Source organism: Muscardinus avellanarius (genome assembly GCF_963383645.1).
Source record: "Muscardinus avellanarius genome assembly, chromosome: 2".
NCBI lineage: Eukaryota > Metazoa > Chordata > Mammalia > Rodentia > Gliridae > Muscardinus > Muscardinus avellanarius.
In genome coordinates, this window is record NC_137787.1 from 102,966,413 (window position 1) to 103,110,591 (window position 144,179).

The window sequence follows — 144,179 nt, forward strand, 5'->3', positions numbered from 1 at the left end:
GTCGTAGTGACCCACGGGAAGAACCCAGAGAAGGCACAAACTTCCAAAATTATGGGAAAGAGGAATAACAATGGAGCAATGAATGCCCACAAACCCACAACATCAGAACCCGATAAAACAGAAATTTAGAGATTTCTAGAAGATCAAATCAGGAAAATAACTGTAGAAATAATAGAGGTGTTTCAAAAGGAATTCAGAGAGAGCCAAAAAGAGATAAAGGATGCAATTAATGAAGTAAAGGCCTCAATTCAAAGTACAAACAACCGATTAGACCACATGGAGAATAGAATCTCGCTCTTAGAAGATGAGCACTCCAAAAATGAACGCATAGTTTCTAATTTAGAAAAAAATATCCGACAGCAGGAATCTGACATTGAAGAAATATGGGCCCATTTTTAAGAGAGCTAACCTAAGAATAATTGGAATAGAGGAGGGAAAAGAAGGTGAAACCAAAGGGAGCAACAATCTCTTCAAGGAAATAATAGCAGAAAATTTTCCAAACATAGAGCAAGAGGTCGATACACAGGTCCAGGAAACTTATAGAACTCCCTTTAGACAGGATCGGAGAAGAGGATCCCCACACCACATAATAGTCAAAATGACCAATGTGGAAGTCAAGCAGAGAATCTTAAAGGCAACAAAAACAAAGGGCCAAGTGACATTCAGAGGCAAACCGATTAGAATCACTCCAGACTTCCCAAACCAAGTCGTGAGAGCCAGAAGGGCTTGGAGTAACATATTCCAAACTCTGAAAGAAAACAACTTCCAGCCAAAAATTTCCTACCCAGAAAAACTTTCTATCAAATTAGATGGAGAAATAAGAAGCTCCCATGACAAACAGAAACTGAAGGAATTTATGTCTTCAAAACCAGCGCTAGAGAAAATACTCAAAGAGATTAACTACAAAGAAGAAATAGGTAACACACACCAGAACCAGAGAAACAAGATTTTCCATCCAACAGACAACTAAGATTGGTTATCTGTGGAGATTCATTACTTATGTTAGTCTTTTACCTATCTCTAAATTGTATTGTTTGCTTTTATTGTTGTTAATTTTTAGGATCTCTAGTTGGAATATTAATATACCTTCAGATATAGCATTTGGAAATATTTTATCCAATTCTATCAGTAACTTTTAACTCTGTTTACATTGTCTTTGGATATACAATATTTTTTTAACTTTTAGGGAGTTTGTTTACCCTTCTATTGCCTGTGCCATTGAAACCATATCCAAGAAATCACTGCCAATTTCAATGTTGTGAGGTTTTATGACCCAGATTTCCTTCTAAAAGTTTATAGTCTTAAGATTTATATTTAGGTCTTTTATCTATTTTGAGTTAAAATTTGTATATGGTGTTAGGTAAGGGTCCAATTTTATTCTTTTTCATGTAATTATTATTTTTCAACAATATTTAGTTAAAAGATTATTATTTCCTTCACCAAATGTTCGTGGAAACCTTGTCAAAAATAACTTGACAATATATGGAAGAATTTATCTCTAGGCTTTTATTTAACTCCAATGGTTTATATATCTGCCTTTATAACAGTACTACACTGTTTCAATTATTGTAGCTTTATATGGTTTGAAATCAGAAAATATACATCTTCTAGCTTTGTTCTTTTTCAAGATCGTTTTGGGTATCTAGAGTCCATATTCCACATTAGGATAGATTTTTTTCTGAAAAATAAATAAATAAATGTATGATAGTTTCACACACAAAAAAGAAAAAGAAAAAAATATTCTCTGGTAAGAAAGAAAGCAAAAAGAAATATTGAAATGTTATCTTTAAGTCATCAAAAGCTTGGTATCAGACAAATGAAACTGTTCTGTGAGATTATCATTGTTAATTGTGGATAAATTGCTATAATACTAGATGTCAATCACTAAGCCAAGCATGGGAAGGAGGGATGGGGAGGGAATGGGGTGGGATCGGGTAGGGGCTAACTGGGTGATATGTGCATGTATGTCTACAGAAGTATTTTTTTATCCCATTATGATGTATGAATACAGTGCACTAAAAATTATTTAAAAATTAAAAAAAGGGCTGGGGTAAAGCTCAGAGGTAGAATACCCCTGGAATAATCCCAGGAAGAGAAGGAGGGTGAAAGGAACTAAAAAAAATAGAAATCACCATTTCTCTTCAGTAGTACAATGAGAAATCTCCTGTGGGGAGAGAGAGAGCAGTTGCAAGGGCAGAAACAACTAAGATGGAAGAAGATTGAATACTTCAAGATAGAAAATAAAATTTGATTTTTTTAGGCAAAATATTTCACTAGTACAAAGTTTCTAGGAATGTATTAATGTTTAATTTAGATTACACAGCTTTAACACTTACTGGTTTCCCTAAAAATACACTAAACAGTACTATGTAACTTCCTGTCCACAGGAGGTTTGTGGAGCCTTGTACAGTCCAGAGCATTTCTTCTCATGAAGGCTAATTTTGTTCTTTACTTGATCTTGCCAAGCTGGGAAAATAAACATGAGCTGTTTCTACAACAAGTAACAACTCTGAAAACCACTCAATTTTTTTTTTAACAAAAAGGCAGAAACACCGATTTCTGAAGTTTTTCTAGTCAAAGCTTTATTCTTATATAAATAATCCCTCCTAGCTGTATAGACTTTATGCCTCTGAAAGTACTTTTAGATGCATTATCTCATTTGAATTTCAGAGAATTCTAGCATAAAAGGAATTTTCTGTATCATACATTTTTATATACTGCTTTTTCCACTAACAAAACCAATAAAATGTTTGACATGGATAATTAGTTTCTTATAACCTCAATATTCTCAACCTGTCACTGTTTGCTCTTTCATTTTTGCTTTCTCTTTCTTCCTAACTGGAGAGAATTTTATGCTGCTGCTCAGTTCTCAGCTCTCTGTCAAAATTACTCAGCACAGTAATGTCCTGAGACCTGTAAAAAACAGCCTAAAATGGAATAAGTATCTAGCCCTCTATATCATAGACACCCAGTCACTCACTGGTAGTGGGAGTCACTGTTGGCTGAGACTACTGAAGGGCACCAGGAGCTATCAGCCTGTTTTAAAGCCAGACTAGACTTGGTTTTGAATGCTGGGTTTACCATTTAATAGCTGTGTGTTGTCCTTCATAAATTATAATATCCACTTAATTTTACTCATAAAGCTTCTGGGTGTAGGAGAGTCATGCCATACAGTAGGCATTGAACACATGTTCCTGCCTCATAGAAGGAAGACTGTTGAAGAGAGTAGTCACTCTAAGCTTAGGAAACAAGGTTTGGGCTATGACCTTCTTGTTAGAAGTAGAGATAGAAACTTCTTGAACCCCTAGGGTAATTGTGTGCATTGCTGACTCTGAGCAGCCACCAAGACTGCTGAAACTAGGAAGTCTGCTGACACCCAAATGGACAACACTATCCCCATTTGAGCACATTATGAGACACCTGCATACCATAATCCCAAGGTGGCCCCAGATGGGCATAATAGACAACCCCAATCAGCCCCAGAATTATGCAACAGGAAACCCAGACACTACACACCAATCAGTCAACATCACTCAGATATTTTGCTTTCCCCATATGGAATAGAGACAGTTTAAATGTGTTAGTTTCTAAAAACCTACACCTTTTCTTATTTATTTATTTATTTATTTATTTATTTATTTATTTATTTTTGGTGGTACTGGGGTTCCTGGAAGCCCTTCTACCTCCGGGCTACACTCCCAGACCTACTTTTACATTTTTTTTTTTTTTTTTGAAAGCAGGGTCTTCTAAGCCAGCGCGCGCCTGGCTTCGAACCTGTGCGATCCTCCTGTTTCTTCCTCCCAATCGCGAAGATTACAAGCATGGGCCACCATGCCTGGCCCCCATTTCTCTTTTAAATATCACTTTGGAGAGGTCTCCTAGACCTGTGCCTTTCTCTCTACTAGATTCTCCACTTGTCAATAAAGCTTTTCCACTCAGTTTCAATCTTAAGTCTCTTACAGTAATTATTTTTTAACAGCACATGGGAAAAATTAATGACTTATCCTTAGCAGAAAAGACATGGCAGTTATTTCCCTAGGGGAGGAATGAAAGAAATTCTTCATGACCTTTGTGATAGTCCCTGATGCTCTGCATAAAGAAGAACACAAAGATACAAGGACTGCCCGAGAAGGCAGGAAGAAGTTGCTTCATCAAGACAATGGATCTCTCTGTGACTGGCTGTGGTCAGTCTCAGCAAGGTTACAGTGAGTATATACGTACAAATACTGCACTGGATGCCAGAGAAATGAAGATGAGTAGAACACGCTACTTTCCCTAAGGCTTCAGAGCTTAGTGGAGAAGGATGAATGAAACATTTAATGTAACATCATGATAATTGTTGGTGCTAAGAGAGATCCTAGTCCTCTGCTAGCACAGACAGAGTGATCAACTCCAACCAGCATGTAAGAGCTTTTCTTCACACAGGAGTAATTCCGATGCCAGTCAGGATCTTCATGTGATTTTAGCCAGAAGTTATGTGAAAATGAAATAAATTATGGAGTTTATTGACATCTCAGATTTGTCCTAATTCTTCTATTTTCTTTCTTTTAAAATTTTTTTTTATTGGTGCACTGTATTCATACATCATAATGGGATAAAGAAATACTTTAGTAGACATACATGCACATATCACCCAGTTAGCCCCTACCCGATCCCACCCCATTCCCTCCCCATCCCAACTTCCCATGCTTGGCTTAGTGATTGGCATCTAGTATTATAGCAATTTATCCAAAATTAACGATGATAATCTCACAGAACAGTTTCATTTGTCTGATACCAAGCTTTTGATGACTTAAAGATAACATTTCAATATTTCTTTTTTCTTTCTTTCTTACCAGAGAATATTTTTTTTCTTTTTTGTGTGTGAAACTATCATACATTTATTTATTTATTTTTCAGAAAAAAATCTATCCTAATGTGCAATATGGACTCTAGATACCCAAAACGATCTTGAAAAAGAACAAAGCTAGAAGATGTATATTTTCTGATTTCAAACCATATAAAGCTACAATAATTGAAACAGTGTAGTACTGTTATAAAGGCAGATATATAAACCATTGGAGTTAAATAAAAGCCTAGAGATAAATTCTTCCCTATATTGTCAAGTTATTTTTGACAAAGTTTCCACGAACATTTGGTGAAGGAAATAATAATCTTTTAACTAAATATTGTTGAAAAATAATAATTACATGAAAAAGAATAAAATTGGACCCTTACCTAACACCATATACATATTTTAACTCAAAATAGATAAAAGACCTAAATATAAATCTTAAGACTATAAACTTTTAGAAGGAAATCTGGGTCATAAAACCTCACAACATTGAAATTGGCAGTGATTTCTTGGATATGGTTTTAATGGCACAGGCAATAGAAGGGTAAACAAACTCCCTAAAAGTTAAAAAAATATTGTATATCCAAAGACAATGTAAACAGAGTTAAAAGTTACTGATAGAATGGGATAAAATATTTCCAAATGCTATATCTGATTGTATATTAGTATTCCAACTAGAGATCCTAAAAATTAACAACAATAAAAGCAAACAATACAATTTAGAGATAGGTAAAAGACTAACATAAGTAATGAATCTCCACAGATAACCAATCTTAGTTGTCTGTTGGATGGAAAATCTTGTTTCTCTGGTTCTGGTGTGTGTTACCTATATCTTCTTTGTAGTTAATCTCTTTGAGTATTTTCTCTAGCGCTGGTTTTGAAGACATAAATTCCTTCAGTTTCTGTTTGTCATGGGAGCTTCTTATTTCCCCATGTAATTTGATAGAAAGTTTTTCTGGGTAAGAAATTTTTGGCTGGAAGTTGTTTTCTTTCAGAGTTTGGAATATGTTACTCCAAGCCCTCTGGCTCTCACGACTTGGTTTGGGAAGTCTGGAGTGATTCTAATCGGTTTGCCTCTGAATGTCACTTGGCCCTTTATTTTTGTTGCCTTTAAGATTCTCTGCTTGGCTTCCACATTGGTCATTTTGACTATTATGTGGTGTGGGGATCCTCTTCTCCGATCCTGTCTAAAGGGAGTTCTATAAGTTTCCTGGACCTGTGTATCGACCTCTTGCTCTATGTTTGGAAAAATTTCTGCTATTACTTCCTTGAAGAGATTGTTGATCCCTTTGGTTTCACCTTCTTTTCCCTCCTCTATTCCAATTATTCTTAGGTTAGCTCTCTTAAAAATGGGCCCATATTTCTTCAATGTCAGATTCCTGCTGTCGGATATTTTTTTTTCTAAATTAGAAACTATGCGTTCATTTTTGGAATTATCATCTTCTAAGAGCGAGATTCTATTCTCCATGTGGTCTAATCGGTTGTTTGTACTTTGAATTGAGGCCTTTACGTCATTAATTACATCCTTTATCTCTTTTTGGCTCTCTCTGAATTCTTTTTGAAACACCTCTATTATTTCTACAGTTGTTTTCCTGATTTGATCTTCTAGAAATCTCTAAATTTCTGTTTTATCGGGTTCTGATGTTGTGGGTTTGTGGGCATTCATTGCTCCATTGTTATTCCTCTTTTCCATGATTTTGGAAGTTTGTGCCTTCTCTGGGTTCTTCCCGTGGGTCACTACGACTTTACTTAAGGTGCTCTGGATCTCAAGTCTTTGGTATCTCAGTCCCCACAATTTGACTCACTGTTGTTGAGTGCGCCGATGGAGCTGTAGTGGTCAGTGAATTCACTGCTGCTGCTGCCGCCGGTGGCAATATGGTGCCGCTGCCACGCCCTCGGCTGTGAGGCTGGCATATTTCTTCTCTGGTTTTGAGCTTCACTCTGCGTCCCTGCAGGGTGTGCTGAGCCCAGCCCCTGGGAGCTTTAGACGCTCCCTGTGCCGAAAAATCTGCTGAATCCCGCCCGGCTGTTCTGCAGCGGCTCACCTCGGCTCACTCTCCGCCGCTCCTCTCTGGAGCCTGGTGGGCGATTGAGTGTGTTGGTCTGGTGCCATCCGGTAAATTTGCTGCTGCTGCCTGCAGTAAGGCCCTGCTCCAGCGTCCTCGGGATTGAGGCCGGCATATCTCCTCTGTGGCTCTGAGCTCCGTTCTGAGTCCCTCTCCTCTCTGGGGCCTGGTGCTGGAAGGGAAGATGGTGCGCCACGCCGCTCCATGCCGTGGCTCCAGCCGCAGCACTGCGGTTTGGTTTCTTTCTGGTGTCTCGCTTTTCCAGCCCTCTTTTTCTCTGTCTCTTGTAATTACATTTTTTTGTTTCTCTGCTGATTGTGTGTTCTGGCTATGAAAGGCGCTGATTTTGTGGTAATAGAGATTGGTTGTTAGCGGGGCTCGTAAGCCCCGCTTTTCTCCGTCACCATGTTCCCGGAAGTCTCCCTTTTTTTATTATTATTTTGAAACAGGGTCTCACTAGTTACTGAGATGGTCTCAGACTTGTTATCCTCTTGTCTTGGCCTTCCAAGTATTAGTATTACAGGTGTGTGCTATCATGCCTGGCTCTTTCATTAAGGTAACTGATTGAATGCCTTCCCTACATGTGAGTACACATTGGGCTTTTTGTCCTTCCCTTCTGTTCCCTTCTCCCTACCTCTTAGAGCTCCCTACCACAGTAGATCTTGGTGTTCCTACTACATTTTAAAATACAGGATATTTTACTGTTCTTTCCACGAGAGAGCTTAAAATAGTTCTAATTACACCTTTCCCCACTCCTTCTTTTCCTTTTCCATTTAAATGTAGCATGGCAGTACAGTTTGATTGGCTCTCCTTTGATCTGCTATGCCATTTTTGTTTTGTTTTGTTTTTTTCTTGCTGTGTTGCCCAGGCTTACCTTGAACTCCTGGGCTCAAATGATCCTCCTGCCTCAGTCTCCTGAGTAGCTTGGACTATGGGTGTACATCACAGCACCCAGCTGTCATGCCATTTTGATAGATCTCTGTCTTATGGAGTTTTGGATTAATATAATTCCAGTACTTGTGAGACTGAGACAGGAGGATTACAAGTTCACAGATAGCCTAAGCTACTTAGTGAGGCCGTCCACAACTTAGTGAGACTCCATTTCAAAATAAAGAATAAAATATGGCTGAAGGTGGAGCTCTGAGGTAGAATGCCTCTGGATTCAATCCCTAGTACCACAAAAAAAAAAAAAAAAAAAAAAAAAAACTGCTTCACAAGCCAAGAAAAGGGCCATAAGGAAGCCACAATGGGCTTTGCTATTTCAACAGGGTCAGGCTGCTATTCAGTTCTTGTTGGAAAAATAAATTTCAGTTTTATCCATCTAAAATATTTTCTGCTTTGTAATAATGTAAACTGACCTTAATTTGGACTTGTTTACAAATGGGTATTAACAAATTTTACAGATTAGCCTGTTTTATTGATACAAAGTAAGACTCTTGAAATAAAGTGGTTTTTAAGTAACTCTCCTAGGCATTTTCGAGTTTGAGAACTACCTAAACAGCAAATGTATATGGCAGGATAGTTTGGGGTTTTGGGGGTTTTTTTCATTTTTTTTTTAATTTTGTTTTGGTAGCACTGGGGATGGAACCCTTCTACCTCTGGGCTACACTCCCAGACCTAATTTTATATTTTTTATTTGGAAACAGGGTTTCTTAAGCCAGTGAGGCTGGCTTCTAACCTCCTGTCTCCACCTCCCCAGCACAGGGATTATAAGCATGCACCACCATGCCTGTAGGTAGGATAGTATTGTAAGCATTAACCACTGTTTTTCTCTCCTCGGGTCTGTTTTTTCTTGTTATCTTTGTTCCTCTCCTCTCTCCCTCTTCTCCCTCTATTGATTTGACTTTTTTTTGCCTCAAAACAGGAACAACAACAAAAAAACCCAGTTAATTTCTGATATTTTTGCATGTCAGAATAGACTTTAAAGCCGGGCATGGTGGAGCACATTGTAATCCCAACGTTTGGGAGCCTGTGACAGGAGGATTGTGGTTAAAGGACATCTTCAGCTACTTAATGAGGCCATGTACAACTCAGTGAGAACCTGTTTCAAAATATAGAATAAAAAAATAGGGCTGTGGGTATAGCTCGAAGGTAGAATGCCCCTGGGTTCCTTCTCCAGTACCGCAAAAAAAAAAAAAAATATATATATATATATATATATGAATATATTTTTTTTTTTTTTCAAAACTATAAGCAGAGGCCAGGTGTGGTGGCACACGTTTGTAACTCCAGCATTTGGGAGGCAGAGACCAGAGGATCAGCCTCAGCTTTTTAGTGAGGCCCTCTGGAATTTAGTGAGACTCTGTTTCAAAATAAAGAATAAAAAAATAGGGCAAGGAGCCAAGCAAGGTGGCGCACCCGCGCTTGGGAGGCGGAGACAGGAGGATCACGCAGGTTCGAAGCCAGCCTCTCTGGCTTAAGAGACCCTGCTTCCAAATAAAAAAAGTATAAAATAGGTATGGGAGTATAGCCTGAAGATAGAAGGGTGGGTTTCCAGGAACCCCAGTACCACCAAAAAAAAGGGGGGGGGCAAGAAGTGTAGCTTGAATGCCCCTGGGTTCCATCCCCAGACCCGCAAAAAAAAAAAAAAAAAAAAAAAAAAAAGAATAGCAGAGAAGCATTTAAGAAAAGTCTTTCGAAGGCTGGAAATGAAGATTTTACACTTGATCTTAGCCAAAAGGCCAAGAAATGATGGAAATAAATATTTTAAATTCTCAGGACAATAGCTTTGAAGGGTATCAAGGTTTGGAGTTTCCTTCCTGAGACTAGATAGTTAGTAATGGTCTGGATCCGGGAGAGTTTCAGAGATGGTTGCAAAGACACCTCCTGCCCAGAAGAAGCAAAGGACCTGTACCTCAAAGCTGAGGTCATAGGAGAGGAAAGACCAGAGTTCCTACTGCCTGCCAACGCGGAGCAGCAGCAGAAGGAATGCCTGGGGCCAGAGGCACCTCCAGGACCATGGCATGGGTGAGAACTAATGAAAGGAAGAAATCTCAACTGAATTGATGGCAAGCGGCTACCACTTGGTTTTATTTAGGTCATAGTAGGAAAAGAATATCAGTTATCCATTCTCCTCCCTCCCTCCCTTTCTTTCTTTCTTTCTTTCTTTCTTTCTTTCTTTCTTTCTTTCTTTCTTTCTTTCTTTCTCCCTTTCTCTTTCTTATAGTGCTGGGTTGAAGCTACAGCCTTATACATGCCAGGCAAGTGCTCTACCACTAGCTTTATCTCCAGAAAGTTGCACAGGCTGCCTGGAACTTGATCCTCCTGACTCAGCCTCCTGAGTAGCAGGGATTACAGGTGTGTGCCATAGCACCAAATTTATGCATTTACGTTTACAACCTGAAACTCATACCTACTACTCACTGAAACCAAGAGCTCTTGCCAACTATGCCTGCCAGTGAGCAGTTTCAGCTTCTGTAAACACTGGGTTCCTTTGAGGTCTTCCATTTTGAATATGAGCCTTAATTGTGAATAACCTATTTTACAAGGCAAATACAGCCCCTCTTTGTTTTCTGCTCAGGGGCAATGAAAGCCAGGTTGAAGTCCAGTCAATCCCCATTATTCATGGTTTCACATTTGTGAATGCTCCTACTCACTAAAATGTTTTTGTAACCTCAAAAGCAGTACCTGTAGCACTGTGTGATCACTTGCAGACAAATGCAGAGTGCCAACGCATCAGAGTTGCTGATTCCACACATTCCCCGTGGAGTTTGAGCAAGGCCGTAATTTACCTTTTTGTTTCAGCCTTCAGACTCAGCTTAAGTGTCTTCTTGTTCATATCTATATAAGCACCATGGTTTTTGCATTTTTGTTATTGTTGGGAGTGATTGTGCTTAAAATGGCCCCCAACATAGTACTAAGTGCTGTCTAGTGATCCTAAGCCCCAGAAGGCTGTGATATGCCTCGTGAAGAAAATATGTTAGATAAGCTTTGCTCAGGCATGAGTTATAGTGCTGTCAGTTGTGAGTTCAATATCAGTGAATTAACAGTTTATATTAAATAAAGTATCCTTAAACAGAAGCCCACAAAAAAACAAGGTTATATGCTCATTGGTAAAGAGTGACCAGAAGCTTGTAGGAACCTAACCCTGCATTTCCCTTATAGCAAATGGTTCAGTATGTGCTAATTCAGTGTTCAAATTTACTTTATAGGATATAACTACCTAAAATCAACTGTATTTTAGAACAGATCACACGAGCTGAAGTTTTCCCATCACGATTTTTTTTTTTATTTTGGTACTGAACATTGAGCCAAGAGGCATTCTATCTCCAAGCTATATTCCCAGCCCTACTTTTTTATTTTGAAACAGAGGGCTTGCTAAGTTGCTGAGGCTGGCCTTTATTTTGAAACCTGTATTTTTCCTGTCTCAGCCTCTCAACTACTGAGATTAGATATATACTACCACATCTGGCCTTCTCATCATGTTTTTTAGTTCCTGGGTCCATTTTATTTAAAATTTTCTCAAATATAGTAGTTGTATTACCAAATCCCACATTCTTGAGATAAGAAAAAAATCAAATACTTCACTGAGTATAAGAATGACTTTTAAGTGAATTTTTGGAGGGGATAGACCTAAAGAGATGCCATTCTTGGTTTAAATATTTTGCCAACTTCATAGTCTCTGAACCACTTATGAAATAAAACTGATGATATACTAGTGGCTATCATGTTTACATTCTCTTCAGGAATAATTGTGTCTTTTTAAGTGTTAAACAATAAGTTAGCTGGGTGTGGTGGTACATACCTGTTATCCCAGAACTTGAGAGGCTGAGACCGGAGAATCACAGGTTCAAAGCCAGCATCAACAACTTAGCAAGGACCTCAGCACCTTAATGAGACCCTGTTTCAAAATAAAAAATCAAGTAGGTCTGGAGATCTAGCTCAGAAACAGAATGTCCCTGGATTCAATCCCTAGTACCAAAGCAAAACAAAACAATAACAACAAAAATACTTATGTAAATCTTCAGTAGAAAAATCTGAATGTCTAGAGTATATTGTGTAGTGGTGTGTAGCCATATAATTCCTGAGCAAAGTGGTTTGCTGGGGCAACACAATGAAACTATATCTCAACAAACTAAAAGGGGGTGGGGAGAATCTGGAAAGTACAGCTCAGCATGTGTTTCGCTGGCTAGCATTCACACCTTCAAGTTTCACTCTCCAGCAGCAAGGGAGGGATGGGGAGAGAGCGAGAGTGAGAGGAGATAAGGGAGAGAGAGAGAGAGAGAGAGAGAGAGAGAGAGAGAGAGAGAGGTGTGCATATCACTGTACCATCAAACCTGGAACTGAAATTTATTTTGCTATATAAAATGCAGTTTTATGTTAATTGCAATAAAAATCAAGGGCTGCTTACCAAGTTTTTGCTCCTAACCTTCTCATTTGCTACCATTTATGTTATAATAAAGGATGTGTATAATTCCTTGTGATTGTATAATTCCTTAACTCTTAAAATTTTTTTAGGAGGTACAACAGCATACCACTTCTTATTGCTTTATATCCTTTTTAACTATTGTACTTTATAAATGGAAAAAGACAGCTTTGGCCATTTATACTTCAGTGTGTTAAACTGACCAGATATTTTCTTGAATATAGATTCTGCCAAAGCACACTGATGGAGAGAAATGTATAGGTGGGTATGGAAAAAATAGTTCAGAAATAGCAAGTGAGCTAATTTGTATAAAGGACTGGTTATGGGATAAATTGTGTTACTCCACCTATTAAAAAAAGGTGTGTTTAATTCCTAGTCCTCAGTACTTCATAATGTGGCCCTATTTGGAGACAAGATATTTATAGAAGTAATCAAGTTAAAATGAGGTCATTATGATGGTAGGCCCTAATCTAATATGACTGGCATCCTTACAAACAAAAAAAAAAAGACATAGTTTTTCTTGGTATGGTTTTATTAAGTTGCCCAACCTGGTCTCAAACTCCTGAGCTCAAGTCATCTTTCTGCCTCAGCCTCCTGGGGCCACAGGTACACATCACTATGCCTGGCTTTGAAAAGATAAAATTCAGACACAGACATACCTACAGAAAGAATTAGAGATAAAGATGAAGGCAGAGACTATCAGCAATCTAGCAACACCAAATACTGCCAGCCAGCTTCAGGAGATCAGGGCACAGATTCCCCTTCCTGGTCCTCAGTAAGAACAAATCCCACCTTGGTTTCAGACTTTGGGGCTCCCAAACAGCAAAACAATAAACTTTTGATGTTTAAGCCATAGAGTAGTCCAAGCACAATAACACATGGTCCATCACTGGTTAAAAAATAAAGCTAATCAGGGCTTGCCAGCACACATCTGTAATCCCAGGTCTTGGGAAGATGAAACAGGTAGATCACAGGTTGGAGACAGCCTCAGCAACTTAGCCAGACCCTGCTTCAACATATGAAAGGCTTGTAGGTATAGCTTAGAGGTAGGATGCTCCTGGGTTCAATCCTCAGTATTACACCAAAATAAATAATTAAATATCATAAAACTCACCTGTCCTCATGGCTTCTACTTTATTCCATTTCAACAAAACCAGAAAAGAATTTGAGAAGCTAGACATGATGAACTGATACTCTCTATCTTTTAGAGAGTACAAAATCAGGTGTTTCAAAGCCTGTCCCAAAGAATGGGTCATTCCTAGGCCATCTAGGTCACTGACTACTGTCCTGGATTCTTTTCTGCAATAACCTCAACTTATTATTTGATAGCTCTTGTGTGTAATATAATGCTATTATATTATTTGACTTATGCTTTTTTTGTCGTGGGAAGGTCAAGTTTATGCAGAGAAAGAGTGTTTCTGGTGGGAGAGCCATGGGGGTCTCCGGAGGACCCACAGTGTTGAATATGTTTTGTTACCTACTCTAGTGATGATTACATTTTCTTTCCTGTAGGCAAAACCACTTGGGACTATTTGGGGCTCAGCGTGGGCATTTTTCTTTGTACACTGTGCTCCATTCCCCATGGCTCCCCTATTAATGGGAGATTGCTAAAGAATGAAGATAAGAACTAAAAGAAAGTGCCTTTAAAGAAAATGTAAATGACTTTCCTTTGCACTGTTTCCAATAACATGTTCAGTAGTTATTTTATATTGTCACTGAACATTTTGGAACATGAGCCTTGCCATGCCCACATGAAACCTTCTGTGATTATTGTCACCTCAGTGTATGATATCGGGTTCAAATCCAAAATCAGAACCTACAGCAGGAGTTGAGTTGAGGGTATTTAATACCAGGCACAAGTTACCAAGGTGCTGGAGGGGCCCGAAAGTCAAACTGAGGAAGGAGAGATGTAGCAATAGCAGGAAGTCTCTACCATCTGTTTCCAGGGCTGCAGACACCCATGGTAGTGCTGGGATCACAGAGCCCTGGAGCTGCTATTGCAAACTAAAAGCAGCCATGTGGAGTCACTGCCTGAGTCAAAGCAGGGGATGGAGTGGCATGGAGGGGGAGAGGAGTAGGTCAGGGAAGATGTTGGTTTCTTCCCTTATTCTACCAGTGCTTTTACTTTTATTTTTCATCTCTCATTATTCTAATTCCTTTTGGGCATGGGCAAATTAGCCTAGGAAATGGAGATGGCAGTAATAAACTGCCTGCCATATAAACAGCATGAGGACAGCAAAGCAGGAATAAGTCTGGTAGCATGCAGGCAGATGACCAGGCCATTAAGCCAGTGCAGGATGTTATACTGGGTCAAAGGAGGTCAGAGAATCCGAAGAGGATGCTCTGAGAATCCTCTGTTCTCTGAGGACAGAGGGTCATAAGCAGTAGTGGGAAGAGATTTGGGACTAAGACATACCCATCAGAAATTACAAGAAGAAAAGTATATACAAACTCCTGGAAAGCAGGAAGTTATAGGTTTTCAGGATAATTAGGCCAGAGCAAGGAGACAGAGCATTAGTGCACACAGGGAAGTAAAGTCAAAAGGCTTAGTGAGGTACAATTCATTATCCGTATTTAGAAATTCATCACAAATAACTAGCTTAAAATGTAGTTGTGAACCAGGTATGGTGGCAAATGCCTGTAATCCTCGTACTTGGGAGGTTTAAACAGGAGGATAACAGGTTCCAGACCAGCCTCAGCAATTTAGCAAGACTTTCAGCAACTTAATAAGACCCTGTTTCAAAAAAAATTATAGATATGAGAATCCAAAAACCTTTTCTTCTTAGTCTCTGCCAATTACTTTGGCATTTTACAATTTTTTGGCTATCCAAATTTAACTCCCACACCTGATTAGAAATTGTATCTTGAATGGATGATCCTAGCCTGCTTACTTGTACAGTTTTCTCTCTCTTTTGAGAAGAAATTATAAAGGAAAGTTATAGCCATTTAAATTTTCTGTTGATTTGAAATTTCTATAAATAGAACATTCCTGTTTGGTACTCAGAGGGCACTTATCTTCAAGGAAGGCAAAAAATAACTGGAAATAAACAAAGAAGCAATCATCTATAAACAAAAGCAAAGCACATACACAGTGATTACATTACCAACTGGCCTTACATTTGCTTCCTATATGATCTGCTTATTGTTCATGAGAGTGACTACTCTGGGGCTGAGTAAAGCCTCCTTTACTTATTTCACGTAGCAGCATATGAGAGAGAAAAAAGAAAACTAGATACTTTAGAAGTGATCAAAACACTATTTAAACTAATCTCTCTTGATCCACACAAGCTTATTTGGGTAACATGAATTGAAATTACTCCTTGCCTTTAATTAATTCAACTGAAAGTTTAAAAAATAGTTTGTTAATCAAGCACTTTTTGGTAAAATCTAAATTAAACTGTGTAGCAGATGCTTATTCCACTACTAATAAAGGCATCTTGCAATAATTCATATTTGGAAAAGAAATGCAGTTTTGCTTACTCTTTTATTCATCTAAAAAATGTGCATTTTAGAAAGTAATCATGGAAGCATGTAGAATAACAGAAATACACATTTTTGTAATTATCACAAAAAATGAGGCCAAAGGACTACTCAGATATGAGGCTGTTGTAATTGCAATTATCTAGGTAATTAATAAAATGCAGTCACCTAGAAATTGTTAATGAGCATCAAATATGTGCAGGCACTAGGCTAGGCTCTGAAGACAAAGAGATAAACCACAGTTTCTGGCTTCCGGGAGCTACAAACATTTGAGAGAACACCTAACTCTAAGGCTATGAGAGATGACCATTGGCAGGAAGCCACAAGTAACACAGCAGGAGGTGTCCCCCTGGTGAGTCACAGTCAGTGGCTCCAGCCGCAGGGTTTTCAGATCTGAGCCTCAGGGTCTTGGTTTGTACAGTCCCAAACCTTGGCCTCTCACCCATGCCAAGCTGCAGCTAACTCCCACCATGAAATCCTGTCTCCTGGTTGTACACACAGCCCCACTTCCTGCTTACTGCTCTTTCCCAGTTCTCAAGGGCACCCTTTACGAATTAAAATGTACCCTGCTTCACTTCCCACATCAAAGAGATTTATTTATTTATTTATTTTGCGGGTCTGGGGATGGAACCCAGGGACATTTGACCTCCTAGCTATACCTTCTGCCCTATTTTTTAATTTTTTTTTTTTTTAAACCAGGTCTCACTGAGTTGCAGAAGGCCTCACTAAGTAGCTGAGGCTGTCTGCGAACCACGATCCTCCGGTCTCAGCCTCCCGAATGCTCAAAGAAATTCTTTAGTCCCATGGATTACATTTCTCAGAAATGTCTCTAAACATTTGCCTCCTCTTCACCTCCACTATGGGCTATGGTGCAGGGCTCGCAGATTCTGTTTTCTATCACAACCACCTCCTATCAGGTCTTTCCGTCTCCTGTTTTGAACTGCTCTAATTCAACTTACCTCTGGTTAAAGAACTCTCTTTCAAAAATAAGCTCTTTCCTTTTCTAGCACCTTAGGATGAGTCTTTGTTGTGGGCATGCAGTGGTTCTCAAACTTGGATGTGTTCCAGAATCAATAGGGAAATTTCTTTAAACACCGATTCTTCTTGAACCAAAATTTCCAGAAGTAGGCATGGACAAGCTGTATTTTTAACCAGTTCTCCAGACGCCTCTTTACTGGCTGACCTGGGGTACCAGAGTTTTGAAACCACAAGGTGAAGTTCAAACTAAGCACATAGCCTCGCAGATGATCCTTCCCCTGTAACATACTCTATTCCATAGTAAAAGGTCATAACTCATTCCTAAATACCAACGTTCTCTATAGCCTGTGTGTCATTCCACGTGCTCTTTTCTCCAGAATCGCCTTCTCCCTCCTTTCCTGCACTGGACTGTGTTCCCTGAGCTGCCTTTTTTGAAACCTTCCCTGACTTCTCAGCGGCGAGTCATCCCCTTTCATAGTTGTAACTCCTTTTGCATGGTGTACTTTAGTTTTTCCCCGTCTGTTTTTCTTACTGCTCTTTGACTTCTTCAAGGGATGGAACTGCCAATTACTCATCTCTTTACTCTTACTGTTTACCCTTGTTCTTGATTCATAACTGGCACATAACATAAATAAATGAACGAACAAATGGAGAAATTAATGGGCAGAGTGTTCACTGCACTATGATAAAGAGTTGGCTGTGTATGCAGTCATTTCTCTTTGGGAACTGAATAATTATTTACCTTCCAGTAAAATACTATTAGTGTAGCTAGCACAAGCTCGTCAGCTTTCGAGATGATATGGAAACTAAAATACATAAATGCTGCTACAAAAATATAATTACCGCTTTTTCAAATACAGTACTGATGTGCTTATTAAACATTTAGATTAATGCACAGTTTGGCAGATGCCCAGTATTTTATTTTTTATTTGCTTTTGTGTTCATTTATGGGGCATAAATATAAATACACACACACTGTATGCTTTTTTTTTTTTTTAGTATATTTCAGTCTTGTGCTTTTATAGAATCTTCTTAGGGTTGGTAGTTTCTTTTCTTTTTTTCCCCCTCTCTGGAGTGGGTATTGTCCATCAGTATCCTGTACAGTCTGCTCTGGAAGATGGTTGAGTCTAGTGTTTTCTGTAGCCCAACCTGATGCTGTAACTGGAGCTGCACCTGGAGAAGAGCTGCCAACTGCGGAGCCCCTGTGGACATTGGAAGTTCCTCCCGAAAGGGGGATCTGCTCAAGGTAGACAGAGGATTTTTAATGGATTTCTTTTGTTTTATCTTGTCTCATTTATTATTCCTCTTTGGGTAATAAATACTTATTTTCCTTTTGTGGCTCCTCCTCCTCTCCTATCCATGTGGGTTTTTTTGTGGAGCTGGTGGTAGGAGTAGATAATTTGACCCATGCTTGACTAATGGGAGTCCACAGCATTGAGCTCAGGAGGGACGCCTGATTCAAGTCAGCCAATGAGAAGTAGTCCCTAGATCTTCGTTGGGAGCATTAGGAAAGGTGCTTTCTTTATCTTCCTTGACAAACGACATTATGCAAGATTTTGTAGCATCATTGAATTTATTTCCCAGAAGTTCTGTGTGGGTTTTCAGTGTAGTTTTGACCTTCTATAAAGCTCTAGAGCTATATTTAAGTAGAAATACTTCCCTAGCTTGTTGTGAGATTTTAAGTCACTTAACTCTTCTTACTACAGATTCTTAATTTGCTAAGGCAGGGAGCTATAATGGCTCTTCTGAAAAATTATTATTCTATGAAATATTCTAAACTATCTAACTGATATACTGTTGGAGCAACTCACTGCTATCTAAGGATCATCAGTCCCTGGGCTGGATAGGATAGGGCTGGGAGAAGCAGCAGCAAAAAAAGGTTTGATAAACTTCATTTTGGATAAACTAAAAACATTCAAATATTTTTTAATTTTTTTATTGGTGCATTATAATCATACATCATAATGGGGTAAAACAGTTGTGTGGACATACATGTACACATCACCCACATTCAAATAATTTTGACATTAATAGCTTCTTCTATAATTGGGAGACTTGTTCCAGAAATGTGAGAACTGCCACAAGTTGTCAAAATTACCAAAAAAATGAAAAAGATGTGTCAGGAAAAAAATGTACTCACAATTCAGTTTCTCCTCATCAGACAGTTTTAGATTGAGATGAGAATCCTAAACATTTTTCAAATGTGTGTTTTGAACAGAATGACAATGTCTGAACAAGAAACAGGAAAAAAAAGCAATGAATACTTAAAAATCTGAGTGGCTATAAAATTAGAATTGGTTTTTTAAAAAGATCAACATGATGTGTAACACTAAATAAAATATGTACATTGGGCCACATTGTAAATTCAAAAAAATAAGAATGTACTTCTTTTTATCTATTATTTTAAAAATGATCAAGGTACCATTTCCTAGAACATTTCTCTCCAAACTGGCAAGGTCACTATGTTTATATAAGACTTACAGTTCATCTACAACTAAAAGAAGTGACTGTAACTCACTGTGTGTGACTTCCATCTCAAATTTGCATATTCTAGATTTAAACATTAATACTTATTAATTTTAATGGTCTACTCCTAAGATGAACTGAACTTGCTAGAACTGAATTATCCTAAAAGAATCCTATGTGTATGTTGAGGCATTTGCATTATATTTTTCAGTCTGTATAACTTCTGAGCAATGTCCTCCTACTTCATTAGATTTTTTCTTTCCTCCTCCTCCTCCTCCTCCTCCTCCTCCTCCTCCTCCTCCCCTCTTCTTCCTCCTCCTCCTGTACTTTACCAGTGAGTCAGCCATGCCTCACACCTCTACTCCCAGATTTTTTTGTGTGTGGTACCTGCGTCTGAGCTACACCCCTAGGCCATCCTTCCTTCCTTTCTTTTCTTCTTTCTGTCTCTCTTCCTTCCTTCTCTTTCTTTCTTTTTCTCTTTCTTTCTTTCTTTCTTTCTTTCTTTCTTTCTCTTTCTTTCTTCCTTTCCTTTCCTTTCCTTTCCTTTCCTTTCCTTTCCTTTCCTTTCCTGTGGTACTGGGAATGGAACCCAGGGGCCATTCTACCTCTGAACTATACCCCCAGCCCTATTTTTTATTTTTTTATTTTGAAGCAGGGCCTCACCAAGTTGCATAGGACCTCACTAAGTAGCTGAGGCTGGCCTTGAACCATGAATTTCCTGTCTCAGCCTCCCAAATGCTAGGATTGTAAGCATGCACCACCACCCTGGCTTTATTTATTTATTTATTTTTTATTTTTAAACAGTATCTTACTAAGGTGCTAAGTTTCTGAGCCTGACATCAAACCTGCAATCATCCTGTCTCAGCCTCCCAAGTACTGGGATTATAGGTATGTGCCTATAATCCATGTCTGGCTCCAGAGTTTTTTTAAGTTATCAAATTAACCTATATTCATTTAAGTAAGAAAGATAATACAGAATTATAATGAAAAATTTCAAAATCTCTCCCTCCAATTTAATATCTTTGAGTTTACATGATTTGGTGTGTAATCTTTTATATAATCTCTATGCTTATACTACATATAAATATATAAAGGGTACACCCTTCTTTCTTTTCTCCATCCCTTATGCCCCAACTTTTAGTGCATTTTTCAAATATTAGATCATACTACAAATCTAAGTAGCTGGGAAAATGATTTGTTGACAGAACACTGGGGAAATTTAGCATGAAAAACTGGGAGATCTTAACCTACATGCCCATAGGGTAATAATATTGTTGATGCTGGATAGACTTTTCAGTTCAATGGGTTTGGTCTGTAATCCTGAAAGACATAATCCTGAATGCTAAAATCCCAAATATCGAAATTCCAAATGATAAGATTATCTAGAGTCCAAATTTTTCAAAGATCAAAATCCAAAAAAAGTAATTTTGGAAAAATTAAAAAATTCTCTGGGGTGTGTGTGTGGTGATGCACACCTGTAATCCCAGTACTTGGGAGCCTGAGACAGGAGGATTGCAGGTTTGATCACTCAGCAATTTAGTGAGGCTCACAGCAAATTTGTGAGATCCTGTTTCCAAATAAAAAATAAATTGGGCTGGGGGGTGTAGCTCGAAAATAGAATGTCCTTGGGTTCAATCAATCCTCAGCATTACCAAAAAAAAAAAAAAAAAAAAAAAAAGCTCTAAAAGAAATTTCTTTACAAGGGGATTTCTATTTCAAACATATATAAAACACGACAACACCTTATAGGCTATTGTGTACCACAAAGTAGGAAATAACAGCACATGTTTCTGCAAGCATGAAAGCTCAGGTTTATTTATTTATTTATTTATTTTTATTTTTGGTGGTACTGGGGGTGGAACCCAGAGGCTTTCTACTTCCGGGCTACACTCCCAGACCCATTTTATATTTTATTTGGAAGCAGTGCCTCACTAAGTAGCTGAGGCTGGCTTCGAACCCGTGCGATCCTCCTGTCTCAGTCTCTCAAGCGCGGGGATCACAAGCATGCGCCACCATGCCCAGCTTGAAAGCTCAGGTTTAGTAGCAACAGTCACACAGGTGAAAATTACAAACAGATTAACCAAATTTTTAAAAATCAGGTCAAAAGGCAACATATTCTTTACTGTTTGGTAACTATGTATACCCAGTTTCATAACTAAGGTTACAATCTTAAGATTTTTTTTTTTTTTTTTGGTGGTACTCGGGGTGGAACCCAGAGTCTTTCTACCTCCAGGCTATACTCCCAGACCTTTTTCATATTTTATTTGGAAACAGGGTCTCACTAAGTTGCTGATAGCCTCACTAAGTAGCTGAGGCTGGCTTCGAACCTGTGCGATCCTCCTGTCTCAGCCTCCCAAGCGCGGGGATTACAAGCGTGCGCCACCACACCCGGCTCAATCTTAAGATTTTTTAAAATGTGTGTGGTACTGGGGATTGAACCCTGGGACATTCTATCGATGAGCTATACTTCCCGGTTCTTTTTATTGTTTTGGAACAGGGTCTTGCTGTGCTGCTGAGAGTCTTGTTAAATTGTTGAGGCTGTCCTCAAATCTGTGATCCTCCTGTCTCAGCCTTCCAGGCACTGGAATTACAGCTATGCGTCACCATGGCCGGTTTACATAAGTTTTTGATGAAATCAATAAAAAATTGCGTTTGCCAGCTGAGAGTGATGGCATGCACTTATAATCCCAGTATTGGGAGGCTGAGACAGTAGGATTGTGATTTCAGGGCCAGCCTCAGCTACTTAATGAGGCCTTCTGCAACTCAGTGAGACCCTGTTTCAGAATAAAGATTTTAAAAAACTGGGCTGCAGGTGTAGCTCAGAGGTAGAATGCCCCTGGGTTCAACCCCCAGCACCACACAAACTTACACAAAAATAATTGTTTGTCATCAACTGCTTATACAATTTTCTAAAGAGTAAGCCCTGGAGATCAAGGCCTGGTGAGCCTGAAGTTCTGGTGTCCAAGGAAGCAGAAGAAAATGCAACTCTAATGACCAGAGACAAACCAATCTGCCTTCTGTTCTTTCTTGGTCTTCCCAGTCCCAGCTTTGGACGATGCTGGCCCTTAGTGAATGCAGATCTTCTCCATCTCTACATTGATTCAAATTTACGCACTCACATCCTCATAAACACACCCAAAGCCATACTTTACCAGATTTTGAGGTATTTCTTTTGCCTAACTTGAAGTTACTTTTCTGCATACAACTGAAAATATACTAATCTCTTCCCCAGAATTTGCCTAACTGTGTGTCTGTGTGTGTGTGTGTGTGTGTGTGTGTGTGTGTGTGTGTGTGTGTGATTGAACCCAGGTGCATTCTACCTCCCAGCTACATTCTCAGCTCTATTTTGTTTTTTTGTTTTGAAATGGGGTCTCCCTAAGTTGCTGGGAGTCTCACTACTTTGCTGAGGCTGTCCTTGAAACTGTGATTCTCCTGTCTCAGACTCCCAAGTACTGAGATTATAGGCATGTACTCTACCCTACTCTTAAACAGCCCCCCCCCCTACTACCTATGCCTTTATTAACCTGCTTTTCTACATAATTGGTCCAGCACTTATAAATATTTTGAGTTTATATTCTTCTGTTATTACTTAATAGCTATTTTTTAATTTAACATTTTATCATGGTATTATCAGTTAGAATTAGAGTCAGTTGCATATTACAATGGTTTAAACAATAAGGATTTTTTTTTCCATAAAAGTAAGTCTGGATGGCTGGGCATGGTGGCACATGCTTTTGTAATCACAGCATGCAGGAGGCAGAGACCAGAGGATCATGGTTCCTGGACAGCTTCAGCTACTTAGTGAGGCCTTTTGCAACTTGTGAGACCCTGTTTCAAAAAATGAAAATATCGCCGGGCGTGGTGGTGCACACTTGTAATCCCCGCGCTTGGGAGGCTGAGACAGGAGGATCGCACAGGTTCAAAGCCAGCCTCAGCTACTTAGTGAGGCTTTCAGCAACTTAGTGAGACCCTGTTTCCAAATAAAATAGAAAATAGGTCTGGGAGTATAGCCTGGTGGTAGAAAGCCTCTGGGTTCCACCCCCAGTACCACCAAAAAACAAAAACAAAACCAAAAACTAAAAAATAGGACTGGGGGTGTAGCTCAGAGGTACAATACCCCTGGGTTCCATCCCCGTACCACAAAAATAAATAAATAAATAAATAAATAAATAATAAAAAAATTAAAACAGTAAGTCTGGAGTTTGGAGACAGGTAGTCCAGGGCTAATTTGGCATGCCAAGGTCATAAGGGACTCAGGCTCCTGCTATTTACCTTTGTTAGAACAAGCTCCTCATCTCAAGGTCAGTTAATCATCCATTGTGTCTGCAGATCTCTATTTACCTTATCTGTGCTTCCAGGCAGGAAGAAAGACAGAAGGCAAAAAGCACAATGGCTCTTTTAAGTGAGTCAGTCGTCTTTACAGATATTTTCTCTAATTTCTACCCAACTGCTTCTACTTCATTGGTTATAATTTAATCACAGCCACACCTAACTATACAGAAGATTTGAAAATGTGAGTCTTGCGGCTGGGTATATTGGCACCTGGACTGAATCCAGGAGCTAAGGAGGAAGCCTAAGTCTCAGCCCTTACTCCACATGCCCTAGACTAACTAATCCAGACACATGTTAAGAGATTGCTAGTTGCCCTCAAGGTCTCTCCTTTTCATTTTTCATTTAAGAGAGCCTTTAAGAGTTACCTGGTCCTAGTACTGTGAAAATATAATTCGATCTTTTCTATCACAGGAATAGCTTGACTTGGGCTCGATTTTGTAGAGCCACCATTTTATGACCTTGTGTGAGCTTGTATTTTTTGTAAAGATAGCATTTCCTGGAAATTGTGTGTGCCAACACCTCCCCTGGCATTTCCTTCAGCCAATGGCATAGATTGTGAAGCTACACTCCCACCGATAGTAGCACAGCACAGAATCCCCATGTTAGAAATAAAATACCCAGCAGCTTTCCAACATATTGTTCCTGCATGGCTGACAACTCCTGGCAGGATGACTTTTTGCAAAAAGTAAAATTTGCCTTGTGGAGCTGCTTTTGAATATATGTTTTTTCTTACTATGCCATGGAAATTTATTTTTAACAGTACCATGTGGAAAAATAATGTATTTCTACACTTTCTCATTTTTATATAATATTTATGATGAAATTCCCTTTTTTCTTCTTCAACATCAGTCTTTTTATTTCTGTAGGAGTCTCCAAAATGGGATTCCTATGTTTCAGTTGAATATGATTCCTCAGTTCAGTTTCCTATGTAAATACATGTGAATTTCCAGTTTTAATATTGATGAATAACTTCTCTGAAGGGCAGAACAATCCATGCTCTCAGGAGTGTATAGTGTGCCCATTTTCCCATACTTATCACATTGTGCATTTTTCTTATTTACTTCTATAATTAAAACTTTATACAGCAAAAATTTAATTGTTCATGCAACAAATTCTTCTATTGTCTTCTTTTATTTATGTTCTTCCCCACTCAGATTATACAAATATATTTTTAAAACTTCTTCTAATACATTTATAGCTTTATATTTGTCATTTGGTTCACTGATTCAACAAATATTTATTGAATGTTTATTATATAACAAATTCTCTACAAATTATAGTGGATGTATTTTCTTGTTAAGAGAGATAGACAGTAACCAATGAACCAGAAATAAATAAGATGCTTTTTCTTGGAGAACATATGTGATGGAGAAAGTGAGGCAAACCATCTCAGATTGGGTAGTCAGTAAAGGCTTTTCTGAGGAGGCAACTGATTCAAGGAATAATTGTTTGTTTTTTTTTTTGGTGGTACTGGGGGTGGAACCCAGAGGCTTTCTACCTCCGGGCTATACTCCCAGACCTATTTTCTATTTTATTTGGAAACAGGGTCTCACTAAGTTGCTGAGAGCCTCACTAAGTAGCTGAGGCTGGATTTCAATCTGTGCAATCCTCTTGTCTCAGCCTCCCAAGAGCAGGGATTACAAGCGTGCGCCACCACGCCTGGCATTCAGGAATAATTGGATATTAGGGAAAATCTGTAGGTGGGAACAGCCTGGAATTTGTAAACAGCAAAGAAAATGCACTTGTATGTTGGGGGAGGGAAGGAGAGGAGAGAAGAGATTCCTTGGAAAGGGAGCACCACAATATGGCTTTGCAGGTCACACCAAGAATATGAGTTTTGCTGTACATTGGAGATTTGTACTCTTTTCATATAAAACATGGTGTGTGTGTGTGTGTGTGTGTGTGTGTGTGTGTGTGTTGGGGGGTCTAGCCTTTATTTCAAATTGAGTCACATTTTAAATAACTGTTCATTCTTGCAGGCAGTGAAGGGATTATAGTTCTATTCCACAGAATCTCAGTTCAGTTTCAAACACTGTATGGATAGTATCACTTCCATGTTCCATGGGAAGTACAAATAGTATATTTTTAAATCTAGTGTTTTGGTGTAATCAAGATGTTAGCACAAAGCACCACAAACTTATAAAAAGAGTTTTTCACAGGTCTGCAGGCTGCAACAGACTAGTTTGCTGAGAACACAAACATTCAGTCCATATACTCAGGGATGTGGCCACTGAGCTTCATTTTAAAAACATAGCGGCAGGCCGAGTGTGGTGGTGCAAGGTTGTAATCCCCGTGCTTGGGAGGCAGAGACAAGAGGATCATGCAGGTTCGAAGCCAGCCTCTCTGGCTTAAGAGACCCTGTTTCCAAATAAAATATAAAATAGGTCTGGGAGTGTTGCCCAGAGGTAGAAGGGTTTCATCCCCAATATCACCAAAAAGACAAAAAACAAAAACATAGCGGCAGCTTGTAAGTCATATATGAAAATCAGTTTTATTTATAGTCACACAAAGTTTTTGATCAAAAAACATGGCTCTGGTTGATCAACCATTTTTTTTTACTCTTCTTACCACTGAAGAAATTATTTTAGCTAATTCCAAAAATCAAACACATTCACAAAGGTCATTTTACCACCAATGAAGACTACATTTGTGTGTGTGTGTGTGTGTGTGTGTGTGTGTGTGTGTGTGTGTGTTTTACTGGGGATTGAACCCAGGGGCATTCTACCTCTCAGTTACACTTCTAGCCCTTTTACTTTTTGTTTTGAAACAAAATCTCATTAGGTTGCTGAGAGTCTCACTAAATTGCTGAGGCTATCCTTGAACCTGCAATCCTTCTGTTTCAGCCTCCCAACTACTAGAATTAAAGGCATGCACCACCACACTTAGCTCACCAATGAAGACATTTAAAGGAATGCAAGAAAGGCCAGCCTGAAGCAGAACTTCGACACTTATTGTGTACAATGGTATTGTTAAAAGAGTAGGCACACTAGTTCCAAGACCATGTCTGTAAAGAGGAGGATAAGTTTTGGGATGGTTGAGTCTGTGGCTAAGAAAAAGAGTCATTACTCTAATTAGACCAGAGGTTTGATTGATCTACTGATTTGCAAATAGTCATCCCTGTAGTAAGTACTTAACTTGATTTTTAAAAATAATATTTCTTACTTTAATATGATAGAGACTGAATGTTATAATTTTCTTGGATACCTTTTAACATCTAAAAATGTTGGCTAAAAATTGGGAAATCTTACAGTAATTGGTAACAAAAATGAAACAATGCTGCTAGAAAAGGAGTCAGAACTGTATTTTGGTCTGGACTCTGTTTCTTTAAGATCCTGGGAAAAATCACTTAATATCCCTGCACTTCTGTATCATTTAGAATTCTTAAATTTGATGCAAGTAATGGGAAGTGGCTATGGTTAACTAAAGCTAAAGGAGATTTACTCTAACAATATGGCAAGACTTACACATTCTTGAAAGGTTAGGGACCAGGCTTGAAAACTGACAAGAACCAACCACTTGGCTGACGGTGATGTAAAAGGAAACTGAGATGCTCTTAGGCAGCAATGAATGCAGAGCAGTTAAATGAAACCCATCCACCCACCACTGCTTCACTTTCACTTCCAGCATGCCCATCTCTGAGAGGCCTTCTAACTCTGACCTCCTTCCCTTCTGTGTTTGGAGGAATGCATAGGTAAACAGGGAGGTCAGAAGTAATTTAGCCAGATATGTATTTGAAGGTTCTGTGCAGCTGAAGAAGGCTGGGTCACCACAGCAGCACAGAGGTTGACCAATTTGGTATGCAAGCAAACAGGAAGTAGAAGGGATCTTAAGCAAGCAAAGCGTTTGGGTAGACAGATTCTGAGGAAAGCCTCCAAATGTTCCCAACAGTTACAAGCACAGGACAGTCTTGGCTATGTAGGATTGGAACAGAAGGGTTTCCTCATGTCTTTGGAATGATAGAACCTGGCTTTATATTTGAAGGCAACACACAATCAAACCATATATACCCTCTAAAATTAACAGATAAGAGGCCGTGTTTCAAAAAATAAAAAAAGACTAAAAAATGGGGCTGGGAGTGTAGCTCAGAGGTAGATTGTCCCTTGGTTTCATCCCCAGTATGGCAGAAGAAGAAAAAAAAAAGAAAAAAAAAAAGGAGAAAAAAAAAAGAAATGGTAGCTCATAGCTCAGATAAGGTATGCAAAAAAGAACTATTTACTTAATCTGTTCTGTGCTGCTATGACAGAATACCGACAGAGACTGAATAATTTACCCAACTTGATAATGGAAGTTTGCAGCAAAAATTCCCATCTAGTATTTTCTAAAAACAGGAAGAATCAAGATGTATCTGGAGGAAGCACTTCTGTTTGACTTCTCTGAAGACAACTTCTGAGAAAAGCTTTCTCTTTGGAATATTCAGTGTAAATAACTGTGGATATGCTGGATACTAGTTGATGATAATGATGATGTCCCTAAGTAAGGCCCCTCTACAGACATGATCCCATTGGGCTATCAGCTCCACATATTTCTTTTCTTTTCTCTTTTCTTTGCAGTACTGGGGATGGAAGCCAGGGACATTCTACTCCAAGCTACACCTCCAGCCCTATTTTTTTATTCTTTATTTTGAAACAGGGTCTCACTGAGTTGCATAGGGCCTCAGTACGTAGCCAAGGCTGTCCACTAACTGTGATCCTCCTGCCTCAGCCTCCAAAATGCTGAGATTACAAGGGTGCACCACCACGCCCGGCTTGGCTCCATATATTTCTGCCTCTTAACTATCGCATGCGATGTCCAATTCACTTAGGATTTAGCTGGATCCATTCTCAACAAAGCAGACCCACATTGCTTTGATGGTTTCAAGCTGCTTGTAGGATAAATTTCAACATGTTAGGAGCACTCTACAAATTCCTTAACTGTGGAGTTTTCCTTCTCTCTCAGGCTTCGCTTCCCATTTGGTCTTCCCTTCACTCTGTTCACATTAACCGCTTGGGTCTTTCAATTCCTGGGAGAAGGAAGTCAAGCTTGTTGTCTCTCAGGTCCTGGATATTAGCTGTTTCCTCTTCTGGAAGGGGCTCCTTTTCTTCCCCTACTTCTACCATAATTAGGCGTCAGCTTTTAAATGCCACATTGTCACAGAAGCTTTCTCTAACTCTCTTCCATTCTCCCATTTCTCATCCCAGTTGCTTATCATATGCTGCATCCTTCCTTCTATTGCTCCTAACAAAATTTATGTTTCCCCACCAATCTGTAAACAGAAATACCATATATTGTACTTGGTGTTGGCATAGTCTGCTTTTAAAAAAGTAGGTGAGTAATATTTCTCTCTCAAATGAATGAAAAACCCATTCTTCATTCCCTAGATAGCTTAACACATATGATCTTTTGTACTGACTAAAACATCCTTTCTCGTGAAGTGTATTTTTATTAGTTGGATATAGGCAAATTTAGGATGGTTTATATATATATTAAAAAAATGCCAGGCGTGGTGGTGGCGCATGCCTGTAATTACTTACAGGCTGAGACAGGAGGATTGCAGGTTCAAGGGCAGTCTCATTAAATAATGATGACCTGAATCAACCTAGCAAGACCCTGTTTACAAATAATAAAATTGGGCTAAGGGGTGGAGCTAGAAGATAGGATATCGCTGGGTTCAATCCCCAGTACCTGCCTCCCCCTTCCAAAAAAAAAAAAAAAAAAAGCTTGGTGGAAAGGAAAGCTATTATCTTTCCGATTCCTAAGTGAGAACTAAGTAGTTTGTTAGAAATGAGAATTCTCAGGCCCTTCTCCAGCCTAACCAGAAAACTCTGGGGACCTGACCCAGCAAAGTGTTTTACTAATGCTTCCAGGTGATTCAGATGCACCCTAAAATTCGAAAATCACTGCTTTAGGCTTTCCAACTTGTAATTGTTTTGCAAAGACTTTCCACTCCAGAGGGAAATCTTTGTCGTCATCCAAAAGCCTTGAATAAAGTCTACTTGTATTATGTAGAACATATTCCTGGGAGGCTCGCCTTTCCTGTGGGCACAGGGCTGCCATCTGGGGGAACCTAAGGACTTGCAACAATGCAAACGGGTAACCGAATAAAACCTCAGCACAAAGCCGCGGGCCAGGAGCCAGCCAGCCTTTGTTCCCGCGTTCTCGACCGCCCACCCCACGTTCGGCTGCGGCTCTTCACCACCCAGAGAAGCAGCCATCTCTCCGAGTTCTAACAATGGTTACGTGCCGCTGACAACGTTTGCAATCGGGCCGTTTTCCCCGGGGCACTGGAGAAAATATTCGTGGCTGCGGGGCGCTTCCATCCATCCTCCACCTAGCACAGAAAGAGGCTCAAGGGTGGAGCGCGGCCCCTCCAACCTCTAGAACTGGGAGCTCCGCCGGCCGCTCCGCCGCGGGCCTCCGGGAAAACCCGAAGCGGAGCGCACGGAGGTCCGGACGGGAGCAGGGCCGGCGCCGCCCCCAGCGCGCATGCGCCGCGCGCGCCCCGCCCCGCCCCGCCCGCGCGGAGCCGGAAGCGGGAGCGCGCGGGGCCTGGGCCTGGCCTGGCCGGGGCGTCGGCACCGGCGGCCATCTTGGCTTCCCGGGGAAAGGCGGCGTGAAGGGAAGAAGTTGTAGGGTGGGGGCCGGAGTGAGGAGGAGGGGAAAGCGAGGGGGAGGCGGCCGCGGCGGGGCAGGGCGGGGCTGCCTGCCTGCCTGCCTGCCTGGGTTGCGGAAGTGGTAGCCGCTGACCCAGCCTGCTGCTCCCGGCTACTGCTTCGGCTTCCCAGCTCCCCCGGACGGAGAGGGCGGCCGGGCCGTGGATGGTCAGGTAGCTCCCGTCTCCTGCCGCCAACCCCTGGCCCCAACCAGCACGGAGCAGACGGCGGCGGCAGCAGCAGGCGAGGACGAAGATGGCGGGACGGCTGCCGGCCTGTGTGGTGGACTGTGGCACGGGGTAAGGGGGCTGCGGGGCTGGGCTGGGCTGGGGAAACTGAGGCGGGGGAGGAAAATGGCGGGGAAGGGAGGAGGCCGCCGGGAGACGAAGGTGCGGCCGGGCTGGCGAGGGTGTGGCGGCCAGCGCCGGCCGGGCGCCCGACCCGGCTCCGCGGCGTCGCCGGCAGCCTCGCCCGCGGCCGGGCCGCAGCGCCCGCTCCCCGGCCGGGCCCGGGGCGGGGCGCGGGGCCGCCGCTGTGCCCGCCGGCGGGTGGGAGAGCGGGAGAGCCGCCCTCGGAGCGTGGGAGCCCGGACGCGCGCGCATCCCACCACCCACCTGGCCGTGCCACTCCGCTCCCGGGCATTTCCATCTCCCACTACTGCCTTTCTACCGGGCGGACCCGAGGCACATTTTAATTCGAGGGAGAAAGATGTCATGTGTTACTTCTCTTGCCTCAGAAAAGTCCCCTAGTGAGCAAGCGCGCTGCAACTTCCTTAGTTTTGTCAAAGCCGCTTCCTGCTTTCAGTCTTTTATAGCCTTATAAGGTAGTTTTTCGTTTCCAGCGTGAACACATCTTATTAGAACTTTCAAATTTAACCAAGTTGCAGAGAGAGAGAGAGAGAGAGAGAGAGAGAGAGAGAGAGAGTGATTACCAGTGCTAGGTACCAGTTCATTTTTACTTAAAAAAAAAATAGGTTCTTGTCCTATGGGGAGGGAAGGGAAGCACTCTGGAAAATGTCTTAGGTTCATTCTGTGACTGTACCTTCAAGGTAGAAGGAAGATAAAAAGGTATAAAGGAATGTGCTCAATTTTTTCAAGTAGTTTCTGATAGTTATCTAATGCATTCTACTAAAATAAGGAGTAGTTATAAAGCGGTCGTTCCATTTTGTTAGACATGTTGGAGTTACAGCACAATCTGTAGAGAAGAGACTTTAATATTGAATGACAGCTTTATTTTTAAAGAGTGAAGTGATTTCTTTTGACTATCTTGATTACATCTCTTGAATCCCCAGGACATACCAGATGTTTTTTGAGGGTGGAACGATTGCCAGCCCTTTCCTCTTTTACTATTCCTCATACTACCGTTAATTTTAGAAGAGGGCTTTTCCCTCTGTACACTATAATTTTTCTAACCCTCATTCTCATAACTTTATAATAGTGTAGCAGTTTCTAAAATCCCAGTCAGGCAAAGGGAAATAACTTACTGCTTACTGTCTTCCCTCGGAAAACTCTAGGTTAGCTTAGGAACTTCTGTGTATTTTTTTAATGTATATCTTATTAAAGTTACTTTTCATCCAGTCCTATTTTTCTAAACCAATTATTCTTTTTTCTTTTCCTTCTCGGTCTAATTTGTGAAGAACTTTATGTTTAGGGCATTTTTAAAATTACATTTAAGCCGGGCGCAGCGGCACGCACTTGTAATCCCAGTATTTGGGAGGCTAAGACAAAGCAGGTTTGTGGACAGTCTCAGCCAGTAGAGAGACCCTTTTTCAGAATAAAAATGAAATTGGGCTGGGAATGTAGCTGGTAAATAGAATGCCCCTGGGTTCAACCCCCAGTAGCACAAAAATAAATAAGATTTATGTTGAGTGTTTCAACACAGGCCTGTAATTCCAGTATTTAGGAGTCTGAGTTTGAAGCCAGTATGCTGTAACTCAGTAAGACCTTGTTTGTTTGTTTGTTTGTTTGTTAGTTTGTTTGTATGTCATTACTGGGGATTGAACCCTGGAACATTTACTTCCTAGGTAAACCCCCAGCCCTATTTTTTTATTTTTTATTTTGAAACAAGGCATCACTAAGTTGCAGAAGGCCTCACTAAGTAGCTGAGGCTCTCCACACAGAGCTATCCTCCAGTCTCAGCCTCCCAAATGCTGGTTACCAGAGCCTCATCCACCAGGGTGGATCAGACCCTGTTTTAAAATAAAATAAATAAAAAGGACTAGGGGTGTACCTCAGAGGTAGAACACTCCTGAGTTTAATCCCAAGTACCACTAAATAAATAAGTAAATAAAATTAGATTTAGTCTGACTCCTACTCCAGTGGGACTTTTCAAGTGTGTTGTATTAAAGTGACAAATACTGTTACATAATTAGTGCTTAATGCTTTAGAGATTACTGGGTTGTCAATACAAATAATATAGATAATTATCACCAAAATAACCCAGTAACATCTTAAATAGGACGTTACTTTCTGTATCTCCATTTTCCCCCTTTTGAAATAGCAGTTTTGTATAGTTTTAAGTTAATCTGCTAGATACTCATTGAGCTTAACTGTCCTTATATGACCTCTTTTTTGAAAGGACAACTTTGAATTTAAAACATATGCTGAGAGACCAGGAGGAGTGGAGAGAGATGTTAATCTATACCTGGGATATTTCGGTTTTAATATCTCAATTACTATGTTATCACAAGGTTCTCACTTCACAAAGTGAGATTTGGACATTGTGAGCATTATGATGTTAACCAAACTGATTTGAGTCCCTTTTTTCTCACTATTTTTTGCTCACAATGAAATTTCCCATAAAGAATTTCATTTGTTTTGTTCCCCAAAGGCTTTTTTGGGTTTCCAGTTGTCTATTAAATGCAGCTCCTGGAAAGTTTTTTTTTTTTTTTTCTTCTTCAGCTTTTTGTAGGATTGGGGATTGAACCTATGGAGTGCTCTACCTCTAAGACACACTTTCAGCCCTATTATTAATTTTGAAACAGGGTCTCACTAAGTTACCACATGCTGCTAGCCTTAAACCTTCCATCCTCTTGGATCAGCCTCCCCAATCCTGGATTATAGTCTTTATCTTCAGCTTTACCAACACATAGAGGGTTAGTCCTTGAGCTTGGGCCTGAGATGATAAGCACTGCTAAGAATGACCTTAATAGGAAGTTTTGCCCTCTAAAATACTGTTGTCCCTAACTGCAAACTGCCCTGTAGTTTGTCTTATTCCTTTATGCTTTAGAGAATGCTTTCATTTCTCAGGTCTCAAATTATAATTTCCCACTTTACTATATAATTTAGTCAAAAAATACTCCAAAGTGACTATTAAACTTGGTGGTCTTAGAAAATCTATAAGAGTTAGGAAACATGAAACTTAATTCCAAACTTTAGGGATCCTCTAGCAAAATCCAACATGAAAAAAAAATCACCTAGGGTCAGGACACGAAAGAAAATACTCATTTTAGAGAGAAGTTAGAGATACTTCCTTTATCTTGATACTGGACTTACACACTGATTTGATCTGTGTTGGAAAAAGCACTTTAGAATAAAATTCAGGCACATAGATTCCCATCCAGGTACTGGGGGTATAGCTCAGAGGTAGAGTAGTTAACATATGTTGAGGCCTTGGGTTCAGCCCCTAGTACCAACAAGAAAACCAAACTAAATTACAGTGATGAGGTAAGCAATTTTTAAAGCATTAAAAATTTTAATACTTGCAAAGATAAGATTATCATAAGTGGAATTTTTGTTTTTGTCTTTTTGTGTGTTTTTACCCAAGTTTCTCAAGCATCTCAATCAAATAGGGGCACACCTTATGTACTTTTATTGTGTTGTAGCTTGGTTACAGAGATTTGAATTGTGAATTTCCTTTATCCTCTTATGTCTTTTCCCCACAATAGACACTGCATTGGCAGATTATTTCCATTGATTGTAGTTAGCAGAGGTTGATAATAGCTTATTATAGTTTTGTATATATTCAAGATATAGAGTGAATTAAGGGAATTCCCTAGTTGACTTAAACTTTTCAAAGTCTTATAATGTAAGCATAAATATTTTCCTGAAGTTGGTGGATGAAAGCTTATTTAATTTATCCTGTGGCCACATTCCAGAAGCTGGTACAGATAAGGATGATCTTGTCTGAGAGTAGTGGTGAGGAGTAGGGTAGATGCAGGAAGGCATACATGGGAAATTCATACTTTTTACATGGATTCTGTACATCATTTTTAGTAATAATGCTATTTTTCTGGCCATCTCCAAAGGTAGAGACTTCAGAATATCTTGTTAACCAAAAAGCATTTATTGAAATTCTTATTATTTGATGGGCTATGCATTCCGTGCTATTTGATGTAAGTAGACAGATTTCGCTCCTGTTGAGAAGTCAGATTCTTTCTTACTTAGTAGAAACTTTTTCCTTTCCTGCTTGTCAGTTTTGTGTTGAAATACCTATATTGACTTTGGATTATAGGTGTATTACATATAATGAATGTTCTAGTCTTATTATTAAACACAGTTCAGAATTTTAATTTTTAAAGCATAGAAGGTGGCTAGGCCTTTTATTTAACTTATATTATTTAGACTGTGACAGTTATTTTTGCTTCATTTTACATGTAAGAAATTAGGATTAGAGAATTTACTTTGTCAATATCATCTAGATAGCAGGTGGTTGGAGGTGCTGTTTGGGCCTAATAGCATGTGTGAAGCCTAAGTTCTGTAAGAAGGTTCTGTGTTCTATTCTACAGTGGGGACTAAGAACTATATGCATTGCTTTATTTTTGTCAGTAAAGCTACTTTTATTACTTCAGTTAAAGTGATCTTATAAAAACACTCCTGACCTTGTAAATTTGGTTCTATTAACTAGAGAAATTTTTGTTTAAAATTTGTTTCTAAAGAAGTAATAACTAACATTCATTAAGAGTTATATGTCAGACTCTGTGCTAAGTGCTTTGCATTATCTTAATTTTTTCACAATCTGAGAAATACTGTTTTACAGACAAAAAATTTAGGCTTAGAGAAGTGTTAAGCTACTTGCCCAAGGTACTGTAGCATATCAAATAAATACATTATACTTCTGTTATAGAGGGTAAGCCTTTGGCAGTTTTGAATTATTTAGATATTTGTATGTGGATGGATTCATTTATATTACAAAGGCACAAGGCATAGTAACTTGAGGATGCTTTGTACAGGTAGTGGAAAAGAAGTACAATCAAATCAAGGCTAACTGTCAACTTAGGTCAGTTACTCTTGAATTATAATGAAAATGCCTAATATAGGTATTATTCTTTTCAAAAATCTTTTTTTTTGGGGGGAGGGGATACCGGAGCACTGAATCCAGGGTCATTCTACCTCCTAGCTACACCCCCTAGCCCTTTTTTAAATTTTGAAGTTGGTTTCACTAAGTGTCTGAGGCTGGCCTCAAATTTGCCATAGTCTTGTGTTTGCCTCCCAAGTACTAGGAATACTGGTGTGTGCTACCATGCCTGGCTTTTTTTCAAGAATCTTAATTACACATGAGAAAATTAGAAGATGGTAGATAATAGCAATTAAGCAGGTGTTAGGGTAGTTTCATATATATATATATATATATATATATATATATATATAGTGTATAAATTGTCTAGATTTTAAGGAAAACATTGGTTAGAAAGTCAAGCAAGTTTTAGTGTCAAATTTGAGCTGTCCTTTTAATGATTTGGTTGATTCCCAGATGAATTTTACAAAGGGCAGAAAAGCATTTATATACAGCTTTCAAAGGGAAGGGTAGCTTCTTATGTATAGCCCTCTTGGCATAATTAAAGTATACTACCTTGCATTACTCCCTTCTCTTAGGAATTAAGGGCTATGTGGTAACAATATGAATGTAGACTATAATATGGAAGAGAACAATATTTATTCGGCACCTACTCTGTAGCAAGTATTATATGACAGCAAAACTTTGACTGCAAAGAATTTTACTTTGATAGGAAATAAAAATCTTAAAGTAGAGGAATAAAATATTGAAAATAGGGCTTTTTAGAAAATCTGCACAATGGAATACCGCAGTAGGATCAAATGGAGAAGATATTTGGGATGAAATTATAGGGCATGGTGCATAATAGGAATTAATATCTTATTGAACGAATGAGTGGACAGAAGCTAGTAATGTGGTTTAAAAAAACAACTATGCATTAGAAGCTAGATATGGTTGGACTGGGTATCGTGGCACACACTTGTAATACTAGTACTTGGGAGCTTGAGACAGGAGAATTGCAGGTTCGAAGCCAGCCTCACCAACTTAGTGAGACACTATTTCAAAATAAAAAATGAAATAGGGCTAGGGGTGTAGCCTGGAGGTAGAGGCAGGCCCCTGGATTCCATCCTGAGTGCTACAACAACAGAAAACTATGCATTAGAGACACCCAGTGACTCAGAATCCTTAGGTCTAAGAATTTCTGTTTAAAAGGGCTTCTTAGGTGGTTCTCTGTGTGTGTGTGTGTGTGTGTGTGTGTGTGTGTGTGTGTGTGTGTGTGTGTGTGGTACTGGGGTTCCTGGAAGCCCTTCTACCTCCGGGCTACACTCCCAGACCTATTCTTATTTTTGGAAACAGGGTCTCTTAAGCCAGCGCGGCTGGCTTTGAACCTGCAAGATCCTCCTGTCTACGCCTCCCAAGCGCGGGGATTACAAGCGTGCCACCACACCTGGCTTACGTGATTCTTAAACAGCCCACTCAGCACCATTTTGCAGAAATTCTGCAGTAGGATATTAGTGGTGGGGATGGAGCAGAAGGTATAAAATGGAAAATATTGGCTTTTATTTTCTTCCTGCCTTTCTTTTGGTAAGCACATTGTCTTGTATTGCTTGTTTATGGTTAGCAAGGGCTTTGTAGTCAGCCATTTTTTAGCTAAAGCTCTATCACTGGCCACATGATTTTTGTATACTTCAAACTCAGCAAATCTTATTTTTCCGATCTGCATCTTGGAGATATAGCTGTCTTTCTTTTAATGCATTATGTATAAAAAAAAGCTTAGGAGAGTGCCCAGCATATAGTAAGAATACAATACATTGTAATTTTAATCATCAGTAAGCCCTTCAAGTTCTTTAAGAACTCAATGTATTATGCTTATTTTCTTATCTCCTGCTGGCCTTGGCCTGCCTACCACAGTTCCTTTGTACACACAGAATGTTCTTGCTGATTTGACAGGTTGAGAAGGAGGTATAAGTAGGATTTTTGAAGTTGATTCTTGGATTGTAAATAGGCATCAATGAAAATTTCAAGGTTGTTAGCTTGAATGGGATAGGAAGGGAGTTGGTTTTAAGAAACTAAATATTAAATTGTTGAGCTTGTAATATTCTATAACTGGAAATAGCCTTAAGGAGGTTAAAAATACAAGAACTTCTAGAATGAAGATGGAGATTTGGAAATCATCATTATAATTTAGAAATTGACATCAGTAAAGTGAGAATTCAAAGAGAAAAGAACAAAAATTAAATATCATTTGTTCCTTCTTTAAAATACGTGTGTGTGTGTGTGTGTGTATTTGTGCCAACATTTTGAGCATCACAGTGAAAAGAATGAGGGAGCACATGTGGCATGTGATATGACATCAGTTTGTGCCGTCCATCCTTTTCTACCTCATTTTCTAGGAGGCAGAATCCTTGTTCCAGGTCCATCCAGCATGTTCTCCATCTCCCCAAAATGGGGGAAACAACCAAGTGCTTGGATTAGAGACAGAAATGTGGAATGGTTAAAATGTAGCTTCAGGTAATGTTTTTGTAACAAAATTTCGCTAATTAATAAAAGGATTTAAATATTCCCCAATAATTCTATTGGAACTTAACAGCACTGGAGGGTTTCTTATTTTTTTAATGAGACACATATCCATTATAGGTACAAGCATTATCTCTTAATGGCCACAAGCCTAAAGAAGCAATTAAGTAAATAATGATATAAAAATGTGCATTGCAGCATATTATAATGTTCATAAATTATTTAACAACAAAAGGTAAGGTAATGTTATTTTATTGATATTTTAAATTTGGTTCTTTTAAGATAGTGATTCATTTGTGTGCTGGTTTGCCTGTTGGTTGTAACTTTCTGGGGGACCTTTACATCATAAAATATAAAAAAAATACTAATATAATTAACTAATACTAGAGCAAAAAATAATTCTTCTAAAGGGCCATGTGAAATTTTAATAATTTGTTTCAAATTAGTTTTTTGAAATTCCATCCAAACTATTGATTTAAACTGAAGTCCTTACCTACTGATTGCAACCAGGAAAGGAATAACCTTGTTTTTGTATAGTCTGCATTTTCTTTTACCTGTCTTTTCTTCCTCACCCTAATATGTACCTGAGAAGAATATTTAGCTGTTCCGTGGCTAAACAGTCTTTATATATTTTCTTGCTTTAATACTTCTTGCCCTTTGTGAAAATGAAAAACGCTTGAGAAAGGGTGTCTTTGTGCCTTTCACTATTTAGTATGAATAGAGGATGATAGTCCTAAAAGGGCATTTAGGGTGTTAAAGACCTTATAGTTTAGGGTTGGTTTTACAATATGCTTTTAATATTGGTCTGTTGTCATTAAGGCTGTCATTAAGTTGGTTTAGAAGAAATAGGCTGATTAGTCTCATAAGTAAGCTTTGTCTTATATTCAGATGAACAAAAGAACACAAGTCTGCTTACTTGAATTTTAGAAATTATTTTAATTATGTTTTCTCTGTAAGCATTTTTAAAATTAATTTACTTTGATGGTACAAAATGGTATTTTAATATGTGTTTGTGAAACTTGATTTGATGACTTAAGGGAAGAGTGATGATTCACATAAAATTATAGAGCTGAAAAAGAACTAAGAAGTAATTTAATCCATTCTTCATTTACAAATGAAACACTCAGAATTAAGAAATGCTTTTAAGAGTGTTTCTAGTTATTAATTGATGCTATTGTCGAACTTAGTTTTTTTTTAATGAGTTATAGTAGTTGAAATTTCTTAATAACTGGAATAACATAATGTAACTTTATTTTATTTTATTTTTGGTGTGGCACTGGTTTTGATGCCAGGGGCACTTTACCACTGAGCTACATCCTCAGCCCTTTTATTTTTTTTTATTATAAGACAGGGTCTTGCTACATTGCTGAGACTGTGATTACAGGTGTGTGCCACTTTGCTCCACCGTAATGTATGTAATTTATAGTTAGGGTAGTGAAACAAACACATGCATTAAACTTTGTGTGTTGTCAGAGGCATATTGTATGGCACAAATGAAAAACTAATTTTTTTTGTTCTCCAATATAACATTTCATACCAAATTTGGAAATTTGGTTTTAAGGAAAAAAATTGCATTCTGTAGATGCCAGAACAAGTTACTTTCAATAAATGAGTGCTATATATTAATTATTTAATTAATTATTTTTGTTGTACTGGGGTCTTATACAAGCTGGGCAAGTGCTGTTTACAACGGAGCTTTTTAATTTTTATCTTTGAACTCTTGCCTCAGCTTTCTGAGTATCTGGGGGATTATAAGAGGTTATATCACCATGCCAGATAAATGCTTTCGGAGATTTAAATCTTAAACTTTCGTTATTTAAAAACATTAATTGACATATATGTATAAATAAGTCATTTTAAGTCACTATAAGTCTTGATTTTGAGATAGTTACTGTATTTTCAGCAACCTATGAAATCGGTTTTATTATATAGTCATCATATTAAAGATGAAGAAACTGAGTATGAAGCAATAGATCTGTAATTTGACCCCTGAGGTAGTCTCTTTGCAGAACCCACCGCCCCTAATTGTAATGCAGTATTCCATGAAGGTGCTGAAATTGTTAACCTGGGCTTAAGTGTGTTCATTTTAAACATTCATACTTAAAAAACAAATATGTTGTTAGAACTATATAGTACCAATGTGAACTGTGTAGGAAGATCTTAGTGACCCGTTCACTGATTTGATTAACCTGCAACGTGCAAGTTAAATGATACAGAATTATTTATTGACGTTTTCAATATTGTGAGGGTGTATGTTGTAGTTAACATGACAAAACTGGTAATTACTGATTAATTCAGGAAAACTCAATTTAAGGATGATAAATATTTTGAAGTTTTATGTAATTTTAAAATGACCCATTAAGCTTCAAGTTTTCAATTTCGCAAATATTTCAACAAAATTGACATAAGTGCATCAAATAGCTTGGAAATAATTTATGCTGTGTGTATTATTATAACTGTATTCTTATTTTATTATATTACTTAATTATATAATTGTGCATATTAATATACAGGATTTAAAGTTTTATAGGTGTTCCTATAAAAAAAGATAATAAGGTGAAATATACAGGAAACCATGAAAGCAATGAAAAATATCTACAATGCTGGTTTTGGCTTGTAGTAGAGGAGCTTAGATACTGTTTAGAGGTGGGAATGTAGAAAGAATTCAAAAGCATGTTTGAAGTTATCGAACACTTGGTGACTAAAAGAATAGTAGAAATGTAATTAGGTTAGGTGAGAAGATAAAAATGAATAGCAAAAGATAAATGAGTTTTATATAAGAAATGGTTAAGTCTGCCATAGTAGTAATTGTCTTTTGGAAGAAGAGGAGTTGGAGCTAGTCATCAAAAATGTTCTCTTGAGCTGGGTGTGGTGGTGCACGCTTGTAATCCCCGCACTTGGGAGGTGGAGACAGGAGGATTGCGCAGGTTCAAAGCCAGCGGTGCTGGCTTAAGAGACCCTGTTTCCAAATAAAAAAAGTATAAAATAGGTCGGGGAGTGTAGCCCAGAGGTAGAAGGGCTTCCAGAAACCCTAGTACCACCAAAAAAATAAAAAGTTCTCTTGACCTTAAAAACCAAAAAAATGAAGGAGATATAATAAAGTGCTAGCAGACAATAAATGTGATTATCTGTTTTACTATCTGTTATATTATTCATTGTTCATTTATTTTTTTCTGTTCATGATATTTATTGATTTTATTTTTATTCATTGTTCATTTCTGAAAAATCGTATAGAAAAGTGTTTGAGCCGGGCGTGGTGGTGCATGCTTGTAATCCCTGCGCTTGGGAGGTTGAGACAGGAGGATCATGCAGGTTCGAAGCCAGCCTCTGGCTTAAGAGACCCTGTTTCCAAATAAAAAAAAAATATAAAAAATAGGTCTGGGAGGGTAATCTGGAGGTAGAAGGCCCCTGGGTTCCATCCCCAGTACCACCAAAACAAACAAACAAACAAACAAAAAAAACCCAAAAAGTGTTTGAAATAGTAAAAATAGTTATACTTGTAAAAGCATTAGCAACTCTTAAGTTGAATATTATTTTTAATTTTGCAAATGCAAATTCAAATGTAGTTTATTAAAATGTAGTTGTTGGATATGATGGCACATGCCTGTAATCCCAGTACTTGAGAAGCTAAGACTGAAAGATCACAAGTTCGAAGACAGCCTATGCAATGCAGTCAAACTCACAACATAGCAAGACTGTTTTAAACAACAACGACAAAAATAAATAAATAAATAAATAAATAAATAAAGGGCTGAGGGTGTATAGCTTGGAGGTGAAATGCCCCTGAATTCAATCAGCAGTATCACAATAAATAAATAAATAGATAGAAAAGCATGTAGTTGACAAGAGTACTAACTACACTGGTTCATATTTCTTTTTGCCTTAAAAAACATTTCACAACAAATAGGTATCTGCTCCAATGTGAATGACCTGCTTCTATCCCTACCATATCATAAAATACATCATATATAATTTTTTTAAAATTTTTTTTATTTATTTTAATTGGTGCACTGTATTCATACATCATAGTAGGATACATACTTTTGTAGACATACATGCACACATTGCCCTGTCAGCCCTCACCCGATCCCCACCCCATTCTCTCCCTATCCCCCCCTCCCATGCTTGGCTTAGTGATTGACATCTAGTATTATAGCAAATTATCAAAAATTAAAAATGATAGTCTCACATAACAGTTTTATTTGTCTGATACCAAGCTTTTGATGACTTAAAGATAACATTTCAATATTTCTTTTTGCTTTCTTTCTTACCAGGGAATCTATTTTTTCTATTTTTTAGGTGAAACTATCATATATTTATATATTTATTTTTCAGAAAAAAAAATCTATCCTAATATGGAATATGGACTCTAGGTACCCACAACGATCTTGAAAAAGAACAAAGCTAGAAGATATATATTTTCTGATTTCAAACCATATAAAGCTACAATAATTGAAACAGTGTAGTACTATTCTAAAGGCAGATATATAAACCATTGGAGTTAAATAAAAGCCTAGAGCTAAATTCTTCCCTATATTGTCAAGTTATTTTTGACAAGGTTTCCACGAACATTTGGTGGTAGAAATAATAATCTTTTAACTAAATATTGTTGAAAAATAGTAAGTACATGGAAAAGAATAAAATTGGACCCTTACCTAATCCCATATACAAATATTAACTCAAAATAGATAAAAGACCTAAATATAAATCTTAAGACTATAAACTTTTAGGAGAAAATCTGGGTCATAAAACCTCACAACATTGAAATTGGCAGTGATTTCTTGGTTATGACTTCAATGGCACAGGCAACAGAAGAGTATACAAACTCCCTAAAAAATAAAAAACATATTGTATATCCAAAGACAATGTAAACAGAGTTAACAGTTACTAATAGAATGGGATAAAATATTTCCAAATGCTATATCTGAAGGTATATTAATATTCCAACTAGAAATCCTAAAAATTAACAACAATAAAGGCAAACAATACCCTTTAGAGATAGTTAAAAGACTAACATAAATAATGAATCTCCACAGATAACCAATCTTAGTTGTCTGTTGGATGGAAAATCTTGTTTCTCTAGTTCTGATGTGTTACCTATTTCTTCTTTGTAGTTAATCTCTTTGAGTATTTTCTCTAGTGCTGGTTTTGAAGACATAAATTCCTTCAGTTTCTGTTTGTCATGGAAGCTTCTTATTTTTCCATCTAATTTGATAGAAAGTTTTGCTGGGTAGGAAATTTTTGGCTGGAAGTTGTTTTCTTTCAGAATTGGGAATATGTTACTCCAAGCCCTTCTGGCTCTCATAACTTGGTTTGGGAAGTCTGGAGTGATTCTAATTGGTTTGCCTCTGAATGTCACTTGGCCCTTTGCTTTTGTTGCCTTTAAGATTCTCTGCTTGGCTTCCACATTGGTCATTTTGACAATTATGTGGTGTGGGGATCCTCTTCTCCGATCCTGTCTAAAGGGAGTTCTATAAGTTTCCTGGACCTGTGTATCGACCTCTTGCTCTATGTTTGGAAAATTTTCTGCTATTACTTCCTTGAAGAGATTGTTGATCCCTTTGGTTTCACTTTCTTTCCCCTCCTCTATTCCAATTATTCTTAGGTTAGCTCTCTTAAAATGGGCCCATATTTCTTCAATATCAGATTCCTGCTGTCGGATATTTTTTCCTAGATTAGAAACTATGTGTTCATTTTTGGAATGATCATCTTCTAAGAGCGAGATTCTGTTCTCCATGTGTTCTAATCGGTTGTTTGTACTTTGAATTGAGGCCTTTACTTCATTAATTGCATCCTTTATCTCTTTTTGGCTCTCTCTGAGTTCTTTTCGAAGCACCTCTATTATTTCTACAGTTATTTTCCTGATTTGATCTTCTAGAAATCTCTGAATTTCTGTTTTATCGGGTTCTGATGTTGTGGGGTTGTGAGCATTCATTGCTCCAGTATTATTCCTCTTTCCCATGATTTCAGAAGTTTGTGCCTTCTCTGGGTTCTTCCCTTGGGTCACTATGACTTCACTTAAGGTGTTCTGGATCTCGAGTCAGTAGTATCTCAGACCCCACTACTCCTTTACTGGGTTGTATCACAGAGTCTCCGACCCAGAGAGTCGATAGAGGCTGCTTTAGACTGTGGGGGGTGCCAGGTTGGGCGTTCTCCTATGGTGTGATATCACTGCCACCGCCCCTCTCCCACTGGGTCAAGTCCCAGTGAGTACAGTACTGGGATTTCTCCGCTGTGGCCCGCAATTTGACTCACTGTTCTTGAGTACGTAGGTGTAGCTGTACTGAATTCGGTGAATTCGGTGCTGCTGTCGCCGGTGGCAATATGGCGCCGCTGCTACGCCCTCGGCTTTGGGCTGGCATTTTTTTTTCTTGGTTTTGATTTCCACTCTGAATCCCTGTAGCGTGTGCTGAGCTCAGCCACTGGGAGCTTTAGATGTCCTCTGCGCCGAGAAATCCCGCCTGGCTGTTCCGCAGCGGCTCCCCTCGGCTTGCTGTGGCCGTCCCGTGAATTTGCTGGTGCCGCCAGCAGTATGGTGCTGCTGCTGCGTCTGCCGCGTCCTCGGGCGTGAGGATCTCCTCTGTGGCTCTGTTCTCAGTCCGCTTTCTCTCTGGAGCCTGGTGATTTTTTTTTTTTTTTCCTCTGTTGATGTTGTTTTCTGGCTTTGAAAGGCGCTGATTTTGTGGTAATGGAGATTTGTTGTTAGCGGGGCTCTTAAGCCCCGCTTTTCTCGGTCGCCATCTTCCCGGAAGTCGGAAACAAGTCTCCATATATAATTTTTATGTAAGATGTAATTACCAAATGTTAAAATAGAAGTCTACAAATTCCCAATGTGCACTCCCACAATATCTTAACTTTGAGCTTTCTCATATTTTTACTTCATACTATACCAAAACTCAAAAGGTAGTCTGGTGTTAGGAACTTTTAGAATATAAATATAGTGGCCAGGAATGGTGGCACACACTTGAAATCTCAGCAACTAGGAAGGCTAAAGCAGGAGGACCAAAAATTTAAGGCTAGCCTGATTAACTTAGCCAGACCTTCTGTTACAAAATAAATTTAAAAGGGTTGTGATTTAGTTCAGTGGTATAGCACCTGTCAAGCATATGTAAATCCTGTTCAACCTCCAGAACCACAAGGAAAAAAAAATGCAGGGTACACGGAAATTTGCTAAGTAGAATAAGGCAATATTAGCTATAAAGATAAAAAGCAACTACTTACACATTCTGTCCCATTGTTCCCATTATAGAGGAACATATTTGAGTTAGTTTCTCAAAATGTTGTAGTGTCCTTAAAAGTTTCATAAAATTAGGATAACGTTGCCTTTATCATTTTTATAGTCTTATATTAAGCAATTTAGTAAGAAAATAACATGTTTTCTTTTTTCAGGATAGGAAAGTATAAACAAAGTAGATTTATAACTTAACTGCCCAGGTAACCCTAATGCTGTTTCAATTAAAGTTATATAGTAATTTATATACATGACTATACGTGAAATGTCTCTAAGGTACATATATAACTTGATAGTGATTGACTGTTGAGATGGCAACTGGTTGGCTAGAGGCTAGGCATGACAGAGAATTATCTTTTAGTATTATTTTTGTGTATTATGTTAAATTTTCATCAGCCCAACACGTTGGCGCATGCTTGTAATCTGAGCATTCAGGAGGCTGAGACAGGAGGATTGTGGTTCACAGACAGCCTCAGCTACTTAGGCCCTTTGCAACTCAGTGAAAGTCTGTTTCAAAATAAAGAATAAAAAATATAGCTGAGGGTGTAGCTCAGCAGTAGAATGCCTCTGGGTTCCATCCCCATTACCGCAAAAAAAAAAAAAAAAAGTTTTTCATCAAATTTTTTTTTTTTTTTTTTTCCTTGTGGTACTGGGGACGGAACCCAGGGGCAGTCTACCTGTGAGCTGTACCCCTAGTCCTATTTTAAATTGCTAAGGGTGACTTCAAGCCTGCTATCCTCATATCTCAGCCTCCTACCCAAGTACTGGGATTATTGTTGCATGCTATTATGCCCGGCAAAAATAACTACTACTACTATTTCCTCCTCCTCCTCCTCCTCCTCCTCCTCCTCCTCCTCCTCCTCCTCCTCCTCCTCCTCCACCACCACCACCACCACCACCACCACCACCACCACCACCACCACCACCACCTCCTCAAAACTGCTCAGAACATTTAAGACAAATCATGTACTTTTTTTTGTGTGTGTGGTACTGGAGTTCCTGGAAGCCCTTATACCTCTGGACTACACTTCCAGACCTATTTTTATATTTTTTTATTTGGAAACAGGGTCTCTTAAGCCAGCGAGGCTGGCTCTAAACCAGCGTGATCCTCCTGTCTCCACCTCCCAAGCGCAGGGATTACAAGTGTGTGCCACCACGCCCGGCTTCATGTATGTTTAAAAAGCAAACTTTTCCCTTTTCTCCATTCTGTTTGTTGAAGACTATTGCAGTTTACTGTTTCTTTTGTTTCTCTTCCAGAAGAGCAAAACTTTATAGCCTAGCAGTATATAATAGACTTGTTCTTGATATATTTCAGCACTATAAATATGCACAAATTTCCTTCTTTATAACTGGCACCAAAAATTTGATTTGGCTGTATCTTTGAGGTATTTCAAGGTAATAACAAAATATAATTTCCTTGTGTTCAGTAGACTTTTTTTTAAAAGTAGGTTTGGGAATATTTTTGAGCTATTTTACAGTGACACAAATTAAACAAAATATAAACATACACACCATTTTTAGGAAAGAGCAAGTTAGACAGCCCGGTGTGTTTTATTTTTTGTTTGTTTGTTTATGCAATACTTGGGATTGAACCCAGGGCCACTCTACATCTCCAGGCCTTTAGAATAATTTTTTTTTAAGACCGGGTCTCACTAGATTGCTGAGACTGGCCTCCAATTTATGATCCTTCTGCCTCATCCTCCTGAGTTTCTGGGATTATAAGGGTTTGACATTGTGCCTGACGTATTTTTTGGGAAATAGTTTTAAATTTTTACATAGTCAAAAAGTCACTCTTTTTGAATGTTTTGAATGTCTAGATTTTAAGTTATAGTCTGAAATCCTCCCAATTAACATGGTTATATATTAACTCATTTTCTTTTAAAACAAATGTTTAAACATTTATATTTATCCTATTCAGACTTGTGTGTTATATAATCAGTTTTTTATGGAGCACTACCAAGTTGAAATAACTTTTTAGTGTGGTAAACCATAAATAATATAACTACCATTTTGACCATTCTTAAATGTACAGATTTTTGGCAGTAAATATATTTATGGTGTTTAACAGCCCTTACTACTATCTGTCTCTAGAACTTTTTTGTCTTTTCAAACTGAAACATTATAAACAGTATCTTGTTCTTTCCTTTCACTTGAGGTCCTTGGCAGTCTCCATTCTGTCTCTTGACTTTTCTAGATACCTCATATAATTGGAATCATATAGTCCTTTTATTTTATTTTATTTTTTTGGTACTGAAGATTGAACCCAGGACATTCTACCTACAAGCTATACTCCCAGCCCAATTTTATTTTTAGTTTTTGAATCAAGGTCTTCCTATATTGATGAAAGTCTCATAGCTTGCTGCGGCTGTCCTTGAACCCGCAATCCTCCAGTCTCAGCCTCCCAAGTACTGGGATTACAAGCATGTGCCACCACACCTGGTTTATAGTCCTTTTATAGGGTCTTATGTTCAGAATTCATATATGTAGCATGTTTCAAAATTTCTTTTAAGGCTGAATAATATTCCATTTGATATACATATCATTTTGTTTTTCGTTTAATTTGTTGGCAGACACTTGTGTTGCTTCCATGTTTTTTCCATAGTGAATAATGTTGAACTTGATTCAGGGAGCCTCCACAACTGAACTGTGACATTGTTTCAGAAAAAAAGGATTGGAGGTATAGCTCAGATGTAGAGTGTCCCAGTGTTCAATCCTCAGCACACACACACACACACACACACACACACACACACACACACACCTGTTAGGTCTTCAAATTTGTTGTTTTTTCAAGATTATTTTGGGTTATATGGTGACACACACACACACACACACACACACACACACACACACACACACACACCTGTTAGGTCTTCAAATTTGTTGTTTTTTCAAGATTATTTTGGGTTATATGGTGACCCTTGAGAAAATATGAATTTTAGGATGAATGTTTGTATTTCTGTGAAAAACATTTTTTGGTTTTGATGGGAATTGCATTAATCTGTGGAGGATTTAGGTAAAGAGCTTTCAAATGTAAAAATTTGGTCCAAGTCTAAATTATTCACAAAAACCCCCAAACCACTTAATTCTGTTTTAACTCTTTACCTAGGAGGAAATGAGATCAAAGTATGTTAGCTGTCCAAAGGAGAAATTTTTACTGAAGGGAATCTAGATTTTAGAGATTTTGGAGTGAATGTGTATTTGTGTTTGCATATGTTTGAATGAATACTTCTTTGTAATATAATCTGGTAGGTGTTGTCTTAAGTTACTATTAAAAATAACCTTTGTTCAGCATTTTGATTTATATGTGGTATCAAATGAAAATTAGGCTTATATACATATTTAGCAAGTGGTTGAGAAAAAAGTACTAAAAGAATGGGTGACTGATAAGTTTAAAGTGATCAGGAAAGACTTTATGGAGGAAGTCTTATGATGTGAAAAAAGCTTTTCCAAGAGGGTATAGAGATATCAAGAAATTATAAAAAGAAGGAAAGAATAATCTCCATAGAAATCACTGATTAACTCAAAATCTTGTTTCTATTTCTGGTAGACTGTCTTGTATTAAATGTTTTTTGGGTGTGGTATATTCAGTTCTTGGGGGATAGACTGTTGGCCCTTTACCTGTCATTGCTTTGTGGGCTGTACTGTTTAGGTATTGTTTTAAACTTGATTCTATAATCTTATTTCAGCTGGATTACAACTAATTTTGATGAATTTATTGGGGACCAATTATTCACATTAGTTCATTGGTGGTTTTTATACATTTGCATAATTCTAATTTTTCTGACTGTGGATAGGTGAGATATGAACTGTTAAGTCATGCTGACTCCATCCATTGTAGGAGTTCTATTTTTTTCCACACTGGAAGGCATTATATTAATAAGAGATTCTGGATTGGAAAAATAAAACAAAACTTGGTGATAGAAAGGGTATTGGAAACACTTTAGATACAAACTATCATATCTAATCTGAGAAGCTTCTATAGACTGACACTGGTTTGTGGGTAAGGAGATAATTTGTACTGGGTTTAGGGACAGAATCCTGTACTAGGGAAACTGAGGAGTTTGAGGAGAGCTTGGCCAACACAGTGAGACTTTCTGTTTAAAAAATTAAAAAGTAATTTGTATCATAACGATAAGCATTTCAAACTTAAAGCATCTGTATGGCTTTTGTGTTATTGTAGAAATAATACAAAAATTTGGAGAGAATATGTAGAAAGTATATATAAGAGTTGACACTTTCTGCTTACTCTGTGCCAGATGTTATGCTAAATATTTTACCTTTTTGTCTTGTGTGGAACTTAGAAAAATCTCAACTTTTTTCTGTATTACTACAGAGGGAATCAAGACTCAGGAATTATTACTAAATAATACTAAGGGAATAGGCAGTTAACTATCTTGGGAGGTTCTGAGCAAACATTTTCATATAGAGGCAGTTGATACTTAACCTGAATTTCACAGGATAAGGGTTGAGTTGTTATATCTGAGGTTGGAAGGAAAACATCTCATTTGAGTAGGAATAGTATTATTAGTGGCTCAGTGGCATGAAATGAATTGGATTCTTCAGAAACTGTCAGCAGTTTTTATGGCTAGGGAGTCATAATGTAGTGTCAAGGGCAGCTGGCAGAGGTTGTTAGGTACCAGATGTGAAAAGGGAATTTTTGCGTGCCTTGCAAAGATGTTTTGTTTATTAAAAACAAAAACAAAAACATGGACAATTAAGAAACTTTGAAGGTTTAATTAGTAAAGCAGTATCACATTTTCAACAGTTTGTTTTTGCTTTATTTTTTATGGCTGTCTATTTGACACACTCCATTCTTAAACTAGTTTTGAGGCATAGAATCTCCCCAAAAGATTATTCTTTCTATATTAGATTTTTTTTTTACAAATTTTTATAGTCCAGTAATATCACAGCAGTTTATCTGCCTATTCTTTAGTAATGGGTTTGAATATGGAATTGATGTGGATTGAGTTGGTATTGATTTGCTAATAAGAGTTATATCAATTGCTAACATGCATAGTTATATTTAAAAAATTAAAATCCTTTTTCTCTGTCTCTGGGCTCAGCAAAAGCTACAAGGCTGACCTTGCCAGCTAAAAGCTGGCTGTTAGCCAGGGCCAGATTATCATAGCAACTAAGATAAGATGCTGAATACTAAAAATATAGACACTTGCACTTAGAAGGAGAAAATTATACACACCCTCACAAAAATTTGGACCAAATTAAAATTTGAAAAAGCAAGCTGCATCGATCCATTATTGATTATTAATAACACAAAATAGTTAAAGCCTTAGTCTTTACACTTTAAAAAGCTATGTGCCTTGTAATCCCCACGCTTGGGAGGTGGAGACAGGAGGATCACACAGGTTCGGAGCCAGCCATGCTGGCTTAAGAGACCCTGTTTCCAAATAAAAAATGTAAAATAGGTCTGGGAGTGTAGCCCAGAGGTAGAGGGTTTCCAGGAACCCCAGTACCACACACACACACACACACACACACACACACACACAAAAGCTATGTGCCTATGTCTTTCTTTTTCTTATTACAAAACAGGATTTCAACATAAAAAGGAACTGCTAGCAGATTGAGTTAAGGATGCTGAGACTTGCCAAAAGACACAGATGGTCAGTACAGGTTTTAAACTTTAAGAGTAAAAATAAACAAAGAACAGTGTGGGCTTCTACCATGCAGCCCCGACCTTAAGTGAATATTTTGACCAATTAGTGATGTCAGATCTGTCTGTTCTTGTAAGAATGAACAAAAAAGGCTTACACATCAGACATAACTGGTGGGCTGGCACCAGCTTTTGGTGGGAAAAGACGGCTCTTGGCCGTCAGGATAGGAGGGACAAAGATAATTAATTTCTATATGAAGACTAAAATTTTGAAGGTAACAGTGTCTTATTTCTGAGAGACACTCCATCATGACTTTCTCTGACATGATGCTTTCCTAGCTCTGCCTCCCCCCTCCCTAAACCCCCCTCCTGTAATAATAAAACCTGGCTTAAGTTTCTGCAGTTCCATTTTAGACTCGTCACTTTCCCAGTTCATGATGTCTGTCTGAACTGAGGAAAAGAACTCAGGATACTACAAAAGCTTCTCAATAGTAATAGAATACTGTAAAATACTGCTGTTACTTTTTTCTTAAAGGCTGCTCAAATTGGGTGTGGTGGCCCAAGCCTGTAATCCCAGTATTTGGGAGGCTGAGACAGGAAGATCACAGGTTTGTGTCTAAAACTTTCTTGAAAGAGATTGTTCTTTTTATATTAGAAAAAATATTTGCAGATTATTAGAGCCCTTTAATGTCACAGCATTTTACTTAATATTTAACAATGGGTTTGAACAAATAGGGAATACTGTAAAATATTATTGTTACTTTTCTTTAAAAGCCTATCCAAGCCAGGCATGGTGGCACATGCCTGTAATCCCAGTACTAAAGAAGCTGAGACAGGAGGAACTCTTGTTCCTGGCCAGCTTCAGCAATTTAGCAAGGCCTTGGGATCCTGCCCCACCCCCGCAAAAATAAAATTAAAATAGGGTGGATAACATATCTTAGAAGTAGACACACACGCAATATCAAAGCTTTCAACAGTTTACTGAGATCCTCTTCCAAAATAAAATAGGTCTGATTTTGTAGCTTGAGGTAGAATGTCCCTCGTTCAATCCCTAGTACCCCGCTTCCCCACACAAAAGGTTACTCAGAGTAAATAGTTTTCTCATATAGCCCCAAAGTATCAACCTATTTTCTAAATAGCATACAGCATGCTGCTTGTTAAAGGTCTGCTTTTACAATTTTTAATTATCATTTTTGTTATTGTAAGAATAGAACCTGAATCCACAGTGGGCAGGATATTTATTCATATTTATTTTTGAATAGCCGTGTATCCAAATAGTTTGAGATGACAGACAATAAAAAAAACTTACCTACTTTCTCTTTTCTAGAGACAACCACAATTACTGATCTCTTGTGTATATATTTTCCCACAGATATTTTGTGCTTATGTAATAAAATATATTTTGTTATTATCTTTCTCCTTTATACAAATATAGCCTACTTGACAAATTGTTCTTTACCTTGCTTTTGTTCAATTAATACATTTTGAAGATTCTTTTACATTAGTATATAAAACTTCCAATCTCTTTATAGCTGTATAATACTCCATGGAATAAATGTAGCTTATTTAACTAGTTTACCCTATGGTCACTTTCAGACTCTTGCTCTTAAAAGCAAGATTGTAGCAAATAATCTGTATTATTTTATATGTGTACAAATATCCCCATAGGATCAGTGTCTTTTTCTTTTTCCTTTCCTTTCCCTTCCTCCTTCTCTCCCTCCTGTCTGTCCTGAGGGTTGAATTTTAGGGGCATTATATACCTCTGAGCTATATACCCTTTTTATTTTTATTCTGAAATAGGATCTGAGTAAGTTATTGAGGCTGGCCTTGAACAAACCTGTGGTCCTTCTGTCTCAGCTTCCTATGTACTAGGGTTATAGGCATGTGCCACCATACTTGACATAGGAACAGTTTCTTGAAGTGAAATTTCTTTAAAAGCTTTGGGCGTCTGAGCTGGGGTGGCGCACTTGCCTAGCATGTTTGAGGCTCTGAACTTAATCCCCATCAATATCCTCCTCCCAAAAAAAGAAAGATAAGGGCATTTATGATTTTGATACAGTTTTGATGTTAAGTGGACAAAAACTGTGGCGTTAGGTATATTATTTACAATGAAATTTCATTTTATAACAAAGGAATCAAAGAATTAAACTTTTAATTACTGAGATATTAGTTAAGTGTCATAAAATTCTTTTGTTTTGCAGATATACAAAACTAGGATATGCTGGAAATACAGAACCACAGTTTATCATCCCATCCTGTAAGTATTTCTTTTAATTAATTCATAAATGAGCTGATTTAAAGATCTCCTTTCTAATAAAGTAAAACAAAAGCAATCCGTTTTGACATTTTACAATATTGAGTTCTTTAAAAACAGTATTTTAGCAAGTGGTAAATGTGGTGGTTTTGTTTTTTGTTTTTTTGCAATACTGGGGATGGTCATTCTACCTTCAGGCTTACCCTCAGCCCTATTTTTTATTCTTTATTTTGAAACAGGGTCTCACTGAGTTGCAGAGGGCCTCACTAAGTAGCTGAGGCTGGCCTTGAACTGTGATCCTCCTGTCTCAGTCTCTCAAGTACTTGGATTACAAGCGTGTACCACCATGTCCGGCTGTAAATGTGGGGAGATATATATGTATGTGTATGTGTGTGTGTGTGTGTGTGTGTGTGTGTGTGTGTGTGTGTGTGTGTGTATGTATATATATATATATATATATTCATTTTAGCTCTCTTTAGTTCTCCCCTTACCGAATATATTAAACATCTCTTTTAAAGAGAAAAAAAAGTGCTGATAAATTGTATAATGTTCTGCTTTTGAGGATATTGCTTTAACTAGTGTGTAGCTATTTATTAAGTAGTACATTTCTCATAATTCATCCACAAAAACTGTCCTTTGGCTTGTAGGTATGATTTTTGTTTGCAAGACCGGTGCCTGTTGACACCACGCTGAGTGCCTGAATTTCAAAATAAAGATGGCATCTCACCTTTACAGATCTCAACCTCAGTCATTTATTATATACGATAACCATGCTGTTCTTACATATTATGTCCTTAGAGTGTTTTTGTTCTTCTCTAGTTTTGTTAACCTCATTTTTGCTGACCATCAGTGGTCTTTTCAGTAGTTAAAAAAATATTTTCACATTTGTTAGGAGTTCTTATAAGGAAAGCTTGTGTCTTGTCTTCACTGAACATACTTTTGTACTTTTGACTTTCAAATAATTCAACTATTTTGAACATTACAGAGCAACATTTTGGATCTACTTGTTCTACTGGTACATTAAGATACATGAGATAACAAACCTTTTGAGGCACTGATTGATAAAATATTGACTCCTAGAGAGTTTAATTTTGAAAGCATCATTGATTTTTCACAGTAATATTTATATGTTTGAATATTTGGGGGGTATTGTTCATTTGTAAAAATAAGAAAATGGAAAAATGAATATGCAAAGAGTAGTGGAAGCAACTTAATTGAGAATAAGGTAGGATTGACTAAGCTTGCTTCAATTAGACACTGAACTGTTTTATCAATTGTATAATAAGGATATTATTAAATGCATGAGATGTTAGAAATATATTGTCCAAATTATACCCACAGTGGAAATATGTTTAAGGTTTTTATATATTTCCTGAAAACAAACCTATTTGACCTTTGCAGTTACTCCTTTTTCTGGTGTACTTTTCTAAGTATTGATGTTGTAAGAATTTAGGCTACTATGTATCAAATACTTCCTAATATATAGAGTAGATTTTAGGTAACAACGATGAACTCATTCTTGTGAATCTAGTAATAATTTAGTGTTATTACTGCCTTTTCTCTTACGTATTTTTCATATTTCCTATATTGAAGGATATATACAATACTTAATCTTTTTGTTACGTTTTTCTCATGCTTATATATCAGTACATTGATTTTTTGTTGTTGTTGTTTAAGAATTTGGTGACAGAGCTGGGTGTGGTGGTACAGGCTTGTAATCCCAGCATTTGGGAGGCTGAGACCTGAGGATCACGGTTCGTGGACAGCTTCAGCTTCTTAGTGAAGTGAGGTCCTTTGCAACTCTTTGAGGCCCAGTTTCAAAATAAAGAATAAACTAGGGCTGGGGGTATATCTCAAAGGTAGAGTGCCCTGGGTAGAGTGCCCATGGTAATATACTGGGGATTGAACTCGCACGTTACACCTCCCTAGTACCGCAAAAAAGAAGGAAAAAAAAAAGAATTTGGTGACAAATGCTAGCTCTGTTTGTGACTAATTTAGACACACTGCTGTGGGCTATTACTTGATTTTGGTTATACTTGACTTTAATGTTAGATCATTCTACATGCTTGTGTTAGTTTCTTAAGATTGCTGTAACAAAAATTTCCAAAACGTAACTTAACACAATAAAAACTTAACAGTTCTGCAGTGTAGGAATAAGAAAAAGAAATTAAATGTGTCTGCAGAGCCATGTTTTTTCTTGTATAAAAGTCACCTATTAAAATAAAGTAGGGCTAAAATGTAGCTTAGCAATAGAGTGCCCCTGGGTACAATCTCTAGTACCACAAAAATAGAATAAAACATTAAATGATACTGTGTTCCCATATTTAATATTTATTTTTCTACCTGAAGTTCTTATACCTTCACACTTTTGTCTAAGAAGATGATATAAACCATGTGAGTCTAGACAGATAAAGGAAAAAGTAGAAAAATAGAAAGCGGTATGAAATCCATTTGGATAATAAAGAAGAATTTCTTTTTAAATACAAGTATGAGATATTTATAGGGTGTTCTGGTAGAAATATTCAGTACACAATTGATTGTATAGTCTAGCACTAATTTTATGGGTCACAAGCAAATAGATGACAGTTCATATGTAACGAGTAGAAGAGTCACCATAGACAGTATGTAGATTAAAAAGTGAAAAAGGATAAGAGCAATAACATTTAAAGCACAGGTTGGATAAATAAAATTTAAAGCGTTGAATATTCATAGAAAAAAAGTGACTTGTCAAAAGGAAGATACTAGCTGGCATTTTTTTTCATAATGTTTCTTCAGATTCATTAATTTGGAGGTAATTTTGAGACTTTGCAAGGGTCCTTTCTATTTTTAAGTACATTATCATTTCCCAGTATCTAACCGTTGGATCACTCTACTCCTGTTTTCAAATAAAATCTGTAAGCCAAGAGTTTATTTCTTGGACACTCTGGGGAAAAAAAGTCAGCTACTTTTGAGGCCCTTGCAACTTAGACCCTGTTTCAAATAAAAAGATAAAAATTGGGGCTGATGGTATAGTTTGGAGGAAGAATACCCCTGAGTTCAATCCCCAGTACTGGGGGAAAAAAAAATCATTTGCAAGAAGGGGCTTTTGATGTCAGAATTTTCTACTCACTCAATGCAATGGGCTCAGTGTTCATAATCAGAATATAGAGCTTGCTGCTAACTCTTACTGATGAGTTGATAATTTGCATGTTTGATCTGGAAAGCCTATAGACATGGTTTAAAGTTGTTTTATATATCTGTGGCTTCCAGGAAATTTATAGTTAGCTATCTGGATGTATATCTATTACATAAGTATATTGCCAGAGAGAATTTCTTAACATTTAGAAGGAGACTGGGATTTATATCTTTCCTTCATTTGCTTTTTGCTCACTTTCTTAAGGATGTATAAATGAAAACAACAAAAGATTGTTAAATTGTCTTATGTTCAGATAATTATTTTAAATTAAGAGTTGCATAATTTGAAGGATTTAGAAATTTATAATATAACTAAAAGTATATAACAGGTTTAACCTCTGAAACTATATGCTGATTTTCTGAGATTATTTTAAAATAATTGTTATGAGTTTTACCTAAATTACTTGAGATGTCCTTATGCATATGTGATTAAAGTTTAGCAGATTTCTTGTTATACCTAAATGACTAGACCATGGTAATATACTGGGGATTGAACTCAGAGGCATGTTACACCTCCATTTCTATTTTTCTTTTCTATTTTGAAACAGGGTCTCCCCAAGTTGACAAGGCTGGACTCAAAGATGGCTTCTTTGTGTCTCAGCCTTCCCCAAACTGGGATTACACGTGTGTGCCACCATGTCCACCCAGCTGAAGAAAGGTTGTCGTAAACGTGCTCTCAGCTGGGTGTGGTGGTGCACATTTGTAATCCTAGCATCTGGCAGGCCGAAACAGGAAAATCGGGTTCACGGTCACTTAGTGAGTCCCTTTGCAACTCAGTGAGACCCTGTTTCAAAATAAAGAATAAAAAATAGGGCTTGGGATGTAGCTTGGAGGTAGAATGCCCTCCCCACCCCCAGTTCCATCCCCATTACTGCCCCCCCCCAAAAAAAAATATATATATAAATATATATATATATATATTTTCTGTTATTTAGCTGAACTTGGTGATACTGGCTTACACTCTAAGTACTTGGGAGGGTGAGACAAGAAGATTGCGAGTTCACTGCTAGCCTCAGCAACTCAGTGAGACTCTGTTTCAAAATTTAAAAAATAAAGTAAAATAGATCTGAGGGTGTAGCTTAGAAATGGAATGCCCTAGGTTCAATCCCCAGTAAAAATAAAGAAAAATTTTCTGTTTCTTGTGTTTTCACTTTTAATTTCTTTTCTTTTCTTTTCTTTTCTTTTTTGGGGGGGTTGGTACTGGGGTTCCTGGAAGCCCTTCTACCTCCAGGCTACACTCCCAGACCTATTTTTATATTTTTATTTGGAAACAGGGTCTCTTAAGCCAGTGTGGTTAGCTTCAAACCAGCACGATCCTCCTGTCTCCGCCTCCCAAGCTCCGGGATTACAAGCGTGTGTGCCACCATGCCCAGCATTCACTTTTAAATTTTATATTTAAAATCACAAGTAGATTTAGTGAGATTATAATTTTACTAAGAAATAAAATAGGTGTTACATAGTTTACAAAATATATAACCAACCATTCCCACAATAGATTTTTTGTTTGTTTGGCTTTTACATTCTAGACCTGTCTCTAGAAGTTGAGATTTCTTGTGTAAGATGAATTTTGTGACAGGTTTCTCATGACCTTTGATTGATTGATATATATGGTACAGGAGATTGAGTATTTAATTCAGGATTACTGTATCTTTTATTTTTGTTTCTGAATGGGGTCTTTCTGAGTTACAAAGGTGTGAAGACCTCAAACCTGTGATCTTCCTGCCTCAGATTCTTAAGTATTAGTTTAGCAATTTAAATATGCTAGGTCATGCTTTTTTTATAGTGCTTTATAGTGGAAGAAGGTAAAAGTTATAGGCGCTAAGTTTTCTTATTTGAAGGAAATGAATTTTTGACTTGTTTAAATAACTTATTTTAAAGGTATTGCTATTAAGGAATCAGCAAAAGTAGGAGATCAAGCTCAAAGGAGGGTGTTGAAAGGTGTTGATGATCTAGACTTCTTCATTGGTGATGAAGCAATAGAAAAACCTACTTATGCAACAAAGGTATGTTTCTATGATTTGTATACATAAATAGATAACATTTTTCTTTAAAAAATTAGTTTGCTCAATGATTCAGTTGTATTATAGACCCAATACTCTCATTCTCTTAACCATAGAAATGTTGTCCTCTCTCTTGCCCCCTACTTGTTGCTTTAACTCTGCCACTTCTGGCAAAAGGGAAATTTGTACTCTAATTAATAGGCAGTATTTACTTTTTCATACCATGTGCCTTCAGTGGGGTTGTCTTTCTCTCATCTCTGCGTTGCCACATCCAGAGATACTTCCTGTTCTTCTTTGTTAAAACTGTATCATTTCTCTCCATTTTGCAACTTAGGTCATTGGAAGTACGGCTCTCTCTTCTCATTCTCTTTTGTCCCTCCTTTTCCTAATCTTTTCCCTCTCTTTTGCTTTTCATTGAAGTATAACTTTTTTTGTGTGTGTGTGTGGGTCTGGGGATGGAGCCCAGGGGCATTTGACCTCCGAGCTACAACCCTTGCCCTATTTTTTTTTTTTTTAATTCTTTATTTTGAATCCGGGTCTCACTGAGTTGCAGAAGGCCTCACTAAGTAGCTGAGGCTGTCCGCGAACCACAATCCTCAGGTCTCAGCCTCCCAAATGCTGGGATTACAAGCATGCACCACCATGCCTGGCTGAAGTGTAAGTTTTAATTGTACAGTTTGAAGGGTTTTTCGTGACTATTATATCTTAACAGTTCAAGATACAGAGAAAATACAGTAACCTAGAAGCTTTTATATAGTCACCATCCCTTACCTTCCAAAAGGTAAATGTTACTCTATTATCTAATTTTTCTGTTGCTCTTACCCAGTTTGTACATTTCCTCCATTGTTCTTCTTTTCTTCCCTTTTCTCTGCATTTGTTAATGAAAAATTACTGTGTGTATAAAACTTTGTAACTTTGTTATGTGCTGAAATTTCAGTGGTAAGAAAAATAATTTCTTCACTTGAAGGCTATATATATATTGTGTCAGAAAGGGAGATATTGAAATTATATCAAGTGTTAAAGGAGTTAAAAAAGGAAAGCAAAGGATGTTCAAGGCATATTTGACAGGAGTAGCTAGACTAGTTGGGAATTAATCAGAGTCCTTGAGTAAATCATTAAGTTGAGTCTTGAAGAATAAAATAGGGTTAACTAGATGAGTTACAAAGTCAAAGTTGTGTTAGGCAGTTGTAAGATTGCTTAGAATACAACAGGAATAGCCAGGCGTGGTGGTGCATGCTTGTAATCCCCGCACTTGGGAGGCTGAGAAAGGAGGATCACGCAGGTTCAAAGCCAGCCTCAGCTACTTAGTGAGGCTTTCAGCAACTTAGTGAGACCCTGTTTCCAAATAAAATATAAAATATGACTGGGAGGATAGTCCGGAGGTAGAAAGCCTCTGGATTCCACCCCCAGTACCACCAAAAAAAAAAAAAAAAAAAAAAAAAGAATACAACAGGAATAGCACAGCTAACATGCCTGAAGCATAGAGTTGCAAAAAAAAAAAAAAAAAAGTGGTGCAAAGAAGTGAGGAGGATGGATAGATATGCCAGGAAAGAGTGTTGAAAGTATGATTAGGTCATGTTAAAGAATTTGAATTCTAGAGCCGGGCGTGGTGGCGCACGCTTGTAATCCCAGCATTCCGGAGGTTGAGACTGGAAGACCGGAGGATTGTTGTTCGTAGGCAGCCTCAGCTACTTAGTGAGGTCCTCTGCAACTCAGTGAGACCCAGTTTCAAAATAAAAATAGGGCAGGGGGTGTAGCTTAGAGGTTGAATGCCCCTGGGTTTCATCCTCAGACCCGCCAAAAAAAAAAAAAAAAAAAAAAAAAAAAAAAGAATCTGAACTCTATCCTTTGTGCAACGTTAATGAGCTATAAGTCTATCTAGACTTGAATTTTGGCTGTGCTGCTAGTTTCTAGTTTTGATATCATTCAGTGACTTAACTTTTTTTAATGGCGGAAGTCTTGTGGATCAAACCCAGAGCCTTATGCATGCATTCTAGCCCTTAACTACACCCCAGCCCTTCTTAATTTTTTTTAAATTTTTTATTTTGAGACAGCATCTTGCTAAGTTACCCAGGCTACCCTTGAACTTGAGATTGCCTGTCTCAGTTCCATGAGTATCTGGGACCACTGGTACATGCCACCATGCCTGGCTCATGGCTTAGCCTGAGTTTCAGTTTATTCATTTTGGAGAGGTGGGTGCAATTCTGAAAAAATGAGATAATTGACTCACTTATATAATAGTGAGTTGGGAGCAGAAAGAAATGGAAACTGTGTATATGTACACATGTTCACTAAACTTTTATTGTAAAGAATGTCACATCTAAAAATAGATTGTCTTGTGTGAGTAAAAAAGTGAAGAAATTGTGATAAACTGAATTTTTCTTTTTTTTTGGTGGTACTGGGGATGTAACTCTTCTACCTCTGGGCTATACTCCCAGTTACCTATTTTTATATTTTTTATTTGGAAACATGATCTTTTAAGCTAGCAAGGCTGACTTTGAACCTGCGCGATCTTCCTGTCTCTATCTTCCAAGCGCAGGGATTACAAACATGTGCCACCATGCCTGGCATGATAAACTGAATTTTATAGGTTTAATTTTAAATAGATTTGGCTGTCCCATTTCAAATTTTTCAAAAACCTGAAAAGTCGAATACAGTGACTTTTCATCTAGATTTAATAGTTTTTTTTGGTGGTACTGGGGATCTTGGAAGCCCTTCTACCTCTGGGCTACACTCCCAGGCCTATTTTAATACTTTTTTATTTAGAAACAGGGTCTCTTAAGCCAGCGTGATCCTCCTGTCTCCATCTCCCAAGCGTGGGGATTAAAAGTGTGGGCCACCATGTCTTAGATTTAATAGGGTTTTTTTTTTTGTGTGTGTGTGTGTGGTACTGGGCTTCCTGGAAACCCTTCTACTTCCAGGCTACACTCCCATTCCTATTTTTATACTTTTTTTTTTTTTTTTTTTTGAAACAGGGTCTCTTAAGCCAGCACAGCTGGCTTTGAACCTGTGTAGATCCTCCTGTCTCCGCCTCCCAAGCGCAGGGATTACAAGCGTGCACCACCATGCCTGGTGATTTAATAGTTTTTAACATTTTTACATACTTCTTTTTTTGGCAGTAATGGGGATGAAACCCAGGGGCATTCTATCACCGAGCTATATTCTTTATTTTGAAACAGAGTCTCACTGAGTTGCAAAGGTCCTTACTTAGTAGTAGCTGAGGATGTCCTTGAACCACGATCCTCCCAAGTGCTGAGATTACAAGCATGTGCCACCATGCCTGGCTTTTTAAAAACTGGACTGGATATACATTGTGGAACTCATTTACCTCTCAATACTTAAGTATGCATCTTCTAAGGTTTATCCTACGGTATCATTATCATTCCTTAAGAAAATATGTCCTAATTGTCTAATATCCACTAATTTAATATTCCCTGGCTTTTTTTTGTAGTTTTATTTACTTTTTGATGTAATTTGTGTGTGTTTGTTTTGTGTTATAGTGGCCTATCCGCCATGGTATAGTTGAAGATTGGGACTTAATGGAAAGGTTTATGGAGCAAGTGATCTTTAAATATTTAAGGGCAGAACCTGAAGACCATTATTTTCTTTTGGTAAGTATAAATTATAATTTTCCTGAGGATATTTTTTATACTTTTATTGGTACATTGTAATTATTGCATCTTAATGAGGTTCAAAGACCTACAGATATGTGCATATAGGTCTTGGTGTGATTCCCTTCAGATTCCATCGACTATCCAGTCTTTTTTGTACCTAACAGTGATTTGGTAGTGATACCATCATACATGGGTGCAGCATAATTGGAACTGTTTCTTTTATCAGTTCTTCCCTTTCTTGCCTCTTTCCTTAATTCTGATGGCAATTTCTCATTTATTTATAGTCCATTTTATTTCCTATTTTCTCTCTAGCTTCCACATGTGAAAAAACAATCCACTTTCTGAAACTGGCTGATCTTAGCATAATATTCTCAAGTTCCATCTGATTTTCTGCAAATGACATAGTTTTGTTGTTCTTTATAGCTGAGTGAAATTCCATTATGCATGTATACCACATTTTCTTTATCCATTCATCTGTTAATGGATACCTAGGTTGGTTTCCATAGTTGTTTATTGTGAATTGTGCTACTCTAAAAATGGATATGCATATATTACTCTGATAATCTGATTTTAATTTTTTTAAGGATAACTGAGGAAGGGTAGGGCTGAGTAATATGGTGGTTATATTCCCAGTCTTTTGAGTAATCTTCATACTGATCTCCATAGTGTTGATGCTAATTTGCTGTTATGCTGGGGATATTTTTGAAAAAAATTTAATGTGATTTACATCACAACTGTAAGAGCTACTTTATTATTTATCAGATTTTTATGTCTAAAAGGCTCTGTTATAAAATTATATCATCTTCAGTACTAGTTTACAGGTTCTAGCAGAGTTGTGGTGTGTCCAAACACCAGAACATAAACACTTAAGAGGTGCTTTTGGTGATTAATATGTAATCCTTATGATAGGAACAGTAATGTTTAGAAAAAAATTGGAGACCTCTAGCACTACCCCCCTTTTTAAAATAATAAACTTATGGTACTTTCCTCTTTTAAAAACAGACTATCATTTCCTTGATTGTTCTTAGCAAAAATATAATTTTTAAACTTTTTTCTTTCTTTTTCTTTTTGCAGTACTGGGGATTGAACCCAGGATCTTGCACATGCTAGGCAAGTGCTATACCACTAAGCTATATCCTCAACCCTTAAACTTTTTTCCTTTATCAAAGTAATGTGTATTCATTTTAAAAAGTCAAATGGGTTTATAAGATGTTAAAAAAAAAAAAAACCTTTCCTTTCCCACTTCTCCCAGCCCTTGCTTTGTATTCCACAAAGGCAAATACTTTTAATTTTAAAAACTTTTCCCCTGATAGTTACTTCACTAGCTTAACATGTTTTTTCTATTTTTTAAATTTTAGGCACTACTTACTAACTTCTTAGTTGGAAAAATGAGAATTTTGTTTTCTGCTTTTTATTTTTTTTCAACACAAAACGCTTATCTTTTCCTCTTATCCTTATTATAGTTACATCATATATTTTGGTTCAACCAATATTCAATATTTTATTATGATTTGTGGGAACTGTTTGACTTTACCATAAAGTTGAAATGACTTTACTGTGGATGTACATATCCCCAAAAAACCTAGATTCAACTTTTAACTAATTTTACAGTAATTGCTTTGTGACATTTACCCATATATTTATACTATCCATCAATCCAAAATGAGTTGCAGATGAAAGTCATTTTATACCTAAATATTTTGGCATGTATATCATCAACCAGGGTTCATTATTTAGTTATTCTTTTCATATAAAATTTACACACTGTGAAATAACATATCCGAACTATTCTATGGGTTTTGACTAGGGGTTGGCAAACTCTTTAAAGGATCAAGAGCAAAGATTTTGACTTTGCCGGCCATTTGGTCTTAAGAAACTTGATGAGAACTTAATAGTTTTTTATATTAATAGTGTGAAAGTAGCCATAGACTTTACTTAAAGAAGTAGACAAGACTTAAATGAAAAGGGATGCCTGTGTTCTAATAAAATGATATATACAAAAGTAGGTGATGGGTTGAATTTGGTCTCTAGGGTTCATGATGTAGTTAGTGCCACCTTTAATTTTGACAGTTCATATACATTTTTATGACCTAAATTCTCATGCCCTTTCTCAGTTAATTTCTGTTCCCCATGTCCCAGAGACAGCCACTGTTCTGTTTTTGTTTTTCCAGGTGAGATTAAATTTGAAATTCATGTAAATAGAATCATACAAGATCAGCTCTTTGGAGCTGGGTATGGTGGCACATGCCTGAAATCCCAGTGCTTGGGTGGCTGAAAAATGGAGGATTGCAGGTTCTAGACCAGCCTCAGCCATTTAGGGACAGACTTTTAACAATTTAGTGAAACCATGTTTCAAAATAAACAAAGGGTTGGTGGTATAGAATACCCCTGGGTTCAATCCCTAGTACCAGAAAAAAGGCACTCTTTGGTAAAACTTCTTTCACTCAGCCTAATCTTGAAATTCATTCATATTTCTTTCTTTCTTTTTTTTCTTCTTCTTTTTATGTATGGTATTGTGGTTTGAACCCAGGGGCATTCTACCTTGGAGGTATAATCCCAGCCCCCTCCCCATCCTTTTTTTGAAACAAGATCTAAGTTGCCTAGGCTGGCCTTGAACCTGGAGTCTTCTCTCTTGGCCTCACAAGTACTTGTGCCACCATGCACACACGAACACACCTACGAACAATGTGTTAGTGATCTGATTGCTCTTATATTCTCTTCAACATTTGGTGGATCAGTCTTTAATTTTAGTCATTCTGGTGGGTGTGTAAGACTTCTAATTTTAGTTATAATTTTTATTTTTCTGATGACTTACGAGGTTGAGCATTTGCCATGTGTTTATTAGCTATTTGTAGGTTTTTCTTTGTGAGTTACTTTTAGTATTATTTTAGTTATATTTTATAGACCTTTTTGTAATTTATCCTTTTAACTTTTGCTTAGTTTTGTATGTATTTTTTACAAAATGATCTTCAAATTTTTGAATATAGTTCCAAAGTAATGTGCAAGTTTAAATAGAGCAAGGAGTCTGCTCATTTTACTTTATAGAGGCTTTTGAAGTTAAAAAAAAAAAGGATTTAAAATTTCTCATGTTTTATCCCTATCTTTGTGATTGATACTTTTTGAAGAATCATTCTTAAAGGTGAGCAAGAGCAAGAGAATTCTTCTGTATTTATTAAATTTAAAAGTTTCTCCTTTAAAATTTAAGTATTTGAGATATCACAAAATTTTTGGGTTGTCAAATCTATTTTGTAAGTATCAGTGGTATTAGCCAGTGTCAAGCTTTAATAATTTAAACAATTTAAATGATCATGAAGTATAGGTTAAAGATGAAGTCTAGGATTGCCATTGTTACCTGGGTCTTTTATGATATCATGAGATATGCTCAGATCTAGACTTTTACTGTGATTTGCTAAGTGATAATATGTAATCAGCATAAACAGAAGAGAGCTGCATAAACATCCCTATTTGATACTCTTCATAATTATATAACTTAAATTTAACATTTCCCAGGAAGTTTTGCCATTAAGTTTGTAGAATCTTGGCTTATTTATTACAATCCTAGAAAAACCAGGAACATCCTGTTTAAAACATTACTTCCATGGAATTTTCCCACTAATAAGTACAGTGGGTTTGTGTGCCTGGAGATCTGTCTCAGTTTTATAATCCAGTACTGGGGATTGAACCCAGGGGCATTCTACCTCTGAGCTACACCCCAAGCCCTATTTTTTATTCTTTATTTGGAAATAGGGTCTCACTAAGTTGCCGAGAGCCTCACTACGGAGCTGAGGCTGGCAGCAAACAATGATCCTCCTGTCTCAGTCTCCCAAGTACTGGAATTACAAGCATGTGCCGCCACACCGAGCTTTAAAGATTATTTGATCATTTTTACCCTCCCTTCTTCCATCCCTTTTCCCTTTCTTCATCCCCATTTCTTCTCAATGTTTAATCCATTTAGTTGGTGATAGACCATTTTACTTCCTTTTTTATGTGAATAGCCATGTTATTTTCATGTATGTATACATCTGTTTTAGTCTTCTAGTTTCCCTTTGGTCTTTATCTTTGTACCTATAATAGGCTTAATGCCTTTTAAATATAGTGCTTGAAATAAATTCTCATTTTAAAATTTTCTGTGAAATTTTTAAAACAGTCTGATGTTCTCTATTTAAAATGTTATCAATTCAATAGACTGAACCTCCACTGAATACTCCAGAAAACAGGGAATATACTGCTGAAATAATGTTTGAGTCCTTCAATGTTCCAGGCTTGTACATTGCTGTGCAGGTATGTGAGTTCTATCCATTTAAATGTGACTTTAAATCTGCTCTAATTTGCTCCTAAAACAATTTTTCCCCCATGAAGGTTTAATATAACTTCAAAAGCATGTCTAGTTCTCTCTTGAATTGGTAGTTTAGAAATACTATTTTAGGAAATAATTATTTCCTAATTAGAAAAATAATAACTAAAGAAAGTAAGTTAATGGTCTTCTGATATTTTGACGGCTTTCAGAGGACAGAAATAACGAAGACTAATACTTACTATAAATCCTTACTTCATGCCTAGAATGTAACAATTCACTTAACTTCATAGCATTTGTTGTGCCCTTTTATTATAGTCTTTTAATTTACCTTTAGGTATGTTTGACTGTTCACTTATTGTGCCCCTTTATATTTTGTATATTATAAATATGTATAATATTTTATTGTACTTCATTTGTACATGTTTCTGTGTAGAATAACTTCTCTCTCTCACATCAGGATAAGGCCTTTTATCTTTTAAACCTGTAGCACATGTAATATCTGGACATAATCACAGTTACTTTATGTGAATTCATGATTCCTTTTTAACTATACGTATTTGCATTTCTATTTTAAAGAGGAAAACAATTTCAAGTTAGAAGATAGCTTATTCAAAATTAGATGGTCATGATGTGAGCTGATGTGTTTTTGACTTTCATTTTTCTGAGATCATACTAGTTTTTATAACTCTGAGGTGTAGCCAGCACCAATTAATAATTACTGGGATAATTTAACTTAGATAACAAAGTACTTTTTAATGTTTGATACAATTCATAAATTTAATGAGCTGCCTTTTATGCTCTGTTGCTAAAAATATTTAAGGAGTTCTTATTACCTTATTTATTGAAATATATTGAAAGCAATTCAATCTTGAGTTTGGAGGCCTTTTTTAGTTTACTGAATCTAAATAAAGTAAGAGGTTAGAATTTATCTGACTTTATTTTGATAGTATTTGCTTTTCATCTTTATACTGTATACAGTAAACTTAATTTTGCCAGTATTTTTAGGTGTAAACACACTCAGAGTTTTGCTTCATTTTTTTGGAGTCTTAATTGATATCTCAGTAGTTTTTTTATTTTTATTTTTTAGAAGACTTGAGTGCTTTTAACTGATTCATTTTGTTTGTTCTGTTGCTTTATTCATATGCCTATTCTACATTGGAATCTTAAATATTTACAAAAGACATCTAAAAATAATCAAAAGATAATTTCTAATTTTAAATGATGTATGTTTTGAATTTATCTAAAAGATAACATCTCATGACAACTCTTTTTACACTATGTTAGTATGAAAATTTTTAGTGCAGTACCTTCAGAAAATATTGTGTAGTTCTGTTATCCTATAGGGATTATGTGGTCATTTTGTTACAACGATCTTAGGTAAAATAGGAGGATGGCCTAGATATATTTTTAGGTTCCTTTAGCTATTATATTGCAAGCAGATCAGATAAAATAAGTGAGCTTTTGTTTTTAATTATTAGTTATGTACCTTATTGGAAGATTGGTTTGTAAGAAATTAATTTTAAAGATATCAACTGTGTTACTATTTGAACTGCTTTTTAAAGAACGGTATTTATTGGTTGTGCCAAGGCATTTTCTATAAAAATGGTATTTCTTCACTTTGTTTCCTAATTAAATTATAGTACTATTTAGAAGCATACAGTGGCTTTTTTGGCTAAAGTACTTACTTTGCATAGTTTAAATGCATGTTGCATATAAAAATTGAAGCTGATTCTTTTTTTTTTTTTTTTGTAGTACTGGGGTTCCTGGAGAACCTTCTACCACCAGGCTACACTCCCAGACCTATTTTTATATTTTTATTTGGAAACAGGGTCTCTCAAGCCAGTGCAGCTGGCTTCGAACCTGCGTGATCCTCCTGTTTCAGCCTCCCAAGCGCGGGGATTACAAGCGTGCACTACCATGCCTGGCTGAAGCTGATATTTTTAAGAATGGTTCTTTGCAGCTTTTTTATCTTTTGACTAATCTTGGTGGGTTAGGTGATTGGATCTTTTTAAAAAAATCTTTGTAGTATGTATCAGGCCAGCTCATCTGAACATCTTTAAATTCTGACAGTTGCAGCTGGGCTTGGTGGCACATGCTTGTAATCCCAGCATTCGGGAGGCTGAGACCAGAGGATCGCTGTTTGCGGACAGCCTCAGCTACTTATAGAGGCCCCCTGCAACTCAGTGAGATCCAATTTCAAAATAAAATGAATAAAAAATAGGGCAAGGGGCTATAGCTCAGAGGTCAAATGCCCCTCGGTTCCATCCCCAGACCTGCAAAAAAAAAAAAAAAAAAAAAAAATTCTGACAGTTCAGTATTGTAGTGCTTCAAAATATTCTTCCTCATGTTTTTGACTTTAGAAGAAAAGTGGCCTTCTTTTCAAATCTGTAAAATTTTTAAACATGCTCCTAAAAGCAAAAACAAGCCTGTAAATTTCTATTATTAAATATAGAAAGTAATTTTATTGCATAATACAAAAATGATTTTCTTTCCTCAGATTCAACATTTAAAATTGAATATAATACTCAAACTTTTTTTCTGGTTTTTATCTTTTGTTTGTCATTTCTTTTTGTTCAAGGCTGTTCTTGCCTTAGCTGCATCCTGGACCTCAAGACAAGTAGGAGAACGGACATTGACTGGTACGGTTATAGACAGTGGAGATGGTGTCACTCATGTCATTCCAGTGGTAAGGATATTGAAAAATTATTGAAAAGAAATGAAATAATGTGGCACAATTAAAGTATATGAATTATTACCACATTTAAAAAACATTTACTATCAGGCCTTAGAATATTGTTGTAGTTTGGCTATATTTGTTTATATTATTAAAATTTTATGAATTCTAAAATGTTAAGTCAAGATCAAGGTGTTATTTCATACTACTTGTTTAGCTTTAAATTGAAAGGATAAAGATTTGGATTCCTATCGTGGACAGCTGAATATGTTGCTAATACTTTCTTACTGAAATTTAATTTTGTTATATGATTTGTTATTTTACTGTAAGTATATACATCTTTTCTACAGAATTTAGATAATTTGGCAGTGTGATGGATCGAGGAATGCTAAGGTTTATGAATCAAGTACTTCAATTAGGCAAAAGAATGACCAACTACTCTGTGGGTTAATGATTAGTATTTTAACAGTTCAATCTAAATTTCTTTTTACTGGAATTATAAAAGATAAAAATATTCTGTTAGATATGTTAGGCTGTCTAAATTATATTGACTCATTTCAGTAATGATTATGAATTATCAGTGGGATAGTAAATGTAAGTTATTGGCCATTCTTACTCATAATTTCTATGCGGCATTATAAATTCTGTGATAAAATATTTGTGAGGAATACAGTTGAACAGAGATGAGCATTTCTCTGTAAAATCTTGAAAATACTTATAAACTTGAGAAATTGGTCTTTAATGGTTTTTAAGTTATAATTTTTAAAACACTAAGTAAATTTGGTATTTTTTCCCCATCTAGGCTGAAGGGTATGTGATTGGCAGCTGTATTAAACACATTCCAATAGCCGGACGAGATATAACATATTTTATTCAGCAGCTGCTGAGAGACCGAGAAGTAGGAATTCCTCCAGAACAATCTCTGGAAACTGCAAAGGCAGTCAAGGTAAAAAGAAGTGCTTGAAATGTAATTCAGTAAAAAGTAAAATCACATGTATAAGCTCAGTGTGACACACAGTACTTTAAATAATAATTGCAAGCCAATTATAAAAAGCTCAATTATGTTTTCTTTATCTTTTGCAAAGAAATTATTGAGTATTATCAACCTTTTGCATGTTCTTTACCTGTTTCATATTTGAGAGGACACATGGATTTTTTAAACAAATGACTTTAACATACAGTTTTGTGATTATTCCTTATTAAAAGTGAGAAAAACTAGCTGGGCATGGTGGTGCACGCTTGTAATCCCTGCACTTGGGAGGCTGAGACAGGAGGATCTCACATTTTCGAAGCCAGCCTCAGCTACTTAGAGAGGCTTTCAGTAACTTAGTGAGACCCTGTTTCCAAATAAAATATAAAATAGGTCTGAGAGTATAGCCTGGAGGTAGAAAGCCCCTGGGTTCCACCCCCCCCCAGTTCCCCCACCCCCAAAGTAAAGTGAATAATTATTTCACTCTAGAGTCCTAGCATCTCTGTTTACTCAGTGAATTCTTTATTTTAATCCTAAGTTTTATGTTATTAAAATTATTTTGATGTAATTGATTCATTGGGCTATAGTATAGGTAACAGTGTTTAGCTCAAATGATACAAAACATAAAAGAATGTGAAGACTGTGTAAGGTGTTTTATTCATTTTCTTAGCATATAATTCTTTATTTCAGTGTATTGCTTACTACCAAAATACTTAGCATTGCATCTCTTTTTGTGTTTAATAAGGTTTTTCTTGCTTTTTAAATCTTAGAAATGAAGATGAGTTGACTACTTCCTAGTTATTAAAGAAATTACTGAATAGTTTCCAAATATTACCCTAAGTTATAACCTAAATGTGTAAAAAATTAATGGGAACATAGTATTTAAACCTCTTTGGGAAATATATAATATTAAAACAAAGCAAAACAAAAAATCATCAGGATTTAAGTCTATTCTGGGGAAGACTAATGATCAATCTGAATCTTTTAAGGAACATCATTGTCTTGTAATATTCCCACCTTCATGGTTTGAATGAAGAATTTGTTTAACATAATCAAACTTTCCTCCTTTTTCTAGCATTCTTTCCCTTTATATCTTTTTATTATCAGTGATAATACTCATATCTTACTTGGATAAAAGCCTTGATGTATAAATTATGTGAAATATATGTTTATTACTCTGGATCCTCCAGAGAGATGAGTAGGATATAGACATATGGGAAGATGTTTATTAAAGGAATTAGTTTACATAATTATGAAGTCTGAGAATTCCCACAGCAGACTGTTTTGCAAATTAGAGACCCTTGGGTATTGGTAGTATAGCTCAGTCCCAAGTCCAAATGCCTCAGAACATTGGAAACGAATGGTATAAATGTAAGTCTTAGGCTGAGGGCCTGGAATACTAGGAAGCCAGAGGTATAAGTCCTACAGGCTGGAGTTCTGATGTCCAGGACAGGAGAATAGAGTGGCCCAGCTACAAAGGAGAGACTGGGAAATTGCCTTTTCTCTACCCTTTATTTCTATCTGAGCTCTCAGATGATTGAATAGCAACATCCTCACCCATGTTGAAGGCAGATCTTCCCCACTCAGTTCACCAACTCACAAGCCATTCTTCTCTACAAACACTCTCACTGATGGATAAGGAGAAATAATGCTTTAATAGTTTTCTGCTTATTCTTAAATCCAGTTGACACTTAAAATTTATCTCTTCTTTTTAATATGAAGCTAACAGTAGTCGATATATTATATTTTTTAATTACATTTTTGATGAAAACTTTCACTTAGTACATGTGACCAAACAAGGAGATTATGTTTCTAGCCTGTTTTATTTTGCTCATTTATTAAGAACATATAGGTATTAGTGATCTATAGTAATTTGTGTGGAGTCACTTATTTTTCACCTGTATGTACTTTATGGATTTTCCTTTCTAGAACATGTGATTCATTATTACTGAGAAAGTGTTGAGTGACTTTAATGAATGCATTCAGGCAATAACATTAATATATTAGAAATTAACTTCATTTTTTCAGGTCTTCTGTTAATAAATAAAGTTAGAAATTATGTATAGACAAACTTTATATTATACATATGCTATCCTAAAATAGTTTTCTTCCACCTTAATTTCTCAGTTTTTATTTTCTGAAGCTATTTTTTAATTTGATTCCCGTTCACTGATAATGTGCCATCTTTTATTCCCTAAAATAAGAGAAAAAACTTACTTTTATTACTTTGTTTGCTTTTTAAGGAGCGCTATAGTTATGTCTGCCCAGACTTGGTAAAAGAATTTAACAAGTATGATACAGATGGGTCCAAGTGGATTAAACAGTATACTGGAATCAATGCTATCTCAAAGAAAGAATTTTCCATTGATGTTGGTTATGAGAGATTCTTGGGACCTGAAATATTTTTTCATCCAGAGGTAAGCTTTTTAGGAAAGAAATTACTTTGAAATATTTTGTAGACAAATAAGTAGGAAATATTAATAGGGTAATACTCTTAGGAACTTCCTTTACTATGAAAATAATATTATAGTGAGTCATATTTTTCAAGGAATAAATGCTTCTTTTGAAACAGGAAAGATTGTTAGTATTTTTCATATATTTGGAAAAATAAAACTTGTATTTCAAATAATGGCCTAAGGGGGCCTTTGAAGAGCATGGGGAAGGGCAAGCCTTTAAGATTTATAATTATGGCTGGGCATGGTGGCATACAACTATAATCCTAGTACTTGAGGCTGAGGTAGGATCACAGGTTTGAGGTCAGTCTCAGCATTTTATTGAAACCTTGTTCCAAAATAAAACACACATACACCCAGAAAGACCATGGGATGTAGTTTAGGTGCATAATCCCTGGGTTTAATCTCTAGTACCAATGCCAAAGAAAGTGTAACATTTAAAATTTGGGGCCGGGCACGGTGGCACATGCTTTTAATCACAGCATTTGGGAGGCTGAGACCATAGGATCACGGTTCAGTTACTTAGTGAGGCCATCTGCAACTTAGTGAGACCCCATTTCAAAATAAAGAAAAAATAGGGCAGGGGGTGTAGCTTAGAGGTTGATTGCCCCTGGGTTCCATCCCCAGGCCCGCAAAAAAATAAAAAATAAAATATGGGAAAAGCTCTAGAAAGTACTCCCCTTCCCCCCGGTGTAAAATGACCATTATGCCAAGAATCTTCATTTGGTTCTGATAAAGGATTTAATAGCAGAATAGTTCTATCTCCACAATATCTTAGTTACAAAAAAACAAATTAGTTAAATGTGCCTTTAATAGTAAAATATTTTTCTAGTTTAGTATTATAAATTTATTAGTAGAACTATTGGCATTAAATGTCTACTGTGCTTAGTCAGCATCAAGAACAATTATTTAACCAGGCATGGTGACCCATGCCTGTAATCCCAGGCATGGGTTACCATGCCTGGTTAAATAATTGTTAAATTACTTGGTTAAATTACTTGGGAGGCTGAGACAGGAGAATCAGAGGTTTGAGTTGCACCACTAAGGGGGAAGTAAAGAGTTAACATCAGCATAGGAGAATGTGAAGCTGGGATGGACAGAGAAATAGGTGATAGCTTGAAGAATGTTTGTCATTACCATTCGTATTTTTTTGTTTTCATGAAGTAGAGTCAAGATCTTGTGTGTTGGAAGAGTAAACTATAAAAGAGGGCTTAGAGAGAATAATAATGTTTGTGTTCACACTTTTGGGGAATTGAGAGTGTATCTGTGGAATGCATATTGATTGTAGCAGGGCACCCATTCTTTACCCTCAGTAGTGAGCTTAAGTACCCAGAACCTTTTAGTCATGCATTCATCTTCTGCATGACTAAGGAGGAAGGAAGAAAAAGGATTTGACAAGGCAGAAATGTTATTGGAGGCAGAGTAAATCTAGAAGGCTGAATTACTTATAGGTAGTGAGGGATGCAGACAGGGATTAGAGATTATGGTGAATTGGCATATAAATTGATAGCAAGTGTGAGCACCACACCAGGCATGGTGGTACACACCTGTAATCGTAGTACTTGAGAGGATTGAAATTTTGAGTCCAGCCTCAGCAACTTAGTGAGACCCTGTTTCAGAACAACAGCAAACAAAACAAAACCCCACAAGGATTAGGGGTATAATTTATAACTCAAAGGTAGAATCCCTGGGCTCAGTCCCCAGTACCAGAGTGAGCACCAGTTGGATAAGAAGTTGTGTTCAAACTGGTTTACTGTAGTTTTAAGGTTTTATATTTCACACTTTTTCATAACTTTCAAAAAATTTAAAAGATAGATGTACATAGTTTTAAACGTTGGGTAACTAACAAGATGTTTTAAGCTTGTCATACCTTCGTAACACCTTTGTGTTCTGCAGAGCAGCCACTGGCTCCTTTTTAGCAATGCTCTTGGTTTTACCTCCAGATTTCCAATATTGTTGTTTCTTAATATATCAATGTTAATAGTTTATTAACCTGTCTAGTTAATTTTTATCTTGATTTTTTCCCCTCAATCTGCTTTTACTGCTACTAGGTAAATCAATAGTTTTACAGTATTTATAGTAGAATACTTAGGATTGTTTTTCACTCTTGAGGCAAGTAGTATAATGTGATTCTTTTTCTCTTAAAATTCAGCTGTTTTTTTATTTGCTTCATTTTCTGTTGATTTCTTCATTTTCTCATTTATTTATGACTTTTCCTGTTTGTACAAGATCTGGAAGGGAACCAGAGCTGCTCATTCTATATGCTGCGCTTATTACTACATACTGAGGTTAAACAATTCCTTTCTTTTTTTTAAGCCCTGTTTTACTTTTGCTTTTGTGGTTTCTTATACCTTAATTTCCTAGACTTTGGCAAGTTTCATAGAGTGAATCAGTTTACTTTTTACCACTATTCCGCTCTGATAGTAATTAGGATGTAATATTCCGAACTTTTTGTTCTCCAAACAGGATTGAAAAGTTACTCATTATTTCTTTGTCTTCTGTTTTCTCTTTGGACATTTGCCTTTCCTTTTAATTCTCTTGTCATTTTAGTGGAAATTCAAGAGGGTGGTGAGATAACTGGGGCTATAAGTTAGGGCAGATTTCCTTATGGGTCCATGTGTAAGCAAGTGTTTGAAGTAAAAATGAATTAAATGTCATATGAGCTAAAAAGCATTGTTTTGTAGTTAGAGTATTGGAGAAAGATATAAAAACTTCAAGCTGAGGATAGGAATAAGATAATTGCAGAAGATCTTGAACAGGATTATGACTACAAGATAGATAATTGCTTAGAAGATAGGAGATAATCGGCTTCAGAGGAGGAAGCATTTGAACTACTATTGATGTATGAGCTTTAGCTACTGTCTTGGCTATATTAAAAACCTAGAAATAGTAGATAAGTAAAATAGGTTTGGTTATGTCATATTGCATAGGGACATGATAGATGACTAGATAAAAATTATGCTATTGATGTTTCATGTCTTTTTTATTAATTTAAATAACCTTTTTGTTTTCTTCATTTAGTTTTTAAATCTTAAAGCATCTCTTATACTTCATAGTTTTACTTTTATTATAATTTCTTCTGTGAGAAATTTCTCTGTTCTTAAAAGGAACTGCTTTAAATTTTTTCTCTTTTTGGTGATTGCTTTCATACTATGAATTGCTTGGTTGTATTGAAACTTTAAATTTTGACTTCTGTTATTCCCACCACAGACAGTACCTTTCAATTCCCTTTTTACCCTAATGTTATGAATTCAGTTAGGCAAATTCAGTGCTTGTTTTTATGACTAAATTTTATGAGTCACATTGTTAACCATGAAATTTTTCTTACACTATATTTTGCTTTCCAGTGAGTCATTAATAAGTTGTTAGCTAGTTTTAAAATAATTACCATTAATTCACTTCTAAACTTCACTAATTTTATACATCTCTTCTCAGAATATTCAGATGTAAAAAGGGGTTTCATCAAAAGTCCAGAGTGTGATATGTTCCAATTTGAACCTGCTTTCTTCTGATTTCAGTACAGAATTCCTATTCTTTGTGTTTTTCATTCCTTCTGTTCACTTTTATTGGGTGGAGTTCCTCTGTCAATACCATTACTGGTAAAAGTGCATGAGAGATGAAAATTTCAAAATATATGTGTTAAATGAATTCATTTCTGTTTTCACATTTGTTGATAGCTTGGATGTAGAATTGATTGTAAATCATTTTCCTAAAACATTTTGAAGCCATTGGCTAATTGCTTTTTATTATGTTTGAAGTAAAATAAATTCTGATTTCTATATATAGGGCCTTTTCTTTTTTTCCTCTGTGGATGTGTCTAGGGTCTTTTGACTCCTAGCATTCTGATGTACTATTTTCTTTGTCTTTTTGTTCTAATTTCTAAGTGATTTCTTCCATTTGATCCCTACCCCTCAGTAATCTAAATTCTCAAGAATTTCCCAACCCTCATTTTGCCTCCTTTTTATGCTACTCTGTACCTGTTTAACAGTTGTAGATCCTCTGCCTCTCAGGCTATTAATCATGAATTTAAGGTTTTTTTTTTTTTTTGGTTTTTTTTTTTTTTTTGCAGTCTCAAACTTTTTTCTCTATTTGAATTTCCGTATTATATGTGGTAAAAACCTTTTGTAGGGAGACACTATAAGGACTTGATTGGAGAGCTGAACTTTGTGGATGGAATTTGCTGACTACAGTCTTCTTTAGGGGAATGCCCTGTGTGTATTTTAGTGTTCCCATCAAGGCTCCTGGCAAGAGGGTAAATATTGGCAGCCAAATGGGGAAGGATTGCTAGCAGTATGTGTGGCATGCCTTCTTGAACCTAAAAGGCTTTATACCTTCACATAATATCCTTACCCTCTCACATTTCAGTGCTTTTTAAAGGGAGATAGTTTTCTTCCCTGTGGAGAATAGATTAACCATTCTTCTCCTTGAATGAGGAGGAGGCATTCAGTGGGCTTATTTGGAGAGGATCTGGAGTTTTAATGACCTCTCAGAGACAGCCACCTAGTCTTTGTTCTTGCCTTCCTTCTATCTCAATTTCCGAACTACCAAGTAGAGCCATTTCTTTGGAGGGATTTGTGATATAAAACAGCTTAGTTCTTGACTTTCTTTCCTGTAACTGATAACTTACTGTTTTAGAGAGTGTGCAAGGTTTATCTACCTGCTTCTCAGTTTCTAGCTTACCCCACCCACATCGTGTTACTGCATTTTCCTTTTTTTTTTGTTGTTGTTGTTCTTTTTACAATTTTTAGATTTTAACATTTAAAAAAATTACAAGTGCTTTTACTAGAATTTGGGGAAAGTTAAATATGTGTTTAGTTCACCATGTTTTTCTTGAACCAGACCTGTCTTCTTTTATATTGTATGAACTGTGCCACTTCCCAAGTGAATTTTAAGATTTTTTTTCTATAATTTTAGATACTTCTGTATTCTGGTTCCCCTGTCATTTGAAAGATTCATTTGGTTTTTTATTTGGGTTAGCTGAGAGTTTAGGCATCTGAACTGTCCAGAATTTGAACACTAAAGATAAAATGTCGGGCAGTGGTGCTGGGAGTCTCGCGGACTTAGCGCCGTTACTCACACTCGGTTGGTGCAGGTGGCAGCAGCAGCTCGCATAGTGCACACTGCACCTTAGCAGCAGCAGCAGCAGCAGCAGCAGCAGCAGCAGCAGCAGCAGCAGCAGCAGCAGCAGCAGCAGCAGCGGAGGCACCCCTGAGGTCCCAGCCCCTGTACCAGTGCACCCACCTTTGCTCCCTCCGCTCTTTCTCATCATGCTCACCATGGCTGATCAACTGACCGAAGAACAGATTGCTGAATTCAAGGAAGCTTTCTCCCTATTTGATAAAGATGGTGATGGCACCATTGCAACAAAGGAACTTGGAACTGTCATGATGTCACTGGGTCAAAACCCAACAGAAGCTGAATTACAGAATACAATCAACGAAGTGTGGATGTTGATGGTAATGGCAGCATTGACTTCCCAGAATTTTTGATTATGATGGCTAGAAAAATGAAAGATACAGACAGGGAAGAAGAAATCCGTGAGGCATTCCAAGTCTTTGACAGGATGGAAATGGTTATATCAGTGTAGCAGAGCTACATCAGGTCATGAAAAACTAACAGACGAAGTAGATGAAAAGATCAGAGAAGCAGATACTGATGGAGATTGGAGATGGACAATTCAATTATGAAAAATTTGTACGATGATGACTGCAAAATGAAGAACTACTTTCAACTACTTTTTCTCCCCTCTAGAAAAATCAAATTGAATCTTTTACTTACCTCTTGCAAAAAAAAAAAAAAGAAAAAAGAAAAAAGTTCATTTATTCTTTTTCTATATAGCAAAACTGAATGTCAAAAATACCTTCTGTCCACACACAAAAATCTGCATGTATTGGTTGGTGGTCTTGTCCCCTAAAGATCAAGCTACATTAACCAGTTTTACGATATAAATACTTGTTCTACCTAAATGGTAAGGAAGCGCTCAGTGGACTCCTTAAAGTTCCATTTGCTAATGATTAATACACTATTTGGGCTGGCCAGTTTTTTATCCATGCAACTGATGATTGAGCACTGTCAGGCATTTGTATTAAAACCAAACAATGAAAAACATTCAAAACCTACTCAGTTGGGTTCCAGTTCAATTAGTATAAATTGCCATAACTGGTTTACTGAAAACAAACACATTTACAATTGGTTTACTTCAGGGAGATGTGCAGAAGATGGCTGAAGAATAAACCATTTAGGTGTAGCCCCAATATAGGACAGTCCTGTACTTGCATGTGCTCTGACCCAAGGTGGCAGTGACCCACCCTGGTGTCATGTCCACATCTGTTGGGTTAGTATTGTGTTATATTAGAATGAAATGGTTGTCAGGCTGTTAGTGCTCACACAAATTTTTAATAAGAAATCTTTATCAAGGGAGTATCTTTGGATTTTCTTGTTTTTAAAACCTTTTGGATCATGACTTGGAGCTGGCAGAGAAGGCTGTGTCTTTGGACTTCAGCACAACCATCAACATTGCTGTTCAAGAAATTAAAATTTATGTCCATTCCAAGTTGTAAATGCTAGTTTTTTTTCCAGTAAAAAGACCATTAACTGCTGGGCGTGGTGGTGCACACTGTAATCCCCGTGCTTGGGAGGCGGAGACAGGAAGATCACGCTGGTTCGAAGCCAGCCTTGCTGGCTTAAGAGACCCTGTTTCCAAAAAATATATATAAAATAGGTCTGGGAGTGTAGCCCGGAGGTAGAAGGGTTTCCAGGAACCCAGTATCCCCCCCCCAAAAAAAAAAGACAATTAACTTAAAGGATAAAATGCCTGTGAAAGAGTAAGAAATGTAATTTTTAATCTGCTAATTTTATCACAAAAACTTTTTAGGAGGAATAGGTTTGGTACTTTGAGTTTTTTTTTAAAAGGAAATCATAAATTCATCTTAAGTTTTAAACTTTTGAAAGCTTTTTTAGGTTTAGTAAAAATTTGGACTATTATGTTTATTTGGGTGTGTTCTCTATTCCCAACATTTTTTTAGAGGAGAAAAAGCTATTCCTTCCCTAACAGCCTCTTTTGTATCAATCTCAACAGCATTGTCTTATGACCTTATCAGGGAGTGGTTGGAAGTAGGACTGACATCTTTGATGAAAGCAGAAGAAAAGGCCTAAAACACTAGTAGGGACCCTAGATTGAGCCTATCCTATTTAGGTATTGAATAATCTAATAACTTATTATTATTGGGTTTATTGGTAAGTCTCCCTTTTTCATTTACTTACAAAATATTTATTTTCTGCTGCTTTAGTACATGTTATTGTTCTTCTGACTCTCATTTGGGGTTCTATAACACAATAGTTTCTGAACTTTTTCCAAATATATGCTCAAATTAGAATTTATTTTATTTCTGTATCAAATTTTTGGTGGATCCAGGATATGTTAATATGTGTCTGTAAAGTTTGTGTACTGGCATATGTGCACACATGCATTTCTAATTGAAAACTACTATGAAAAGGACCCAAGATATGGCAGAAGAATGAATGGCCCTGTTCTTGCCTTTTACTTGCACATGTTGTAGTAGATAAACTATCTTAAAAGTAGGGGAAAAGAGAAAAGTGGGAAAAGACCCTGTGTGTGTGTGTGTGTGTGTGTGTGTGTGTGTGTGTGTGTGTGTGTGTTACTGTTTTAGGTAAATAATAAAGGGTAAGTAGAGAATTGATATATGTTCTTTTAACAGTGTACAAGTATGGGTATTTACCTTGATTTTTGCTATCTTAGAATATACTAATGGGTTTACATCTTTCTAACTTTTGTGATTGCAAAACTATATTATTTTGTTTGGATTTCTTCTGAAATCTCAACTTTCAGCACTTGAATATTAATCTTTTAGAGACCAGGATTTATAGTATACAAAAATTCTTTTACTTTTGGGTTGGAACCTTTTTATTGTTGTGATATTTAAGTCAATAGTAACTAATCTGATCTCTCTCATATATCTGAATCTTATTTTTCAGTTTGCTAATCCAGACTTTACACAACCTATCTCAGAAGTTGTAGATGAAGTAATTCAGAATTGTCCTATTGATGTCAGACGTCCTCTATACAAGGTTGGTATTCATGGAAAAATTGTTATTCAAGATTGTATTTTTAAAAACATTTTCTGTCCATTATTGAATATGAAGCATCTCTTAACAGGATATAGTTAAATTGTAGTGCTGGCTGTTTGTTTTTAGATTTTTTTTTTCTTGTTAAATAAAGGCCTTATTTATTTATTTTTTCTTCACTCATACAGAATATTGTCCTCTCGGGAGGTTCAACCATGTTCAGGGACTTTGGACGTCGCTTGCAAAGAGATTTGAAAAGAACTGTAGATGCCAGGCTGAAATTAAGTGAGGAATTGAGTGGTGGAAGGTTGAAGGTTGGTTTTCTCAATTATTGTTGGGAAAATTGTGGGTACCTTGGTTTTTGTAATGGGAGTGGGAAATGTTTACCAAGTTTTGCTTTTAATGAGGAAGAGAAACTTTCAGATACCTAATGAGTGTGTTTAATGCTAGAGATTTATGTCCACGGTACTCTGGGTAATTTGATAGTTGGGGGATATTGTCTGCATTTCTGGAAAATGTTTTTAATGGTAACTTAGGAAGTAACTAACTTACTTAGTAGATTTCCATGTATACTTAAGCAGTAAAAATTTATTCTGGAGCTACTTTCTTTTTTTGTGTGTGGTAGTGCTGGGTATCAAACCCAGAGCCTTGTACATTCTAGGCAAGCACCCTATTGCTGAGCTATACCTCAGCCCTACAGAATTTTAAATACCACTATGGCAGGAAAACAAAAGCAGGGTTGAGAAAAATGCTCATTTCAGTGGTCAAGCTTTTGCAAACTGACTCTAGCTCTACATACAGTCAAGTTGGTGATTCCCACAAATTACCTTTCTGTTACATATCTTGGAATTTGGAGCTAGATATCGGGAAAACCAAAATTAATTTAATTCTCAGATGTCTGCTTTATATTTATGATACAAGTTTTTAGTAAGTCTTTCTTGTTAAATATTGAAGCAAAACATTGATTTGGGGGAAAAGTTGCTATAAAAATCACATTCATTCTACTTGGAAGATTACCAAGAAAGAGGGCTTTGTCTGAGAGTACTACAGTCATTAAAAGTGACTTAAAAGTAAAATATAGCATTCTAGGGTTTACTCCTTGTTGAAAAATTACAGAGAAGCTTACTGCTTCTAACACCTAAACTTTGGATTATCTTAAAAAAACACTTTTTTTATACTGTAAAAAAAAGTATGTTTTTGAGCTCTGCTGCCATAATAGCATGACTTCACAACTGAGGCAGTTTGCTCATGTAATAGATTTTTTAAATGCTGACTTTGAGCCAGATGTGGTAGTGCATACTTCTGATCCTGGTACTTGGAAGACAGGAGGATCGCAGGTTTGTGGCCAGCCTCAGCTACTTAGTGAGGCTCTCTGCAAACTAGTAAGACCCTGTTTCAAAAATAAAGAATAAAAAATAGGGCTGGAGGTGTAGCTCAGAAGTAGAATGCCCCTGGGTTCAATTCTTAGTACTGCCAAAAAAAAAAAAATACTGACTTTCTTTTTGCACCCCCTTCTTAACCAACTAGTCCACCCACCCACCTCCCCATACACCTATCCTCCTACCTGGCTTTGTATAAAAAATTGTTGATGAAGTTTTATGGGCATAATTCTCTCTCTACTGGGAATTACACAAATGATATATTAGTTAGCATTTTCACTGCTATAAATAAAAGATCTAACCATACAGATTAGGGGAATATTTATTTGCTCATGATTTTCCTTGGAGAATTTTTGGGTTCAGTCCATTTGAAGCTGGGGACCATGGATTTCAGGGATTGGTGCTAGGAAGTGTAGAGAGGGAGAATGCAAGACTTCACTCACATCTTGGAGTCTAGAAGCAAGGGGACCAAGGCCCCAGACCCAGGGACCCCACCTTTGCTAGCTACATTCTACTAGCTCAGCCACCCTACCAGGTCATTACAATGAATTTATCCACTGCTGAGATTACAACCCTCATGACTTAACTATATCAACCCGCAATACTTGTAAATGAGCTCTTTAAGGGACACTCTACATCTAACTATGACATTATGTAAACCTAGTCTTGCTGTAGACGTGAGGCAAATTTCACCAGTGGTCTCACAAATGTCCCTTATAGCTAAAGTAAAAGGGGAGGGAATGTTTTCTAGTCTGGGATCTAATAAAAAAACATACATTTCATTTAATTATTGTGCCTTTCTAATATGTGTGACACCTTGTTATTTCATGACCTTAACATTTTGTTAAGCATATAGGCCATTTACTTTGTAGAATATTCCTTAATTTGTGTTTGCTGTTTTCCCATGGTTGAGTGTATGCACTTTTGGCAGTAATACTGCAAAGGTGATACTGTATCTTTTTAATGTATCATATCAGTAGGTGGCATATTTGTCCCCAAGTGTCAACTTTGGTCACTTGGTTAAAGTTGTATTTATTATAAAGTCATTTTTTCCTTTATATCCAATAAGAACCTTATGGGAAGATAGGTTTACACTGTGTAAGCTGTTTTTCATCAAACTTTCAACAACTAATTGTAGCATCCATTGTGATTCTTTACCAAATTGTTATTACTGAGATAATTGCCAAATGTTGCTTTACAAATTCCATAAAATACTTTTGTATTTTAGTCTCATTTTCCATTAGAAAAAGAGTCTTCCTCTTCCATGTCCCACACATCTGTATGAACTATTGATTTCTCCTTTTATTGTTAATGTTGTACCTCTGAGCTATTTTTTAGTATTTTTATTAATTAATTTATTTATTTTGGTGGTACTGGGGATGGAACCCAGAGGCTTTCTACCTCCTGGTTATATTCCCAGACCTATGTTTTATATTTTTAATTTGGAAACAGGATCTCAATAAGTTGCTGAGAGCCTCACTAAGTGGCTGAGGCTGGCTTCAAACCTGGGCAATCCTTCTGTCTCAGCCTCCCAAGTGTTACAAGTGTGCGCCACCACTCCCTGGGTTTTTATTGTTAATATCATAAAGTCATATCCTTAATACTAATTTTGATGTTCAGATTCTCAGTTTTGATTAATGGGGAATTATCTAAGTGGCTTTTAGGTTCTTTTGATGTATTCCACCAGCCATTGCTCACTTCCTTCCTTCTTGGCACAGCAAATGTTTAAGTGCTTCCTTCTTTCTTGGCATAGTAAGAATTTTTAGGTCTTGTGATTTCTTTTCTCTCACCCTTACATTACTCCCCCACCCCAGCCTTTTCCCCAAGTCTCCCTTGTTTTAGTGCAGAAGGTAAGAAAGCACATTTGGACACTGCTACTGAAGTATCACATTTAAGTCTTCTCAATGGTGAGATAGGGTGTGTGTGTATGTTTGTTTCCATATATCCTTCAGTTCTAGAGTATCAGTGGGTTCTTTCTTACCTTTCAGCTTTCCATACCTTTTTTTTTTTTTTTTTTTTGGTGTTACTGGGGTTTTTGGAAACCTTTCTACCTCCGGGCTACACTCCCAGACCTATTTTTTATAATTTATTTGGAAACAGGGTCTCTTAAGCCAGCGAGGCCGGCTTTGAGGCCGGCTTTGAACCTGTGTAATCCTCCTGTCTCTGCCTCCCAGGCACGGGATTACAAGTATGCGCCACCACGCCCAGCAGCTTTCTATACTTTTAAGACCCTTCCCTGACAATGGGAAACCTGGCTTCTGTTATCCACATGCAGTTGTATTTTTTGCTCAAGAATTGAATATTATATGTAATAGTTGGAGAATTATTAATTAGTGTCACTGTAAAACATGGATCTACTCTAGAGTTCAATATTTGCTTAGTTTGTATCCTCAGTCTAAAGGGTGTAGAGTCAAATATTGTATTCACAAGTTATTTGGATTAGTCCTTTTCCTTACTTCAGTGTGGTTATATTTTAAAAATGTACTGCATGTATTTCTGTTGTACTTTGTTTTGTCCTATGTATGTCCACTCATTTTATAAAGTTTAACATATTTAATTTTATTTTTAAATTTATTTTCAATTGATCAATAAGAATTGTACATGTTTGGAGTAACATTGTGATAATTCTGTATGCAGTGTATAAGATCAAATCAGAATTAGCATTTCTCTTTGCCGGGCGTGGTGGTGCATGCTTGTAATCCCCACACTTGGGAGGCTGAGATAGGAGGATCACGGAGTTCCGAAGCCAGCCTCAGCTGACTAAGAGACCCTGTTTCCATATAAAAATATATGAAATAGGTCTATGAGTGTAGCCTGGAGGTAGAAGGCCCCTGGGTTCCATCCCCAGTACCATACCCCCCAAAAATATATTAGGATTTCTCTTTAAATGTATGTCATTTCTTTGTTTTTGGAGCCTCCAAAATCCTCTTTTCCAGAAGAGTACTCTATAAAATGTGTAATAACTTTTTTTTTTTTTTTTTTTTGTGGTACTTGGGGTGTAACCCAGAGGCTTTCTACCTACGGGCTGTACTCCTAGACCTATTTTCAATTTTATTTGGAAACAGGGTCTCACTAAGTTGCTGAGAGCCTCACTAAGTAGCTGAGGCTGGCTTCGAACCTGTGCGATCCTCTTGTGCGCAGGGATTACAAGCGTGCGCCACCATGCCCAGCTTGTAATAAGTTTTTGTTAAAGAAAAAACTGTATAAAATGAGCCTGATGTGGTGATGCATGCCTGTAATCCCTGTACTTGGGAGGCTTAGACAGGAGAATCATGGGTTCATGGGTTTGAAGCCAGCTTTAGTAACTTATCGAGGCTCTCAGTAACTTAGCAAGATCCTCTTTCCAAATAAAAAATAAAATAGAGTTGGAGGCATAACTTGAAGGTAGAATGCCCCTGGGGTTCAATCCCCTGCACCACCAAAATAAATAAATAAACCTTGTGTAAAATGTATAGTGCTGTTTACTCTCTTTGTATTCTTTTCTGTCCCTGACTTTTTCCAGTGTTCCCAACTGCCCTTTACACACACTATGTATGTATGTATGTATGTATGTATGTATGTATGTATGTATGAATGAAATTAGTCTCAGTCACTTCTGGTTTTTAAGATGTTACTTACATTTAGTATAGATATTTTTTATTGTGCACATTTAAGGTTAAATGATGTAGAAATTGACATTTGAATTTACTATAGAAATAAATCTTGGCTTTGTTTTTATTTTTTAAGCCTAAACCTATTGATGTACAAGTCATTACACACCACATGCAGCGATATGCAGTTTGGTTTGGAGGATCAATGCTGGCTTCCACGGTGAGTATGATGAAGCTTATATTTGTGTGGAAAATTCTTTTAAATCTTAGTCATTGGAAGGTTATTGTTTTTCTTTGCGAATATTTAAAAACATTAATGTAAAGGTTATGTTTCATCATGTAGGAAGTATGATGATAAAAAAAGAATTGTTTTAAGAATGTTTTTCAAAAATCAAATGTCTTTAAAGCTCCCTTACAGATATTCTAATATAATTAGCCTAGTAAATATTTGTGCTTTGTCCTAGTAGTGCATGAAATGTTTTATCTGAAATACTGAATTAATTATACAGCTTGGAATTTAAAACCATTTAAAAAATAAGAAGTAAAAGTAGTTTAATTTTGGTCAGTTGTGCTATATAACCTATTTGGGTTTGTAATTTTGTCCTTTAAGAATATAGTAACAGAGAGTGTGGAATAGTTTGTCTTTATTATACCTGGAGTGAAAAAGGCAGGATGATAGAAAGGTTTTTATATTATTTCTAGGAATGTTTTATCTGTATTTCAGGCTAATGCTTTTTCTTTAGATTACTAGTTCAGTGCAAGTGTTGGGAAAGCTTCAAAACATGGTGGTCATTTGAACAGGTTTTAAGAGGATAGGGGACCATCAGTTAAATGCCCCTTTCCAGTTCTGATACAGATTTGTAGCTGATTCTAAATCTTGATTTATAGAATTTCTAAGCCTTGTTCATATACTATGGATGAAGTAATTTTAGATTTAAAATCAATTTTAAAACTTATTGAAAGATGACAGATGTTTTTATCTATATAAAACTATGTGTTTTTGTTTTCAGCCTGAGTTCTACCAAGTATGCCACACCAAAAAAGATTATGAAGAAATTGGACCTAGCATTTGTCGTCACAATCCAGTGTTTGGAGTCATGTCGTAAAATTGACTTAGAGTGATTGGAGTTAGGAAGGTAGAAAAGAGATAATCTTTCTGATTACCTGTTTTGTCTGGATGGCTGGTTTTGAGGTTTTAAACCTAACTTGAAATAGTAAGACCAAACGTGATTATACAGGAATATTTTAATAAGTGTATCAACATGCTGATGTAGAAGAAAGCCAAATGATTAAGTGTTTTCCTTTAGATTGAATATTTGAATCTTATGTGTAACAAAAAGAAGTGGGTTTTAGTTCTTTCTGTGCCCTGATATTTTGTATATTATTGAATTATCCAAGATTTGATGGGATTTATCGGTATGTAGATAGCTCTATGATGCTTGAATTGAACACTTCGAAGTGTGCAATGCAAGAGCTTGTTTATATTTCATACTTTTTATACTTTGAGGAAAAAAGTCAAAGAAAAACTAGTATTTGAGGAATAAAAAGTGACCAAGCAAAGGATGAATTTAAAAACATAGCCTCCTGAGACTCGGCAAACCCACTTGGGATTCCAGTTATTATGAATTGCTTACATCCCCTTCTCCCCCTTTTCCCCACCAGTGGTTTTCTTTGCAAGTGCTTTCGGAACTAAGAAGCTAGTATCTTGGATTAACTGATGCCTGCTAGTGCTTTCTGATTACTCGCATTCTGTTTCTTGCTTTAAAAGAAAAGTAAAGACAAGACTGTTGGACCAGTATTGCAGTTCTCTAGTGTCATTTCTTATTAAAGAAAAAAACCAAACAATAATTTGATTACCAAAATTGGTATATATAAAGCCTAACACTATTCTAATAAAGGCAGAGATTTCTTTTTAATACTTGTTTTAGGCTCTTTACTCTCTTTATAAGTTAACTAATAAATCTATTTTCTTCAAACCTCTGCAATAGTTCTTAAAAATCACAGCAGTTGGTTAGCAAGCTGACTTTTTTATGTGCTCTGTACAAATTATTGTGAACTTTTAATATGTTAAGTGCTTTCATTTTGATAACTGGATCACCATTTGATATTTTCATTTGTATAACTCATTTGCGGTCTGAAAATTATTTTTAGTGCCAGTCCCTGACATATCATGGAAAGTTAATTTTCTTTGCATTTTAAAATATCTGGATCATGAAGAAAAAGTGATGAAAATAAATTAAAATTGAATTACCTTTTCTAATGGTTTTTTTCTTTTTTCCACACAGTGTAATTCTACCTTGTGTTTATGTGTTTGATATAATTCTGTTTCTGTTGAAATAGTGGCATTCACTAAAATCCCTAACATATATGATAGAAATTTCTTGTGAACTTTAAATTTTACCAATTATTTGTAGAAGGGTAAAATGGAAGATATTTGATAGTCTTGTTTTAGAACTTAGGCAGCAATATCAGTAAACACTTGACTGCTATCATTTATTAAATAGAAGTAGAATACCTCATCCAAAAGTTAAAAGTATATAAAGTGTTTTGTTATTTGTTTTTACTATTAGTATTTTTTGGGGGGCGGGGGGGTCTGGGGATGGAACCCAGAGGCATTTGACCTCCGAGCTATACCCCCTGCCCAATTTTTTATTCTTTATTTTGAAACAGGGTCTCACTAAGTTGCGGAGGACCTCACTAAGTAGCTGAGGCTGTCCGCGAACCTCAATCCTCTGGTCTCAGCCTCTCAAGTGCTTGGGTTACAAGCGTGTGCCACCACGCCCGGTTACTGTTAGTTTTTATTTGAAGTGAATCTGGGTATTTAAAATCTTAGCAATTGTGCCAGGCATGGTGGCTGATGCGCTTGGGAGGCTGACACAGGAGGATTGCTCAGGTTCAAAGCCAGCCTCAGCTGGCTTAAGAGACCCCCTGTTTCCAAATAAAAAATATAAAATAGGTCTGGGAATGTAGCCCAGAGGTAGAAGGCCCCTGGGTTCCATCTCCAGTATCACAAAAAAAAAAAGAAAAAAAAAATCTTAGCAATCTTATATGTGAATCTTATTTAAGTACAAGAGTAAAGGACAAACTTATGTCCTAGCATAGTAACATAATTAGTATCACATATCTCTTCTTTCTTTGAAAGAGTATTTTATGAACATTGTAAAACACTTTTCAAATATTACCAAAAGGTAGATATGAAAATAGGGTTCTTTTGCACCCTAGTCTGTCTCATTTTCTCATCATTGTTATGTGTCCTTATTTCCTGTGCATGTAGGAATTAATATTGCTCCTTTATTTTACCCAAGTAGGAACTTACTTTATTTTATTTAATTTTTTTTTTGTGTGTGTGTGGTATTGAGGATGGAACTCAGAGGCATTCTACCTCTGAGCTATACCCTCAGCCCTATTTTTATTCTTTATTTTGAAACAAGAGTCTCACAAAGGGCCTCACTAAATAGCTGAGGCTGGTGGTGAACCTTGATCCTCCTGTTTCAGCCTCCCAGATGCTGGGATTATAAGCATTCACCACCAGGCCCTGCTGGAACCTACTTAAGCTCTTGAGTTTGTTTGTTTGCTTTTTTGTCTTCTTTTTTTGTGGTACTGAGGATTGAACACAGGAGCTTTTGACCTGAGCTAAATCTCTTAACCGTATTTTTATTTTGAAACAGGGTCTTAATAAGTTGCAGAGGGCCTCTAGAAGTTGCTGAGACTAGCTGTGAACCTTTGGTTCTGTTGTCTCAGCCTCCTAATTTCAAGATTACAGGCATGTGCCACCATGTCCAGCTCACTGTTTTTTCAGAGATCTTCTGACATGGAATTTCATCAACAAGTAGTTAAAATTTCATCTTCTGGCCCAGTACAGTAGTGTTCAGCATTGTTGCAAATGTATTTTTTATTTAGCAGAGTTGGGTGTAAATAACTAAGCTTAAGGGACACATTTGCAAAATCCAATGTCTTAACTGTTTGATATGAAGATATCTTCAAAAACTATATACTTATTTGGGGAAAGAAAACCCCAACTTTCCTGCCTACTTCCCGATATCCCTTTTTCTATGATTTTAGAGGAATGAGTTGTAATATGACAGAAGCAGTATTTGTGTCACTATTCCTTCAACATGGCAGTGATCACCTTCTGATTTACCTTTTTTTCTGACAAGAGATAAGCAATTGTCTATTTGGGTTTCCCACCATAATTTTTTGGCTAGTGTTCAAAGTTACTCAACTCATAATTCTTTTATGGGTATTTCTCTAAAATTCTTCAGAAATTATATGAAATATAAGGATAATATTCCATCATGCTCTTTATTGTTTACTTAATTCCTACAGAATGTATAAATACAAACTTTCTTTTTTTAGATAACCTTGAAGATGGTGCCCAGAGAGAATATTTGTAAATATTATTAAAATTATTAATGAGGACATTATTTGTAGTATTATAATTTGTACTATTATAATGAATGTTTCTCTTCCTTTTTGGCTCAAACAATACTTGTCAGTAATAAAGTCCAGTGTTTTCCTGCTTTTCTTACCAGTTCAGTTGTTACTTCTGTGACCCCTGCTTCCTGAGCTTTTTTTGTTCAAAATCATCAGGAACTAATATTTTGTTTATCCCTCAGAAGTGTGCCCTCTTAACTGTTAGCATCCAGATACTCACCTCATTGGGCACTAAATATACCAATTAGAATACATACAACCTGAAATAAAGATGTACTCTGGTAGTAAAACTTTATTCCATTGAAATTGGAATTCTTTGTTTTAGAATATATGTTTTATTATAATAGCATGTAAGTATATAAGAGTTGGCCAACAGCAGAGTTGTTAATTGAGAAATTCTTTGGAACTTCCACAGCAAATCCTGAAAGTAAATACTTTGTTTTTCTACTAGATATCATATCTGAGTTGAACTTGAGCAAAAACTTTTAGATTTGTTGGAGATCTGGGAAAGTTTTAAGACTAGTGGATCTCATGTTCAGATTATGTTTTAGTTGTTTGTGGTTTCACTTAACACTGAAATATCTTAAATATGGTTGTTTGTTCTGAATAGTACTAACTTTTTCTACTTATTTCTTTTATAAAATAGAAAATTGAAGCTAAGATTATTTCTTAAGGTAATAGAAACATGAATAATCGTTCTGGTTTTTTTCCCCCTCAAGGAGAAGAAAATGACTTCCTAAACTTCAAATAGATTTTTTAATTCAATTATTTGGAATTCTCCTGTGTTTGAAGTTGATTTAGGTACTTGCATTGGATCTGTTTCACAAAGACATCAAGTGACTTTTTCAGACATTTGACCAGTGACAGTTGGGATTTTTGAGCTTAGTCTCTTCATCCATCCACTAGATGTCTCTCTTTTCTCTCCTTATTCATAAATGAGTACACCTCAACTAGATTTGCTACAGTCAAAAGGAAATTGGATCAGGATTATGGAAATAACATAGTTCCTTTTCCCATTTAAAGGATACCATTTTCAGCAAAACCCATGACTTAAGCCAAAACAAAAAAGTTCCATAATTGTTAACAGGAATTTGCAATGGGATTTATTTATTAGCAGTATGAGCTTGGAACTTTTTTTTTTCTTTTTTTGTGGTACTGGGGATGGAAACCCAGGGGCTTTTTATCCCCGGGCTATACTCCCAGACTTATTTTATATTTTATTTGAAAAAAAGGTTTCACTAAGTTGCCGAGAGCCTCACTAAGTAGCTGAGGCTGGCTTCGAACCTGTGTGATTCTTCTGTCTCAGCCTCCCAAGTGCTGGGATTACAAGTGTGCGCCACCACGCCCGGCTGAGCTCGGAACATTCTATGTGATTGATAAACACTTCAAGATGCTGAGAATATAGTAGTGAACCAGTGGATGTAGTTTTTTTCTGACTAAAAGGATATTCAAGCCACAGCAAAACATTTTAAAATTTCAAAATGAGAATCAAAAGCATTTATGTTCTGGGTAATATTCTGAGATTTTTTTTTTTTTTCATTCTTAAAGTTCTGTTTTTACAATACTTGGTAGAATTTCCTGGATTTTTGTTATGCTTTGCAGTGCTAGGGATTAAACATGGCCTCTTGTATGCTAAGGAATTTCACCACCACTAAGATAGGTCCCCAGCTTTCTACATTTCTTAAGGTTAGATTTTACATATTTTTCTGTACAGATATTTGGAAACATGCATAGGAAATGGCCAAGTCTAAAATGTAAGACAGATTCTCTAACTCCTAATATTAAATTACATGGATATGGTATTTGTCCTTAATTCATCATGCAGATCTAAGCCATTCTTAAGGCATCATTCTTTTATTAATAATATATATACTGTAAGTGAGGGTTTCTTACCTAGAAAATACAGAAACGTTTATTCCCATATTTTCAGTATAATTTGAAACTACATGAATATATGTGTATTATATTGACTCCTAGGTGATAGCACAGATTGGTATCGTTAGTTGCTATTACGGTTTTAGCATAGAACTGAGAGCAAGGACATCCTAAACCCAAGATAACTTTTCTGAGGTGAACCTAAGCATGGAAGAGGATTATTATTTTTATTTTATATTCCAGAATATATTTAAACAAAACACCTTTCTTTATATTCTAGTAATTCTAGTTGTTTCCCACAGAAAATTTCAGTAACTTAATTTGACAAAAGTCATAAAATTATATCAAGAACTAACTTGAAAGTTAGTGTTCTGAGAGCCAGGCATACTTTGTTGCTTACTTTTAGTTGTATAATTTTGCTTTCCCAAGTAGCTCTCTTGCTTGGGCTCATAAGCTCAATCGAGTGACAGTAATAGAAGTGGTCAGACTTCTATCAGAAAGTTCATGCAGGCCCTTTTTAGCTTAAATACAAGCAAAGAAATAAGCTGAAGTTATACCAAAAAAGCAAGCTTTTTCTTTCTTGTTCTGTTATATCCTCCCAAGTATCCTTATAAAATGAGCTTAATAGTGCAAGCCTAAACCTAACACTTAGGAAATATCCTCATCGAGGGCCACTGTCAGTTTAGGGATCAGCATTGCAGATTCAGGTAAAAGCTGCCTGGAGTTAAATAAGCAAATGAGGGCTTGTAAGTATTTGGAAAATTTAAATCTGTATTGTTCTGACAGTGTGAAGGTATTTTAGGTAATCTGGTAACACTTGGCATGGCAGAGCTTCTCTGTATCTCAAATTACCCCAGACACTTTGCCCTAAGATACCTGAACCTCCTGGTTTTTCAGATAGCTGGTGTATGATTTCACTCCCATCCTCAAGAGGGAGCTCCATATAATTATCTTTTGGAGGGAGAGCCCTCACTGTCATTTGTCTTCACTGCTGCCTTAGTGTTTTGTGTGGCATCCCTCAGAGAAAAGAGCCAGTTCCACCAGATATGGCTGATCAATGGGATATGCTTGACACTCAGTAAGCAATGATCTTTAAGAATGGTTTCCAGCTGGGCATGGTGGCTCACGCTTGCAATCCCAATACTTGGGAAACTGAGACAGGAGGATCGCAGTTCGCAGTCAGCCTCAGCTACTTAGTGTGGCTCTCTGCAACTCAGACCCTGTTTCAAAATAAAAAATAAGGCTAGAGGTAGGATGTCCCTGGGTTCAATCTCTAGTAATGAAAAAAAAAATAGTTTTCATCTGATAATCTAAAGGCTGGTAAATACTTGATTATAATTTGGTGCAGGGTACTGCTTTATCAGACAAGTAGTTTCATGTTCACCAAATCTCAGTATTACAACTGCTTTCTGTACTGTCTATTCTCTGGTTTACACCCACCAGACTTACGTACAAACAGTTCCTTGCAGTGTCTTAACATTTCTTTTTTTATTTATTTGTATTGGTGCATTGTAATCATACATCACATTGGAATACAAGACTTGAGAGGATATACAAGCACACATCATCCAATTAGCCCTCATCCAGTCCCCATCCCATTCCCTCTCCCCCCTCGATCCCATGCTTGTTTGGTGATTAATTTTGATATATATGTTTATGTACCTCCTGCTTTTTAAAGAGGCTCCATCCTCCCCTATTCCATACCCTCTGATTGGTCACCTTAATTGCTTCACTATGGGGCCCTTTTTATAGCTTGACCACTTCCTGTTGCCCCTTTCCTCCTAGTTATTGCTGATTAGGGGAAGCATCTGGTTTTAATTTTCTGCGATATTTCTCTGTGCATGCCGCGTTACAAATACCGATCCCACTCTTGACGGCCCCAGTTGTGGCCTGGCTACCCGGTGGACTGATCCAGATCTCGCTGGCTCAAGCAGCGGCCTTGCCTCATAGGAGGCCCCGGTTCTGGCCTTGCTGGCCCCGACACTGGCCTAACCCCTCAGCTGGCTCCGATCCCGGCCTCGGAGGCCCCAGCACCGGCCTTCCTCACGGCAGGCTCCGATGTTAGCCGATGGCTCCAGCATTGGCCTAACCCCTTGGCAGGCTCCGATCCAGGCCTCGGAGGCCTCAGTAGTGGTCTTGCTTCATGGAAGGCTCTGATGCCGGCCACTGGCCCGGCACTGGCCTAACCCCTCGGCAGGTTCCGATCCCAACCTCTGAGACCCCGGCACCGGCCTTGCCTCGCAGCAGGCTCCGATCCCAGCCTCGCTGGCCACAGCACCGGCCTAACCCATCGGCAGGCTCCAATCCCGGCCTCGGAGGCCTCAATAGCGGCCTTGCCTCACGGAAGGCTCAGATGCCGGCCGTTGGCCCCAGCACCGGCCTGACCCCTCAGCAGACTCTGGTCCCAGCCTCAGAGGCTCCAGCATGGCCTTGCCTCGCGGCAGGCTCCAATCCCAGCCTCACCGGCCCCAGCACTGGCCTAACCCCTCGGCAGGCTCCGATCCCGGCCTCGGAGGCCTCAGTAACGGCCTTGCCTCACGGCAGGCTCTGATACCGGCCACGCTGGCCCCGGCACCGGCCTTGTGTCACGGCAGACTCCGATCCTGGCCTCGCTGGCCCCAGCACCGGCCTAACCCCTCAGCAGGCTCTGATCCTGGCCTCGGAGGCCTCAATAATGGCCTTGCCTCACGGAAGGCTCCGATGCCGGCCGTTGGCCCCAGGACTGGCCTAACCCCTCGGCAGGCTCGGATCTCGGCCTCGGAGGCCCCAGCACCGGCCTTGCCTCACGGCTGGCTCCGATGCCGGTCGTTGGCCCTGGCACCGGCCTAACCCCTCGGCAGGCTCTGATCCTGGCCTTGGAGGCCCGAGTAGCGAGCGGCCTTGCCTCACAGCTGGCTCTGATGCTGGCCATTGGCCCTGGTACCGGCCTAACCCCTCGGTAGGCTCCGATCCCGGCCTCGGAGGCCCCAGCACCAGCCTTGCCTCACGGCAGGCTCCGATCCCAGCTTTGCTGTGTCTGTCGCCGGCTTCACCCCTTGGCAGGCTCTAATCCAAGCATCCTCTTCGCCCAACTATTTGTCCCACATTCTCGAGGGTGCGTGGTGGTAGCATTCTGCCTCTGGGGTCATTACTTCAAAGGTTCTAGGTGTAATGCATCAGATCTCTGCCTCCCCTGAGTACTGGCCACTGCCATTGCCACTGCCTCCACCATTTCAAATCTTTCCCAAGCTCTTTTTCCACTCTGAATGTTGTCCAGTCTTCCTAAGCATGCGTGACGGTAGCATTCAATCTTTGGAGTAATTTCTCCAAAAAAAAAAGTAAGGTTGGTAGGCTCCGATTTCTGCTTCTCCTGAATACAAGTCTTAACCGCCAACGCGGAGACCGCTTTCAGCACCGCCTTTCTCTTTGGTCTCCGCTAAAGTCTCTCTCCTTACAGGTGATGTCCAAGATTCTTAACAATGTAAAGAAGAAGCAGTCCTCCTTAGCGGGGAATTTTTCCAATAATTCCAGTTCATTTGGATAAGTTTTGTCTGCATCTCCAGTATCCTGGCATCCGCCACCTCCTTGACCCCTCTCTGATATTTTCCTTTTTTCTTTTTCTTTTCCTTTTTTACAGGGTCTTTTCGGATGGAAAGGGGGTCGCCGAAGATGTGCCCCGCCAGCGCCTGCCCACCCGCCCAGGGTCAGGGTCAGGGGCCCGGACCACAGTTTCCTTCTGGGTGGAGAGGGGGTCGCCTAGGGGTGCCCCGCCGGCGCCTGTCCACCCGCCCAGGATCGGGGCCAGGGGCCCGGACCACAGGGTCCTTCTGGGTGGAGAGGGGGTCGCCTAGGGGTGCCCCACCAGTGCCTGCCCACCCGCCCAGGGTCGGGGCCAGGGGCCCGGACCACAGGGTCCTTCTGGGTGGAGAGGGGGTCGCCTAGGGGTGCCCCGCCAGCGCCTGCCCACCCGCCCAGGGTCGGGGCCAGGGGCCTTAACATTTCATTATGAGGTGAAAAGTGTTTCTGTGACACAAAAGCCCTTTACTGCAGAGGTGTATACTGCAGGGTTAAGAAGAGATTCCACTCCATTTGGTTCCATTATGTTCTCTATAATGGATGGGGTTATTTAATGATGACATATTTGAGTTGAGATGATTGAATACGCATTATTTGAGCAATAAGAGCTCAGTAGGCTGTGCCTTTTTAAACAATTAGTGTGTGTGTCTAGGCTAGGATAATGAGAAACAGGCTTGCCACCATCATAAAAAGCAAAATCTGCAAGGTGCAGGTTTGAATGTACCATATTATTCATGTACGCATGATTTATGCAGAAAACTGTCCCATTGCATAGCTGTTTCCTTTTTTGTAGGCACAACTTTGAATACATTTCTATTAAAATTCTGCTAAAACAATGTTTTCTCAATTGAAGAGTGGCTTGCCTTCAGTTTTACACACAAGAACACTGTTGTAGAAGTCTAACTTGCCACTTGACATGGCCTAATACTAATTTTCCTTGAGCCTGATAAGCTTTCTTTGATGAACTTGAAGTATTGGTGCTTCTAGATAATCAGATTCAGTCCAAAAGAGGATTCTTTGTTTTTTTTTTTTTTTCCTTTAAGACACTGTGCTAGACCTTGGTACAGATACAGAAAACTGCATTTGTAGCTTGGCATGGAGAGAGCCTGATCACTACTAATCTAAAGGCAGGGCACTCTGTTTCATGTAATAAAAGTGAGAAAGTAAAAATTAGCTTATTTTAAGAAAATAAAAGTCTGCCTTATCTTTCATCAGATGCAGATGAAAAGCTAACAGGAAGCAGTATTTCAGACATGTTACAACTATAACTTGTCCTAACTCCCTCTGAGTGACTTCTGCTTTCTTACTAAGAAACTTGTTTTCTAAAACAATACTGATCAGAAATTTAGTACTATATGAAATTAGTAAAAAAGGAAACATTCCAGTTTAACATATTTTACTTTGAAATAGAGAAGTGGCCTTGATTTCCAAAGACAGAAGTTCAGATAAGAAATCCTTGGACATAAGCTGGGCGTGGTGGCACAGGCTTGTAATCCCCGTGCTTGGGAGGCGGAGACAGGAGGATCGCGCAGGTTTGAAGCCAGCCATGCTGGTTTAAGAGACCCTGTTTCCAAATAAAAAAGTATAAAAATAGGTCTGGGAGTGTAGCCCGGAGGTAGAAAGGCTTCCAGGAACCCCAGCACCACCAAAAAAAAAAAAAAAAAAAAAAAAACTCCTTGGACATAACATTTCACATCTAAACTTTGTAGTTTCCAAGGATATAGTGCAATCCTACATCAACTTGCAGACCAGACCTGATATTCAACCATGTATACACAACCCAAATGTCAATTTTCAATTTTCTTGCAAGCCTTGTACTTTGTATAGTTCCATCTTACAGTCTCCTTCATAGTTATGGTTAATAAACTTGGTTTTATGAGGCTATAGATTTGCTTTTGGAGGTCTCAGGCTGATTGGGCTAGGATAGAAGTACATTCTATGTATAAATCCCATGAGGGTAGGATAGGTTTTAATCATTATGAAATGTGTATGTGTCTGTGGAGTGGGGCACTGGGTAATGGAACCCAGGGGAATTGTACTGCTGAGCTATACCCCCAGCCATTTTTATTTTTTTATTTTTTATTTTGAAGGAGGGCTTCACTAAGTTGAGGGCCTCACTAAATTGCTGAGGCTGGCTGTGAACCTGGAATCCTGTTCATAGCTTCCAAAAAAGGAATTCAAGCATGTGCCACTATGCCCAGCTCCAAACATTTGAAGAACTTAGTCATGTTAATAATTTGTCAGTATTTTTATTTCATACTGGAGATAATGAAACCAGGTAATCTTGATTTTTTTCATTTTGATAATTCTCAACCTTTAAACAGATTATATATATATATATATATATATATATATATATATATATATGTAATATAACACATGTCCTGCTGTGTCCTGTGTTTTCAGTTTTATTGGTTTTAAATGTAGGCATTCTTTTTCCAGAAAGTAATGTCTATTCCTCTAGGATGAAGTCCATGCTTAAAATTTCACCTAATTTTTTTCATTGTCTTGGCTAGCATTGGGCCTACAGTTTAGCTGTTCAATAAATCCTTCCCTCATGCAGTTGAAGAAAATTCTATCAATTATTTCCTTGAGAATTTCTTCAGGTTTCACACCTAACAGATTGTTGATCACATTTTTACTTCTGCCTAATAAAGCACAAATTGCCCTTAGGCGGCGAGGTACAGTGCAATTGAAGTTCTATAGCTTTGTTTGTCTGTAGTCACCTAAATGTCAATGGATGGATATGTTGTCATAATGTGTGATAAATACAAATAAGCCCCCTTTAGTCTATTTCATCATTAGAGATGAAATAGATATGTAGGAACTAAAAGGTGATAAACTGTCAGATTGCACTCTTAGGAAATCCAGAATGTCACTTGTAATTGAAAATGTGCAGAAGTAAATACACAATTTCTCACTTAACCTTAATTTGTTTTCCAAACCTTTTCATGTTCACATTTGTTCATCTACTACTTTGGCAAGTCATGGTGAAATGAATCATTAATATCTCAGAAAAACCATTGAATAGACCAATTGAGCCAAATATGGCAACATAGAAAAAGCAGCCTTGATTTGCTAAATGTGCTTTCAAGGTGAGCCATGCCCTTTACGTAGAAGATGGTAAAGAAATGGAAATCTGCCTCCCCTTGTATGGAGCTGATCTTTACCATTCTGTCTTCAGTGATAAGGGACTTACTTGTATTCCTGTCTCCACACCCCAACAAGTGCTTAAGTGCTTTTATGAAGCAAGAGCACCTCACTGATGTGCACACTTGGGACAGTGTTGTTTTACCCCATCACCCAACCATTAACACAAAGAAACTGGGAGAGGGGTTGACCTTCCTCTCTCTACTCCTGCTCCACTCTGGGCAGGAGGCTGAGGAGTTGCTGGCCTCTCTTTGATGAGTCCTTGCTGCTGATCTGATTCCTAATCTTATAGCTTCATTGTGGCCAGATGGTACATTGGGCTTTGCTGGCAATGGAGCTAGCCAGGCTCTTTGAGTATAGAGCTATCCAGAGAGGCTGCTGCCTGCAGGCATTGGGCCCACAGCTCTCTGGGGGTATGCGTGGCTCTTCTATGACAGCTCCACCAACCTGCAAACCCACATCTCCCCTGCCTTCTATGTCCCCAGCTCTGAGGTGAAGCTAGCTGGACATCCACCTAAAAGTCAAGATAGAGACATCGCCAAACATAAAGTCATTTTTTTGAGTCCCCCAACCTGGGAGTGTGTTTGGGGACAAATTGAACACTTCCCTTTATCCTTGGCAAAGATAGAAAAAAAAAATAATGTGTGTGTGTGTGTGTGTGTGTGTGTGTGTGTGTGTGTGTGTATTGGTACTGGGGTTCCTGGAAACCCTTCTACCTCTGGGCTACACTCCCAGACCTATTTTACATTTTTTTATTTGGAAACAGGGTCTCTTAAGCCAGCAAGGCTGGCTTTGAACCAGCGCGATCCTCCTGTCTCCGCCTCCCAAGTGCGGGGATTACAAACATCCACCACCATGCCTGGCTATAAACTATATTCTTTAGATGAAAAATCTTTGTGAGATGGTGGCCTTCCCTCTGCCACTGTCATTATCAATCTCCATCCTCATTGAGAGACACTGTTTATAGGTCACCATCTGTATTAAACTGTTTTAATTGTTCTATTCAAATATTTGAACCAGGCTATGTATGAAGAAAAAGGTTTATTTACCTCATGGTTCTGGAGATTCATGGTCTGGCATCAGGATCAGCTCAATTCTAGGAAGGGGGAGGCAGATTTCCATTTCTCTACCATCTTCTACATTTTGGCAGACAGCAGTTTATGTAAGAAAGAAATAAAAAATAGGAAGCCAGAGAGAAACTGGGTAGGGCCAGCCTTGCCCTTTTTACAAAAACCCTTGTGTGAGAACTAACTCAGGCGTTGAAGGAGAACTGTCCTCATTCCTTCCAAGGCACACACCCTTGTGACTACAGGACCTCTCACTAGGCTCTACCTCCTCAATATACACCACCTTAACAGCACTCTAGAGACAAGACTTAAGCACATGGTCTCCAGGGACAAAGCACAGTACCATCTTATGTTTTTGCTGTTGGGAGTTTCCTAATGCTTAGCCAGATATCTTGATGATGGTACTCTTCCTGGCTGCGTCTCTTTGTCACCTATTGCTAAGTCCTGCCTGCCCCAGTCCCTCTCCACTGAGTGGGTCTCATTTTGTTCCAGGTGTGTCATCAGATAGTCTTTGATCTGTATCTTCAACTCCTGACATTTGGCAGGAAAAAATTCTACACACTTAAGCAAATTCTATTTTTTTTTTTTTCAGTACTGGGAATTGAACCCAGGGGCATTCTACCTTCGAGCTATACCCCCTGCCCTATTTTTAATTCTTTATTTTGAATTAGGGTCTCACTAAGTTGCAGAGGGTAGCTGAGGCTGTCTGCAAACCGCAATCCTCCTGTCTCGGCCTCCTGAATGCTGGGATTACAAGCGTGGACCATCACACACCGCAGCAAATTCTGATATACTGTGTTAAATTAAAAATAATCTTCCCAGCCATGGTCTTATGCCTTGGTTTTTAACATTTTTCCACTAATGGAAAGATCAAATTCTATTCAAAGGTCTTTAAAAAATGATTTAAAAAAAAAAACTACTTAGGAGAGCTTCAAAATGACAACTGCAGGACATAACACATCTCAGTAGCTGGAACAAATAAAGTTCAACTACCAAGAAGGCAGCATCTTGCTTGACAGACAAAGCAGCGGAAGATACTCACGAACAAAAACAAACTTGCATCACAGCAGAGAGAAATCTAGTGCTCTAAACGTAGGATACACTGCAGAAAGCTTAAGCGTGCAACTGACCTGGTGTGGCCAGTGCCATCTCGGGCTGTCAGCCCAAACCATGTTTACTGGCTCCAATGCTACAGCCCTGAGATGTCCCAACAAATATTTCAAGAACTTAAAGTGCAGAAAGTGGCATCAGAGTTCCAACATCTATGTGACCAGCACCACACTTCAGGGATGCAGAAAAAGATCCAAAATCCCCTGCACTCACCAGAGGTGGCACCCACAGCAGCAAACTGTGTCCTCCAGAGACCCAGCCTACAGGACAGCAAGGTAACTGGGTCTCTTTACTCATCCCAGAGTAGCCATGGGACCTCAGTGTGCTGGGACCTAGTGGCCCATCCTGGTGGTAGTATAGTTGGGACCTCCAGAGACACCGGAAGAGCTCATAGTATTCAAGAAATGGTGTCTGCTTGGGGTCACAGGAGTTCACTACAAGACTACACTGGACTCCCTTTGCTCCTGTGGATAGAGAGGTGCAGGCCCAGGGTGGGAAGGCAGAGAGGAAAAGGCCCAAGAATGGAGCCCAGGGCTGGAGGGCTTATATGGAACTCATTAACAATGACACTTAAATACAAAGCTGTCAGGTGAGAAAGGGGCACGAACACTCACAAAGTGGGTCCAGAAGCTGACAATAAGTTATGGAGCAAATGAGAGACATTGGAATATACTCCAGAATCTGTCACAGTGTACAGACATACAGATATTACATGGGCCCGAGCCATATATATGTAAATTAGCAGGACTGCTGTTTTTTGGTTTTGTTTCTCTCACACTGTCTCTAGTCCTTTTTATTCTTTTTCTTTTTTAAATTTTTGTTCTTCCTTTTTTAAATTTCATTTTTCTTTTGTTTTTCTGTCATTGATTTATAATTGTTAGTTTTTGTAACTTGTTTTGTTACTTTATTCATGTTTGTTTGCCCCTCCCCCCATTCTTTTTACAAACTTCCTCATTCTAGCTTATCTACTCTTTTCTCTCAAAATTTTGTTCCTTACTGTATCTCTTTGTTTAATATTCAAATTATTTTATATCTCCATACCTAAATACCCTACTAACTATAAGGATCCTATCTAACTTTCTCTCATTCTCAACAAGATTCTACCTTATTATACTTAAATTCTTACTCAATGTAATCATATCCTCCTCTTTACCCAACTCCTGTACCCATCACCCAAGCTCCTCTCCCTTTACTCAACCCTCACCATTGAAGAAAGCACTGCTTACCCATTCATGAATCTGCTGACACCTCTAAATTCCTACTTCTAAAATTGGATTAGCCAGATTATCCAAAGAGTCACACGCAAAAAAAGATGCCAAGACATCTGAAAAACAAGCCTGAGTACCCTGAAAATATGAGAACTAGGAACAGTGAGTATATAAGGGAAATCACAAATACTGATGTACAAGAAATGCTAGAAGGAGAATTCTGAATCCTGACCTTCAGGATTCAAAATGTGTACAGGAAATGAAAAAGGAAGTGAAGACATTAAGAAAGAATAAGAAAGAGATTATGGAGTGAAATCAAAGAGTTAATAAATGAAGACAGCAATAGAAATTCTGGATGATTAGATGAAATGGAAAACAAAATATTACCGTTAGAAGCCAGTTCATTTAAAACCAAAAGCACAGTCAACAGCATACAGAAGTCATTACAGCAACAAAACCTAAACATCCAACAACTACGGAACAACATGAAGCATCCTATTTAACTTATGGATAAAAGGCATTGGAGAGCGATAGAGGTACAGACCAAGGGTATTTGTAATTTCTTCAAGCAATAATTTCAGAGAATTTTTCAAACATGGAAAGAGACTTGGACATACTCATACAGGAGACATATAGAACACCATTAAGATCAAGGAAGAACCTCCTCACGCCATGTAATAATCAAAATGACTAACATAGAGGTTAAGGAAAGATTCTTAAAAGCAGTAAGAACAAGCCAGGTGTGGTGGCGCATGCTTGTAATCCCCACACTTGGGAGGCGGAGACAGGAGGATCGCGCAGGTTCAAAGCCAGCCGCGCTGGCTTAAGAGACCCTGTTTCCAAAAATAAAAAAGTATAAAATAGGTCTAGGTGTATAGCCCGGAGGTAGAAAGGCTTCCAGGAACCCCAGTACCACCACCAAAATAAAATAAAAAAAAAAACAATAAGAACAAAAAAATGGGTGACAGATAGGGGCAAACCAATAAAAATCATCCCAGACATTACCATTTAAATCATGAATGCCAGGAGAGACTGTATGATATAATCCAGATCCTGAAAGAAAACAGCTTCCAACCAAAACCACTATATCCAGGAATGTTATTATTCAAAATTGATAGAGAAACAAAAGTGTTTTAAGATAAGGTGAATCTCAAAAAATTCATGAATACAAACCCAACACTAGAAAAATACTTAAAGAAATAAACAATAAAGAAGAAAAAGAAGCAAATTTCAGAACCAGAGAAGAGATGAAGTTGAGTAGTGGGGCAATTAATCAAAGAAGAAATAACATATCAAACAGAAGATAGAACACAAGATAGCAGGAAACAAAAATCATATTTCTATATTAACCTTGAATATCAAAGGTCTTAATGAATTAATTAAAATACACAGACTTGCAATGTGGATTTAAAAACATAATCCAAATATATGCTGCTTGCAAGAAACTCACCTTACAGCCAAAGACATTCATAGGCTAAAAGTGAAAGAATGAAAAAAGAGTAACAATACTGATATCCAACAAAACAGACTTTAAGCTAAAACACATCAGAAGAGACAAAGGACACTTCTTTTTATTAAAAGGAACAATTCACCAAACTATAACAATAGTAAATGTTTTTGCCTCAAATGTGGTGCATCCACATTTGTAATACAAACCCTTCAGGACATCAGACCTCAAATAGACCAAATACAATAATATTGTGAGACTTCAACATACCACTCATGCCACTAGATCGATCTTCAAGGCAAAAGATGAGTAAAGACCCTTCAGAACTAAAGAAAACTACAAACCAATGGACCTAATAGACATATACAGAATATTTCAACCAGGAACAGCAGAATACACATTCTTCTCAGCAGCTCATAGAACCTTCTCCAAAATAGATCACATCCTGGGCCATGAAGCAAGCACCAGCAAGTTCAAATGATGTAATATAATTCCCTGTATATTTTTAGACCACAGTGGAATGAAAGTAGAAATCAACAACAGGAATACCAGAAGAAACTATTTAAATACATGGAGATTGAATGATACACTATTGAATGTTGAGTGGATAAGATCAGAAATAAGGAGAGAAATAAAAAAATTCCTAGAATTAAATGAAAATAGAGACACAATATACCAAAATCTATGGGACATGTTGAATGCAATGTTAAGAGGAAAGTTTATATCATTGAATGCCCATATAAGAAGAGCAGAGAGTCTCCAAGTAAAAAACATAATGACACATCTTAAGGACCTAGAAAAAATGCAACAATCTAATCCCAATACAGCAGAAGGAAGTAAATTAATTAATTAAAACCAGAGCAGAAATAAATGAAATAGAGAATAAAAAATAATTCAAAGAATCAACCCAACAAAAAGCTGGTTCTTTGAAAAGAATTAATAAGGCTGACAAACCCCTGGGCAACCTAAACAAAAGAAAGAGAGAATCAACACAAATCATTAAAATCAGAAATGAAAAAGGAAACATCACCACAGACAGTGGGGAAATTCAAAGGATTATTAGAAACAATTTTGAAAATTTATATTCCAATAGACTGAGAAATATGGAAGAAAATGTTAGATTTCTAGGCACATGTAACCTACCTAAATTAAACCAAGAGGAAACAACAAGCCTAAACAAACCGATAGCAAGCAAAGAAATAGAAACAGCAGTAAAAATTTTGCCATCAGAGAAAAACCCAGGCCATGATGGGTTTCCAGCTAAATTCTACAAGATTTTCAGTGAAAAACTAATCCCAGTACTTCACAACTTGTTCTGGGAAGTCGAAAGAGATGGAATTATTCCAAACTCCTTCTATGAGGCCAGTATCATATTAATACCAAAACCAAATAAAGATACCTCAGGGAAAGAAAATTACAGATCAATATTCTTGATGAACATAGATGTGAAAATTCTATGCAAAATACCAGCTATACACATTCAAAACCATATCAAGAGAATTGTACACCACAACCAAGTTAGTTTCATCCCAGAAAAGCAAGGCTGATTCACCATTTGTAAATCAATACACATTATTCACGACATAAATAGAACTGAGAAGAAAAACCACATGATCATATCAATAGATCCTGAAAAAGCATTTGACAAAATCCAACACCCATTCATGTTAAAAACACTGCAAAAATTAAAATGGAAGGAACATATTTCAACATCATTAAGCCAATATACAATAAACCCAAAGCCAACATAATAAATGGATAGAAAATGCAAGAATGTCCTCTAAACTCAAGAACAAGACAAGCATGCCCACTATCACCACTCCTTTTCAATATAGTCCTTGAGACTCTTGCCACAGCAATAACACAAGAGAAGTATATAAAAGGACTTCAAATAGGAAAAGAGGAATTAAAACTATCCTTGTTTGCAAATGACATGATCCTTTATCTAGAAGACCCAAAGAACTCAACCAAAAGACAACTGGAGCTGAGTAACCAATTCAGTAAAGTTTCAGGATACAAAATCAATGTAAAGAAATCAGATTCTTTTCTGTATGCCAATAATGAATCCATAATGAAAGAAGTAAAGAAAACAATCCTATTCACAATAACCTCAAAACCATTAAAATACCTAGGAATAAACCTAACCAAAGACATAAAAGACCTCTACAATTAAAACTATAAAACATCAAAGAAAAAAATTGAAGAAGTCCTTGGAAGATGGAAAAATCTCCTGTGCTCATGGATAGGCAGAATAAATATCATCAAAATGGCCATGAAGTGATGTACAGATTCAATACAATTCTTATCCAAATACCAACAATATTTTTCATAGACCTAAAAAAATCAGTCATTAATTTTATATGGAGAAAGAAAAGACCCAGATTAGCCAAAGCAATTCTAGGCAATAAGAATCATGCAGGAGGCATCACAATCCCTGACTTAAAATTATACTACAGAGCAATAGTAATATTGAAATCAGAGAATTACAGTAAAACAGCATGGTATTGGCACAACAACAGGCATACAGACAAATGGAACAGAATAGAAGATACAGAAAGAATCCTACATACTTATAGTCAATTGATCTTTGACAAAGGGGCCAAACTCATATGCTGAAGAAAAGACAGCCTTTTCAACAATGGTGCTGGGAGAACTGTCAATCCATTTGTAGAAAGATGGAACAAAATCTTTACCTCTCACTATGCAAAGGAATCAACTCGAGACGGATCAAAGATTTAGAAATTAAACCTGAGACTGTGAAGCTATTAGAGGAGGGCAGAGGCACAACACTCCAACATATAGGAACAGGTAGTAACATTCTCAACAAGACCTCCAAAGTGCAGGAAATTAAAACAAGAATTAACAAATGGGATGGCATCAAACTAAAAGGTTTCTGCTCATCAAAGGAAACCACCAAGAACCTAAAGAGAAAGCCTACATAATGAGAGATCTTTACCAGCCACCACTCTGAGAGAACTAATATGCAGAATATAAAAAGAGCTCAAAAGATTCTACACTATCAAAAGAACCCAATCAAGAAATGGGCAACTAAATTGAATAGGCACTTCACAAAAGAAGAGAGACAAATGGCCAATAGATAACATGAAGAAATGTTTACCATGATTAGCCAGCAGGAAGATGCAAATCAAAACTACACTGAGATTCCATCTAACCCCAATCAGAGTGGCAAGCATAAAGAACTCAAATAACAAATTCTGGTGAGGATGTGGGGAAAGAGAAACTCTTTTATACTGTTGGTGGGAGTGCAGACTAGTTCAGCCACTGTGGAGATTAGTGTGGAGATTCCTTAGAAAACTGGGAATGGATTCACAATATAATCCAGCTTTACCACTCCTGGATCTTTCCAAAGGGGTTGAAATCAGAGAACTACAATAACATATGCATACTCCTGTTCATAGCAGCACAATTTGTAATAGCCAAAATATAGAACCAATCTAGATCTTCATCAACAGATGAATAGATTGCAAAATTTTGGGAAATACACACAATGGAATTCTACTCAGTAATAAAGAAGAACAAAATCATGGCATTCATAAGAAGATGGAAAGATCTGGAGAACATTATGTTGAGATCAGCCAAGCACAGAAAGAGAAGGGACATATGTTTTTTTCTAATATGCCCAAAATAGGGAGTATTAGAGATATCAGAGGGACTCCAGATAATAGAGGGGAAACCTCAGCACAGCTAGAAAGAAAGGGTAGGAAAGGAAGAAGGCTGAGGTTGATTAATGAAGAAGCTACATTAGAATAGGTGCATAAGTATGAATGTAGCATGGTCAACCTGGACACTCACTGTTGCAAGGGGGGGAAAGGGGAAGTGGGGGGAGGGCACCAAGCACTGTGTGAATGTATGCCTTTTCCAATATGACCCACATTAAAAAAAAAAAAACAACCACTTAAAGGAGTACATCTAGAAAATGAGGCTGCCAAATGGGTGAAGACATAATTACTAACTACTAAGCACCTACTGTGTGCTGAACAGTATTTCAGATACTTCACATTTAATCTTAGCAGCAATCTCTGGTGGATAGGAAATGACTAACTCCATTTATAGAAAAGAAAATCAAAGCTTAGTAAGAAGAAAGACATGAATAAGGTTTTAGCTTGTATGTGTTAAATCTTTTTTGGATGCAAGTAAAAAAAAAAATTCAAATGGGTCAGTTCACTTCAAAGCAGTTCATATGTAGGTAGGTCCAGGATTATTTAATTCAGTGACCAACCAGTATCTGAAAGGGCCTGGATACTGTTTTTTGTTTTTTTTTTAATCTTTCTGCAGTTCTTTCCTCCCTTGATTGACAGTGGTTGCTATCTCAGATCTCATATTCAGACACAATCAAATCTAGAATAAGGACATCTATCCTTGTGTGGCCATGTGTAAGAGAAAAGCCTCTCAGAAGAGTCCTCACATCCCAGTGGTCAGCATTATACACATGTCCTTCCTAGGTTGAATGGATTTCAAAGACTAGCTTATTGAGAAACCAAGTGAAAGAGCATATGCTCTTGGAACAAAACTGTCCCTTGGAAGAGAGAGGAGATGTACATGTTCATTGTTGGCTACACAACCAACAACATCTGCTGCACACAGAAGAGAAGGGAATTTTTATCTGGGCACCTCACCCCAGAGCCTAGGTTTGTCTTATTTTTTCCCAAGCTCATGTATGTGGGAGAGTTCGCTGTGTGTTGCTACTATAAAAAACATGGCTAGAATAAATCACAGCTTTTGAGAGATTTATGTGTATATTTCAGTTAAATAAGTTTGTTCACTTACAGCGAAAATGTTCCAAGTTGTGTGTGGAGATAGGCTGGCCTTGAAGAGTTACTTCTTAGCAAAAGGACAATCATTTACAACTTACTCCCTTTGTCTAGGGCTAATGGTCTTTTTTATGTAGTACACCTTTCCCTTCCTCACTGAGGAGTGGTGGCTAATGAGTCTGGAAAGACAGAAAGAAGAGGCCCTTGAATTCAGGTGAAGGGATATGGATTTTAATTTCCCTAAGGAATATGGAGTCATTGAAAGTGTTAACCAGGGAAAGACATGACTCAAACTATGACTGGAAAGATTAACTTGTTGGAAGTGAGTGAAAAGTGATTCAGAGAAAAATGGGAGGTGTTTAAATTTATAAGGGGTGTGACTTTTCTTTATTTTCTCCAGAGTGAGTTTCAAGTTCCAGTCCGGTGGGCTTGTAGGAAACTCAGTCTCAATTGTTAGTATGCCTTCCTCCCCAAGGATGTTCCCACATCTGGGAAGATTGTGAGATGCCTGAGGCTTGAGATGGATTCCTAGTGTCCACTCCATCCTGGTCACCACTGACATCTTCAAAGCCTGGTAGCTTTCCATGGCTTAGAGCATAGGACGCTTCACAGGGCTCTGTCCAGGCTCCTGAGACACTATATAGCCCTCTTCTTAGAAATGGAGTGACATCCTCAAGGTGTTACCATCAATATGACCCAGGCGCTTGTTCCCTTTACTCTCTCCCAATCTGACTTCTTTCAAAACTTTGCTTTTAGCCAGGAATGGTGGCACATACTTCTAATCCTAGTACTTGGGAGGCTAAGACAGGAGGATCTCAATTTTTTTGCCAGCCAGTCTCAACAACTTAGCAAAGCCCTGTTTAAAAAAAATAAAAAAGGGATAGAGGTGTAGCTCAGAGGTAGAATTTTTCCTGGGTCCAGTCCTCAGTACCCAAAACAAAACAACAAAATATTTTGTGTTCAGTGTCATTTATAGACCTTTTGTGTAGAATCTGATGTCTTGATAAGTGAAATATTCATCAGACCCATGTCAAGGTAAAGAACATTCCTATTACTCCATAATTGTGCTGCTTAGTCTTCTCTTTCTTTCCCAAGGCAGACTCTCTTCTGGTTTTTATTCCAACAAATTAATTTCCTTTTTCTAGAATTTTACTTAAATGGGATCATTCAGTATACACTCTTTTGTGGCCTGCCTCTTTTACTCAACATTGTATATGTGGGATTTACCCGTGTCCTTGTGTACATCAATAGTTCATTTCATTTTGACATTTAGTATTACTTTTTGTTGCTGAGTAGTATGTCATTTCTTTTATTTTTAAATCTTTCTCTCCCTTCCTCTTCCCTTCAAGGGCATCCTTGCCTCTGTTGCCCTCAAAGGCACTAAGTATGTATTTTTCCATAAAAGCCAGGAAACCCTTTCCCAAAACCAAGGATGTACAGGGTGCTTGTCTTAGTTCATGAACTAGAGGAAGGAAAAATAAACATGAAACATGCAAGTTAGTATCTCAGAAAGTTAGTCTGCTCCTTCTGAGAAGAGACCAGAGGGCCTGGATGAGACTGGGAACAGGTACAAGTCAGAAGAAAGCCAATGCAGAGGAGAGCTTGAGGGACCCAGATAAAGGCAGAAGAGAAGGGACAGTGCCAAGTTGCTTAGGTAACTCGCATGAGGTTGGGATGGATGTTGATGTCAATAGCTGAACTAGGTAGGACAGCAAGTTCAGGAGGAAAATGATGAGTATAACTTGGTACATATTGATTTTGAGGGATACAGGGAAGATAATGGAAATGTCTCCTGGGTGGGTGGAAGTAGAGATGGATAGCTCAATAGTATTTTTAAAACTGAAAGTAGCTGGGCATAGAGGCACATTCCTGTACTGGGGAGGCTGAAATAAGAGAAAGTGATCACCATGTGAGGACAAGAATCAGAGGGAGTGAGGTATCTTGGAAACCAGGAGAGCAAAAGATGTTAAAAAAAAAAAAAACACCTGGCAGAAATTTCAGAGTCTACTGAAAGTTGACAGAGTTGAAGATTGGATATAAGGCCCAGTCTTTTACATTTTCAAGCTGGAAGATCACTGGTGGCTCTGAGGAATCAACTTCAGAAGGGAAATGGGACTCAAAGCCTATTATAGCTGGGCATGGTGGCCCATGGTTGTAATACCGGTACTTGGGAGGCTAAGACAGGAGAATTGCAGGTTCACGGTCAGCCTCAGCAATTTAGAGAGACTGTTTCAAAATAAAAGATAAAATAGAAATAGGGGTGTAGCTTAGAGGTAGAATGGCCCTGGATTCAATTCTAAGCACCATATGGGGGGAAAAAGCTGATTATAAGGAGTTATGAAGAAAGGGAGAGTGATGAGACAGACCTAGTCATCATAAGTCACATTTTTCAAGAAACATTTCAATAAAGAAGGAAGAATAGAGCTCAGCAGCACTGTGGTGTGTGTGTGTGTGTGTGTGTGTGTGTGTGTGTGTGTGTGTGTGTGTGTGTTGTGGGGTAAGGGCTTCAGAAGAGGCTACTTATTTTATTTACCCTGGAAGCCTGGAGCACCGCTGTGGGCTGAGGCTAGAGGGCAGGGTGATGGTTTTTGACTCAAGATCCCAGGAGAGAGAAGAGATGATGGGATGGAAAGTAAAAGAGGGGCCAGACTTTGGAAAAGAGTGAAGGATGGGTCTCCCTCTTATAGGACAGCAACTGAGCAGGACAGTGAGTGTGAGACAGCCCTGAGGGAGGAGAGAGCAGTCTCAGCTCTGCCTGCCCTCAGCATGCACAGGGCCCCTCAAAAGAATCTTTTCTCAGTGCTGGGAATCAAATCCAGGGCCTTCCACATGCTCGGAATGTGCTGTACTACTGAGCCACATTCCCAGCCCTGAGAGATGGTTTTATGCTATACTTACTTAGAATATATGCAGTTTGTAAAATATCTCTGTGAGGGACCAGGGAGTTGGATTTTGAAGCAATGTTTATGGACAAGAGGCCTTTCCCAACTGCTCCCAGCTAGATGGTAGAGATGACCCCTCCTCCAAAAGTCAATCTGTAACCACTCTATTGATTTGTGGCAAATGGCAGGAAGCCCTAGGTTAGGAACCAAACTATGATATGTTAACAAGAGACACTGGGCGCCTGTCAACTGCATTAGCAGTTGAGACCACACTGGCTGGCTTGGTTGGCAAGGCAAGAGTGGGAAGTGCCAAACTTTGAATTCAGCAGCACTTTTTGTGTTTACATTCATTTTTGGAATTATACCTCTAGCACAAAAGGGGCTCTGGGCACATGAAATCGGCTTTGCCATTGACATGGTGCTAGTGAGCATGCGGTTCACTCAGGCTGGAAATATTCACTTCTCCCACAGCAGCTGGGAGACAGTAACACAGGGGTGTGCTTCTGCCTGACCTCCAGAATTTTGAGTGTATTCTGGAGGGTTAAATTGTTAGAAATTGGACTACCTCTTTTTTTTTTTTTTTTCTGTACTGGGGTCCTAAACCAGAACCTTGTGCATGATAGGTAAGAAATTTATCATGGAGCTATACCCCCAGCCATTTCTAATTTTTATTTTGAGACAGGGTCTCATTAAACTGCCTAGGCTGACCTCAAACATGTTATCCTCCTGCCTCAGCCTCCTAAGCACCTGAGATCACAGGTATGCCCCACTATGTTTGGTTCTGAAAAGAGATGTTATGGTTTTTGAAAATTCCAGTAAGTGTTCTAACTATCCTAAGTACAACAGACCCAAATGTACACCAGCTGAAATACAAATGAAAACTTGTGTGTTGACCTACGTGGAAGGCACTGGTTTGAAGCTGCCCTATTCATTCACATGATGGTGATCTTTTTACTCAGTATTACAGATTTTATTATTGATACCTCTAAAAAAACCAGCACTTAGCACTTTCTTCCCTGTAGGCTTAAGAATATTTGTTGGTTCTTCTCTTACTATGGTGTAACTCCAAACAATGTGTAGTGTGTGTCGTAGGTGCTAACATACAAAATAACTAATATGTCTAGGAGGCTGTCTTCCTTCAGGAAAATAACTACATTCAAGGCTACTCATTTTTCTAGATGTTTCCAAATCTATTCCTAAAATTCCATCAGTGCAAATTGGGTAGGGGTAATTCAGAAACCAGAGGCTGTGACAGTCTCCTTCCAGCATCATTCTTCCTTCTGCCTTCCTACCAAGATCCTAGTCCTTTTTGATATGTCACCTGCCTCTGCCTAGAGTTGGATGGATACCTCCCTGAGCCCCTGGAAGGAGATGTACTCCAGGCCTCTGGGAACTCACCCTCTCTGACAGATGGCAGCAAATTAAATTGGGAATTGAAAATGTTACCAGAGTCATTTCAGAGTCTGGGAAGATGGACAGCAGGACAGTGGCCCAATGTGTTCCATGCTTTACATCAGTTTGGTCAATAAACTTCCTGAACACCTATGTAGTAGCAGCTAGTCCACCCTTGGAGGTGCACATGGAGGTGAAAGGGGATAGTCTACCTCATAATATGATGAGACTGATGGCAGGCTGAGGGAAGTGGGGAGTTCTAAGGTGGACGAGGATTAACAGGCAGGGACTTACAGGAGAGCGATCCTATGATGATAGCTGCTGAATCACAGCATGGAAATGTATGTTCACAAATGGGTCTTGAATGGTGTAATGAGGATAAGAGACCAGCAGCCTAGGATTGGTTGGGACACTGGGAATGATCCAGGCCCTTCTCTTCATTTTGGAATGAGGAGACTGGGACTCCTGCATAGCAAGGAGAAGTGGTTTGTCCAAGGTCAAGGTCATTCTGGTATTTGGGATTTAGTTGGTATGTTATCAATAGCAAAGATGATCAAGCACTTTCCTCTGTATTAGCCACTATTTTAATTGTGCTAGGAGTATTATCTAGTTAGTTAATCTAAAGCCTCCTGGCCTCCCAGGTCCTGTCATTTCCACCTCCATTTGAAAGCTGGAAACACCAAGGCAGAAGGCAGGTGTCTGCCCGATTCACAGAGCCAGTAACTGGTGGAACTGAAACTTATGCAAGCTATTGGGCTCAGAATCTGTGCTCTTAATCTCTGAGTTATACTGCCCCTCAGGTCCCTAACGTCCAGTGCTGCTTGTCCTAGAACTGGCAGGTAAGAACTGAACAAGTGGATGACATGACAAAGCTGATATTTAAAGACACTTTGTGAGGCTTCAATGGCCAGGGTGGACTAGACAAGAAATGAAGAAAACAAGCACCACGGACAAATGTGGATGTATCCATGGTAGGACAGACTGAGAAAGGAGAGTCTGCTGGAGGTGTGACTGGATTTCTCAAGAGACAATCCTTATAGACAAATGTCCATGATACAGAAGAGAGGAAGAGAAATAGCAATGGATAGCTATTAGAATTATTTGTAAATGGAACCAACTGTAAATACAGAAAATACTGCACCATGCTTCTCATTGGTTAAGAACAATTGTTATGTAGAGTCACATAGTTTTTAAATTTTTAGCCAGGCACAGTGGTGCATGCAGGTAATCCCAATACCTGAGAGGATGAAATAGAATGGTCATAGGTTCAAGGATAGTGTGTGGTAACTTAGTTCTTTCAAAAAAAAAAAAAGTCTGGGCGTGGTGGTGCACACTTGTAATCCCAGCATTTGGGAAGCTGAGACAGGAGGATCACATTTTTCAGCCAGCCTCAGCTATTTAATGAGGCCCTTTGCAACTCATAATAAATAAGAATAAAAAAAAATAGGGCTAGGGGTGTGGCTCAGAGGTAGAATGCCTCTGGGTTCCATCCCCAGTACCGCAAAAATAAGTAAGTAAATAAATAAATAAAAATATAAAGGTCTAGGGTATAGCTCAGAGGTAGAACTCCCACCACTCCTCCTTTCTGAGTTCAATCCCCAGTATCACAAAACATTCTTAACTTTTAATCGACAAATAATTGTATATTGAGGAAGTAGCATATGATTAAATAAGTACAATGATTGAATCAGAACAATTAACTTAAAAGAGTCACTGTTGAAAGGAATCAGCCCTTTTTGAATCCTGAGCAATCATTAGTCATAGGGTAACATTTCTATTTATATTCTGATAGGGGAGTTGCTCTCAGACGCTTATTTCCAAACATAGGACATGAGCAGTTTCACCAATATCCACCAGATGGTAGCTTCCTACCAGGAATTAGGTTTCAGGCTGTGTGAATCCAGATTGCTTTCCCTCCCCACAGACATGCTGTAGAATTAGATGCCTGCTCTGGTTACCATCAAAGGAAAAAGAACTGGTTAGAACAGCCCCCAAAGGGAAACCTATAATGTTTTAGTTCTGAGGATATGAACAAGAACATGGAATGTCCTTTTATTGTGGTGGAGGAACCACAGAATAGGTCAGGTGTGAGGGAAAAACTGTGAGGTCAGCTCCTGAGAAGTATCCATTATAAAAGTCCTCAACTACCCCAGGATTTTATTAACACTAGTTGTCAAACTAGTTTTGGGGATCTGTACAGTGTCATTGAAATGCCATGAAATTATAACCAGTTACCTTGTAAAACAAAGCCTTTATTGGAGACACTTCTTCGTTTGTTCAGCTCTTTGAGTTCTAAGCCTTTAGCATAGAACTTGCTCTCCAAGTTTTTAGCCTCCTAATTCCCCAATATTGACTGTAGAATGATCATCTTGTTCTGGTCAGATGGACATTTTACTGCCTTTAGCACTAATAGTAAAGCAAACCTGGCTGGTAGGATGGTGTTGGTCATCTTGGTTTACTGACATGTACACACCAGAGACAGTGCTAGATCTTAATGCACTCAGTGAGCTGGGTCATTGGGGGCAGGGGGATACTATTTTCAAATTATGAATTATTATGTTCCTGATATATTCTTACCAAATCCTTTTGCCCAAATTTCTCAGTGAAGCCTAGGTCAGGAAATACAAGCAAAGATGTCTTCTCTTGGCTTTTGAGTTACAGAAGTTTAGGCCTTATAAGGCAAAGCCCAGTAGATTTGGGATAGCATGATGAATAAATCCCATTTCCCAGGTCAGGGAGAGAGAAGACATGGCGAGAGGTCATGAAAGACTGAGAGCTGGTGAGCTCCTAAGCAGGGGGCTCTTCACTTTGTTTTCAGCAAAGCTCCCTGGGGAAGGTGGGTTTGTGAGTCCTGGGCTCCTTTGTTGGGGGTCACATAAGACTGTGAAGATCTCAGTGGGTAGAGGGCTGCTCTTTTGCCCCAGGGCAGAGGGACAGATATGGGTGGCTTCTAGATACCTAGAACCAGCAGGGTAAACTGCTCAAAGGCAGCTTTCAGAAAGTGACTGGTTTGAATAGCATCCCTCACAAATTCTTGCCCACCTGGAACTGCAGAATGAGACCGGGTTATGGTTTCAAAATAGAATGTCCCCTGAGGAAGCCCATGTATTGGCAATGCAAAATGTTCAAATCATGAGGGTTCTAATATCATCAGTGGATAAACCATATCAATGAACTAATAACGTGAGTGGATTTACTGGGTGGTAATGTAGGCAGGTAGGGTGTAGGAGGCTGGAGGAGGTAGGTGTGATCTTTGGGACTACACTTGTCTCCAGTCCCCTCCACTTGCTCTCTCTGCACCTGGCCTCCATGATGTGAGAGCAGCGTCCCTCCACATACCCTCTACTGATGCTTCAGAGCTGGCTCTGTGCACTGAAGCCTCTGAAACCATGAGCTCCAGTGAATCTTTCTCTATGCTGCTCTTGTTAAGTATTTTGGTGACAGTGACAGGAGAGCTAACTAAAACAGACCCAATTTGGTAGAGTCTTTGCAGATAAAATCAAGTTAAGATGAAGTCTTAATGTCTTTGTAGGAGGAGGGAAATCTAAACACAGAGCTACATCCACAGGGGAGAAAGCCACTTGAAGGTAGAGGCAGAGACTGGAGTGACACTGCCACAAACCAAGGAAGGCCAAGAATTGCTGGCAACTCCCAGAGGCTAGAAGAGGCTAGAGCCTTCCAGCTGTAGAGCCTGTGGTGTGAGCAGGGCCCTGTGGACACCTTGACTCTGGACTTCTAGCTGCCAGAACTGTGAGAGAGACCTTTCTGTTATTTCAAGCTGGGCATGTGGTTCTTTTGTTAGGGCAGCCGGGAGTGTGGATGAACAGGGGAGCAGAGTGTGAGTCACACTTGAGAAGCAGGTGAGGGAGGGGGTCTGCAAATGCCAACCCAAGGGGAGGCCCATCAAGGGCTGCACGGGCCCCACCTGGATAGGGTTTTCTGCAGCAGGGGTTCTGGGGCTTAAAACAGAAAAGGGGTAAGAAAAAAGTCAAAATTATATTTTTTGCATCAATTTGAATACTGAATGGAAAGCCTTTCCCTTTATTTAATTCTCTGAAGAGGATGACAGTAGGCCACATGTGATGGTCAAGTTGCTGAGTCTGTGGAAGTCAATCCTGGCTTTCTGGTAGTCCCTCATGATGGTGGGGCTCAGGCCTGCCCTGTCTGCCTGCCAGGCCGTCCTGCCCTTCATTGTGGTTTCTGCTTGTTTTCTGCCACATTCCTGATATCTTGGCCATGCTAGACTATGCCCTGAACACAACCTGTGCTTTCTACTTGGTCTCTTAGATCAGGCTGTTTCTACCAAATAGGCCCTCCCTTTTATGTTTCTCTGTCAAGACTCTCTCTGTGGTTCTGGGCCTGGCTCATGATACCTTCCCACACCTTCCTGAGCAGTTGCGGCTTCTTTTCCATGTTGGCCATCTTGGTGCACTGGTGAGAGCTTTTCAGGGCAGCTGCAACCTCTGGTCCTTCTTTTCCTTCACATAACACCTGGCATAGCACCCTTGCTGCAGGTCTCAGCACCGGCTTGTTGGTTTGTGTGGTGTAATCATTGCTAAAAATACTACTGAATTCTACAACACTTTTACACACAGTACCTTCAATTTGTGGCCAAAGCAGGCCCTTTAGGATCTGGAGTGACACCTCTTTCTTGGGCTATCCTTGTCTAAGAGATGGAAGGTTCTCTGTCATCAGGACCTGAATGCCGTGGTGCTTGTAGGATGATTTGACTTTCCTGAAAGGTGAAGGCAGACTATGTGGTTGGGGCTGCTCTGAGAGCCCTGTCTGCCCACTGTCAGCGTGCCCCTGCTCCCTAGTAGGCAGAGTGGGTTCTTGAGCCCATCCACAGCAGGATCTCAACACCTTGCTCACTGCTGGCCACCCTCATATCGTCCTCTGTCTGCTGACGTCTGCAGCCCTTTGAACTGGCTCCACACACTGCATTCTGGACTCAGAGATAAGACTTGGAAGGCACGTTTTCCTGAGACAGGAAAGGAGAGATTCAAATCCCCATTGTGGTATAAGCTGCTGAGAGTAGATTCTTTCAGGAGAATGTGTCGAGCAGGTGGAGAAGAATGAGTAGGGGGCACAGAGGACATTGAAATGACCAGTTGGCCAAAGGTGGGGTGAATGTAAAGAGGGGAGCAGAGGATGGCAGACAAAAAGCCAGGGGCCAGAGCTGAGGGTCATTGCTCCTGTGTGGGATCTGACATCCTAGGATAATGGATTTCTGAGCTTTGATTTCACAAGCCTAAAAAGTAATTTTCTAAAAATACTCTGAAAAAAATAAGCATGATGGAGCATGCTTGTAACTCTAATACTTGGGAGGCTGAGACAGGAGAATCACAGGTTTGTGTTCAGCCTCAGCAATTTGTAATGCCCTCCACGACTCAGACCCTGTTTCAAAATAAAGAATAAAATAGGGCTGGGGCGTGTCTCTGAGGCAGAATATCCCTGGGTTCAATCTCTAGTACTGCAAAATAATAAGTAAATAAATAACTTCTGAAAAATATCAGAAAGTTGCCATCACTTATTTGATTACATAGGAATATTAATAACAAAGTAAAAGCCCTAGCACATAGTCACTTTTATTCATAAAAGCAAGTTTTTTTTTTTTTTTTTTGTACTGGGAATGGAACCCAGGTGTGGCGAGCCACCATTAGAAGATGGCGCCGGCTTCCTGCCTCTGAGCTTGATTGACACATGGCTGTGCAGGAAGCAACTCCATATTTGGAGGCTAAAGTTATGTAACGCATTACGTGGTGGTGGCCTTACGAGCATGAGCCAATGAGTGAGTGAGACGTGGCAGGAAGTGATTGGGAGAGTTAATGTTTATAATGCCCTGCGCAAGGCAGATTTCCGCCATTCCACCATTCCGCCATTCCGCCATTTTCTTCGACTTGTATCCTGAATAAACGGCTAGCAAGAAGAGCTTCGTGTTGCGTCTTAATCGCTGGTCGAGGGACGTGACAACTGGTGGCCCGTACGGGGAAGCAGCTTCCGTGCGTGAAGCTCAGAACTTGCTGTCGTCAGGGAAGGTGCACCAGTAAGTCCCCTGGTAAGTTGGGGGGTCCGCGAAAAATGCGGGTAACCGCTCTCACCTGTGGATAAGGGGAGAGCAAATCCAGTAGAGCTGCGATCAAAGCAGATGCGGGAAAGTGAAAGTAGAGCTGCGGTCAAAGCAGACGCGGGAACGCGAAAGTAGAGCCATGATCAAAGCGGACCATTTTTGAGTTTCATTTTGAGCTTAGTTTTGGGATGGGGGCTTCGCAGTCTCATCCAATTTTTTTGGCTCTCCAGGAGCTACTTCATTCTAGAAGTTTAGAATTTAGAAAGTCTACTTTAGAGAAATTTTTAAATGATTGTGACAGCGCCGCTCCATGGTTTGCTGTCTCAAGTAACCTGACAGTTCCTAGTTGGGAAAAGCTTGGTCGAGATCTTGAATATGCCAAGCAACAGGGAAGCCTTAATCCCTGTGTTCTACCTATTTGGAAATTGGTCAGAGGTTGTTTAGAAGATCAAAAATATCATGATGCTATTAAGGAAGGGCAAACCGCCCTTGAATTACTCAAAGAACAGAAATCTGAGGAGCATAAGTCAGAATGGGCAGTTAGTGAAGCAGGGGAACCTGTCCGTTCCTCACTCTATCCAAATTTATCTGAATTTAAAGGGCCAGACTCCTCTTCTGATTCTTCTGATGAAGAAAAAGGTTCGTTAAAGAAACAAATGGCATGTGTGTCGATTCATTCAGCCTCAAAAAAATCCCGTTTGCCTAAATTAGATCCAGACTTTCCTATGCCCTCAGGTTTACAAGAAATTCCTCTCCCGTGTTATCCTCTTCCTGGGCCACCGCCATCCTTACCATCTTCCACTCAGGGATCTCATAATTCCTTTTGCCCTCAAGTTTGGTCACGTGTTAGAACTGAGCTCCCGTTGGCCTTTCCTATTTTTCAAGATACACAGGGTGCTTGTTTTTATGAACCCCTTGATTTTAAGGTCATTAAGGCATTAGCAGAATCAGTTTGCATGTATGGGGTTACAGCTTCCTTTACATTAGCCCAAGTGGAAACTCTGGCTAGAAACTGCAATACGCCAGGGGACTGGAATGGATTAACACGAGCGTGCCTCACCCCTGGACAATTTTTGGAATGGAAGGCCTTTAACATAGAATATGCCTCTGATCAGGCTGCTGCTAATGCTCTTGCTGGAAATCCTCAATGGGATCGAGATATGATTTTAGGACAAGGGCTACATGCCCAAAACCAAACCCGACTTCCTTTGGAAGTTTATAATCAAATAAATTTTTGTGCTATTAGAGCATGGAAATCCCTTAGGAGCTCAGGGGAATCTGCTGGTAATCTAACCAAAATTATACAAGGACCTACCGAGCCATTCGCAGATTTCGTAGCTCGTCTCCTTGAAGCTACAAGCAGAGTTTTAGGTCCTAATGTGGAGGTGGCAACACCTTTGATTAAACAGTTAGTTTTTGAACAGTGTACAAAGGAATGCCGAGCTGCTATCCGACCATACAAGGACAAAAATATTGAGGACTGGATGAAAATCTGTCAAGAGTTAAATGGCCCTCTAACTAACGCGGGTTTAGCAGCCGCCGTTATGCAGTTAACTCAGTGCTCCGGGATAAATCCGGGAACCTGTTTTCAATGCGGCCAAATGGGTCATCAAAAGCGACAATGTCCACAAAAGAAACAAAATTTGTCTATTATACCAGATAATATCATGAAACAACCTGGCCTTTGCCCTAGGTGTAAAAAGGGGAAGCATTGGGCCAAGGAGTGCCGTTCCGTAAAAGACATCAATGGCCAGCCCCTGCCTCCTCTTCAAGAAAATTCTCTGCCAAAAAACGGGCAAAAGGGCCCTCAACCCCAGGGCCCGCAAATATATGGGGCCCTTACCACCTCCAATATCCCACAGGCGACTCTTCAAACAATTGTTCTGCCTCAGGGGGAGCCACTCAAAGCTCCGCAGGATTGGACCTCCGTTCCTCCTCCAAATACCTATTAAGTCCACAATCTGGTGTTCAAGTACTTGATACCGATTTTCAGGGTTCTCTGGATCCTAATGCTGTAGGACTAGTCATTGGCTGAGCTTCATCGTTGCTTAAAGGTCTTGTGGTTCATCCTGGTATTGTTGATCCCAATATTAAAAATAATATAAAAGTTTTAGCTGAGTCACCTCAAGGAGTGGTTTCTATTTCTCCTGGTGACCGAATAGCTCAATTATTGTTGCTTCCAAAATTTTATTCCATTCCTGGCATAAAAAATAAATATAGCAAGAGAGAGATAGGATCCTCCAGAATTGATTTTACTTTTCTTTATGGGGAATTCTATCGGCATTTCCGGTACCCATGCAACTGGACAGGAGAATTTGAAACCCAACTAGAGAGATTACGCACTGCCGTGGTCACCGTCAACTTGACTCATGTGGACATTAGTTTGGCCAAAGGACTATCATCTTGGATAACTCGTGCCATGAATCATCTAAAGGAATGGGCTGGATTGGGGGCCTTGATGGGATTATTGGTTGTGGCTGTGTTGTTTTGTGTCTGGTGCATTGCTCGTCTTCGCCAAAGTTTTAATCATAATACAGCCATGTTTATACAGGCCTGTGTGGCTATCGAGGCGGGACAATCACCCCAAGCCTGGCTCGCGGCAGCTAAGGCATAGTGGCTCAGGTTGCAAGGCAAAGCACTGCAGCTGAGGGCACAAGTTTGGTCCTCAGGAAGAGTACGCTTGACTGCACACGGGTTAGGCACCCAAGTACCCGTCCCTAGAAAAAGGTGCCAGTGATTAATAGGGGTCAAACCTCTGCTCTTACCTGTTGCCTATAAAAACAAAAAGGGGGAATTGTGGCGAGCCGCCATTAGAAGATGGCGCCGGCTTCCTGCCTCTGAGCTTGATTGACACATGGCTGTGCAGGAAGCAACTCCATATTTGGAGGCTAAAGTTATGTAACGCATTACATGGTGGTGGCCTGACAAGCATGAGCCAATGAGTGAGTGAGACGTGGCAGGAAGTGATTGGGAGAGTTAATGTTTATAATGCCCTGCGCAAGGCAGATTTCCGCCATTCCGCCATTCTGCCATTCCGCCATTCCGCCATTCCGCCATTCCGCCATTTTCTTCGACTTGTATCCTGAATAAACGGCTTGCAAGAAGAGCTTCGTGTTGCGTCTTAATCGCTGGTCGAGGGACGCGACACCCAGGGGCATTCTACCTCTGAGCTACACCCCCAGCCCTATTTTTTATTCTTTATTTTGAAACAGGGTCTCACTAAGTTGTGGAGGGCCTCAGTAAGTATCTGAGGCTGGCTGCAAACATGTATCCTCCTGTCTCAGCCTCCTGAATGCTGGGATTACAAGCATTCACCACCACGCCCAGCATGCAAGGATTTTTTACGACAAAAAGTGAGGACAATCTCCAAGTGAAAGGTATTCTTTTAAACTGGAAGAATATGACTTTATGAGGAAAAAGTGACTAATTTGCTTCTAATTGTCTTCTTTTTCTCTGGTCCCATGAAAATGTTGGCAGAGACTGGCATCCTGATACCAACTGTTTTTGGATCTATCAGGGATCTGAAGCTCAGACTAGAGGACTGTAATTCTGTGAGACACCATGCTGCCCCCTAGTGGCTCCTGGTGTCCCACCCCCCACCCCTGCATTTTGCTCCTGGCCAGAGTGGAGGTGGTTATTTGGGAACAGAGTGCTGGATTGGTATCCAGTGCTTTGCTCTGGGAAGGGCCTGCTCCTGTCATGGGGCACAGGTCACACACAAAATTTATTCTATCTTTGCTCATGAAAATTAGAGAAAAAGCAAGTCAGCAGGGCTGTTCTGGAGTCCTAAGTACTCAGAAGACCATTCCTGACTTGCCCTGGATCTCTCAGGCTCCCTGGATTGCAGGATCCAAGTCAGCATCCGTCAGCAGCCCAGGGAACTGTGAAGAGGCTCATGTGGAACATTAAATATTTACAAACACAATGGGGACCCTGTGCGACTTGGATAAAGAGAAGTCCAAATGGAGTCAGAAACTCTAAGCTGCAGTCACTTTGGAGTTTAAGTATTTATGAAGCACTTTGTACCCACAAAATGAATTTTAATCATTTATCATCCAAAGTTGCAATATCATCGTCACATACAAGTATCTGTGTTATGGCTGAGAACCCAAACTTGAACTACTGACAGGAAAAAAAAAAAGGATATTCCTATTTTAACCACTATAAAGCAAAATAAAGAATTTTAAATCACACCTGAGTCCTAAGGTGACCTCTTCATTATTCTGTTATGGTTCAGCTCTAGACTATCCCCCAGAAAAGATCATGTGTTAGGAATGCAGCAATCTTCAGAGGCGAGATAATGGAATCATAACGGCTCTAACCTTCTCAGTGGATAAATGGATTAATAATTCTTCCTGGGTGGTCACCATAGGCAAGTGGGGCATGGTGGGATGAAACAGATCCCTGGGGGGTGTGGTCTTGGGGACCGTCCTCTACCTCTGGTCTCTCCACTGTCTCTTCCTGCTTCCTGCTGCTGTAAGCTGAGTACCTTTGCTCTCCTGTGTTTTCCCACTGTGTTTCTGCCTTGGAGCCAGCCGGCCATAGGCTGAACCTCTAAGATCCCGAGTCAGATAAACCTTACTTCCTCTAAGTTTTTCATGTCAGGTATTTTGGTCACCACAACAAAAAGCTGACTAGTATACACTCTGCAAGCCGATAACTCTCTCCTATGGCACTTCTCAAAATGTTGGCTCTCCTGTTTGGTAGGCAAGAGTGAGTCAATTTCATTCTGATGAGTGCTTAATAACATTTTTTTTCTTTTTAAACCCACAACCTGTGAATTGCTTGGTGTAGCTGTGTTCTGAAATGACTAGATGACAGATTGGGATATTGGTGATATGCATATGGCTAAGATGATGACACCAATTAGTTTTCATGCAGAACTCAAGGTGAAAACTGCTTTGACAGTGGAAGCTGTTTGCAAAACAAGGGCCAAATTGTGGCTCCTCTGGCCACCAAGAAGCCACAGCTAGGTCTTATTTATTCTCTGGCTGTTCAGATCACCTCTTTTACAAAGAAACTGTTCACTTAACTTACCTTATCATTCCAATTGTCTAAAACTCTTCCTTTATTTTGAATTATTGATCACAGGCTCTACAAGAATTTTATAGATCATTTAGTCCAAAGTTCTTATTTTACTGATGAGAAAGGTCAAGATTCTAAAAAGTTAAAAGAAGTCCAAGTCTTTCTACTCTTCCTTCAATTTTGTTGATGTTTGATGTTGATTACGTTGTATCCCATAGCTGGACTGAATGCTTTTTACTTCAGAATCTTCAGCATGCCTCAGCATGCTTTCCACAGAGCTCATCCATAGCACAGAAATGTCCCATTGTCGTTGACGGGTCCTAGAGTGCTGTGTTAAGGAGGATTCAGGAGGATAGATGAACTTCTGGCCTGAGCTCTCTCGGTGGCCATGTTTCTCTTTATGACCTCTACACAGAGGACTTTGACCACCCTAGTTAAAAGTTTCTTCCCTCCCTTATTCCCTTAGGCACATTCTATTCCCTTTTCTGGCTTAATTGCTTTCTACCACCTCTCATTAGTGGATATAATCTTTCTTATGTACTTCTTTCTCCTCCAACTAGAAATGCAGCTCCAAGAAGGCAGGGACTTTAACTTGTTCACTAGAGTGTCTGCCATGCTCATGAGTGCTGACGTAGGACAAACTCAGCACACACTTGTGGATCAATGACCAATCGCTGGATTTGATTAGCGATGTTTGCCTTGGACAATGGAAGCCAAGTTTTTGCGTTTAGTTGTCATTGGCCAACCAATCCTGTTAACAAAGCTGGTCTCCTTTTGACATTCACTCTGAATCTAGGCTATCATGTGATAACCATTTATTAGGTGCTCTGAAAAGAAGTTCCTTTACTCACCAATTAAAAATAATCTAAAAGGAGAAAAGCACATTTTCTGCTGCTATCCTTAATGTCTTAGTCATCCTTGAGCTTATATGATGTTTCACAATTTTTAGTATATAATAGGTGTACAATAAATAGTCACTCACCATTTGTGCCTTTTCAATGTCATCTTAAAGAGATTAAAAGAATTTTCCTGCTAATCCGGAGTGACTGCACCATAATACGTAATATGTAGTACACAGTGCACAGCACGAATTGGTGTGACTGATTGAGACTCAGGTGTACAGAGCCATGAACGAATTTCAGTTAAATATCCAAATTAACCTGTTCTAAAGCCGGGTGAGCAGCATTCATTACTTCAGGCCTGAGTATTGGCTGTTCTCATCCATCCTCTCCTTGAAGTCAATATTTGAAATAGCCTAGTGTGAGGCAGGAGAGACTTAAGAAAAATAAAAGACCAAAGAGGATTTTAGTGCTTAAATATATTTATGAATTCATCTCAATTTCTCTTTATCTCTTTTTAAAGAATCGAGGTATATATAAAGGCATCTATAGCAGGTAGAGGTTTTTGGAAATTGGTGCATTTTTAACCCAATCAATACTGTTAGTTCATGTCAAAAGCAAGATATGATTCAGTGCCATGATAAATCTCATTTAATATTCTCTAGGACTCTGGGGCTGTATACCATCTATAATCTATTAAATTTGATGGTGTCAATATGACCTGACATTTAATTATTTGCATAGCCCATTTAAAATTTAAATAGCAATAGGCTCTGAGTTCTTTTCAAGCTTTAATATACTCTTTTTAAAAATATATTTTTCATAAATTACTCTGCTGTCAGGAAAGCCATCACATTCCTCAGTTGCTGTAATAAAAGGGGATGGTGTGATTTGGGTGTGAAGCACAGGAGAGTGCTGTGGTTAAACAACAGCAGACACTGATTGAGCCCATTAATCGGAGAGGCTCTTAAATCTCTATGAGTTGAGGACTGTGGCATCCAGGGATTTGATTAAAAAGGAAATATAAAATGAAAGAAGAGGCCCAGTAGCTGCCGGGCAGGTCACTCTCAGAATCCCTGATTAATAGAATGTTGCTTTCAATGAGATTCGTTTTCCCTGGATCATCTTTTGGAACTTATTTGCTAAGAAAAGGTGGATTTAAGCTGTAGTGTTTTCTTCCTTCTTATGGCTATTGAGAAAACACCAAGTCAATATGACAGAATCTTGCAAATCTCTTCAGGCTAGCATATAATACCTTTTCCTCCTTGGATTACTCTGACTCAGTTGACTTCCATATAACAAATAACTTCACCAGGCTAACATCACCATCTAATTCCAATGTCCAATATCCAAGGCCACAGGGATTTCTAAGCACTTTATTTGTAGTATTGGGGATTGAACCCAGGGCTGTTCAACCTCCAAACTACACCCCTAACCCTTTTTAGTTTTTATTTTGAAACAAGGTTTTACAAAATTGTGGAGGGCCTTGTTAACTTGTGGAGGCTGGACTTGAACCTTTGATCTTCCTGCTTCAGTGTCCTAAATACTGGGATTATAGACAAGGACTATCATGCCCAGCTTCCTAAGCACTTTTAGAGTATGTTTATTCCCTTGACCTAGTGTCTAGTGACTTTGGTGCCAAGTAGCTGTCCTTTGTTTTGTTCATTATTCTGTTCATTAACTCATTCAGAAATACTAACTGAATATTTTGACTCAGGCAAAAATTACATGTCATAAGATAGGTAGAAAGACTCCAAGCCTGTCCTCTGAGTCCTCAAGGTCATCTTAAAGGGAGTAAAAGCATAAGTGCCTAGAGTAGGTGGAAAGAGAGATCAGCAAATATCTATCAAAAGTATGGCTGAGTTCTGGCTACCTTGGAGTGTGTGCCCTGGAGGTGTGATGGGAGTGAGGGAGAAGAACTCTGAGATCTCTGGGTGGTTTTGGAGATCTGTGATGGACTGTCAACTTGACTGGATTAAGAGATATCTAAGATTGTGTGGCTTTGGGCATGTTGATGAGATGATCAGCCTATGCATCAGGGGAAGTCCTGCCTCGGCTGTGGGAAGAACTGTTATGATACACACAGGACCTGGATAAAAAGAAGGAGAAAGCAATGTGAGGGCATGCATGATTTTTCTGAGAAAAATGGGTCTGCTCTTGCCTGGGATACCTGCTTTTAGCCCTTCCACTTCAAACTGGACCTTCACCATCATTTCTTTGTAGAATTTCCCTTTAGAATTTTCATCTTAGACTGACACTGCATTATTGGTTGCTCCTACTCTAAAACCCCAGCTCTTGGACCCCTTGGCCAGCTGCTGGTTCCTCTGGCTCTCTGTGTACAGTTATCCACTTGGGACTACACTTTTAAGGGCATGTCTCCAGTAACCTAAGGCCTCCCACTAAGCCCCACCTCTTGAGGCTTCCCTCTTGGGCTTCTGGGGACATTTAAGGTCCAAACAATGGCAGTGCGGTGTTTTGTTTCTCCATTCATCAGCTGATGGATGTTTGGGTTGTTTTCATATTTTTCTATTATAATGTTGCTATAAACATAAAAGTACTAGTTTTTGTGTAGACATTTGTTTTTATTTCTCTTGGTTGTATACCTTGAAGTGGAGTTGGTGAGTCATCTTGTAGCTTTATGTTTGATCATTTGAGGAACTGCCAGACTTATTTTAAAAAATGACTGTGTCATTTTATTTTTCCACCAGGTATGGAGGTTCTGATTTTTCACTTCCTCAATACTTGCTGTTTTATAGCTTTTTATTTTAGCCATCTGTATTAGTGTGTTAGAATTCTCCAGGAAAGGACCACTAATTATCTATCTATCTATCTATCTATCTATCTATCTATCTATCTATCTAGGATTTGTTACGATAATCAGCTTACATGATTAAGGAGGCTAAGAAGTCCCATGTATTTCATCTGTAAGCTGGAGAATCAGGGAAGTAAGCGTATGTGCACATGTTTAACTCCAAAGGCCTGAAATCCAGAGAAGTTGATGGTGTACTCCTCAGCCCAAGGCCAAAGGTCTGAGAACCTGGGGGACTACTAGTACACAACCTGGATTCTGATGGCCAGGGAACCTGAAGATCTGATGTACAAGATGAAGAAGTATTGTAGCCCATTTTCTGTTACTATAATAGAACATCCAAGGCTGAGAAATTTATAAAAGAAGAAAGTTTATTTGGTGTTATGGTTTTGAAAGCTTGAACGCATAGTACACGCATTTGCTCAGCTTCTGGTGAGGGCCATGTGCCCTGAAGGGCTTAGGTCATTCCTAGATTTGCCTGAATTGCAATGGATTTATAATGGATTTTTACCATTGACTTTCATCTCAGAGTATGATAATACAAAGAGATCCCTAAGTGTTGTACCCACCTCTTCCTTAGCTCTACTGTGGAATAATAGTCCAATTTCTCCTTAGTATTCGGATTAACTGCCCCAGCTAACATGGAAGAGTTCCTGCTTGGCCCGTGGACTCAGAGGCATGATGAGCCCCATGTGGTGGCATGGCGGTTTTAAGTTGCATTTCAGTGGAATCTTTGTGTCTCCTGGTAGAAGTACTCCTCCTTTTGGAACCAGGAACGTTAGGCTAGTAAAGCATAAGGCTGTGAAAAAAGGATGTAAGTATTTTGCTAGTGGGTCACTAGATGTAATGATGGGTGGTGTCATTTATATTTCCACCCCCTGGATTCCTGGGCTTGTGATTCCTGGCTATGGGAGAAAGACTATCATAGACTGGATGCTCATATAGAATCTAGACTTCTGGAGAACGTTTTCTCATCTATTTCTTCTGCAAATTAATGAAATGGATCCCCCTTGACACCAGGGCACATGACAGAAATGCAGCAGTAGGTCTTGTGGTTGAGGTGCATGTGTAATAATGACAACACTAGGCCAATGGCTGGACATGTGTGAGGTGGTACCAGGGTGCCGTGGGTATGTGTGGAACTCTAGCCCCAGGGTAGGTGCAGTAACGGCTCTTGCTTTTTTGGGGGAGACAGCAATGTGGACTCTGGTCAGCTTTGTTTCTGGGGAAAAGCTTTATTAAAGGCTGTGGGGGTCCTTGGTGGTGAGAGCTGTGGATGTCTGTAGCAAGGGCTACTGTGATCCTTTGCAACATGGCACATCTGTGCTAGCATGGGGATGGGATAACACAGATAAAATGCTTCCTATGCATATCTGTGTAACCACTCTCTGTTTTTGTATGTCACTGGTTTAAGAAAGCCTCTCCATTGTGGTTTGGAGCTCTCTCAATAGGTAGGTGTTAAATTATTGTATTGGTGGGGAGACACAGGTTGGGACTTCCTGGTCTATTGTCTTGCTGATGTCACTCTTGGCAAGAATATTTTGTGAGGTCAGAGTTTGAAGTGTTTGGACCCCAGAAGACTTCTTTCCAGATGTCCTACTTCCCACTCCTCTTCTGCAAACCAGTTAGCTTACATTGTTGGTTGAGTCTTCATTAAGTCAGTGAATCTCTTTCCTCTACAAACTTTCAGTGTTCTTGAGAGTAGCCCTAGCTTTAAACTTTTCCATGTTCCTGCAAATGAAGTCAGTTCCTTTTGTAAGAGATCAGAAGCAATCTGCTTTAAGGCCTTCTTCTCCTCCTAGTCAAAAATCTCTGAGCCAGACCTCTGAATCTGGGTGTAGGGATAATGGCAAGCCTCTCATGTCAAGCCTCTCAAGCCTCTAGGAGCCTGGGTGCTCTCTGCTTGACTCTCCTGGTGGGGAGCCCCTGCCTCATGAGTCAAGGCAAGAGCTATGAAAGAGCCAGTCCTTTATTTCAGGTGTGGCAATTGGAAGGAAGAAGGGAGCCCTTCACACCTCAACTACATACATCTGTGACTTGTTTTATAACCTGAATATAATTTGTCTCTACCAAAACTCATGATAAGACTCACTCCTCAGTGTAACAGTATTAAAGACTAAAGCTTGGAGCCAGTTCTTGTGGGACACACTTAGTTACCATGAGAGCAGGTTATTATAAGCCAAGTTTGGTTTCCTTGGCCTTTTCTAGTTTCCTCTTTCACACAAGAGCTGCTTTTCTGCTCTTCCATTATGCATGGAACAACACATGGCTTCATCAGAAGCCAAGCAGATGCCTATGACATGTTTTAAGGCTTCCAGAACCATAAGCCAACATAAACTTCCTTCCTTTATAAATTACGCAGCCTAGGATGTTCAGTTATAGCAACAGAAAGTGGGCTAAGGCAACTTGGCCTTGGCAGTAAGATGCTAAGGGCAGGATAAGGAATCCTGAAGGCCTTCCCTGTGCTCTTGGTTGAAGTTCTATAGGGTAGAGTCTTCACATTGCTGAGCTGGTGAGAGAGGGGCAAAAAAGATAGTCCTGGTTCACATAGCACAGGCTATCACATTTCTTACTGAATTATCATAGATTGTCTTTTTTTCCCCCTCTGTGATACTGGGAATTGAACCCAGAGGTATTCTATCTCTCAGCTGCACCCGTACCCATTTTTATGTTGAAATAATGTCTCACTAAGTTGCTGAGGCTGGCCTTGAAAAAGACTTCATTTGCAATCCTCCTACCTCAAACTCTGTTATAAATATTCCTGAATAGATGCTTCTTTGTTGAATTATTATCCTCAGGACCTATTTTAGACAGAATTCTAATTGCTGTGACCCAAACACTTGACACACAAAACTTAGAGGAAGACTCTTTATTTGCTCACAGTTCTGAAGATTTCAGTTCATGTTAGGCTGGCTTCCAAGCAAGAACTGAGGCTATAAGTCCTCAGAGCATCATGAGCAGAGAGAGAGAGAGAGAGAGAGAGAGAGAGAGAGAGAGAGAGAGAGAGAGAGAGAGGGCGCTTATGTCAGCTCCTGATGGCAGGGGAGAAAGAGCTGCAGTGGTCTGGCCTTGAAAAGACTTACCCTCACCATATTCCTGGGGACTTACATCCAGCTATGCCCAACCTCTGAACTTGGTGGCTTTGTTGAACATGGCTGACTTGTCTAACAATGAGGTGTTGAGAACATTTTAAAGCCAAACTATAATAGGACCAGTTTCAGAAGTCATTCATAAATCAAGACTAATACTGACTGTGCCGTTTTCAAAGCATGGTATTCAAAATTCTTGCCATTTAAACTTCAGGGGAAAGAAGAGTATAGAAGAGCAAACATGGGGACTTTATGGATCATATTGGGAAGTAAGACATATCTGATGTGCATTTTATTTGTGGATAGAAATGGTGTATTTCGCTCATCAGCAGACTGCAAGTGTTCACCGAATGGCAAAGGAAGTTGAAAAATGTAGTTTACAATGTGTTTAGCAGTTTCCCTACATGGGTACTTTTAATTTTCTCTCACTTATCTGTATGTTGTAATTTTTCATAATGGCTATATTGCTAATGTAATATAAAAATAGTAAATAGGCAGTGAGAGTAAGAATAGGGAGTAGTACATAGGCATTTCCTTCTAAGAAGCTTTGCTGATGACATTTCTGGAGTGGGGAACTAGATTTATTGAAGGTTACTAATACGAGGATTCTAAAATATTTTTATAAGTTGCTCATTTTCCAGAAGAGGGGAAACAATTGGTAAGTCCTTTAATTGGTTCTCCTTAAAGACAATATAGAATCTCACTTGAGAAAGGAGAGAGAAGGAAAGAGAGTTTTCAAAACAATAAAGCATACTATTTCTGCTTAGTACAGGTTAAGGTTCACCCTGGAAGACTTGTAGGGAGGGAGAGAAAAAACAAAACAACAAAACAAAAATACTCCTGTGCTTACTGAGCTTGATAAGTATCAAATTATGGAAATTTCCAAAGCTAATTATTGTAGTTTTTCTCAAAAATTTCTTTGATATGCTAAGAGTGCTAATTAGGGTTATTAAATACAGAAACTCTTAGGATGCAGAAATCACAGGAACAACCCACTGATGTGCTGATTATGGGTAATTTCTATTTACCAACAGCTCTTAACTATGACATACAAAATGAGGCTATCGTAAGTGGATATGCCTTCACAAACTTTCATGGAATTAACTTTAATATCAGATACTCTTTTGAAATAATATTATAACTGTTTAAAAAAGGTGCTATTGGGTCATATAAAGGGAGGACTTAATTGTCACTGAGGGTATTTGGATCAGATTCAAAGAAGAGGTAGCATTTGGACAAGTTCTGAGCAGCCAGTAGAACTTGACAGGGAGCCTTGTAGAGAAGGCATCCTGGGGTAGGAGTGAGAGTCTGGCTGGAAAGCAAAAGACAAGCTATAGGAAGAGCTAGGAATTGGCTTGACTGGCTGGTTGTGTTAGTCAACTTAATATCACTATAATGAAATATCTAACATAGACCACTTATGAAGTAATGAGAGGTTTACTATGGCTTGTGTTTCTGGAAGTTCAAGTCCACGATCAGAGGCTTCATTTGATGAGGGCAGCGCATCGTGATGGGAGAGTGTCAGAGAAGATGGTCATACCTCAAGCTAAGAGAGGAACAGAGAGGGTGATGGAGAGGGAGGTGAGAGAGAGAGAGAGAGAGAGAGAGAGAGAGAGAGAGAGAGAGAAGAGAGAGAGAGAGATTGAGAGAGGTCTCATAATCTCCTTTGAGGGCACACCCCCAATGACCTAAGGCCCTCCCTAGGCCCCACCTCTAAAAGGCCCATCTCATCTCCCAGTACCACCACCTTGGAGCCCACGCCTTTACCTGTGGACCTTTAGGAGACATTCATCATCCAAATTCTCGCACTGGTAAACATGCAGAATCATGGTAGAAAGCATCTGGTGACCGAGGTGACAACTACTACAAGTACTAAGCATGGGGACTGGAGGGTCAGAAACGCTGGCTTAAGGGGTTGTGCTTCTTTACTCTTTCTTCTGACTGGGATTAAGAAAAAGTGATTTACCAGTATGGAGGCTAGGGTGAGAAAGGGAGAAATGCAGGAAGGTTGACAGGAAGGAGGAGAGTGTCACGTTTGCTCCAGCGATAGCGTTTGGAGTTGCTGGCATAGGGAGATATTGAGACTCCCCTGGAGTATCAGGGGGACTTTTTTTTTTTTGCAACTTTCAGGGAACAAAGTATGATCACAAGCCTGCAATCCTCCCTGACCCTTCCCTGATGGGCAGCAGAGGCAGTTTGAGGGAGATGCCATTTTGAGAGCCAAGGCGTGGATTCTGTCCATGCTGCATCTCTCAAACTCTCAAGGGAAACCAGGGCTTCATGCTGCTAAAGTTTTACAAGTTGTGGTATAACTTGTTCTTCAAGTGTCAAGTCACTAAGTGACTAAATCACCAAGAGGGTTCCCTGAGAACTTGTGGGATTATTGATCTTGCACCCAGCCTTGAGTGCTCAGCAGAGCCCCCAAGGCTGTGTGCTGCCGCCCTGCCCCATTCAGTCATTTTGTTTTGACCTAGAAGAACCCTGAGCATTAGTGGAATGAAGTCACAGAGGTTTGCAGTGAACCCCAGCGAGCTGCCCCTGCCTTCTCCACTGGCTGACATCTGGTGCTTTTCTGCAAGCACGTCTCTATAAATTGATCACTGACATTGGCACCCTCCCACTCAGCTGGTCCTATATTTGATCATTGCCTTGTGAGCAGTGAGCAAGATTTCACAGAGCACCTGGAGGCCTGCTGCTTCACTGTGGGAACTTGCCAGGGAGGCCACAGACATGCCTCGTGGGGAAGATGAGCAAATAGACCAGGATTTGTAACACTCCGTGAGCAGTCTTTGATGCCGGAAACACTAGGTACCAAGAAAACACAAGAGAAAGGTGTTGGAAGTCGGATGAATTCCTCTTTCTTCCCTTCAACCCTGCATGCATCACCTGTACATCCTGTGAGCTTCCTCTATAACATCTACTAAGTCAATCCTTTGCATTATTCCATAACAAAAAAATTTCTAGTAGCCTCCCTGGAAGGTAGATTCTTAGAAAATCAGGCAGGCAAGCCCATACATATTACTGCGTGGCTTTGATAAAGTTACTAAACCAGTCTGAGTCTGAATTTCTGCAACTGAAAATAAAGAGAATAACTTCCTCCTGGATATATTATGAAAACAAATAAGATAGCATTTTAGAAACAGCCCCACATCTGGTATGGAAAAGGTAGTTTTCTAATCTCTTTCCTCAAACTCCAGTCTCTTCCTTTGCTTAATATAATTTTCTTATAGCTACTAAATTCATCATCACCGAATTTTCTTATCTGTCTCATGCTAGAATATATTTGGGATCTGTATCTTAGGAAGGTTGGTATCAGTCAGGATCCCTGCAAGAATGGCAGGTAGGAAGGAGTAGGGCAGAGACCTCTCTCATATAAGCTGTTGGCATCAGGAAGATCCCTGAGAAGCAATTCCTGAGCTGAGATCCCAGAGATGAGAAGGGGTTTGGTAGGCAAGAAAACAGGAAAAAGGCAAGGAAATGGGAAGATAGGTCCAGATGGCAAAGACTTTTAAGAGAAGAAGCAGCCAGCAATGGGGTGCTGAGAGGAATGGGGCCTTGGTGAGGTGAGCCAGAGACCTTCCAGGACCCAGAGGCCAATAACGATTTTGTATTGAAATAACAGTTTCTTTTGCTAGGACACGACAATCTCTGTATCCTTTCGAGTGCACACCATAGGTGCTCAATTGATTTAATCCACCAGGTGAATGGAGTTGCAATTGTAGAAATGTTGGAAAAGAATCCTGGTGGCTGCATGTTCTGAGTGTTGTGAGAATTCATTGAGGCTTCCCTGTGATTCGCCAGTCACAGCATGTCTCAGGATTGTGGCAGATCCACTCTGAATTGCTAAAAAGAAAAAAAAAATCTGCATTTCCTCAGAGTCAAAAACTCACTCTACCCCAGAAACTCTATCATAGGGGAATTAAGCTCATTTGAACCGGAGCCTGGGGACCAGAATGCCGGTGCAGGCTTTGCAGTTTCTTGGGTCTCTATGAAGATGGATAAGTTTCCTTCCTGGAGAGAACTCAGCACCGGCAGCATCCTATCTTCTGGACATCTCAGAATGCAAAATTCATGAAGTAGTGGTCCACACACTCGCCAGCACCCTTTCTGACCTCTCCAGAGCCTCCTGAAGCTCTCTCTGGTATTCCCAGTGTGTCCAGCTGCCTCTGAGAACAATGAATGCACATGGGTAGTGGGAGGCACAAGTCACAAGTCAGAACCATGTGTCTGTTTCAACTTCATACTCCAAGGCCCACAATGGCACTTGACACAAAGTGAAACTCAACACATTTTTAGCCAAAAGTGTGCGAAGCATGAAAGGGAATTGTAGCCAAGTTCCCAGATGGCCTTCTTCTTTAAATTTGAGAAACAAAAATACATAGCCCAGGCTTCTCAACATTTAAGAGCATACAATTAACGAAGATTTATTTTTTTATTTTTCAGTACTGGGGATTGAACCCTGAAGCATTCTACTTCCAAGTTACACCCCCAGGACAATTTTTTATTCTTTATTTTGAACCAGAGTCTCACTAAGTTGCAGAGGGCCTCACTAAGTAGCTGAGGCTAGCCTCAAACCTGCGATCCTCCTGTCTCAGTCTCTCAAGTACTGGGATTACAAGTGTGTACCACCACGCCCGGCTTACAATGAAGATCTTTTAAAGTGCAGCGTCTGACCAGTAGGTCTGGGGTGCATCCTGGAGCTCTGCATTTCTACCACACTCTCAGTGATGCTCATGATGCTCATGCTGTGGGGCCAAGGACCACTTGTTGGGCAGCAAGGACATACATCAATGGAGCTGCTGACCACAGTAGCCAAGTCTGAGAAAGGGCAGTAGTCACTTATGGCACTTTATAAGCAGTAGGTCACCCACCCCACCCATAAGTGTACAGGCCTGAGAAAGGTATCAGCACAAGATCCTGTATAGTTCTGGAATACTGATTACTTTTATGTTTGTGGCAAATCTGTAAACCACATGTATTGAGTATAGTCAACTCCACACTAAAGAGACTGGTATCATGGGCAGTTCAACACCGCACATAATTTTTGCAAATATTTTAGTATTGTTGGATAGTTGTATTTGTTTGTTTGTTCATAGCTTCATTCTTTCAGTAGGCATTTATGGAATGTTTGTCATGGGTAAAGCATCTCTCTGGGCTTTGGAAGGCACTCATCCTAACCTCCTTGAGTCAGAAAAAAGAATAACCATAATATGTAATGAATAGTCCACACCACCACAGTACAGCAGAAACATCATGCGGGCCACGATTTTTTTTTTAAAACAGATTTATTTAGAAAAGCAGATAAATATTCGAGGGACAATGAGTCCATCTTAAAAGTAAAGAGCTTTTTGAGTACAACAAGATATACATGTTTAGTGGAGAATGCTAGCCATTTCCAAAAAGGAAGACCACGAGCCATAAATTTGATGCAGCAAGGTCATTTAAAGTTTCCTAGTAGCTAAGCTGAAAAAAGTACAAATAAGAACAACAACAAAAAAATCCATGTGAAATTAGTTTTAGAAGTATATTTTATTAATCTACTATATTCAAAATATTATCATTTCAACATTTAATCAATCTATAAAGGTATTATGAGATATTTTACATTTTGAGGTATTTTTAGTATTAGAAATTGAACCTAGAGGCATTCTACCTCTGATATACACCCCCAGCTTTTTCCTTTCTTTTCTTTTCTTTTCTTTTCTTTTCTTTTCCTCTTCTCTTCTCTTCTCTTCGCTTCCCTTCCTTCTCTCCTTTTCTTTTCTTTTCTTTTCTTTTCTTTTCTTTTCTTTTCTTTTCTTTCCTTTCCTTTCCTTTAGTGGTACTGGGAGTGGAACCCAGAGGCTTTCTACCTCTGGGCTATACTCCCAGATCTATTTTATAGTTTATTTGGAAACAGGGTCTCACTAAGTTGCAGAGGCTTCACTTAAGTAGCTGAGGCTGTCCGCGAACCACGATCCTCCTGTCTCAGCATTCCAAATGCTGGAATTACAAGCATGCATCACCACACCCAGCTGTATTTTCCTTTTTATTTTGAAACAAGTCTTGCCAAGATGCTGAGGGCTTGCAAAGTGGCTGAGGCCTGCCTCGAAGCTGCAATCCTCTTGTCTCAGCCTCCCAATAACTGGGATTTCAGGTATGCGTCACGATGCCCAGCTGCAATTTTACTCTTGAGTCTGCCAAGAAGCCACTGGTGGGTTTGGGATGGAGGAGTGGCAGGGTCTGCTTTAGACTTTCATGTACTTACTTTTTGGTTGTTATATAGAGAAAAGACAGAATGATGGTAAGGGGAAGAAGGTGTGAAGAGAGCTAGAACACTGAGACCAGAGTTTGGCAGCCTGGACTGAGGGTAGAATGCAGTGAGAGTAGATGCTGGCTGGGGGCTTCTGGAGAAGTGTTGGACTTCCTAATAAGAGACTGACTGTGATGAAATAAAGCATCTGTGGTATGCAGAGGAAAGCCTCATCTTCAGTGGAATGGTATCTGCTAAGCTCCCTCCCTCTCTGACCTGCTCCACCCAGGTCCCAGCAGCTAGCAGGGGCAGGAGCAGAGCCGCTCACAAGCTACTCCAGGAACAAAGGCCCATGTGTGCTTGCAGGGGGAAGGGACTAATATAAGCCCTTCTTAATCCCCATCCATCCAAGCTAATCTCCAAATGGACACTGCAATCAATTTAAGTAATAAATATAGCTCATTCAAAGAGCTGAATAACTAGCTGGAACAATTCCCCAAACTGGTTTCCATTGAATAATTGGAATTATGCAAGGGCATGGAAATTTTTCAACAAATAAAATATGTCTGAAAATCTATTAAAGATATGTCTGCAAAAATCACTTGAAAAAGCCCAACTCAGCAATAAAAAATAAATTACATTTCCGTTCTCGCTGTTGCTCCCTTTGGAAAGAGCGCATTACTACCCACTTTGTGGACAAAAAGAACCAGCACACTTCAGAATAAATGACTCTCCACATGCTAACCACAAGGGTTAGACCATTAGGTAATGATTCCACCCTGAAAAAGAAGTAGGAAAAATTTCCCTCACTTTATGTTGCTCAGATAATGCATCTGCTGTTGTGTTTCCTCCAGGGGGTTTTTGGAGTCTGAGTTTTATACCAGTTACTGTGAGTGACAGACAACTTCACTCAGAGTTTGGAGCCAGTTTGGACCAATTAGACCAGCCCTGTAGGGATCAAAGAGTTCTATGGACTCTCTTCTTTCTGTTTTCATCTTAAGCTGGGCAATGGGGCTCAGAGGAGAACAGACCTCCAAGAGCTAACCAGAAAGTTGACTAAGGGAAGTTTTGTCTGTGAATTTGAAGATTGTCTGAGTAATTTTTTTCAGTATGATGCAGCTTTGCAAGTTGGCTTTGGAAGTCATGTGGTGTTGTGACCCATCAGCATCACACACCCCACTCTTCACACTCCTTTCAAAGCTGCTTACATGACTCCTCTTCAAATAAAGACCATCCAGCCTGATGCCACAATTCCTTTTCCTGTTTCCTCTTTTTCCACTCACTGATTTTTTGCTCTTGTACTGATAGTCAGCTTGACTTTTGCTGAATACCCTGGGTGGGGCATGAGCTGTGGTTTCTTCTCTCCAGATGGACTCCAGCACTCAGAAGCTGCACATTTATGCTGGACTGGACTCACCTCCAGTGGGCCCGAGCACAGGTGATTCATTCTCTGGGAAACGTGGAGGAAGAAAGAGACCCAGCCTTCCCTTGCATTGAGTTCATACCTCCTCCTAACTGAGAAGCAGCAGAGCCACGATTCCACTGTTTAAAAAGTCATTGCAAAACATCCAATCAAATGCTTACACCAACTGCCTGCTGCACTAAAGGCCCCTCATGAAGGCTGAGGCCATAACTAGTGGTCTAAAAAGAAAACAGGGCACTGCACTGACAAAGGCTGCCTCTTGCAAACAGAGAGAACAGTGTGGATGGTGCCATCTCTCTTCTGTAAGCCAGGAAAGAAGGGTTGGTTAAATAAGAACAAAGCTCTTCTTAGGAGTGGGCAGGGAGGTGGAGAACAGTTATTCTCTTCATTCTCCTCCTCCTCCTTCTCCTTTTCTTCTCCTCTTCCTCCTTCTACTTCTCCTCCTCCTTCTATTTCTCTTTCTCCTCCTCCTTCTATTTCTCTTTCTCCTCCTCCTTCTCCTTCTTTTCTCCTCCTCCTCCTTCCTCTTCTTCTTCTTCTTCTTCTTCTTCTTCTTCTTCTTCTTCTTCTTCTTCTTCTTCTTCTTCTTCTTCTTCTTCTTCTTTTCTCTCTCTCTCTCTCTCTCTCTCTCTCTCTCTCTCTCTCTCTCTCTCCTCAATTTCCTCTCTTTAGTATTGGGTATTGAACTGAGAAGCATTCTATCTTTGAGCTACACCCCCAAGCCCTTTTTATTTTCATTTCTTAAAAATTTTGAAACAGGGCCTTACTAAGTTGCTGAGGCTTGCCAGGAACTTGTGATCCCCCTATCTCAGCCTCCCAAGTACTAGGATTATAGGCAAGCACCACCATACCCAACCTGACATCAGCTCTCTTACCAGGTATGAGCACCTCCTCTCTCAGGTTCTCTCTCTGCCTCTTCTACAGTTGGCCCTCCATAATCAATGAAAGGGTAGCAGTCACTGCCCTGAAGGGGAAGTCGCCTCTTTAGCTTTTGCAGTGGGCACTGGGTGACTGCACGGAGCTGACGTAGGCAGCCATCAGCCTAACAGTTTCTCTCCACTCAGAGGCAACCTGAACATGATGCCACTTCTGGCTTGAATGGCATCTGACACTTTCTTTTTTTTTTTTTTTTCTGGTGGGTATGTATTTTTTTTAATCTTTTATTTTTGGTGCACTGTATTCATACATCATAGTGGGATACAAACTTTTGTAGACATACATGCACACATCGCCCAGTCAGCCCCCACCCAATCCCCACCCCATTCCCTCCCCATCCCTCCTTCCCATGCTTGGCTTAGTGGTTGACATCTAGTATTATAGCAATTTATCCAAAATTAAAAATGGTAATCTCACATAACAGTTTTATTTGTCTGATACCAAGCTTTTGATGACTTAAAGATAACATTTCAATATTTCTTTTTGTTTTCTTTCTTACCAGAAAATATTTTTTCTTTTTTTTAGGAGAAACTATCGTATATTTATATATTTATTTTTCAGAAAAAATCTATCCTAATATGTAATATGGACTCTAGATACCCAAAACGATCTTGAAAAAGAACAAAGCTAGAAGATATATATTTTCTGATTTCAAACCATATAAAGCTACAATAATTGAAACAGTGTAGTACTGTTCTAAAGGCAGATATATAAACCATTGGAGTTAAATACAAGCCTAGAGCTAAATTCTTCCCTATATTATCAAGTTATTTTTGACAAGGTTTCCACGAACATTTGGTGGTGGAAATAATAATCTTTTAACTAAATATTGTTGAAAAATAATAATTACATGAAAAAGAATAAAATTGGACCCTTACCTAATACCATATACATGTATTAACTCAAAATAGATAAAAGACCTAAATATAAATCTTAAGACTATAAACTTTTAGAAGAAAATCTGGGTCATAAAACCTCACAACATTGAAATTGGCAGTGATTTCTTGGATATGATTTCAATGGCACAGGCAACAGAAGAGTATACAAACTCCCTAAAAAAAAATTGCATATCCAAAGACAATGTAAACAGAGTTAAAAGTTACTAAGAATTGGATAAAATATTTCCAAATGTTATATCTGAAGGTATATTAATATTCCAACTAGAAATCCTAAAAATTAACAACAATAAAGGCAAACAATACCCTTTAGAGATAGGTAAAAGACTAACATAAATAATGAATCTCCACAGATAACCAATCTTAGTTGTCTGTTGGATGGAAAACCTTGTTTCTCTGGTTCTGGTGTGTGTTACCTATTTCTTCTTTGTAGTTAATCTCTTTGAGTATTTTCTCTAGTGCTGGTTTTGAAGACATAAATTCCTTCAGTTTCTGTTTGTCATGGAAGCTTCTTATTTCTCCATGTAATTTGATAGAAAGTTTTTCTGGGTAGAAAATTTTTGGCTGGAAGTTGTTTTCTTTCAGAGTTTGGAATATGTTACTCCAAGCCCTTCTGGCTCTCATGACTTGGTTTGGGAAGTCTGGAGTGATTCTAATTGGTTTGCCTCTGAATGTCACTTGGCCCTTTGTTTTTGTTGTCTTTAAGATTCTCGAGGGACTTCCGGGAAGATGGCGACCGAGAAAAGCGGGGCTTAAGAGTCCCGCTAACAACCAATCTCCATTACCACAAAAAGAGCGCCTTTCATAGCCAGAAAACACCATCACCAGAAAAACAAAAAAAAAAACACCAGGCTCCAGAGAGAAAGCGGACTGAGAACAGAGCTCAGGGCCACAGAGGAGACACACGCGCCCGAGGACATGGCAGCAGCGCCATACTGCCGGCGGCAGCGGCGAACTCAACGGACGGCTATAGCAAGCCAGGAGAGCCGCTGCGGAACAGCCAGGCGGGATCTTTCGGCGCAGACAGCATTTAAAGCTCCCAGTGGCTGAGCTCAGCACACGCTGCAGGGATTCAGAGTGGAAATCAAAACCAGAGAAGAAAAAATACGCCAGCCTCATGGCCGAGGGCGTGGCAGAGGCGCCATATTGCCACCGGCGGCGGCAGCAGCAGTGAATTCACCGAGTCCAGTACAGCTACATCTGCGTACTCAAGAACAGTGAGTCAAATTGCGGGCAACAGAGGAGAAATCGCAGTATTGGGCCTCCTGGGACTTGACCCAGTGAGGGAGCGGTGGTGGCAGAGATATCACACCATAGGAGAACGTGCAACCTGGCACCCCCCACAGTCTAAAGCAGCCTCCATCGACTCTCTGGGTCAGAGACTCTGTGATACAACCTAGTAAAGGAGTAGTGGGGTCTGAGATAATACAGACTCGAGATCCAGAGCACCTTAAGTGAAGCCATAGTGACCCAAGGGAAGAACCCAGAGAAGGCACAAACCTCCGAAATCATGGGAAAGAGGAATAACACTGGAGTAATGAATGTGCACAACCCCACAACATCAGAACCTGATAAAACAGAAAATCAGAGATTTCTAGAAGATCAAATCAGGAAAATAACTGTAGAAATAATAGAGGTGCTTCGAAAAGAACTCAGAGAGAGCCAAAAAGAGATAAAGGATGCAATTAATGAAGTAAAGGCCTCAATTCAAAGCACAAACAACCGATTAGACCACATGGAGAACAGAATCTCGCTCTTAGAAGATGAGCAATCCAAAAATGAATGCATAGTTTCTAATCTAGAAAAAAATATCCAACAGCAGGAATCTGACATTGAAGAAATATGGGCCCATCTTAAGAGAGCTAACCTAAGAATAATTGGAATAGAGGAGGGGAAAGAAAGTGAAACCAAAGGGATCAACAATCTCTTCAAGGAAGTAATAGCAGAAAATTTTCCAAATATAGAGCAAGAGGTTGATACACAGATCCAGGAAACTTATAGAACTCCCTTTAGACAGGATCGGAGAAGAGGATCCCCATGCCATATAATTGTCAAAATGACCAATGTGGAAGCCAAGCAGAGAATCTTAAAGGCAACAAAAACAAAGGGCCAACTGACATTCAGAGGCAAACCAATTAGAATCACTCCAGACTTCCCAAACCAAGTCATGAGAGCCAGAAGGGCTTGGAGTAACATATTCCAAACTCTGAAAGAAAACAACTTCCAGCCAAAAATTTCCTACCCAGCAAAACTTTCTATCAAATTAGATGGAGAAATAAGAAGCTTCCATGACAAACAGAAACTGAAGGAATTTATGTCTTCAAAACCAGCGCTAGAGAAAATACTCAAAGAGATTACCTACAAAGAAGAAATAGGTAACACTCACCAGAACCAGAGAAACAAGAGTTTCCATCCAACAGACAACTAAGATTGGTTATCTGTGGAGATTCATTATTTATGTTAGTCTTTTACCTATCTCTAAGTTGTATTGTTTGCCTTTATTGTTGTTAATTTTTAGGATTTCTAGTTGGAATATTAATATACCTTCAGATATAGCATTTGGAAATATTTTATCCAATTCTATTAGTAACTTTTAACTCTGTTTACATTGTCTTTGGATATACAATATTTTCTTTTATTTTTTAGGGAGTTTGTATATTCTTCTGTTGCCTGTGCCATTGAAATCATAACCAAGAAATCACTGCCAATTTCAATGTTGTGAGGTTTTATGACCCAGATTTTCTCCTAAAAGTTTATAGTCTTAAGATTTATATTTAGGTCTTTTATCTATTTTGAGTTAATACTTGTATATGGGATTAGGTAAAGGTCCAATTTTATTCTTTTCCATGTAATTATTATTTTTCAACAATATTTAGTTAAAAGATTATTATTTCCACCACCAAATGTTCGTGGAAACCTTGTCAAAAATAACTTGACAATATAGGGAAGAATTTAGCTCTAGGCTTGTATTTAACTCCAATGGTCTATATATCTGCCTTTAGAACAGTACTACACTGTTTCAATTATTGTAGCTTTATATGGTTTGAAATCAGAAAATATATATCTGCTAGCTTTGTTCTTTTTCAAGATCGTTTTGGGTATCTAGAATTCATATTCCATATTAGGATAGATTTTTTTCTAAAAAATAAATATATAAATATATGATAGTTTCACCTAAAAAAACAGAAAAAAATATGCTCTAGTAAGAAAGAAAGCAAAAAGAAATATTGAAATGCTATCTTTAAATCATCAAACACTTGGTATCAGACAAATGAAACTGTTATGTGAGATTATCATTTTTAATTTTGGATAAATTGCTATAATACTAGATGTCAACCACTAAGCCAAGCATGGGAAGGAGGGATGGGGAGAGAATGGGGTGGGGATCGGGTGGGGGCTGACTGAGCGATGTGTGTGCATGTATGTCTACAAAAGTTTGTATCCCACTATGATGTATGAATACATTGCACCAATAAAATAAAATTAAAAAAAAAAAAAGATTCTCTGCTTGGCTTCCACATTGGTCATTTTGACAATTATGTGGTGTGGGGATCCTCTTCTCCGATCCTGTCTAAAGGGAGTTCTATAAGTTTTCTGGACCTGTGTATCAACCTCTTGCTCTATGTTTGGAAAATTTTCTGCTATTACTTCCTTGAAGAGATTGTTGATCCCTTTGGTTTCACTTTCTTTCCCCTCCTCTATTCCAATTATTCTTAGGTTAGCTCTCTTAAAATGGGCCCATATTTCTTCAATGTCAGATTCCTGCTGTCGGATATTTTTTTCTAGATTAGAAACTATGCGTTCATTTTTGGAATGATCATCTTCTAAGAGCGAGATTCTGTTCTCCATGTGTTCTAATAGGTTGTTTGTGCTTTGAATTGAGGACTTTACTTCATTAATTGCATCCTTTATCTCTTTTTGGCTCTCTCTGAGTTCTTTTCGAAGCACCTCTATTATTTCTACAGTTATTTTCCTGATTTGATCTTCTAGAAATCTCTGATTTCTGTTTTATCAGGTTCTGATGTTGTGGGGTTGTGGGCATTCATTGCTCCAGTGTTATTACTCTTTCCCATGATTTCAGAAGTTTGTGCCTCCTCTGGGTTCTTCCCTTGGGTCACTATGACTTCACTTAAGGTGCTCTGGATCTCAAGTCTGTAGTATCTCAGACCCCACTACTCCTTTACTGGGTTGTATCACAGAGTCTTCGACCCAGGGAGTCGATAGAGGCTGCTTTAACCTATGGGGGGTGCCAGGTTGCCCATTCTCCTATGGTGTGATATCTCTGCCACCGCCACTCCCCCACTGGGTCAAGTCCCAGGAAGTACAGTACTGGGATTTCTCCTCTGTGGCCCGCAATTTGACTTACTGTTCTTGAGTTCGCAAATGTAGCTGTACTGGACTCATTGAATTCGCTGCTGCTGCCGCCACCGGTGGCAATATGGCGCCACTGCTACGCCCTCAGCCGTGAGGCTGGCTTATTTCTTCTTGGTTTTGAATTCCACTCTGAGTTCTTGCAGCTGAGTGTGCTGCAAGTGCTGAGCTCAGCCACTGGGAGCTTTAGATGTTCCCTGCGCTGAAAAATCCTGCCTGGCTGTTCCGCAGCGGCTCACCTCGGCTTGCTGTAGCCGTCTGGTGAACTCGCCGCTTCCGCCGGCAGTATGGCGCTGCTGCCGCGTCCTCGGGCGTGAGGCCGGTGTATCCCCTCTGTGGCTCTGAGCTCTGTTCTCAGACCGCTTTCTCTCTGGAGCCTGG

At 38.8% G+C, this 144,179-nt stretch overlaps 1 protein-coding gene and 1 pseudogene across 9 annotated transcripts; both read left to right on the top strand.

Annotated features, from left to right (window-relative positions):
* Positions 1–30,405: 30,405 nt before the first annotated feature.
* ACTR3 (actin related protein 3) lies at positions 30,406–86,322 on the top strand (the record flags this gene model as incomplete). 8 transcript variants are annotated; one of them, XM_080688892.1, is made up of 12 exons in its annotated part: positions 30,406–30,449; positions 52,928–52,983; positions 58,033–58,157; positions 61,655–61,765; positions 65,954–66,049; positions 68,644–68,751; positions 69,542–69,685; positions 71,953–72,126; positions 80,158–80,250; positions 80,436–80,561; positions 85,353–85,436; positions 86,227–86,322. In XM_080688892.1, the coding sequence occupies 12 exons, from the start codon at positions 30,406–30,408 to the stop codon at positions 86,320–86,322; spliced, it is 1,257 nt and encodes a 418-aa protein (XP_080545018.1). The 8 variants fall into 8 exon arrangements, with proteins under 8 accessions (XP_080545018.1, XP_080545019.1, XP_080545020.1 ...); XM_080688893.1 differs by having other exon boundaries at positions 68,644–68,748; XM_080688894.1 differs by lacking the exon at positions 85,353–85,436.
* LOC308259311 (calmodulin-like) lies at positions 77,439–77,865 on the top strand (annotated as a pseudogene). The gene has a single exon. The product of its transcript is annotated as a calmodulin-like (transcript).
* Positions 86,323–144,179: the final 57,857 nt, after the last annotated feature.